Below are 143,821 nucleotides of genomic sequence, written 5' to 3' on the forward strand. Positions count from 1 at the left end.
TCTAAAAACCACACAAGGATTAACATCACAAAGAAAATAGGCTTTTGTTCCAAGGAAGAATGTGCGTCTGTAACGTAGTTGCTTTATCTGAAACCTCCGTTAGCACAATACAGTGGAGGGGAGTGTATTTATACTAACAACAGGGTGGTTTTTTTCGGAATTTCTGCCTCTTGCTTCTTTTACAAACGAAGCATCATTTTACCAGCAGGAAGGCAGAGTACACAAAACTCACAGCAGCAGGATACGTTCCCTAATGTTTGGCTAATCTTTGGGTAATCTCGAGAGAAGGTAATGGAAGAATTTTAATAGTTAGTAGGGGTATATGACTGTCTCTTTTTATTTCCTGGGTCAGCTAGCATTTTGCAAGATGTTACGGCATAAGAGCCTAATGAGTAGGTCTGAACCTCTTCACTGATCTATTCAGAAGTAATTTGCTGAGAGTTCCTAAGTGCTAAGCTTTAATAGATATGCTCTTAATAATTAATCCTTTTCTTAAAGTGCTTTGATTTTTCTGATTCATATTCAGCTGAGTATATATTTGGCAACTCAAAGCTTATTGTGCCAAAATGAAATTGCAATGTTGGAGAGGTTGTGTTATATTTCAGGACTGTGAGATTCCAATGGAAGAATCCAGGAAGGTGAGCTCTCCTAACCTTTGAAGAGAAGTTTGGCATTATTCGCCTCACCAGGTGAATTTACTAGCCTGAATGAAAATACCGATGCATGCTGGTGCTCACGCATGTTGTCCTACATGCATGTTCTTCTGTTTGTGTTGCTGCCTTCCTCACATTACCCTGCTACTTCATACTTATCTCTGAAGAGTCAGCCAACACCTCCTCCAAGAAGGCTTCCTTGATCCCCCCCCCCCCAAGCTTCCTATGGAGCCCCCCATCAGCATTCTCACAACTCCTCTGCACATTTCTTCTCTGCAGGGGGCTAAGGTGATCTCTTTGCGGGATTCCGAGGTCCTGCACAGGGTGGACTGGCTCTGTATGTGAGGGGGCAGCCTGCACATCTTCTTGGCGGTACGTGTTTCCTCACTGGAACTCGTATCTAACTGAGCTCAGCAGAGTGGCTGAGGATGTATGAAGTCTAGGTCACGCCTCCAACAAAACTGCAGAAACCACTGTTCTCTAGCCCAGGCCCCAGGGCCGTTTCGGGACCTGGGGACACTTGTTTCATCTGGAGAGTCCTGTGTGCCGACCCTGCTGGCATTTTTCCCTCTCCTCTTGGCTTTCTCCCCCTAAGAGTTACACAACCTCCGTCCTCCACGGGCCTCCTCCTCCCGCGTGGTGCTGCACCTCCAGCTCTGCAGAGCTATGAATAAAGAAAGACAGCTGGTGCTCCGGGATCCTGTTACTAATTCAATACGCGCATACCTTTCCCCTGAGTCGGGCAGAGAGGCAGTTCCTTGAGAATGGCAAAGACAAATAAGCCTTTCCCTCTTCCTCGCCAGAAAAACACAGACCTCAGAGACCCGAGGCCTCAGTCAGACTAGCCCCGTCCTTGATGGGGACATAATGGAGCCTGGGCTGAAGACCCAGGTTAGAAAAGACTCTACTACTTACTTTTTCTTTCTGACCTGCGCCGCCCCCCCCCCCCGGCAGCTATTATACTGCTTTGCAGCTTGGTCTCTTCATTTTTAAATTAAAGTGAATACTATCAATGATACTATATTTGAGGGAGGATTATTACAATAATGTTATGCAGAGTCTAGCGCCTAGTACTCAAAAGTGGCCAAAAGTGATAATAATAATAATAATAATGATAATTTATTTCCAGCTGTTACAGGTTGAATTGCCTCCCCTCATTCTAATGCTGAAGCCCCTAGCCCAAGAACGTGACCTTGATTGGAGATAGGGTCTTTGCAGAGATAACCAAGTTAAGATGAGGTCTGCAAGGTGGACCCTGATTCAATATGGCTGTGTCATAAAAAGGAGAAATGTGGACACACGCGCAGAGGGAGGGAACCTTGTGACGATGGTGGCGGAGGTCAGAGCGACGCTTCCCGGAGCCAAGGAACCCAAAGATGCCAGGGAACCGCTGGCTGCTGGTGGGACAGGCCTGAAGGAGAGCCGCCCTCACGGGCTCAGAAGGGCCCGGCCCTGTCCACGACCGCTGAGTCTCGGGACTCCAGCCCTCAGAACCGTGGGAGATAAATTTGTGTCATTTGAGCCGAGTTTGTGGTGATTTACACTGAAGACCAAGATGTCAGACAAGTGCACAGCAAAGCAAGGGAGAGCCGGAACCACCTTGTGGCCAGTTTCCTGACCCGGGTCCTGCTGGTGAGCACCCATTTCAGCTACCGGGTGCTGGGCTGGTTTTCATAGTCTCATCCACACCCTCGCCCCTCACATACTACCTCTCCCAGCTCCCTTCCTCTGCACACTCACAACAGGTCACCTCATTTTCCCTGGTCACCTTTAGCACGTTAGCACGTCCACCTGGCTCTGCAGGTAGGAGTCGTGTCCTTCCTCCCACGAGAGGCTGGGATTCAATCAGCCCATCACGAAAGCTGCCTCCCCGCTCACATCCAGTGCCTCCCACTCCCACCTGCGCTCGGTGCCGCTCCAGCACCCACCTTCCCTGCTCGGGTCAGAAATCCCCCAGCTCTGCATCCTGGGGGTCTCACCAAACCTCCGCTGGCATCCGGCCAGGGCCAGTATTTCCAAGTTTCCATGGTTCATTCTCATACCCGTCCGGAAGTGAGAACCCTCTGGTGTGACAAGGAAGGATCTTTCTGAAAAGGAAAAAAAAAAAGTGCAATCAGCATGATAGTAATAATAGCAATAAAACAAGAATAAAGTAATGAAGAGTTTAAAAAAAAAACTTCTTCCTGCTAAAAACAATTGAGTATTTCTCTGTCACCTATTTCAACAAATCCAGACTCCCTGGGTGACCCATTATGGCCTGTCGCTGCCTTTCCTACGAAACACAGGAATCCTTTTCATTCTCCCCGCCGTGCTCTGTGGTGAGGTAAGCTGACCTTCAAGGCTCCCTTACCACACAGGCTTCCTTCTGCCCCCAGGGCTTTTGCTCCTGCCGGTCCCTGTCCTGGTCCACACTCCAGCTTGGACTACTCTTTCCCTGAACCCCCCCCCCCCCCCGCCTTTAAAACTCTCCACACCCTGCAGACCCCAGGCAGGGCTAGGTGGCAGGGCTCCCCCTGCTTTGCTTTCAGATGACTGACTCTGTGTGTGACCTTGTATTTGTGTGATCGCCCCCAACCCCTGCTGTCCTGGGAGCAGGAGCTGCGTCTTACCCCTTCCTCATGTCCTACGGGGGGCACTTAGCCCAGTGTTGGGGACATACCAGATGCCCAGCAAGTACTTGTTGAATGAATGAGTAAATCCCACTAACTGATATTTGCTAGTGTACAGAGTATTTTAAGTGACAAACAGTTTGAGTAGAAGGGAGAGATCAGGCGGATCTGGGGGCTGCTCCTCCCAGGGCTCCTGCCAACTGGGACTCAATCTTAAAGGGTCACTGCTCCCCGGGGCCTGCAGCAGGGTTGCATCTGGGGGGGGGGTGTGCAGGTCTGCACGTGGGCAGTGGAGGGCAGGCCCACACAGGCGGGCTGTTTGATGGACACTGTGGCCCCTGGACACCCCGCACTCCACGAGAGAGCCCTGAATGCCGGTGTCCATAGGAAAGGTCAGCACGACTGACCGATGTGCTTACGGTCTTTGTAAAGGGACGGATAGTGGTGTTTCCCTCTGTGATCAGAGACCCTCCTCCCAAACAGGCCACGCCCCCCAAGGAAAAGACCCCTTCCATCCGTCCCCTTTATCCAGGCCCAGAGCTCTCAGGCTGCTTCAGTCTCCGTGTTGAGTGCGAAGCCCACTGCCGAGGCCTCTGGGGAAGCCATCTGGCAGTGACGAGGGACTGGGGGCTCGTGTGGAAGGACACTGGTCCTCAGGCTGCTCCCGGGTGGGACGTCCTTGCCAGGGCCTCAGAGAGATCACCACGGGACGATAGAGTTGGAGAGTGAGCACAGGGCCAGGCCTATCTGCTTCCACTCGCTCCAGCGCCTGAAGTACATCCAGCCGTGTAGCGACAGCCATGAAAGCCAGGGCTGTCTCACCAATCTGACCCTGGAATTGCTCCAGGCCACCCGGCCACCTGCTTCACTCCTGTTTCTATTCTGGTTCTTTCCAGATTCTGAAGCCCCAGGTTGTTCTCCACTCGCGTGGCTCCAGCTCCTCAGCAGCTTCCAGAGATCCACAGTGGGGTTTCGGATGCACAGGCTCTTACCTCCCTGGGCTCCCATTCCTCGGCCACCCCACCCTGCACCCCTCCATACTGCCTCCCACCTCTGTCTCCAGGACACCCAAGAGCAGACTGCTGGACTCTGCCTCACGGTCTCACATGCTGCGAGAGGCTGCCCAGGCCTCTCTGAGCCCTGGGGCTCCTCTAGTTTACTGCGGCCCGACCCTTCCTTTGCCCAGCAGGGAAATGAGTCTGACCCGAGGCTGCTGTCAGCCCACCGGGTGGCATTGAGTGCAGGCTCATGGCCTCGCTTCGGTCACACCTTTGTAAGAGGCTGCAGCCAGGGGGCCCCCACAAGAGAATTTGTAATGGGGTCCAGAACGCAGGGTGTTCAGGAAATATTAAAAATATGAGAGATCCTCACCCCCACAGGGCTGAACTGGGGGAAGGGACACATGGAGCAGGGCCATTGAGAGTTGTTTTGCATAGTCACAGTTTTGCAGACAACCTCTAGAATGGTCATTTAACATATGTATAATTTTTAACTGTTTTCATAGATATGTTAAATAGCTGTGGCTCTGCTTTGGGGGTGGGGGGGGCGGAGTGACTTCCACCCAGGATGTAACTGGAAGGCAACTCCCCCTGATTACAGAGCCTGTGTAAGAGCTTGGAGATGATTGGCTCCACACCACAGGGCCACGCCTTCCCGGACTTACTATGGCAGCCCAGTAAAGCTGGAAAAACATGGGAATGCTGGCAGGTGTAGGCGATTGTGGGAGAGTCAGAAATGGGGCTGCAGAGAAAGATTGGCCCCAGGATTTAAACTCAGGTGTGGCAGCCATGACAAGAATCACTGCGAGGCTTTGGCAGAGAAGAACCATGCGGCTTTGGGTCTCTCTTTGCCACGCAGCTTAGGAAGCTGGAAAGCAAGATGGAGCAGCGATGCAGAGCTCTCTCTCAGCAGTTTGGAAGAATACAGGAGAGACGCTGTGGGAAGGAAAGGGGTGAAAGGACTCTTGCTGGTGGGCCATGAGAAGGTGCCACGTGGTTCTGGATTAAGAACTGGGGATTCCAGCAACACAGCTGATGGTGCTGGGAACCATGGGAAGCCTGCCAGCCAACCACGGATTACCGGGAAGAACCAGGGGCTACCTGAGCCACGGACTTGTTTCTTTTCCTGAAATACAGTACCCCAGACTGGGCCAAGGGGGGAAGGAAGGACTGTGTGTGTTTGTGGGTGTTTTAAGGGACTTTGGGATTTTAATGAAGATATTAAGTCATTACTCTTAAGTCTGCATAACTTGTGAATAAATAATTCCTTTCCTTTTCACCAGTCTCTGACACGGAGAGCTATAATTCCCTGGCAGCAGGCAAGGCGAACCTAGTACAGAGGACCACAGGAAAAGGGGGAGTCCATTCAGTAACGTGTGCAGCCCCTTCTCCGGTGGCCAATCAGGGAAAACCATGGGAGGCCACATGTGTGGTAGCTTTACAGTAATACAACTACTTGTGCATGCGCAGTAAAAGCCGCCAAAGCTAGCCAGGAAGGATCCGCCCTATAAGAATAGAATCCCTCCAGCCCATGAGGTCATTCTCTGCTTGGAGTTGGCCTGCGCCCATGTTCTCTGCTATAAGGTCTGTGTGTTAGGTTCAATTCTTTGTCCCGATCACCAAGAACCTGGCTACCTGTGCCCACCTGTGACTCCTTCGTGGTACATTGCACCCAGGTTGGTGAGACTAGGCCAGTCCCACGAGCCCCTCTTCCATCTGTTGGGAAAGCTGATCAGCGAGGAGCTCGCAGCCAGATGGGACCCTCCCTGAGCAACAGTGGCTTTCGTGGGCTGGGTTACCGATGTCCCCCAGGGTCATTCTACCTCAGCTTAACGCCATGTCTTGTTTCTCTCTGATTTTTAAAAAATTCTCACCTGAGGATATGTTTATTGACTTTAGAGGGAGAAGGAGGGAGAGAGAGAGAGAGACATCAATGTGAGGGAGAAACATTGATTGGTTGCCTCCTATACACGTCTCGACAGGGAATCGAACCTGCATCCTTGTTCCAGTAAACTGAACTACCCCACCAGGGCTGTTTCTCCCTAACTTCTTACATTCTCCAATCCTTAGGAAGAAGGGATAAAAATGAGTGAACAAACAAAGGGAAATTATTGCATTCAGTAAAATGGAGACTATCCATAATGTGAAGAAACATTTTATGTTCTCTATGTGGTCTCTGGGAAAAGGATTGATTGGGAGTTTCTGGCTCTTGAAAGTAATCAGCTATCTGAACACTTAAATGCATCTTGAGTCTCAGAGAGGCACCGGTGGAGGGGGACTGAGAGGTCTCCCATTCCTACATGTGCGTGTTGAAGGTGGGAATATGGAACCTGGAGGTTGGGGAGATGCACCTGAAAGTCGTGAGTGAACAAAGTGTCAAAGATAACATCCTTTATTCAACAATCCATTTGTTTATTGAGCATCTAGTCTGTACCCCATAGAATAATATAGCAGAGGGACTGAGAGAATGACTTGAGATTTAAACAGCCCTGAACGTTGACTTGCTCCAAACCATGACCGATTCATGCTGCTTTCTATTTCCTGAACCAGGAAACGAAAAGTCTGGAGCAGACTTCGAGACCCTGGCAAGCCCCAAATTCTGTAGTTTGTAATATGTAGATTCCAGGTTGTCCTGATTTGCCTCCTGTCCTCTGGGATCCCCTCTGTCCATGGGCAATCCATGTCACTGTCCATCCTGTCCCAAGTCCCACCCTTCGGCCCGGTCACTCCTCGACTCGCTTCTCGGCTAACACCATGGATCACAGAGGCCCGGGGAGGGGGGCTTTGATGTGCATTATAATGAACATGCTGCTCTCAGTAGAAGATATATCTTGGGAAGGTATTTACTCAGTTATCAGGAGGAGAAAAGCTGTCTCCTTGGATGATGCAAAGTAGATCCTGAGTCACTTTGTTAGGCATAAGCTGGGAGCCAAGAGCGGGCGAGGGCACAGCGGCGCTGCACCCCAGGAGTCGTCCGAGCTACCTGGTGAACAAATTGGAAGATGCAGGGCGACGGGGATAATGAACGCGCACAGATGCCCCTGCAGTCCTGCACATATGGCAGCTTTTTTTCCCAAGCACTTTGTTTGCTTTAGCTCCAAAATCTTCCTAATATTTCAGAGTCATGCTGTGACTTTTTTCATAGAAAGAAATTACAGCGGCTCAAAATTATATCAATAATTATATGCTGCTCAGAGGAGAATGGTTCTGTGTTCCAAGTTGCTAGTGGGAGCTCCAGCAACAGTCGGGAAAGTGTTTGTTTGTGCCAAATAATTAGGTAGAGCATTTTAGTGGAAGTGTTAGAGGAAGCGCTGAGGTCCCTCCGACCTGAGGAATTGGGTTTCTGTCATCCGCCAGCTGAGGGTGAAGTTGGCAAAGCCTCGTTTTTTTTTAAACTTGTAAATTATAAATAATAACATGTTATTTATATTGTATATAATTGTGATGATTGAATGAGAAATGTATTTTTATGTGTATTGTCAAGTATGCCACAAAAAGATGGTGTATAAGGAATGGCCACAAAGGGCCCTGGCTGGTGTAGCTCAGTGGACTGAGCGCGGGCCTGCAAACCAGACAATCGCGGTTCGATTCCCAGTCAGGGCACATGCCAGGGTTGCTGGCTGGTTCCCTGGCTGCCAGTTCCCAGCAGGGGATGCACAAAAGGCAACCATACATTGATGTTTCTCTCCCTCTCTCCTTTCCTTCCCCTCTAAAGATAAATAAATAAAATCTTAAAAAAAAAAAAGAAATGGCCACAAAGGGAAAGATGAAAGCCCTTAATTGGGGCTCCTTAAAGGTTCCATTGGTGGGAAATTAGTTAGGGTTGAAAAATGGTAGCTTTTGTCCCCCACTTCCGAGAGCAGACTGCCTCTCCATCCCACCATGGCTCTGGAACTGGCTGTGGGACTGGCCTTGGCCTTGAGGTGTGGGCTGATGGGGCATAAGGCCTGAGACACAGTTGCAGCACTGGTCTTGCCTTCCTCTGTTTCTGTCACTGCCGTGAGCAAAAGGGGCACAGTCTGGTTGCTGTCCCCAGCGGGAGGAGGAGAGAAACTTGATCAGAGTCCGGAGCTGATCCCTGGTGACTCGTAGAAGTGAGCATGCCCAGCAGAAAACGCAGACCCTCACAGACCCCAGAGCCACGGAAGTAAGTGCTTGTTTTAGGGCGATGCATTTCGAAGAGACGGTCATTCTGTGACATGAACTAATTTGTCTGCTTTCCATGTAGGACGCCCGTGTAGCTCAGTTGACCCAAGCACTGGCTTGCTTTATACTTGTTGTTTCGGTGTCTTATCTGTTTTATGTTTTCCTAGATTTTCCTAGTTTTAAAAGCAAAGCAGCATAATTCTTGAAATGAGCTCAGATGGGGTTGGTAGGCCTTCATATTGCACTGGAAGCTGTGGCCATGATCTGTCTGCTGGAGCTGAAATGCCTGCTCGCAGGAGAGACCCTTGTTCACATCCATTCAGTCTGGAAGATGAATAAACACATGCCTCTCTCGTTGCCTGTCTCATACAGGGTGGAACCAACACTTCTCTTTCAGTCGCAATTGCGGGGGACTTGCAAATAAAACAGAATGTGTCCAGACACTGGCAGCTAGGGACAGCTAACTCCTCCCAGTACTGATGTCCTTTTAAATGTCCTTAAAAATCACTATTCACATTTTCTCATGAGAACCTCTCTATTGAGTTAAAAAAAAAAAAGGTAAAAAATTGGATTAGAAATGAAATGCTCTCTTGTCACAAACCAGTTTTTAAAACCTTACTTTCAGGCCATATTATTGCGTAGGCACTAGCTGCCGGCTAACGAGGAAGCTTTAAAATAATATTGCAAAGGGCAACTGTCATTGCAAAGGTCACAGATACTCCCAAGTTGCAGCTCAAATGAAGGGGATTTGAGGATCCCAACTGCATCCGGCATGCAGTCCTCAGGGCCTGACCTTCAAGACACCCTTTGGCCCATGGGAGAAACGGGTCACCGCTCTCACGTGGCTGTGACGCTTTCCGTTTTAGATAACACTTCCTTCCATACAGGCCACTTCACTGGATCCACAAAGTCATGGGGAGAATGGCCAATCAATATTACAATTCTCTGTATGTTGTATAGGAAAATGCAAAAAAGCCACATTCCCCCTTTTCCACGTTTTAAGTTGCTTCTTTCTCGATACTGAAAACTATCTCATGGGAAAGTCAGAAAGTCAGCATAAAAATTAGACCCCCGTCTCCACCCAAGGCCGTGGGGGTTGCAGGGAACGTGGAGTCCTGCAGACTGGCTCAACTGAAAGGAAATCCGTGGTAGGAATCGCCTTCCCGACACAGGAGGACAGGCTTGTCCCCTCTCTCTCTGCAATGATCCCCTTCAATGACTTTTTTTCTGCTTCTTTCCATCTCTTGTTTGGCTCATCCTGACTCCTCAGGACCCACCGTGGCGGGCAGTCCGCCACTCCCTACACACAACCGCATCGTCCCAGATATGCCGTCATCGTCTAAGAGCTTCGGAGTCTCGTATAAACACAGAAAATCTGAATGATTCTCCCCTTCCCATGAATTGGTCCCCTTAGGTTAAGTATCATCCTTCATCTCATCAGCTTTGAAGTGGGTATGGGAAGTTCTAGAAAAATGCTGGAAAACTGAATATCTAATTAATCTCTATTAACATTTTCTATGTGTCAATTGCTTGGCTAAATATTTCATATGATTTTTAAAATTACTTAGCAGCACTATGTATAGGTAATTATTATTATTATTATTATTATTATTATTATTAATTTTCAAATGGAGAAACTGATTCTCTGAGTTGATATTACAGGTTAGAAAGTTGTACAATCCATCTTCTAGTGCTGGGCATTTGATTCCAAAACTGCTTTCATTCATTGTGCCGTTACTGCATTGCAGAATATCTAAGTAGAGTAATATTTCAAATTTCAACCTTAAGAAATTACTTTGAGATGTTTATGGAGTTCAGCATTTGAGGACAAAGTTTTCTGGATCTTTAACGGTCTAAGAATTATTGAAAGAAAAAGAGGGGAATACAAGGAAGACAGCACTGTGATACGCACACTAAGTAAAACAGTATGGCATTGTTGTACGGTGCCAGGGCATAATATGAAGGCTGGAGAAATTGGTTCATTCTACATATAAGCATCTAGGATATCACAAAGCTAATCATCTAAATCCTCAGGGAAAAAATAAACTACTCGCAAGGCCAGATGGAGGCGTTAGCTACCAGGATAGAGTCATGTCCCACAACATGCAAAGTTTTATGCTTTACATGCTGGATGCATTATCACTACACCTTATTTATTTAATACATGTTTATGAAATTTCACTGTTACCTAATGTTATACAAGGCAGCGCAGACTCATATCCAAAATGGCTCTTATGTCAGTTCTTTCATTTCACCAAATGAGTCTCCTTGACTCCATTTTTTCTTATTCAACGAACATTGACTAAGCACTTTCTCTGGATCATGTGTTAGGATTTTGCAGGTTAAAAAGCCCTTCATTACCAGTTCTGTTATTCTTCTCTCTTTTCCATAGCTCCCAGTCCAATTCTGGCCTAAAAGGAGTTTTGAGCACTCATTGGCAGCCAAAACTTGGCTATAATCTGATCATACTTAAGAAGAAAAAGAAGAGAGAGAGAAGAATAAAAAAGGAGAAAAGAGAGGAAGGAAGGAAGGAAGGAAGGAAGGAAGGAAGGAAGGAAGGAAGGAAGGAAGAAAGGAAGGAAGGGGGAAGGGACTACTCATTAGTTCCAGAATTTATAAAAAGTATATTCTAGTTAGACAGCTACACAGACTAACCAATTATTTCAATATAATATGGTAGATGTCCCCCAAATGATGTAATGCCTGCCTGCTAAGGGTACACAGAGGAAGGGCATTTAGCTGAGGGTGGGGATTCTTGGAAAATGTCTTCAAGGTGATGATGCTGAAGCATGGCTTTGAAGGCCAGTAGAAGTCACCCAGTGCAATGGAGAATGTGTACATATTAATAAGTAAATATTGAACTGCTTAAATACATAATGAATGATTGACTCAATGGCTAAATAAGTAAGGGGATGGAGGAATCAAAAACATCTAACATGACTTCTCACCTCTAGACTTGACCTGTTGGAGAAAAGAGACAGAAAACACATGAAGCTCAATTATTCCTTCAGAACAAATCTAAAGAGAACATCTGTCAGAATGCTTTTGGCTGCATGTAACAAAGTGCATGGTTAAGACACTGCATGAGGAATGCGTTTGTAAATGAATCTCTACGCTGCGAATTCTTGAGACAGGACTTAAATTATTCCACATTCCCCTCCCACCAGGCCCTTGGGAAACTTCTCTCCAGGTCTCTCGTACCAAGGAATAAATGACCTTCCTGGTCATTTATTCGTTTGTTTCCTTTAATCTCAATACTCTGCTCCAACACTGCTTCACTTCTAACACTGGAGGTGTGGACTTCCCCACTCATGGGGCAGTTCCATGACACCAGCCTTGTGTCCTACTGTTTAGCTCAGTTCTGGCACTGTCTACCTGGAGATCGTCAAATCCTACAGGTTAAGGACTCAGGCCCCCCACACTGCTCCCCACTTCTGATGATAATCCAAGATGAGGTTGTTTCCTGTGTTTCTGACCAATGGCTATCAGTTGGAGGTTCCCCTGACTCATCCAAGATTCGATTTATTTGCTAGAGAGACTTGGAGAATTCAGGAGACTGGTTTCCTCACTAAATTGCTGGTTTATTACAAAGGATATTGAAGGATACTGATAAACAGCCAGATGAAGTGATACACAGGGCGAGGTCCAAAAGACTCTGAGCTTAGGAGCACCTGTCCTTGTAGAGTTTGGGAGTGCCACTTTCAACGCACATGGCTGTTTTCTTCACGACCCTGTAACCTCTCTGAAGCCCATCCTTTTGGATTCTTAAGGAAGTTTATTACATAAGCATGACTGATTAAAACATTGGTCATTGGTGATTGAATTCAACCTCCAGCCGATCTTCCCTTGCTAGAGGTTAGGGGTAGGGCTGAATTTTCCAACCTTATAATCCAGGTTGATTCCCCTGTAACCAGCTTCAATCCTAAGGGGGCTCACCAAAAGTCACTACATCAACATAAACTCAGATATAATTAAAAGGGGTTTATCACAAATGACGCAAGACACTGATTTCACCTTTATTGTTCTGGAGCTATTTCAGGAACTAAGGCTAATAAAAGATGTTCCTACGGCCCTTATATAGGAAATTAGGAGTTTTAGGAGCTGTGTTCCAGGAACAGTGGAGAAAGACTAAATGTATATTTCTTATTAGAAAGCACAATATCACACCCTGGCTTTCCCTTTATGGTTTCAAGATGCTGCTAAAGCCTCATGCATCACATCCTCACATTTCAAAGTGATGAGATAAGGCTTCCTCCCATGAAGTTCTCTTTTGCACCAGAGGGGGAAAAAAAAATCCTACCCAGAGTTCCCCCAAGTGTACTTTCCTCAGTCCCATGGGTCAGGACTCTGTCACGTGGCCTTGCTTAGTTGCAAGGAAGGCTGGGAAAAAAGTACCAGGCATTTCAACCTCTGTAGAGGGGACTGGGTTTGACTCTCATGGAAGGAAGGTGGGCATGGCTGCTGGTGGTGACAACAGTGTCTGTACATGTGCTCCGTGAGTGCTACAGGGAATGGCCAGCATGTCCTTGGGACGACCCTCCATGTGCTGAGATGCACGTGTCTGTGTCAGCTCCTAAATATGAACAGTAAGAAATCATAATCTAGATATGTGCTGCAACTTTTACTATTTCTTATGCTTCTCTTACATGCAGGTTTGTCCCATTAAATAAATTTTTAAAAAAAGCTGTGACTTCCTTTTAAATATCATTTGCATGCAGTGCCAGAAGCATGTTTTCTCTTCCTTGGTCTGGCCCCTTACATTGACTCTAAGGAAATCAGGGACCCCACTAGAAATGTAGGGCTGAGAGCAGGAGAACATCCCTCCCGTGCAGGGCTCTGGGCTAGGAGCTGGACACACACCCTCTCCGTCAGTCCACACAGTGACTCCATAAGGCAGGCACAAAGGGAATGTCAGGCGCGGTGGGCCAAGTATTTGTCTCAAGTCAGCAAGCTGGGAGATGGTCTGGTTGGCCGGGTGTCCGTCCTTGGCCTGTCTGGCTCTCAAGGACATCGTCGTGTCAGGATATGATTTCACGAGCATTTGAACATGCCAAACATTCAACTTTTGTCAGGGCTCCTGCTGGTAAAACTCATCCACGATGACAGGCAGAAGATGTCTCTTTTCAGTCCTCTCTAACTCATTAATTCATTACATCATCGAGCCTCACACCATAGGGCCCATTTCCACAGTCCAGGAAATTTACACAGATGGCGCAATGACAGCCGTAAATCATATTGGAAACAACTACAAGAACAAAAATACCAAGGGTTTGCCTGAGGTTTGCAGAACCTTTCATCTGAAACATTACGTAATTTGTTTTGAACCTACACATTCATTATTCATTCAGCAGATATTAACAGAGCATCCAGCATGCATCCCGCCCTGTACTCTCACAGACGTTTATAAATGTTGATTTGTGATCAGCCTTGAATTCACAAATACTTCCTGATTCTCTACTATGCGTCAGCCATTGTGATAGATTCTGATGGGTGAAAGAACTCAGCAAAATCTAGTCCTGCCCTCAGGAGCTCTGTTACTCGAGTCATTCTTCAATCATTCCAGAAAAAAACAGAACAAAAACTGTTCTGTCCGTGACCCTAAGCGGCAGCATAAAAACATGTGCTAAGTCACAAACTATATGCTGGAGCTCATACAGTTTGCTCTTGCCCACTCCAGATGCCTTCTCTGCCTTCTTGGCTCTGCTCCTGGAGGTGAAGCCAAACCCTGTGGACTGCTGATCTAGGCTCCCTTGCTGATGGCGTCCAGTTGGGTTTGAGCCATGAGAGGCCCCCATGGGGAAGTGGAGGGGGCAGAGGGTGATACAGGTGAAGTTATTTCTTGCTGCTCTGTCCTGTGTCAGCACTGTGTGTCTGGGAGAGACTGTATCACCCCACATCCTGAACTGTGGTACCCACTGGGTGGCCCCCTGCAGGGTTCTGGGTGAGTCTCCTCCAGAATTGCGGTTCTCATGGACTCCAGTAACCCAATAACACTGTTTCTTTTTTGGCTGTGTGAGTGACAAATGGCTTCCTGCTTTCACTAGTCTCTGGGTGCCTTATTCTCCCTTACTTGTTCTCCTAACCTGGCACCCACATGAATAAGAAGTTCCTTTATTCACATCTTTTTTTTTTTGAACCGTCTGTGGCAAATCTGTTTCATACTGGGACCCTGGACCCTGGCTAATCAGAATAGCAAAGCTGGTGCAAATTTACAAATCATCTGTTCTTTTTTTTTTTTTTTTTTTTTACAGGGACAGGAACCAGGTCCAGAGAAGCCTTCACTGGCCTGAGGTCACTCAGCTTCCAGAACAAAGGAGCACAAGCTGAGTCACCTCTGTAACCCACGGTCCTAAGATGTGCACCTCAGACCCCCCTCCCAGAGTGAGCACCATGTCTTCTGTGAGGTCTGATTTTCCAAACAATGGCCGCTTCTGCAAGTGTTTAAGCCTGCAAAAGCCAGGGGCATGAATGAACTGAGTCATCCCCACGGAGCTTCATTAATTTTAAGGCGATTTAAGATTTCTGAGTCATAGGTTTCAGTCATTTAGACTTTCCCAGCTGGTACTGTACTTGCCCACACACACTTTTCTTTAAAGATTGCATCTGCGTCTAGATGTGTGGTTCTGCCCACTCTTCATCAGTTTCTGAGAGAAGCCAGTCCTGTGGAGTGATACAGGCAGGGCTATGCCTTTTCCCCTTGCTGTGTGCATTGTAGTCTTTGCAGGGGGGGGAGGGGGGCTAATGGGATTAGCAGTCTGCAGCTTCATCCAGACTCTATCCACCAGAGACATACACACTTCCCTATTCTACATCCAACGTGATGTATGACCCAACCTCCCAAGGAAACTCGGTGATACCATATGGTGACTCTGCAGGCTGAATAATATTTAGCAACTTGGTGAACAAGGACTGAATCATATCTTTACCATCTTGGCCAACTATTGTTTTATATAGCAACAGTATTAGTAATCTATATATGTTTTATTTTTTTACACCGGTGCTTCCTGTTACGCCCACTGAAAATTAAGAGCTAGACCTCACTGGAAGTAGACTGCACAGTAAAAGAGTTCTTGCTCATTAGCAATCTTCAACTCGGTATTGCACTGCACAGATGATACATTCAGAAAGTCTGCTTTTTCTTCTCCAGAACAGCTGCGGAGGTTGAGCAATAGTCTCCCAGGGTAATGCAGCAGGGAATCCTGGGGCATTTCCCAGACGTGGACAACAAAGGATACATATCCAAAGGGAGGTCCAGGCCTTGAGCTCTCTCCCTTCCACCAGGGAGAGATGTCCCATACTCTCAGGACATGGGGAAGGGTAATAGCAAGCCTCCAGTGTGCGGGCCCCTGTGGCTGGGTAATCTTAACACAGTCACTTTCCTTTCTGAAGCACATGCAGTCCAATTATTGACCTTGGATAAGAATGAACAACCTTTATAAACTTTTATAAATGGTACTACAGCAAGAGTTAGTTCAGTCATTGATGACGGGCAGGCACTGTTTAAGCCTTATGTATGCCACTCTGAATAAGACACAATCCACACTTTCAATGAGCAAGTGAAACTAGAAATATGCAGTGATCCTTTCCATAAAATTTGGCTTAGCTAAGATAGGACTACGCACTAGTCCTAGTCCTAGCTTTGTATACCCAAAGCTCCTGAAAGAGAGGGTGCCCAGGATGAATCTTGGCAAGAATTATGGAGGCAAGAAAGGTATTCCAACAGTTAAGAGCTTGAGCGTCAGGTAGGAGAGAATCGAATGCATTGCACAGTGTGGCAGGAAACAAGGCCATATTTATAACTAGTAAGAAATATTCGTTGTCACTACAGCATCAGCATTTTTAGAAAATCAAGAAAGGGACTCCAGGAGACTCGTCTCCCAGCAATTCCCCTCTCCCAATGCCCAGGGCAAATATTCAGCCCATCTCCATAGGAAATTGCTCACTGCGACATCCCAGACTCATAGAACTAGGAGAAAGCAGCCACCCTCCTGCATGCACTTGCCCCCTGGCATGCAAATCCCTGAAGAGAGGAACCTACTATCTTCATTCTCAGGGAAACACACATCGCCTTCCATGTCCTAGTGAAGTTCCATATGACGGCTGGGCTACCAGTGTTCGCAAAATGAATGGACATTCACACTCCTCATTTGAATACTGAGTGTCAGAGATGGAAGGGTCTTGAGTATCATCTGATCTAATGTCCTTGTTTTATGGGTGAGACAACTGAGGTCCAGTGAGCGAGAGTAGCTTGCTCACAAGGCACCTGATAAATCAGGGGCCCAGCGAGAGCAGACAGGAGTGGCCCTGAACAGCAGCCGGGGCTCTTCCCAGGACTGAATAAATTCTGAAAGCTTTAGACAAGTGTGATCCTTGTTTTCCTGATGGGTTTGCATCTTCTCAGAAGGCATATGTACCCATCCCTGTGACAAGTGTGCAGCCGGGGAGAGAGGAGGAGACGTGGTCCACGCCCTCGGCAAGCTCCCACTCACTGACACTGTGCTCAGATTAACCACAAACAGATTAGCCAGGAAAAATTAATCGTAAGCGTCATTGTCCAATGGCACTGTGCCCATCAGGAAAGGAGACCTTACCCTGGAACCGGAGATTCACTTAACCTATGTTTATCCCTATCATCTTACTATAGAAATGATTTACTCCTTTGGGTAGTACTTCCTAGAGAAATGTGCTTAGAACACCGAATAAAACAACCAGGTCACCTTGCTCCAGCTTTCTGTTACTGAATAAAACACAAACCTGATATTTAATGATATAAAACCACCACCACTTCATTCCATCATGATTTTGTGGGACAGGAATTTGGACAGATGGCAGAACTGCAGACACTCAGTGGTATTCCGTTGGCTGTTGGCCTGGTCTGGAGGGATCGAGACAGCTTCATTCTCCTGCCCGGAGCCTTGGGAAGGTTCCGTTGGAAGGCTCAGCCGCACCAGGCCCCTCTCCCTTTCCACGTAGTCTCGAGGCCTTTCCGTCTGGTTTTCCCATCAAGGGAGTTGCCTGGACTAATTGCACGGCAGCTCAGAGCCCAGAAAGCCTACAGCAGAAGCTTCCAGTGCCCTCAAAGGCAAGGCCTGGAACTAGCCATATGTCACAGCTATTGATCCAAAACAGTCCCAGACCAATCCCTATTCAAGGGGAGGGGAACAGACCCCCATCTGTAAATGGGAAGAGTGTCAAAAATTTGTGGCCATTTTTAACCTGGGCATATATATCTCTCTGCTATGTTCACTTGATGTGTATAAGAAAATCTTGGTGCTTTATGGCCCAAGTAAAAATATGGTAAGAAAGAGAAAGAAAAATCTCAGATAAGAAAACAGGGCAGTGTGGGAGATGGTTCTGCCCTTCTATCGCGAGTCCCTGCGTGCTCCACTGCACTCTGCCCCGGGCCTAGCACGGTGCTTCAAGCACAGCAGCTGATCCAGCGACAGAACCGAGCTGACAGGCAGTTGTTACTATATTTGTGGTTCTGTGAGTGAATTTCTCACACTAAATCTCCCAGGAAAGGTGCCAGGGGAATCTTATTGCAAAACTAGCAGTTTATTGGGTTGACAAAGAGAACATTCAATTAAGAAGATTTTTCAGAACACAATGGAATCATTTTAGCTGTGAAATGTGGCCTTAAAAATAATCACATCCAGGAGGCATTTGAAGACAGGACGACAGGATGCAGCTCCTTCGCTCAGGCACAGACGGAGGGTCCTGGGTGGACACAGATGTGCACAGACACAGTCGGATGTGGGCCCGTCCCTGATCTCTCTCTGCCCTGTTCCAGAGTCCAGCCTCTTTCCGCAATACCAGGCTCCTAAGAGAACGCCACTCCCAGATTGATTTATGCAGAAAGCAATGATAACAACCACCATGTGCTCGTCAGCATGCTTGCATTGTGTGCGCAGAGAAATAAAACATGGCCCTAGGTCTCACCACAGGCCTCCATGTCTTCAGAAGGGGAATTCTCTGCCTTTCCTGAGAGTCCAGGAAAACGTCTGGGTGTCTAGAGGTGGATGAAGATGCTGGGTGCAGAGAGACTGAGATGACTTATTGCCTCGCCATGAGATAGCACGCCAAGCAAAGACTCCTTGAAAAGTATCAGCAGGATGTTGACTTTCTCAGCATAAATCAACAGCTTCTAGTTTCTGTCTCTTCCTCTTAATCATAATAATTTCCACTCCAAGATTCTGATTAAACCAGGGCAGACCACCTCTGATATGGCTCCTAATGATCGCTGCCTCCTGAAACTCAGGCCCTGTGCAGTCCTCCCCTCTTGTGTCCGAAAGGGCCTGGCAGCTTGCTTCTCATGAGTCAGGTATGGCAAAGGGATGTGGAATGTCACTTCTAGGGTTAGGCTGTAAAAGACTGACTTCCCTGTGGCTTGCCCTCTCTCTGACTCTTCTTGTGTTTGCTCTAATGGCACAAGCTGCCACGCTGTGAGCTGCTCTAGGGAGAGGCTCATGTTGCTACACATGGAGGGAGGCCTCCAGCCAACATCCAGAGAGAAAATGAGAACCTCAGTCCAGCAACAGCCAAGGACTCGAGTCCTGCCAACGGCTATTTGAAGGATCTTAGGAGTAGAAGCTTGGACAGGGTGGTAGGGGTGGGGTGGGGTGGGGGGTGGATTTTTGTTATGCAGCACTAGATAACTAATACAAGTATATTAAAGGAGAAAAAAAATGCAACTAGCTCACCCTCTAGTCTAGTGCACCTTCTATTACAACATGAGATTTCTGGCCAATAAAAATCTTTCAATCAAGATCTGACCAATGAAGTCAAGTCCCGGTATTTTAGCTCAGCATTCCCATCCCCCCAGGGTCTGACAGCAGTCTTGCCTCTCATCCTTTCAGCCTCTGCTTTTAACTCAGGTTAACTGACTGCTGTTTCTTATCCCATCAGGGCTGTGACTTCTTACCTCAAGAACTTGACCCAGTCAAGTGCTTCTCTTAGAAACACCTTTTTATCTTGACTTGCTGGCATTCTGCTCAGACTTCAAGGTCAGCTCATTCACGTCCTGGCTGGAAAGATTCATTTTTTTCTCTGGAACTTTCAAACATAGTTGAGGCATATATATGTCCCCTACTGTCTGCAAAGGACTACTCTAAAAACGAAACGACAAACAAAACCTTGGCCTTTATTCCTTTATTTAATTTACAGTTTCTGACTGTAGTTTCTACAGTTGCCCGATGTACATCTTGCACACTTCAACTCCACGACAGATTCTGAGGGTGGAGATTCAGTCTTTGTAAGCTCTGCAATGTTCGCTCTAATGAAATATCCCAGAGCATGGTCCTGTCTATTACGGGCTGAATTGTGTTCCCTCAGCCACCCAGATTCATATGTTGAAGCCTCAGCTCTAGTGTGGCTGTATTTGAAGGTGGGTCTCTGAAAGAGGTAGTCAAGGTTAAATGAAGTCATGAGGGTGGGTCCCTAATCCAAGGACTGGTGTCCTTATAAGAAGAAGAGACACCAGGAGGGTGCATATGATAAGGACACAGTGAGAAGGTCGCCATCTGCAAGGCAGAGAGAAAGGACTCAGGAGAAAGCGGACACCTTGATCCCCAGCCTTCAGAACGGTGAGACAGCACACTTCTGTCATTTATGTCAGCTAGTCCGTGGCATAACCAGGTAGTCAGTATATGCAGACTCAAATACTGACTGTCTTTTAAGAAGAACTCAGCCAGGGAGGCTGAGTAGATTCATTGTGGCATGAAAGTCAGAGGCAGGGGCTCGGACTCATCTGAATTTGAAGACTTTCTTTACCTGTTCTAGTCAACAGAACAAACTCACTTTTGTCACAGCTCAGTTTTTCTTGCCTGTAAATGGAGGCCATCTTGCCTGTATTTACTCTGACCATGAAAAGGATGAGGGAGATATTGTTTGCAAAATGCTTCTCGCAAACTAAATGGAGAAAAAATTTAAATATTTCTTCTTTTCTTTTCTCCCTTCCTCTGCGGATAGAAAGGGGCCAGGCCAGCCACTGGAGCCTGATGTGAAAGGAAAAATCAGAAATACTGATTTAACAAGCCTCAAGTTTTCTGAGTACTGGCACTCAATTTGAATGGCACAAAACTTCACATTGTCCTGAGTGATAGCAATGATAAATAGACATATTTTTAATTGCCTCACTGGAAAAAAATGGTGAGATCAGTTATTTGTTTACAGGTTAGTATTTTAGTAACCAAAAGAGCATGTAAGAGCACGTTCTCTCTTGCAGGCATTTGAAAGTGAGTTGTAAGGACGTGGGTGACATATATTCTTTTCCATCTGCACTCTACCGAGAATATGGCTGTACATGCAGCTGAGTCTCTATGCCGTCTCTACAGGCTGAGCTCTGAGCCCACCTGGGGACCCGGGGCTCACACGTGGGAAAGCATCCTTCTGTAGCTCTCACCTTTGTGCTCACACATGCTTTTCTGGCTTACAACCATTATCACTGTGATCAAATGGAATTCTATGCAGGGAGCCCCAATGCAGGCATGACCCCCAAATTGTTTCAAATTTAGAATGATGTTTGGACACAGAAGAACTAGAGAGGAAAGAGAGAGAGGAGAGGAAAGGGGACAAAGAAGCGAGGACAGGGACAGGGGGAAGGCGATGGGAGGAGGAAGGGCGGTACCGTCAAATGAACGCAGGATTTGCTGTGACGGGTGGCAGTTCTGAGCCTGTGAGCGAGTCATCCAAGTCCCTAGAGACACAGTCTCTTCCGCTGAGGCCAATAAAGAAACCTCCTCCATGGGGTTCTTGTGAGGGCTAAATGGGACAAAATATATAAGAATGCTTTGTAAACAGGCAAGCCTGGTGCACATATTAATTCTTATAAACCTTAATCTGAGCAATCAGGGCTGTCCAAGGCCACATTCCTAATTGGCTGAACTGGGGCGCGAATGGAAGCAAAACTCAATGCATCATTGTTTGGCCACTGGTCTACTGGTGACCGGCTCATTTTTCCCATGCCGAAAGTTGGGCTTTAGAAGCTGGAGGGGGACGTAAGTGATCATTCAATGCAGCCTATTCCCTTTGTAGGGAAGGTATTATTATTCCCCTTCCACAAAGGGGAGTTCGTGCCATTCACAGCCCTAACGTTTGTGAGACAGATGGGTGTGGGATCTGGGGCTCTCCTTATGCCAGGCCCGGACACCCACACCAGAGTTCCCACAACACCTTGCCAACTGCATCGGTTTTTACAGTCACACGTCACTCTGTAGCACTTCCTGGACTAGCTGGTTCTCTCTTTACCTTCTGTTAGCTGCTCAGCAACTTGTAACAGGAGGGTAGACAACTTAGAGTACCCAGAAGATTCCTGTATGCTGGGGTTCCCCGCCCCTCTACTTTAAGAGCACCAACCAAATTTCCGCTATATTCACCTCACAGGTAAGCAACTGTCTTCCTGTGCAAGAAGTAGAGACACATGACCAGGGCCTGGGAAAAATTGGTTCCGACAAGCCCATTTCTTCTGTATTTACACACCGGACGTTTCCCAGGGGACCATTTATCCAAAGAGGAAAACACATCCCCTACCTGGCCACGGGAGAGCAAACAAACAAGCACCTTTTCATAGGTGGTGCCAGGAATCACCTTGTAAATAAACACTGGCCGTCCAAATGCGTGCTGTTTAAAGATGAGAACAGAAAGCACTGCAATGGGAGGGTTCCCATCAGGTGTAGAGCGGGGGGAAAAGGGTGGTTGGCTGCCGCTGGGCATGTAACTGGGAAGAGTGAGAGATGAAGCTGCCGGGCAGTACGTGCACTCCAGCCCTGCGTGCCCGTGCGCCATCCAGTCTCACGCACGGCCCCAGAGGACTGGGCTCTGCACAGCTCCAGGAGCCCCACTCACAGAGGCCTCAAAGCAAAGGGGCTGTTCTGGGGTCATGCCGTCCACAGACTGTGCATCAGCATGAGACGGCATGCTTTACAATCTGTCTGGGAAGTTGGTCACCAGTTTTTGAGCCTAGGTACGGCTTTCTGTGAGGGTTGTTCGAGAAAGACAAATGCCGTCACCTATGGCACAGATCAGCTTTTAAGTGAGGTAGTAGTTTCAGAAGTTGTTCTCCGAAGCTTTTTATTCGATCAACAAACAGTGCTGAGTTTAGGACTTCACACTTAGCAGGCACCTGTGGTATGTGTTCTAAATTAATGAACTAAAGAGCAATGAAGTGAACAAAGGAGCAGCTGAATGCACTTCAAGACAGAGAAGGACCCGGAAAGCAGGTGACTGGATTTGACTGTCCTACAGAGTGCACTGGTTTAAGTGTTTCCTTGTGCTTATCTAGTCCTCGTTTTAATTAGCACATATTTCCTCAGAGCTACATATTGTATTTAACCATTCCTACAGCTGTATGTTTAACAATTCCCACACATTTTCTTGACATGGTAGCATTTTATCTATTAGTCTTGTTGCATGTTGGATTGCTTTCTGTGGATGTATTCCAATAATAATAGTAAGTATTTATTTATAATGCGCAAGACATTATGTTGTTGCTTTCCACACATCTGCTGCAATTTTTATATGTTAGGTAAAATTTAGATTATAATTCCACTTTATAATTAAGATATTCTAAATTCACCTAAGGTCATGTAGCTAAAAAGTGAACAAATGAAGATCGCCACCCAGAGCTTCCCATGGGATGTTTTATTTTTTTAAACCTGAGCATTACTGTCAATATGCATAAATATTGAGATATCGAGGCACTTCGTATAAATGATCTAATTTATTTTGCACAGCAATAGCTTCCAAAGCTCATGAAATTGGCCTTGGAGAACTGGCAGGTCAGTGGCCACTGTATAATTTCACTGGAAGTGATAAATACACTATCAATCATGTGTAGCACACATCACTCTAAGCTTATAATTTTCTTGATCTCTCCCGGCTACTCTCTCTCTCTCTCTCTCTTTTCTTTGGAAGCCCACTGGTGCTTATGGCATATGACTTTCCCACATGACCTTTCTAAAACCTCAATCCAATTGCGCCACCTCCCATTTAATGGCGATCTTGACTCTCTCCTCTAGTACTTAGATCTGACCTGTCAGCCCCTCCCCATTCTAATCCCAGCCATGTGCCTGGCCACTGTTCCCAAACTGACGATACTGGAGCTGTGGTGAGTTACTAGAAATTTCAGAACATCCCACTGCTTTGCTTCTGCGCATTTTTTCTCCCCGGCTGAAATGCCAGAGACAATCTCTTATTCATCTCACTTTATGACTCACAGAACGTCTTCAAGACCCACAGAGACAAATATATTTTTTAAATCATTGTATCTCTACACCCAGTGTCTGGTGCACAGTTTCAATAGATATTTGGATTAATTCAAGATTAAAAAAAATAACATTTCCTGGGAAAACGCTCCCAAGTCGAAGAGAAGTTGTTTCTTTTTCTCTGCTCTCTTGATGCCCTGAAATTCCAATTGCCGCATTGTTACACAATGAGATTAAGTACGTCTTGTTTTTTCTCTGGGGCTAGACTCTGAGCTCTTGGGTGGCAGCGACTAAATCTTCTACTTGGGTCCTTAACACTTAGCACTGAGCCTGGCTTATAGTAAACCTTCATAGATTTCCTGGAATTACAAATGTAATTCTAAAGTAGTCACATGAACTCAGAAGGGTGCATATTATGCTTCTTATTTCACGGTTGAAGAAGTGGAGACACAAGGAGGGTAAGAAATACGTTGACCCAATTTGAAGTCGGAGGCACAGTCAGGGCTGGAACTGGTCTTCAGACCCTGGTTACAGAGCACTGCTGGTGGCCACTGAAGGGAACGGGCTGGGTCTTTCTGACCCAACAGCAGCAGCTGCCTTAGGGTCTGCTCGTGAGACAAGCAGGAGACCACAGATGCCTTCATGGAAGAAGACTGGATTGAGAGGGACAGATGCCTGAGTCCTAGGCAGGCTTGTCAGGAGTAGGAGGATGAGATGGGCCAGGAGGCAGGGCCCCTGTTTGACCTTCTTTTCAAACTCTGGGTCCTCCTGTGTCCTTTCTGGCCAACTTCCCAGGAACCTCTTATCACTAGAGTAACTTGTTGAGCATAATTATAAGTTACAAATATGCAGGACTGGGCATAATTATAAATAGCTGTCCTGTTTAGTCCAAAGCGTCCTGCGATGGGCAATAAATAAATGAAGTGGTCCCCCTCCCCTCACCCACTGGGAAATATGCACGCATGCGCGTAAAAACTCAGGGAGCTGGCGAGCCTTCCAAACTCCTTCCCCCCAGTCCCTTGGCTATTGTTTTTATTTTAGTTTAGTGCGTCCCCCAATCTGATTGCTTCTGATTTACCAGGATACCTTGGAGTCAGGCCGGCAGTTGCAAGCCTCTGCCTGAGTCAGGCCCTGTATTCGGTGTGTCCAAAGCAGAGAACCGGACCCTCCCGAGAAAGCTGAGAATAATTGAGGGCCGGAGGTGGAGACGCGAAACAGCAGCCCTACCCGATTCTCGGGGTATTGAATGCATTCGAGGTCCACATGTGTCCGGGTGGGGTGCACTCAGAGAGGAAGACCCTGCAGCCAGGAGCGCCCGCAGTGAGGTGTGAGTGCGGGGACTGCCCTGGAAAAGGAAGAGTGAATGATTAAATCTGGCCTGGGTCAGAAGGTGCCTTCAGCCACTCCGCTGAATAGCTGAAGCCCTGGGTCGGAGGTGCAGCGGCAGGGGGAGGGTAAGGCCAACTAAAATGAAGCAATCAAATTCTTTTTAAATGGGGATGCGGGTGTTGGGGGAAAATAATGAGACTAATTTTTGCAACCCCCCACCGCAGCCCGGATACAAACACTTTCTTCGCCAACTAGCTCCTGGCTCACTGCAACATCTGAGCAGAGGTGGCCTGACGCTCGGAGGATACCTGACTTTCTGGGGGGAAAAGCGCCGGGAAGATGAAGTGGGTATGAAGTGCACTAGTAACTGCGAGAGCTGCTAGGGGGGACACCCTTGGGTAGTTTTTGTGCCGCCGGGACCCTCCCTCGCCGCGACTTGTAACCTCACTCCACAGCCCTGGGCCGCGGAAGGATATTGCACTTTGTTTACGGATCCGGGGCCGAGCCTGGGAGCAGCGAGGCCAGCGCCCGCGCCCGGGAGCCAGCGCTGCAATGGCAGTGGCAGCCGCCCGCGCCGCCGGCGGGAGCGGGGAGCCGCCCGAGCACTGGCAGCCGTGAAGCTGATTGATGGGCGCCCGGCTCAATGAGGGGGCCCGGCCGGGGGAGGGGCGGGGCCGGCCCCGGCTGAGCCAGTGGCGGGTGCCGAGGGGGGGCGGAGGCTCCGTGGAAATGTGTCGGTGACATTGAATGGGGAGACCCAGCGCGAGCGAGGCGCGCGCGCGCACACCCGCGCACACCCGGCCAGGCTAGCTCAGAGATCCCCGGCCACGTAAGTAACTATTAATACCGCCTCGCCAGGAGATGCGGGCGTGCTGAGCTCCGGGATTGGCCTCGGGCAACGTCGGCCATCCCCCCCCCCCCTTCAATTTTAAATACACGTTCCTCTTACCTCCGAGGGGGAAGGAAACAAATACAAGAAGAGGAAGAAAAGCCGTCAATTGCCTCCCAAACCCACCCGACCAGGCAATTGGGTTTAGAATAGGGGGAGACCGAGTGGTTGCAAATTCTTCCAAAGCAAGATCCAGTTACCCAGCGGGAAAGGAGCGCCGCGGGTTGGCAGGGCTGGGGGCGCATCCCCTTCCAGCGCCCGGAGAATCCCCGGAAGCTTGGGCGGGGGAAATCGGAGACCATTGATCTACCCTGGTGCCTTTCCGCACTTCTCTCCCCCTTTTTTCAGAGGACGACCTGGAGCTCCAAAGAGCGGCGACAGCATGAGCCTGTGCTGACCTCCGGCCGGCCGGCCAGCCCTGAGCTTTGTCGCGGTACCTGCTCCCGGCCCGCGCCGCCACTCTTTTGCAATCTTTTGTTGGCAGCGCCGACCGCTCTAAGTTAAATGCTCTCTTGCTATTTCTTCTTCTCTTTTTTTTTGGTCTGTTTGTTTAATTTTGGGAGAGCTCTTGCGATCTTGGAAAAGCCTCAGACGCCATCTACAGTTAAATCGTAGATAACTACCCTCTCCGGCACCCCCTCCTTCCACGCCCCCCACCCTTTCCACCAAAAAAGGGGGTGCAGCGCGGATTCCGTCTGCCGAGCGGCGCGAGCCGGTAGACCTGTGCTGATTTCCTTTTTCTTTTTGTTGGGTTTCTAACGCGTGGAGAGCAAGCCGCCACCGTGCGCTCACCGAAGTCTGCACAAACTAGAGCAGGGCTTCTCCGCCCCGTCTGCAAGTCGGAAGCCTGCTCGGGGATCGCTCCGGGGGACCCGGCGCCGCAGCTCCCACTTTAGCCACCCGGCTCCTCGTCTAGATCCACGCTGGAAAGAGAGGGAGAGAGAGGAACTAAAAGTGCGGAGATTCCATACATCTCTGGCTGCTTTGGGGTAACAAAAGGACCCGAGCCGCTGCCGACCGAGTACCCCCGGGAACCGCGCTCGGAGCAGACCAGGTGCCCGCCGGCGCCCATCTGGGGCTTCTAACTCTCCGCGTAGCCCTCTTCCCGTCCCCTGGCCTCGCGTCCCCTTTTAAAATCCGTGGCTCGGAGGCGCCTGCCGCCGCGCTCGCCAGCGACTCATCCCTCCAGCGGGTTTTTTTTTGTTTTGTTTTGTTTGCTGTGTGCGCTCCCCACACTCATGAACATACACAGGTCTACCCCCATCACAATAGCGAGATATGGGAGATCGCGGAACAAAACCCAGGATTTCGAAGAGTTGTCGTCTATAAGGTCCGCCGAGCCCAGCCAGAGTTTCAGCCCGAACCTCGGCTCCCCGAGCCCGCCCGAGACTCCGAACTTGTCGCATTGCGTTTCTTGCATCGGGAAATACTTATTGTTGGAACCTCTGGAGGGAGACCACGTTTTTCGTGCAGTGCATCTGCACAGTGGAGAGGAGCTGGTGTGCAAGGTAAAGAGCCCGGGTTTTGTTGTGCTTTTTGCGTTTGAAAAAGATTCTCCGGCCGTTTGATGGGGTCGGGAGGTGGCCAAGCCCCGGAGTCTGGGGGCGGGAGGTTTTCCCGGATAATAACCCATGGCCTTGTTAAAGGGGTTTATTTATTTATTTGTTCGTGTGCGACTAGTTGTTGCGAAGTTTTTAGAGCGTTGCAGACAATGGGGCGGGCTGCGGCGGGGGCGTTTTGGGGAGAGCTCAGTACGGGGAGGGCGGCGGGACCGCGCGAGGGCCACGGACACGCGTTGCTCCCAGAGGCTCGTGGAGCTCTTCCGCGCGACGCCGGGTCCCGCAGCCCAGGGGATTTCTCCTGGTGCCTAGCCCCCTCCCCTTCCAACCCGGAGCAGGGGATGCCCCGCTCATTTCAAGGCGTTGATGAAGGTTCCTTTCGCAGCCATTGTTCTTGGCAGCGTGCAGGTGTTAAACCTTTGTTCCGAAGGTGCCCTTTAAAAAGAGACACAAAGGTGTCCCCTCTGGCAGAGCCTAGGGGCCCAGAGCGGGGAAGGAGTTTACCAAGAGCTCTCTTCTGTCCGGAGCCGTAAAAAGAAGGTGGTGGGTGAAAATCAAAGCCGCTTGCACACCTTTGGGTGCAGGAAATAGTGACTCCTCTGAGTCTTCTCTCGTGTTGGCTTCTTCCTATCCTCACACATCCGTGCTTGAACGCCTCTAGGCCCCCCGGCCCCCCGCCCCAACACACACCTCTGCCTGTAACGTTTGGAACCTCAAGAATACCGGTGCTAATGCAGCGAGGGGCACTGCGGCTCCTCTTAGTCTTTGACCCGGAACGCACCAGTGACTGGTTGTGTCTGTGTGTCTGTGCGTCTTTGTAGGTGCCCACAGGGCTCCAGACAACGGGATGAGCAGAATAGTTGCATAAATAGATAAATAAATAAACAAACAAACAAACAAATAAATAAAGCTTTAGACCACACCGCTACCCAGGAATTGGGTAGAGATCAAGAATTCATTGTTGCTTCATTTTCGATTTGCTCACTGTTTTTTTACCCCCGCCCAGGGGAGGGGGAAGGGGATCATCAGAAGTGGGGACCCCTGCTGTCTTTGAAATGGTCACTGCACAGCTGTGCTACCAATAATGCTTGCACCTTTGCCATGAGCCACAGACGGCCCTGTGGACTTGATTTCACAGGGGACTGGAGGATTGCATTGTAAAGCGTGGTTTTGTGGAAGTCTCCAGTCAGCTTTGCAGCTCCTCGGATCAGACCTCAGGGGAAAATAAGAGACTCTTAAATGCTGCTCTCTGCTTGTGGGGAGCATTTGGTATTTTGCATCTTCTCCAAGTTATTGATACCCACAGCAACCGTGCCTGGTTAACCAAAATTCAGTAGGCTATTCAGAGCTGGACTGAATTCTCAGAAGACCTACAACATTGCACAATAGGGTAGTCATCCTTTGAAATGAATGAGTTCCACAGAGCTGCCACTCTGCTATGAAATATGCACAATCACTCAGTGGTGAATGTTTTCACTCCTTTTGCTCTTCAGTGCAGCATTTTCATATTTTTCAAAGGCTGGAGATGCTTGTAAGTAAGGGGGGCTCTGCCACCAAATTCTGCAGGAGCATCTTGCTGTTATTTCTTTGTTTAAAAGCAGAGGTGACCCTGGCCCTTGCTCTTTTTTTCCCCCCTCAGGTCCTTCAAGACATATTTCACTTCGGGCTGACCTTACAGTGTCATTTGCAGACTTGCTCTCTGGCCTGAAACTGTACTTAATCTGCTGGTTTCGATACTGCAAAGATTGAATCAGCAGCCCCTCACCAATTACTGTGTAGCTGCCACTGGATTTAAGTGCTGTATCATTGTTCTGCTTGACAGAGGTCATCCCTTTAAGACACAGCAGCTTCTGTTTTCCTGCCTTTTTTTTTTTTTTTAAACCAGAGGTGATGTTAGTGACTGCTCATGCAAGCATAGTTGAATATATGCAAGGAAGCTCCAAGGGGTTTGGCAAGGCTGTTTCTGTGAACTAACTACCCTCAGAGGCACACGGCAGGCTCTTAGCTTCCAGTGAGACCTACACATCCATCAAGTTCCATTTGATGTCTTGGAATATAAAGTTCTTTTCTCCTAGCTCTGTGGTGACCCTAGGAAAAGGACTTTGCAAAAACAGATCAAATGGAAAGATGCCACTTAATACAGAGAACTGTATAGAGAATTCTATAGGAATGTTGTCTGTGTGTGGAGTGGTGGGGGATTTGAGAGTCATTTACCCAAAATGATCAAGGCTGTTTATTGTCTCCGTGCCTACTTGAAGCAAAGGGAGGGTGCTTTAAGGAGTCTTCAGTTTATGTTTTCATGGAAATGCTGGTAGCTGTGGTGCAGATGGACGCATTACTGTCTTGGCAGAATGGGCACCCCCACCCCCCCTTTCTTTTGGCAAATGCTATTAAAGATGGCCCAGTCTTACAGCTTTATCTGAACTGTCACATTATGTCATTATGTAACTGAGGCTCCAAATGAAACGTTCAAAAGCAGCTGGCAACCAGGCTTATGGCTTGATTTTGCACTTGAAGGTGATAGTTTAAATACCAATCCAAGCCCATAAATGCCTGTTACTGCTACTAATAAAAGCGAGGTTCCTACCCATTTGGGAAAATGTGAGCACTGGCTTCATTTTTCATGCTCTGTCCACCATCTTGGAATTTGGTCTCTTTACAAAGGGTATGGCTGGCTACACACTGACGCTGCTCTGAGTACCTTTGATTTTCTTTTTTAAATTCTGTGTCCATTCAGTGTTTCAGCAGCGGGGCAGGATAACAAACAAAAGGGGTTGAGCAAAAATTACTTTCTATGTTTCAAAGATGCACTTGAGGCAGGAAGTATATTACAAATGGTCACAGCTCCGTGGGCACGGGCCGGGGAGCCTTCAGCACGACGCTTCAGAACACGCGTGGCCATTATCATATAATGACGCAGAGTGTTTGCATTCTCCTCTGCACAGCGTTTGCGGCTCTCTGTGAGGTTTTTGAGCCTGTCCTGGGTCTCTGCTGCCTGCAGTATCACGGTTCAGGCAAGCATTTCAGATGCTTAATTGAATGGACCTCTGAGGTCACTGCGTGGAGGTCGTCCTTTGACAGGATCCGGGTGTGATTTGCCGTCTCTGGAGATGCTGAAGGACTCATTCTTAAATTCGAGGGCTTTCCTGAGATGCCTCATTATGGTTCATTCACAACGTTACTTGGCTTCCTCGCCCAGGGTTTTAGCACAGGCTCTTGCTCACCCTGTCTGATTCACAGATTTTATTTCTTGAAGCAAAGAGGGATTTAATTCAAGGATTCTTAAATAGCAGCCTGCATCCCTGGATGGGTTTTGGAAGGCGCGTGCTTCCCCTCAAAACAAATTCAGTATGGAGCATGCATTTTGAGAGCAGGAATGGTCAGCTAAAAGCTTCTCTCACATTCTCACGTGGGCTCCGGACCCACAGAGGATCGACAGGGTTCTAAATCACTGCCTTTAGTTATGAGCAGGAGGGAGCTTTTTATCCACCTCATCCAGATTAGCGGTGGCCCAGCCAGGATTAGAGGCGCAAATGTAGGGATATTCAGGCCGGCATTTTCCCACCACACTCTGCAGAATGCTGGTCAAGGAGAGTATGTGTGACCCGATGGAAAGGGATAGAAGAAGCTGAGTGACAGTGAGCTGATCACACTGTGTCTGGTTGGAGCTTCCTGGCCTTGGATGCTCTCCGGCAGAGCACCCCCCGCCTGCCCTGCCTCCCGTGGGCCCGGAGTAGATTCCCCAACGCGCATTCGCCGGCAGATAGTAAAACCACATTCCAAACCCAGGAATTTGTAGTCCTGCTTCAGTGGTCTACAAATGAATGAATGCTTTTTTTTTTTAACCTCAAAAATTCTCAGTAGGCTAATACCTCTTTAGGTCTGTTTCAAAAAGGAGTGGAGGGTGGATTTTCTTTTTAAATAATAACCTCACAATGAGGTGGCATTTCACAGGCTCTCTTTGATTCATAGGCAGTTGTTGCACACCTGATTCATTCAGCTAGAATCTGTGGAAGGACTAGAGAAAGAAGCTCGTCTGCCTTCCTGTTAACCGGGGCTGTGTCCCATCCCCAGCTCTGCTACTGGGGGCTTGCCGGGACTTGTCCTCTGAGCCTCAGTTTCCCCATCTGTAAAATGAAGGTGTCGAATTAGATTGCCATTGGGGAAAGCCTACATATTTAATCTATTATTTGCTAACATGCACAGTGCTACATGACACAATTGTATAGCCCCAAGTAATTGTTGTAGAGTGTTCATGTACATTTTTCTTTTTCTTTTTTTTAAATTTTTGAAGGAATGTAAGGTGTTGTCTATGTAACTTGGGATGGGTCACTGTCCGATTTTGCTTTGATTTTGCTTTAATAAAACGTACCCTCTGTGGTACATTTTATTATTATCGTATCTTGCAAAAACACTTTCACCTTCATCTTCTGAGATCACCCTTCCAACACAGTGAGGCAGGTGTCATCTGCCCATTTTACACGTGAGGGCTCAGAGGCTCAGAGATGTCCGGTGATTTCTTCAGGGCCACACAGCTGGTAGGACGCAGGCCCAGTGTGGTCCAGGTTCAAGGTCAGCACACCATTTGTCATCTGGAAAGCCAGTCTCCATGGGAAGTGTTTGCATAACGGGACCTGGCTGTCTGAGAGGCATCTCTGACTCTTGGTCTCCCTGTTCATTCCGCCCTAGGTGTTTGATATCAGCTGCTACCAGGAGTCCCTGGCCCCCTGCTTTTGCCTGTCTGCTCACAGCAACATCAACCAAATCACTGAAATTATCCTGGGGGAGACCAAAGCCTATGTGTTCTTCGAGCGAAGCTATGGGGACATGCACTCCTTTGTCCGCACCTGCAAGAAGCTGAGGGAGGAGGAGGCAGCCAGGCTCTTCTACCAGATCGCCTCTGCGGTGGCCCACTGCCACGGCGGGGGGCTGGTGCTGCGCGACCTCAAGCTGCGGAAGTTCATCTTTAAGGACGAAGAACGGTGAGTCTCATGCCTGTCCAGACGCTCGCGCTCCAACGGGCCGCTCTGTGCAGCCGGCTGGAGAGGGTGCAGGGGAGGCCGTTTGGCTGCCCGTGGTCCACGTGTGGAGACGGAAGTGGGGAAGGACCAAGGCGGGTAAATGTTTCAGGGTTTGACGTGCCCCTGGAAAATAAGTCACCGCCGCTCAAAAGGTGTTACCAAATGCTCAGAGGACAGGTGCAGGATATTTTGTGACCTGGCACTTTCTTTTGTTTTGGTGTTCTGAACTCTGAAGGTGGCTGCGAGGCTGGGTGGCCTTTTCAACATGAAGGAGGCAAGGTTTTCAAAACCCTACTTTTAGAACACTCAGTGCCTGGCATCGGTCGCTTGACATTCATTCATTCATTCACTCATTCATTCACCTATTCAATAGATATTTTCTAAATATCTGTATGTGTATATATATACACACACACACAAAGCATTCATCACAGTTCTCAGTGCTATGAATAGCAAGCTGCATTAACTAGGCAACTGCCCTGTAAAGGTGGTCCGACAGGCCCCAAATGAAGGTATATAGTTGGTCAGATGGGAGCAGGGGCTGCGATGTCTGTTCTCTCTAGGATTCAGAGAGTCAAGAAAGCTTTTATAAGAGAGGTGAATTTAGAGGCAACGCTTGGACGATGAATCTGTAACAGGCCACATGGGAAGGACTGGTGTTCCAGGTGAGGAGACGGCTGCTGCTGTGAAGCCACGGGGACGTGCAGGTCTCGGTTCTTTTAGGAGATGGCTGGACAGGATGCTGGGCACCTGGGTCCCATTTCTCGTTCTCCCATCCACTCATCACGTTTTAGTTAGCAGACCCCACCGGGGCCCTGCTGTCTCCTCCAGCTGAGTTGGATTGTGGAAGGTCTTTCACATGACTTTTTTCTTCTTAATAACGTGCTTTTTAAAAGAGGGGTGGAGGCAATTGATTTATTCATGGCTGACTACTCCGAGAATTGTCCCAGAGGGGGTACTCACGTGATGTCTTGGAATTCTCTTGACTGCTGTGGGCATTGTCGTCTCCCGCTATTGGGACAGTGGTCAGGGAAGTGGACGTCCGTCGTCACAAGGCTGTTAGGGCCTTCCGAACACGGGTCTCGTACACGTTGTGCATTCACTCACTCAGCTCACGTGTCTGGAACACCTTTTGTGTGTCTGCACAGAGCTTGCTGTCCAACCTCTTTGCCTTCTACCCCAGTGGCCTGGGGCATTTTTAGGCTCTGGCTTCCGGGAGGCACCCACATGACAGGGGCCCAGTGCCGTGTCCATTGGTTTTTCCATTGGCTTGAGCTAATGGGGAAATAAATATCTGAGAAGCGTTTGGGGATTAAGAAAAGTAAAGGGCCTGGGGTTACCCAACCCAAATGGAATAATTTCACGCGCGTTTATAATCCAGCTGAGTACAGGACATGCAGAGCACCCCTGCGTTTCCTAGAGCCACGGGGGCAGGTCATGGTCCCGTGTTAAGGTCATGGTCCCCCTTTTAGGGAGCAGTTTCAGGCATCAGCAAGTGTTTGGGGCGGCTTATCCGGCAGGAGCACACGTGGTATCTGTGAAGGGAGTCAGGGAAGGGTGGGGCATCCCCGAGTCGTAGACCTGAGATGAGTGGGCTCCGGGAACCCCGAGAGCCTAGGGAGCAGCTGGAAGCAAATAACAGCCGAGGAGGAGCTCCCGTTGGGCTCATCCTGTCCTTTATGGCCCCGTGCGGAAGAGTGCCAAGGAGCGCAGGGGGCAGAGCTCAAATCCCTGCCATCCCAGGGCCTCGGGAAGACACACCAAGATGTAAGAAGCTCCCAACCGGAGGCTGTGGGTCGCTGGTGTTGACTTGGGAGTTATGTCTGACTCCTGCAAAACAGCGTGACCCTTTCTAGAAAGAACTAGAAAAAGGTATCCCTTGTGACTGTCAAAGCTAAAGTGGGCAGGAAGCTGGCATCTCTTCTGGTCTAAGAGCACCTGGCTTGCTGCAGCTTTGCTGTCCCAAGGGGCCGCCAGAGAGGAGGAGAATTGCCCCCATCTGATTGGTGAGGTGATGGCCACACAGGAGTTAGTGACCTTGCTCAAGGTCACAAGCCAGTTTGACGATGGAGCTAGGCTGGAAATCCTGTCACTGCACTCCAGAGCCCTGCTGCGGCCCCTTTGGACTTGCTGTCCTGACTGTGACAAGGGTCTGTCTGGGCAGGTCTGAGAAGCTCGCTTTGGTTTTTAAGGACATACTGAATGTCCCCAACACTAGCTCCCAATACTCTTTTTTAAAACCCCACTGTTAAGTTTTTGGACAAGGGGAGTAATGCCCAGTAGCCTTTTTTCTTCTGTTTGTTGTTTTGGTTTTTAACCATTTGATTTCAGAGTATGAGACTGGTGTGTCACTCAGCACACTTGTCCCTCAGCAGACGCTGAGTGACGCAGCTGAGTCTTTGTGGGCCTGCACAGTGGCCGGAAGGGCACAGGAGTCAGGCAGGGACCCTGGGGCCTTGTGCTAGCAGCCCTCCCCTCCCGTCCTGGTAGACAGTATCCAATCAATAGGCATTTCAATAGGATTGAAGCTTCCTCCTCTCCTGATGGTGAATGTGGGGAGACTGCGGACTATATGGGAAAGACTTTTGAAGGTGAAATGATGGCACCTGCCTGTTTTGTAAATTGTATGTATCGGTCCCCAGGGGGAAAAGCCTGGAAGAGACCTGGAAGGGCTGCGTCACTAGTCAATTTCAAGTCACCGTATACCTTATGGCCATCGGTTTTCTCAAAGATGTGCTTCTTGTTTCTTGATGGACCAAGAAAGTAACTGAAGGCAAAAGCATTTCCTAGTGAAGTCTGCTGATCTCCTCCTGGCTCAGAAGGAGGCCTGCCTGTAGGTGGACTCCTATGGGTAGACTTTCTATTCTGGACCACTGGTCACCAAGTCCATGGTCATCTGGGAAACATGTTGAGTGACACTGTTACCACCCTAAGTCCAGTTTCCCACAAGTCACTTTGCAGACGTTGTACCCAGCTGACACCCAGTTTATGTTAGACCCGAGGCCCTCGGGATTGAATTAGCGGCACCTCAGATTCTTCTCTGCTTCTTTGGTTTCATTTTGATTTGGGTTCTAGGTTCCAGTACCGGCCGGCTCTGCCCCTTATTAGCTGCCCGACTTGGATAAGCCGTGTAATGCTTCTAAGCGGTGGTTTCTGCAAGGCTGAATTAACAGTTGCATCCCTGTGGGGTGGTTGTGAACGTTCAGTGAGATGATGCGGTGACTCACGGGGCAGGGCAAGAGCTCGCTGATGGACAGCTGGCCCTGGAGTCATGATGACGCCGAGCGGTCACCCGTGAGCCGCTCCCTGCGTGCTGTGAGCTCCTGGGGGATGTGGTCCTTCTCTCTGGCAGCCATTTCCGCGAAGAGTGGAGCCCTCCTGATGTAAGGGTTCAGATCGAAGCCACATCCTCTTCTCTCTTTGGTTTAATTATAGTCACTGAATCAGTGCTGGGAGGGCCACTGATAGGTCAAGTGCATGTGCTGTGGAACCTTCAGCTCTGAAAGGCCAGAAGGTTGACAAGATGTATGCAAAGCAAGCCGGACAGGAGGCCCACCGGAGGTGAAGGGTCACCCCCGCCCACTGAGTTTCCTGCCCTGCTGCTCCTCTTCTGCCCCGGATGTTTCTGCTCGGCCCAGCACCCTCCCCCCTTTTGTTTTCTGTTTGAGGAAGTTAAACCCCTGCCCTGATTGAATGCACACTGGGCACACCCTTTGCATCCACAGTTCCTGTAGTAAAATCTGAGTAGGAGGGCCCCTGGGGGTTGGGCTGTGAATCGGACAGAGGGCAGTGCCCAAATCCTCCGGCCCCACCCCCAGTCCTCTGCAGTAGCTTTAGTGATGTGTGGTCAGCTGTGCTTGGGGGACGCTTGTTTCTGTCTGAGCCTCTAAGGGGGGGTCTGCCCTGGGGGCAGGGCTGGTTACTGCTGCGTGCAAGCGGGGTCCCTGTCAGGAAACTGATCTGTGCTCTTGCACTTAACCATGCCAAGTTTCCTAACCTCTTCTGCTCAGACTGCCTCCCCCCGTGAAGTGGAGAGAGCAAGACTTCCCAGTGGGATGGGGACTGAATGAATCAGTACGTGGACCCTGGCCTCGGCTCCTCATCAGCACCTGCTGTCCCGAGCCTCCCCTGCCTGAGTTTCTGGCCCTCTGGGCCATGTAGGGGCCAGTTTGCTGACTCGGGATGGGAGGAGTCCTTCCAGCTGGTGCAACCTTAGGCCGCAGTCAGGGTGCTGACGTCCCTGTTTCGCCAACTCGATTTCTCTTCTCCTTCTGGACCACCCCTCACTCCCCAAGTCAAGGTTCAGCGCTGCTGTTTCATTGCACAGAAATACCCCATGTGAACAGAGAAACATGCCTCTGTACATCTCTCTTCTTTGGTTAGAAGATCTTTATCAATTGATGTCACAAGTTTCATTTCCTTTGCTTTGTGGAAGCTGATGGGTGCTTACTTCTGCAGGAAGGAGCTGGGACCCTTCACGGGAACCCACGGGCCGTCTGCCCAGACCCCAGGCCTGCGCCTCACACCCCAGAGAGGGGGAGGTTTTTCCCTCCCCCACTCACCTGGGCCAGCTCTCTGTCTCTCTGTTGTTAATCTCTCCTCTGCCTCCTCTTTTAGATCCTCATCCAGGTTGTTCAGCCTCCGTTGAAGCTGTAATACCCAATGAAGGACAGGGGGCAGGCAGGAGAGCTCTGGGGACCAGACTCTGCTTTCTTTCATTGCTAGTGAGTTACATTCTTTTCAGTTGTAGCCTCACTGAATTTTTGGCAAGTGCCTCATGGTTTTTGTTCGAAGGAGACAGAGCTCCTGGAATTCCCTTCTTTATCTTGACCACTTTTATGTACTTGAGACTCTGCCAGCCCTCCAGGAAGGATCACCTCCCCGCCCTTCCTCCCCAGGATGGCAGGGGCACCTTCCGAGGCACCTGCCCTCCATCCCTGTCTGTGGGAGGCTTTCCTCTCTTCCTGCTAGACCTGTCTCGTGCTTACTGCTCCTTCCGTGCTATGGGTATAGAATGAATGGAAGGGTCCTTGATGGTCCTGGCTTGTGTGGCTCAGTGGATTGAGTGCCAGCCTGTGAACCAAAAGGTTGCTGGTTCGATTCTTCCCGGTCAGGGTCCATGCTTGGGTTGCAGGCCTGGTCCCCAGTGTGGGGTACACGAGAGGCAACCACATGTTGATGTTTCTCTCCCTCTCTTTCTTCCTCCCTTCCTCTCTCTCTGAAGATAAATAAATAAAATCTTTTTAAAAAAGAGAAAGAAAGAAGCTTTCCTTTATGGAGTAGGAGCAGCTCAGATTGGATGCCAGCGAGAGACGAGAGGGTCGGGGGAGTCCAGATCACTGGTGTCAAGGCTGTGGCCCGGAGCGGGAGCCCGAAAGGTGAACACCTAGGAATCTGCCAGGTAGACACGCTTTCGAGGAGAACTGCTTTCATAGTCCCACGTCCAAGGAGAAATTAACCCAGCGTGTCTATTCGGATTTAATGATTCCGCAAAAGTGGCATTTACTTAAGACACTGTTGCGAGGGTCTGTGGTGGGGTGTAATTTCGCTTAGAAAGGGCTTCTGCAGTCACCATTGGAGAGGGAAGCCTCCTGGGGGCTCTGTGCTTAGAAATAGACTAAATAATGCGTGTTCTTCAGCCGTGTTTCTGGCGGGGCTGCTCACTGTTTGTACTTAATAAATTAGCTGCTGAGCTAAACTGGGGTCCTGGGTGAGTGGAGCCGAGGGCACAGCAGGAAGATTTCCGATTCCTTTGGGTGCTGGCCTCCGTCCTCTGACAGGAGTTGCAGATGATGAACTTAGAGTATCTGGCCTGGGGCCTGGGGCACTGTGGGGACTTAGAATGGGAGGCGTCATGGCTGCTCTTGGTTGTCATCTGGTGGCTTTGGGCCTCATAACCCAAGTCTGGAGATTCACTTACTCGTTCAGCAAATATTCATGGGATACCTGGGTTGTGTCAGGCATATTCTGAGTTCTGGAGACATTTCAGTGACAAGTGACACAGACACCCTGCCCTCATGAGACCTGCATTTTAATGAAATAGCACCTAGGGTCCACCACATGCCAGGCCCTGTTTTAACTATGACACTTAGACGAACTGATTTTGTCTTAATTAACTATGACATTTATATTGATTTAAGCTGATAAATAAGGTAGTGTTGTTATCATCATTGTGTGGATTTTCTAATCGATGCTCAGGATTCTGTGCTAATCAGTGCCAGACCTGAGGTCGGAACCCAGGACACCTTGTAACAGGGTGCAGCCAAGGGGGGGCCCAAATGGGGATTTGTAATGGGGTCCAGAACTCAGGGTGTCCAGGAAATATTAGGAAAATATACATATATAAGATGTCCTCACCCCCATAAGTCTGAGCTGGGGGTTGGGATGCATGGAGCAGGGCCATTGAGTTGTTCTGAATAGCAACAGTTTTGCAGGTAACCTCTAGAACAGTTGTTTAACATTTCTAAAACCTTCAGCTGGTTTCATAGACGTGTTAAACAGCCTTGGTCTTGTTTTGAGCCAGGGAGCTGGTTGTGACTTCAACCCATGATGTAACTGGGAGGCAACTCCTCCTAGTTATAGCGCCTGCGTGAGAGCTCGGAGATGATTGGCTCTACACCATGGGGCCATGCCTGCCCGGATTTACTATGGCAACCCAGTAAAGCTGGAAGAATGCAGGAATCTGGCAGGTGTAACTGATTGTGGGAGGAGTCGGAAGTGGTGCTACAGAGGAAGATTGGTGCTGGGATTTAAACCCAGGCGCGGCAGCCATGCTGGGGCTTTTTGGGACCACGTGGCTTTGGCAAAAATTGGAACCGTGCAGCTTTAGGGTGGTCCCTTTTTGCCACGTGGCTTAGGAAGCAGGAGAGACTTTGCCTGGAAGAAAAGGGGTGAAAGGACTCTTGCTGGTGGGCCATGAGAAGGTGCCACATGGTTTTGGATTAACTGGAGATTGTGGAGGCGACACAGGTGATGGTGCTGGAACCAAGGGGCTGCCTGAACCACGGACTTCTACTTCTTTTCCTGAAATAAGGTACCTTGAACTGGGCAAAGGGGAGAAGGAAGGACTGTGAGTTTGTGAGTATTCTAAAGGGCTTTAGTATTTTTAATGAAGACATTAAGTCATTACTCTAAGTCTGTACAACTTTGTAAATAAATAATCTCTTTCCTTTCCACCAACCTCTGCCATTGAGAGATATTTTTCCCTGGTGGTGGGCAAGGTGAACCTAGTATGGGGTGGGGGACCCCTGGAGCACAAGGGTGGGTCCATTCGCTAAAAGTATATCATTTGTAGCCCCCCCCCCCCCGGGGGTATGTTCTGTAACAACCTGACTTCTGAGCCTTAGGAGACCGCGGTGGCTCCAGGAAACAGATACCATGTTGGCTCCTTGTGCCCAAACCATAGGAAGAATTTTCTCAAGTGACTAGGCAGCGAGTATACACCAGGTGGCCCTTACCAGCTGGGTTCTAAATGAAGCCTAGCGCCTGATTTTCTTGGGGCCCCACTGTTCACCAACCTCATGGGCAGTACTGATGGAGTGGGGTTTGTTTCCTCTTCAGATACATGAGAGGAAGTCCACTGGTCTTTCTACATCCCAACACCTAGCGCAGGGCATAGTATTCTAAGTACTTAGTGAATGTGACAGCTGACCAAGTGGGTACACGGATAGCCCCGTATGCTCTGGGGACATTAATGTTATAAGAACCCCCCTTAGATATGTTGATGGCAGAGCAGGAGCTGGAAGTGCCCATTCAGTGTCCTCTACCCAGCAGTCTTGGGAGTTTCTCCAGACCATGGATGAGAGTCCAGCCTGTGTGGAATTTCCTTGGACTCTAGACAGCACAATCCTCGAGCAGAATCCTGCCTAGATGTCCTGAGCTCTGGACACCTGGGGGCATCTTAGACCTGGGAGTGACGGGGCCTTAGAAACCTTCACTCAGCTCCTCCCGTGCACTGCGGACATTGGTAGCTATTGGGTGTGCCAGGGTCAGCACCGGGCAGTCCTTGCCTAATGGGAGGCACAGTGTCATGGTTATTTCTAGTAATATTTGCAGAAGAAGGGGGTGCATCAGACAGCTCCCTGGGGGCAGGAAGAGAATGTTCCAGCAGTGGGCTAGGGTGGAGAGAATCATTGCATCAGGATGGAGAAGGGCTCCTTCGTGGTTGGTCTGAGTGATGAAGGAAGGAAGGGGAAGGGGATCGAGAAAGTTTGAGCAAAGGCCAGGAAGCCTGGACACACTGTGTGTAGGGAGGGCCGTGCTGGGGGAGGGCACGGTGCAGGACAAAGGGGGCTAAAGGGATTGGCCTGAGCCCTGCCCCCACCCCACCAATGGGGCATGGAAGGCAAGTTCTAGACTCTCAGCAGCTAGGCGGGAGCAGCACCTCAAGGTGTGCCTGGCTGCCTGGGCGACCCAGGGCTGCCTGGGCCCTCGGCTGTCCAGCATCAGCAGTTAGGTGGTATGCAGAAGCTCTTCTGAGAGGCCATCGATTGATGATTGATTTAGGGCCGAGGATCCTCCAGGAGCCAGGCCTAAATGCAGGGAGCGAGAGGCCCTTGGCATACGGATGAGGAGTCCGGAGCTACTTTGTCTTCTGGGGATTCCCTGTCTGTTCCTATGGAGACGGCGGGCTGCCTGCCTGCCTGGTGTCTTCCTGAAGGGAAGGCGTTGGAGGTGGATGGTTTTCCCCGCACTCCCGTGGCCATGATGACTCAGCTGCTGTGCTGCAGGCAGAGAACGCAGGACCCTGCGTGGGGGTTGGCCCGCAGGTCCCCTGGACACACCTGGCTGCTGGTGCTGGGATGACCTAGCACATTATTTCATCTTTCTAAGCTGTGATTTTTCTTTTTCATCAACCCCCACCTCCCGGATTGTGTGTAAGGTCCTAAGAGGGTATACCGACCACCCTGAGCAACTAACCGGGTCTTCACCTGTGGCCCCTCCCCTGGACTCTTCTCTCCCTGCTCTGAAGCGTTTCCCTTATGGTTTTATCAGCTGCTTGGTCTTGGACTTGGGTCTGTTCACTGAATCTACAGGACCTAGTGAATTGGTGGCTCTCAGAGGTGACTGCTGGAAAAATTTATGTGTGTAGGAAATAGAATTAAAGGAGTGAAGATTTATTGGACAGAGTTTAGCAGCCCACAGAGTCCCAGTGGTGGCTGCCAGGTTGGCATGGTGCTGGGACTGTCCTTCTCTGTCCCCTGCCCCCAGCAGTAGCCCCAGGTAGACCCTTGCTTGCACCAGGACTGGTAGCCAAGGCGGCTGAGGGTAGCTTTGCAGTAGCAGGGCCACAGCACAAGGTCAGGCCTGACTGCAGCGGGTCTTTCTCACTTGACCGTTCACCGGCTTGGACCCTCCCTGTGGAATGGCCTTCAATGACTTCTCCGGATTCCACTGACCTCAGGCCACCGGACTTCCCATCCTGGCCAGGCCCACTTTGCCTGGCTGAACTCCCAGCCCGGCCCCACCTCGGCCCACCCTGTCCTGATCTCTTCCTGCCCAGAGCCCTGGGCGGCGTGTAAAGGTTTAAAAGCCAAGGGTGAGCCATTGTGTAGGCCATTTGTGATGTTTGGGAAGGAGCACTGAGTTTAGAGCTCGAGCACTTGGGCTTGAATCTGAGCTCTGCTTCTCACTTGCCAGGTGGCCTTGGACCAGTCCCATCTGTGTTCTGTACCTTGGTTTCTTCATCTGGTAAATGGGCAGGTCCAGCTTCCTCTGTCCACCTTGTGAGCTACAGCAATTAGATCATGTGTGTGTGTGTGTGTGTGTGTGTGATGGTTTCGTATGTGGCCTAGTGCTGAATACACCTGGGGCCATGTTTGTCTCCCTGCGCCCAGGGTTTTTCCTTAAAAGTCTCCCTGTTTTTGACTCTGAGTAAATCTGTGATGTCGGTGCCAGGGTGTATTTTGGGCACCAACATTGGGATCCTCCTCATGTGGATTCAGAGCCCAGTTTTTTCAGTTACCCTAAATTATACTACCTAGGACATTTCATTTTCCACTCCTCAGCTTCCTTACGTTGTAGGAAGGTTGCACAGAATCGCATTTGCCTTTCAGTTTTGTTAGAAGCGATGGACATGCACATGGACAAGAGTTCCAGCATTTAGATATTCATGGTTGCTGTTGTTAACTAGGATTATTTTCATTGTTATAAGGATGTCACATAGAAAGTGTCGCTATCCTTATAACTTAAACGTTAAACTTAAAAATCAGGAATTTTACAGCTGGAAGAGCCCTTTTCAGTCTGTGTAGCCAAATGTCCCCATTTCATGGAAGGGAAACTGAGGCAGAAAGGGAATCTGCGGCCAAGTTCCACCCCCTCCTATCCCCCCACGCCCCCCTTCCCCGGCAGCCCTCCAAGCCTCTGTAGAGAGTGGTCAGGGCGCTGGGCTCTCATGGCCAATGTTACAGCTCCCTGGAGGCAGGGAGGAGCTTCCTCACCTGGTTCAGGACCCAGAGACACAAGGCCCGGCACCGGGCTGGGCCGGCCCTGAGTGTCCGCTGCCCATGTGAGCCTTGTTCATTAGAGGTTGAAAGCAAAGCAGGTTGTAAGCGCATGCGGGATGTGGCGTCACGGCCAAATCCATCCTGCCGAGGACTCCTGGCCCTTTCCTCCAAGAAGCTGCAGGAGATAATCACTGTCATGGACAGCTTTTTGGTCACAAACATCTTCAGCATCCCTTCCCCTTGTCACTTTTGGGAATCTCTGTTCTTCATGTACCAACACCTCCACAAAGCCCATCTCAAAGACCTTCATCAGGACTGAATAAAGTGAGCAGGAGTGAGCTGGGCCTGTGTGTGGGGGAAGAACCTGCCAGTTAGGAGGAAAACCAGTGCAGGGAGCCCAGGAAGGAATCTGGGCACAGAATTTACATCCACTTCCGTCTGCGTGAGGCTTGTCCATCTGTCTTCCCTTCCCCTCCAGGTTTTGGAGTCAAAGGTGGAGCCTTATCTTGATAGCAAACTTAGTCAGAAAGGCCACCGTCTGTAGCCAGTTTGCTAGGCTCCTTGGTAGATACTGTAAATGTGACTGTAGACTTGACTTTGAAAGTTCATTGAATCCTCACAAAAACCGGGAAGATGGGTGTCATGTGTCAGATCTGTAGCCCTCGCTCCTAGTTCAAATGCCCCGGTGCTGATTGGGACATTTGAATGACCAGGGCCTCCAGTGCCCTCATTGAATTTTATGAAAATCAGTTTCTTTGCCTTGAAGTTTATCATCCTCAGCCTCTTCAGGGACATCAGAAGTGGAGAGCAGTTTCATTTACTTCCCCTGATGCGGACCCATGCAGGTGCTCCGCTGGTCCTGCCCCAACCCCACCCGATGGAGGGCAGAGGTTCTCATTCCCAGATGGGGAGTCCAGCTCCAGGGACCTTCCTTGTATAGCAAGTCCCCAGGGACCGGACCGGAACTCCGGCCTGGCCTTGGGTCCCTGACGTGTGCAGCCTGGCCGGTCCTTGTTGGAAGATGTAATCCAGACCGCCTGCCTCAGCCCTTGCCTCGGAGTGATGTAAACAAGGTCAGGATGTTCCAAGAAGCAGGCAAGGTCAGATCGCCTGCAATGCTGTCTCCAGGCGGATGATTTCCGACCTCTGCCGTTGTTTTGAGTTAGTGCTTCGAGAAGATGGACGCCATGAAATCTTTTATGCAGAAGAGATATCACCGAAAGTTTGTTTTCAGAGCCCTCCAAGGAAGGACATGGTGTCTACTCTATTTAAAATCTGGGCTTCATCTTCAAATCCTACTGAGTTTTCCCTGAATATATTTATATGGATGACAATAATTACTGCTTTCTAGAATGTTAAAAACTTCAGACTTAGAAATCACAGCATCTATTAAAACAACCTTGCCTTTAAAAAAAAAAGGCTTCTCTTTCCTTCTCTCCTTCCCTGCCTGGGATGCATGTGTCCCCTGTAACGAGGGAGCCAGCTCCTGCCCCAAAGGTTGCCGTGCCCTGACCCTGGGTACACCTGTGCCGCCCACTTTGATGGAGCTTCTTTGATGGCAGGAATTCCTCCCTCAGGTGCGCACAGCCCAGGGAGAGGTGAGCGCTCAGCCCCCCACTAGTCTTACCAGCTGGACAGGCTCAGCATTAGGCTCAGGGTCCATGGGAAGGAATGATCATCTCTGCTTTGGAGGCTGATTTTACAAACTTTTAAAAAGAAAACAGACGTGGCTACCTAGCACATGTTCAGCTTCCTAGAGGATGTCTGATCTTTGGTGGTTGGTAATTTGCACACTGAACTGGCCGGGCTCTGTGGCCGCCCCACCTCCGCACCCACTGTGCCCAATGTGACAGGCAGATGGGGACAGCAAGCACAGCCTCCGAAGGGAGGAGGGTGATGTGGGAGATGGATGGGCTTAGGGGCAGCTGAACCTGAGTGCATGGGGTGGCTTTTTATTTCACCCTCAGATTCCTTAGGTGTTTGCATAGCCGCTGACCTGTCTGGAGCTAGGGGAGGAGCGGTGAGCCCCAGTGAGGGGGTTAATTGCTAGGAGAGCGCCCTTCACCATTTTCTCGGGCCCTTTTCTCTGCTCTGGAGGTGGACTCAGAAGAGGGCGTAGAAGGCAGGTGTAGTCTCTGCTGCGTGGTGGTGCTGGGGGGGTGGGCAGTGGGGCAAAGGGACGAGGCTGCACCTGGGGCTGTGCCCTGGGTGGGCAAAAGAATGGAAGGGCTTTAGATCTGGCTTTACCTAAAGAGCTGGGGGCAGGGGGTAGAAGGAGGTGGGTAAGAGGGGGACAATGGGGACAGAAAGAGACTTTGCTTGGGATGGCGGGCACACTGTGCAGGTGATGTTTTGTTGAGTGTGTACTTGATACCTGTATGGTTTTGTGAACCAAGGTCACCCCAATAAATTCAGCTAAAAAGAGAGCTTGAGATGCTAATGTCTGTCCCCTAAACGGGCTGACTCATGTCTCCTTCTACCCTCACTGGAAGGTGTCTGAGGCAGAATTTACAACAGCTGCCCTCTGGGGTCCTTCACTTGACCTCCACTTAATCCTGGCCAAGCTGGCAGAGCTGTGCCCTGTTTCTTTAAAAATGGGTACACTGAAGCTCCTAGGGCTTAACGTGTGACTGTCCCTTTCACTTGTGGACTGGGTGTCTGTTGTGTGCTTTAGGTGCTGAAGGTATGGCAATAAACACAGGCGACACAGGTGACCTCAGCCACCTGCCCGCAGGCTCCTGTAGGGGAGGAATGAGGCAATCGATCACCTCAAGATGACCACTGGAGTAATTCAAAGAATACACACGCAACAGTATAGAAAAACAAATACCTAGTATTCAGGTGGTGACGAGGGGGGTGTGCAGTGGGGAGAGGGTGCTATTTCTATAGGATGCTTCGGCAAGGCCTCTTTAGTCAAGTTCATCTGAGCAGAGACATGGAAATAAAGTGAGCTGCTCACGTGTCTGGGGAAGAGCCTGAGCAGAGGCCCCGGGAGGGACCGAGGTCAGTTGGCATATCGGTGCGTCAGAGAAGAGGCTGGGGCAGGCAGGGAGTGTGGCTGAAGATGTGGCTGAGATGCCTGTGGGCCACCCGGCAGCCTCGATGGTGGCCCCACTTGGGAGGGTTTTGGCAGAGGGACCTGGTCCCAGACTTGGTCCTCTGATTCTGGTTTGGTTCTCCTTCCACTGGACTGTCTCTTGTCACACAGATGGGTGGGCTTATTATTGATGCTACTCCAGTTTCCACTGAGATCATTATTCCCACGGCTACTCTGTTGCCAGGGCAGTGAACTTGGAGACGAGGAGCCTGGCTCGCTCCTGAAGCTGGAGAGTCTGAGGGTGATGGTGGGTGGAGGAAGCTGTGCCCACTGGGTGTCTCCCACTCACCTCCAGACCCGGGACATGCAGGGAGGCTGGTGTGGGGGCAGTGCCACCCCCCCCCCACCTTGCAGGAGAAAAAGCAAAAGGTAGAGGAGGTGGGGGATTAGTCAGCGCAATTCCAGACGAGTGTGTCTAGACCATTACTATGTTTACAGATCATTAGCTGTTGCGAGGTGGGAAAATCGTGTATGCTATAGATCACAGCAGAGCCTGGGTGAGCAGACATGAAAGACTGGCTGCTCTCTATTACAGGCTTCCAGAATGTTCAGTCTGGCAGAGATTTTAAGACAGTCTTGCCCAGATAGGTGCACAACAGTGAGAATACACTTACAAATGGTCGAAATGAGAAATTTCATCTTATGTATATTTTACCACAATAAAAAAATTAAAATTAAAAACAAAGAATGACTGCCTTGTCCAATAGTCCTATTTAAGGCTAAGAAACAGAGAGGTTGAGTGACTCACCCACAGCCACATAGCAGGTGAGAGAGCTCTGGCCTCAGTCTGCCCTCCTCGTTCCAGCCCAGCGTCTTTTCCGTTGACCATACCCTATCTCACTCGTGGAGATGAGACCAAGTTGTCACTCCTCGATCTCTGAAACTCCTGTCTCAGATGACATTTGGATTTGTGAGATGTTGGAATCAACTGAGGATTTTTCTGACCTTTTCCACAGAGAGCTCCCAGCAGATCTCCCTGGGTTAATTTGAGCCCTGACTCCATTCTGGAGCTTTCTGAGGGGCCAATGTAATTGCTGTAAAAGGCTATGACCCTCAGTAGGAGGCGAGGAGAGACATAGCGGTGGGTAGACCTGAGTGACAGGCTCCGACTTAGGACTAAAGCCTTATGTTGTTTTATTCCAAGTTCTTCCCTATTCTCTGTTCCTCTGAGCCTTGTGATACCTGGGGCAACAGGGTAGATGCTTCAAAGTGCACTCTTGAGATGAAGGAACCAACTCACGTGGCTGACACAGACCTTATAGGACCTCGCTGGCGCTATTTATGAGGTTCTAACCCCTAACTCCAGTCCCTCCACCCTGTCCTATGTCACCTTTGTGGCAAGCCTTAATTAGTGAGATGGAATGGGATTAACTGAGTTTATGGGGCTTGAGAACCACTGGATCTTGGCAGTGGTAACAATATTCTGCCCAGGAGAGTCACAGGAGGGTTTCAGTTGTAAGCACTGAAAGGGAGGAATTCCTAATTTTCCCTTTAAAGCGTGGTGGTGAGACAGGGGAACAGGAATCTCAAGAGGCTCCTGGGCTAAGCAGAAAACACTGGGCTATGAGCTTAGAGTTTGGGTTGGGGGACAGACCTCAGTCTTGGCACAGGTCACGTCCCGTCCTGGTCCTCAACTCCAGTCGTTGAAAATTAGTTATAGTTAACGAGGAGAATTCAGCTCCTTTTCAAAGGTATTTACTGAGCATGGACTTTATTTTATACCCAGTGATGATATCAAGACCTGCCCTATAAAGATGAGGGCTAGGTTTTGGGGACTTAGAGTTTAATGAGATTTTTCCACCTCTGTCTTAGCCAATGCACCCAGGAGAGTCCTACGTTCCCGCCAGCCAGCACACGGTCTTCAAATGGGAGTGGGAAGACTGGGGACAGGGTAAGGAGTTTGAGAAGGACCTTGGGCTCATGCTATTGCTCATGCCATTATTCATACGCACACCCCATGCACACCAGGGTGCCCATGGCTGACCTGGGAAGACGTGAGGCCTTCCGGCATTTTTCTCTATTTCTCAGCTAAAAGGCTTTGGGCAAGGTACTCAAACTCAGAGCCTCAGTGTTCTTATCTGTAAAATAGGGTAGTAAAACTTCCTATTTCTAACAAAAGTATTGTGAGACCAGAAATCACTTGAGTAATGTGGAAGGTCCTTGCAGACGGTTACGTCACATACGTTTGCCGGAAGTTTACCAGAAGTGGCGGGCAGAGCTTCTGTCAGCTTCCCAGTTGGTCGTATCCGAGTTCAAAGCTTGTGAATCCCAATCATTTCTCAAATGTGGCTTTGAGAAACTTGCTTAATCTCTTGTTTCTTTAGCACTAAGATGGGGCCGTAATGTTATCTGTGGTTCGTTTACGTGCTGAAGCTTTGAGTCTGCTAATAGATTGTCAACTCCCCGCAAAGTCCCAATCCGTCTTGTTTGCTCTTGTGTCCCCAGCCCTGGAAGAGCGTATGGTACCTAGAAGGTGCTTAGTGAGTCAAGCTGGCCTGGCTGAGTGAATGGGAATCACTGACACCCAGCAGGAGCTGGGATATAGTGATGGGATCCTGATGTTTCCCAGCTCACGTTTTGCTCCTCTTCTTGCAGGACTCGGGTCAAGCTGGAAAGCCTGGAAGATGCCTACATCCTGCGGGGAGACGACGACTCCCTCTCCGACAAGCACGGCTGCCCTGCTTACGTGAGTCCGGAGATCCTGAACACCAGCGGCAGCTACTCGGGCAAAGCCGCCGACGTGTGGAGCCTGGGTGTGATGCTGTACACCATGTTGGTAGGGCGCTACCCTTTCCATGACATTGAGCCCAGTTCCCTCTTCAGCAAGATCCGACGTGGCCAGTTCAACATTCCAGAGACTCTGTCGCCCAAGGCCAAGTGCCTCATCCGAAGCATCCTGCGGCGGGAGCCCTCTGAGCGGCTGACCTCGCAGGAGATTCTGGACCACCCTTGGTTTTCTACAGATTTTAGCGTCTCGAATTCGGGATATGGTGCTAAGGAGGCGTCTGATCAGCTGGTGCCGGATGTCAACATGGAAGAGAACTTGGACCCTTTCTTTAACTGAGCTCACGCCCCACAGAGACGGAGCTGGTACCAGGAGCGAAAGAGGGCAGTGGAAAGGAGTCCTTCCAGGGAACACGTGTCACCTGGCTCGGTAGCAAGAAAGACACTGACACTCACACGTTTCTTGGTTCAGAGAAGGAAAATCTTACAGGAGCGGGCGGAACACGTAGCAGGGGGCAAGTGGTGTTTGGGTGGGGCTCGGGCTCTGGGGTCTGGTCAGAGTGGGGGAGCCCCTGGAGCTCCTCCTCCCTGATTGGCCCCAGAGACCACCCCTGCCAGTCAGGCTCCGCCTACCCCACTTTTCATTTCGTTCAAAAGTAGCTGCAGATCCTGACAGAATCGAAACTCTGCCTCAAACACACATCTTGGCATCGCACTGTTAGCATTTAACTCCTTGTCATGATTCAGGGAAGGTACAATTGGCTAAGGGTTTTGTTTTGTTTTTTCTCCTTTTTAAAGAAGCCAACCACCTATCTGGTAATTAAGGTTCACTTAAAAACAAATTCGGTGCACACAGACTGACATGATACCTGGGTGCTAAACTCAAAGAAAATACGAGTCCAGTTTGTGTCTCTTAATCACTTCTTCTGAGCAAACTATTTAATATCCCGGTCAGGAAATGAGATGTTCATTATTTGCTCCCTGAAGGGGAGAAAAAAAATTTGTCCTTTAATAAGCTATTCTGTTTTTTGTCATTTGGTTTGTGGCAGGAAGCTATTTAGAAGTCAAACTTCCAGATGCATTACTGCTATCATAATTTAAAGAGTGAAAAAAAAAGGAAGAGAGGAAAAGAGACATTGGACTCTTTAATTGTTTTTTCTTTTGAAGGGTGAGGGTGGCCAGCAGGCATGCCCTTGGCTGGCGCGGTACCAGCGCGGTGGTGTGAGATGGTGCGAAGCTTTTGGAGTGGGATGCTTTTACAGCCCCTGACCCTGAACGAAACGTTTTTGTCTTTGCTTTATTGGAGACCAGTGAGACAAAGCAGGTTGTCCCACGTGTATCAGATACAGGGCAGCTATTTCGTTTTCTTTACGAAGAATGATCCTTTTGGCTTGGAAGGCCCTCTGGTTTGGACAAAAACCCTCGGTAGAGACAAGCGGGAAAGAAAATAAGCTGAAAGCTAGGATGATATAAATAAAAACAGCTCTCTATCCCAATACGCACCTTTGTATCTTCAAGAACTCTTCTATTTATTAAGGAAAATGTCACATTGTGATGTATTAAGCCAGTATTTCAATTACGGGTTGACTTGGGATGACATGTTACATGCTGTTGTTAACATTTATATATATATTTTTTTCTTGTTTTGAGTATTTCTGTCCCTGAAATAACCTTTTCTTTGGCTTTTCTAGATATAGCTTCATTTGATTTTGAGTGGCCTGTTTTTTGTTTTTGTTTTTGTTTTTTTATTAATGGCTTTTCTATTGCTGTATGATGCAGAACTCCTTTGGCATAAATATTTGTGTTTCCAGTACCTCAGTCGTTTGGATTTTACTGCCTGTATGCGTTTTGTGAAATGGTCCTGTTTTTGGGTAGGTCACATGTGGACTCTGGTATGTAAATGTTACTTGAATCTGTGCTCCATTATAGTATGTGGCATGTATGTGCAGACCTGGATGCTTTATTCCTGCCCAGCAGGAGCCCGGCCTTCACCTTCCCATGAGGGCGGCTTAACCTTCATGTCAGGAGACAAGGCGGCCATGGATTTGCCCTTGATTCTGCTTTGACAATGGAAGATGCGGAGGAGAGAGGTGTTTCACACCCCGAAGATGGTGCTGTGTCCAGGAGGACCTGTTTTCCTTCCCCCTCCCGTTTTTTGAGAACCCCGGAGGAGGAGAGATTGGTAACATGCATGGCGGGGATCTATGGCCTCTGGTGCTTTGTCCTGTATTTGGTTTAATGTTTTTGTCCTAATCTCTTCAATCAATAAAATCGTGCGTATTTAACTAAAATTCCGGGGTCCGGCCAATGATGATTTACCGCGTCTGGGCTTTGTGGCCACTGCCCACCGGCCAGGAACTCACGTTCTCCAAGGTCTTCCCTCAGGGGTGTCCAAACTTTCAGCATCTCTGCGCCACACTGGAAGAAGAAGAGTTGTTTTGGGCCACATGTTAAATACATTGTGACATGTAATCACCAGAAAAACCCTCAGAATGTTGTAAGTTAATTTACGATTTTTTGCATTGGGCTGCATTCACACCCTTCCGGGGTTGCATGTGGCCTGTGGGTCGCAGGTGGGACACCCTTGTTAGGGCGAACCACGACTACTGTGTATACAAGGCAAGAGCTCCCTTCTATTGTGACTGGGTGCAGGCTGGCCAGTTTAGATGGAATATCTCACTGATAAGTAAACTCTCACTGACTTCATCATCAGCACCACCTTTGGAGGTACGAATTATGTTCCTATCACATATTAAGAAATAAGCCCAGAAAGATACACAACTTTCATCTTGGGATACCTCCTGTACGGAGCAGAGTCGGTGTGGACTCCAAGTCCGTTGACTTCCAAAGCCCATCATGCTTTCTGTGACTTGATCCCAGAGGGTTCTCAGGGCGAGTGGCATAGAAGCTCAGGAGTGGCCGTTCTTCCCTAGGACCCCGTCATCCAGGCTCCAGGCTGCGACATGGCTCCCCAGGGAAATCCACATCAACTTGGAACCTGATGGGACACGTCAAGGTGGGAGGTCGCCTAGCTCCCAGGAGCCCTTCCCTCAGATCCATGAAGGTCAGCTGGGTGGGGGCCATGGGCAACTCCATCCACTGTGCTCCTCCTTTAACAGAAGTAATGACAGCCCAGGGGCCACATCAACCCCGAAATGTTAAGGCAGAGCCTCCTGTGTCATTTCAGTGCAGGTTGGAGAAACAGACTTGGATAGGGACGGAGGCAGTGGGCGGGCAGAATGGAGGAGGGGGCCAGGCACACAGAGTCCTGGAGGCTCAGACGGTGTGTACCCACCTGCCTCTGTCAGGAGGTGCCCTGGGAGAGGTGGCAGCTGCACCAGGGTCCAGAAAGAAGGGGCTTTGGGAGTGAAGGAAGAGGAACGGCAGTATCATCCGTAGCAGAGAGACCGGTGCAGGAGGAGTAAGCAGAGGCTTGGCCAGGTGAGCGCTCTCACTGCCAAGCTGCAGGTAAACTCATCCACGGCCCTTGCAGAGATGGATCAGTGCACAAGGACATGGCTGACGGGGAGGCTCTCTGGTCCGTGGGACCAGTCCTCTAAATTCACAAAATGCTTCCTGTCTTGTGATGTCACCTCTGTGTCCCCAGCGCCACCCAAGTCAGTGCCAGGCATGCTGGAGGTTTCCAGTAACAACTGCTAATGGAGGTATCACTGGTGCTGGGGACTCTCTGCTGCTGAATTTCCTTTCGACCCCAGGTTTCTGGGAGGTGTGTCATTAGAAAATAGCTGTGCAGGGTTTGAGGCCCACCAGTGGCTTTTGTGAGGGCGCAGACAGGCCGATCCAGTTTCTTTGCTCTTTCACTGCCTGTGATTAAGCGAGAACGGGCCTGCTGCCTAATGAGCGGCTGTCTGAATTGCGTTCTGTCAAAGCTTTGCATGTGGGGCTGCCGGGGGAAGGAGGTGTGGGCACACACTCCCAGCCTGTGCGTAATGAGCCTCCACCTTGGTGGGGACCCAGAACCAGCGAGCTCATTCCCTCCCCCTTGATGTCTCAAGGCTTGGAACCAGCCGGAAACCTTTTATTCTCTAATCTCTTTGGGAATAGGTAGCTCACCCCCTTGTTACTTAATCCAGATCTGGGGCAGGGCAAGGGGCCTGGGCCACCGGGAGAGAGGCAGGGAATGGGGAAGTAGCTGGCTCAGGCTTTGAATCCTTATTCTCATGCTGGCAGTCCCTGAGCAAATCACTTTTATAAGGACCATTGAGAGGATTAACTGAGGGGGTGTGTCAAGAGTTTAGACCTGTGCCAGGCTGGAACACTGACTATTACTATGATCAGCTGAAGGCACCATAGGGTGGAGTTCTTTCAACTGGGGGATGGCACTGGAGTTGAGAATTGATCGGGTGCATTCAAGGAGAGTGACAGGGACCCACGGAGACCCGTCCCCTGCCTCATCCCAAGCAGCTTCCCTTTTACAGTGTTTCGTGCGTAGTTCAAATGTGGATTTATAGAAAGAAAGACAAATGTTCTGTTCTGCTGCTAGATATGTTTGAAACTATTGGTCAATTCTTACTCTCAGCGAAGACCTGACAAAGCAACTAAGGTCCTGAGAAATCGAAGACATCAGGAGTCACCCAGAGAGTAGGCAGTGGACTCAGAACGCAGGGCCAAGGTGTGCGGGAGCTCGATAAATGGGGTCTCCGTACACATACCAGGGGTTCTGCTGTGCACCCAATTCCGCTTCATTGTAATCCTAGGGCTTTCCCACGGTGGCCAGTCCATTCTCTTCAGAGACTAGCTTGGTGGCCAATCTTTAATGGGTGTCAGATGATAACCTGCAATAATTATGAGTTATACAGCAATACATTAAATGTTTGAACTAAAGTGCTTAGTCATTGTGCTTTTTAGAGGCTCTTATTTATACAAATTGGATGGTTGTCTTGTGTCCCAAGGGCAGGCAAAGGCCCTGTAATGCAGCTTGGGACACTGAGAGCCTCTCTGAGCCCATGGACAACCCTTGTCAAGTCTGTATCATTTCTGTGCACTCAAGTCCCCAGGGTCAATGTACATGCTCTCACTGTGGGAAACCTAACTTTGAAAGAAAGACCTGGCCTAAGAGATGAAGGGAAAGGGGGAATAGGGACCAACATCTCTTACTTAATCCATCAATTATTATTATTATCATCCAGCATTTCAAAACAGGTAGCAAATGTCACTCAAGGGAGCCTCCAAGAGACCAGATTAATTGAAGGATGCCATCCAGTGAAGGAGTGAACACCAAATCCTATGTCTGAACCCAGTTTCCTAATCCCTATAGCCGTTCAACCCTGGCAAAGGAAATGGCTCTCAGCACAGAGACCGAAATGCTGAAACCTGGAAGCTGTGACTACAGCCCCCTCTCTCCCCTCCCACCTGTTCCACCAATGTTTCTGCAGCTGGCAGAGGAGTTGTCCAGGAAATCATCCCTGTACCAGCTGACGCGGGTTATGTAGCAGGGTTGTGCAGTTACTTCAGAGAAGCTATTGACTTGGCATCCAAAAGTCTGCTATTGACTGCATCCTGCAGTCTTGCAGCATCTTCCCCCACCAGAATGTTGGTCCTCAACAGGAGAGGAGGGCCGTGCCTTCAGACTTTTAGGCACCTGGATGCTCGGATCCCAAACCTTTGAATCAATGCACCATGGTGCAGCAGGGACCCAGATTTTCCCAACCAGGACCCTGACTTCTCTATAGCAGACCTGCCTTTGTGGCACATTCAGTTATCTTTGAAGCTCTACATGAAGTACCAGATCCTGAGTTTGAACATGAACATTTTGTGTTCTGCCACTAAACCAAGAACAGAACACCTCAGTGAGCTACCGAAGAGGCCCTCTGGTCTTCACACTTGGCTTTCAGTTGCTTGTTAACTGCCCTCAATTTCTCATTGCGCGTCTGAACTGCAATGAGAGATGGCACTCAGTGCCATCCCATCATCCTTGTGTTCATTCTCCGCCCATATTTTCCAAACACCGATCCGTGCATTGGCTGGGCTGTATCTCTTTACTCAAAGCTGCCTCCACTGAAAGCTTCAGCACCTGTGCCCCCACTTTGTACTAGAGACCCCTGTGCTCTGCCTGCCTCCTGGTATGGAGTCCTCGGGGCAGCTGGGCGGTGTGTGATCCAGCCCCAACCCCTGTCTTATCATCTGCTTTCATGGACTACCCCACTCTTGGTGTCACTATGTCACTTGCGTCTTCACTGAGCAGAAGCCGAATTAGAATCGTTAATGCAGGAGATCTACTGGCGAGAAAGCCCTGGGAAAGGAAGCTGGAGGAGGCAGGGCTGGGCAGCCCGCCCACAGCCATGTGGTCGGCAGAGCCTGGGCCCTGGTGCCAGCCCCTTGCTTAGACAGTGGCTGGGCCATCTGGGGAAGAGCAAGACCTCAGCTCCAAAGCTGAGCTGGACGAGAGCAAGATAACAGCTGTGAGCTGCCGACCGGCGTGATCCATACCATTTGTGAGGTAGAGCAAGCAGATGACTCTTAGGGAAACAAAAATTCCACTCCAAAGATCTCGTTTCTCAGTTTCGATATGTCCTGATCACTGAGGTCTGGCTCAGGCTCCACAGGAGCGTGCGAGCTGGTGGGAGAGACGTGAGTTGAAGGCTTTCCATGTTCCAATGCCGATGGGATTCCCAGCTCTCTGATCACTCCTGGTTAAAAAGAAATGGATTCAGACTTCAAAGGGAAGTACACATCCTGCCTGGAACACTCCGGCCCTAGGAAGGAGAAACAATGGGGTGACATCCTCAGGCAGGCCTTTTCTTTTCTGGGAAGGAAGTGGAGATCTCTGGGGCCCGGCAAGGTGATGGAACCCCACCCCCCACCTCCCCACTCCCACCCCCGGCTGGGGAGGCCTGGGGCCCAGAGGAAGCTGGGAAGGTGGTCTGGGAGGACTTGATGGGGAGGGGTCTGAAGGGATGCGGGAGGAGGAGACCCCCTTGGCCTCTTGAGTTTTGTGGCTATTTACCTTCTGCTGTTGGCACTGCTGTCCCCACAGCGCTCTGGGAAGCAGAGACAGGGGGAGGGGGGATTTGTCCTGCCAGGCTAGCTCTCGGACACACTGATTATCGTCTTTTCCCAAGAACACAGAGCCAGGGCCAGGGCCCTGGTCTTCTGACGTCTAGTCAAATGCTCACCTAGCTGAACCAGACTCAGAGTGTGAAAAAGAATTTTGAAATGTAAGTTCCTCAGTAATTATTAAAATGGACACATACCTTAGGTCTTCTCTGTGACCTCAGTGCATAGGTACTGTCTTTACTGATGTGCTACTTGGATGATACAGAAACTTCAAACTCACCTGGTGTGGTCCCCATGGGTGTGGATGAGGACCCTGAAGGTCAGGGAGGGAAAGGAACTTAGTAGCTGTCCTTACAATGTGGTCCTTCAAGGCACAACTCCAGAGTCACCCATTCCAGAAAGCCCTGCTGGAACAACCACCCTGCCCAGGGGCCATGCTCTACGTCCGGACTGTGGTCCCCTTGAGGGCCGGGCCCCGGCTAACCAACTCCTCTCTAGTTCCAGTGGCCCACGCAGGTCTGGGCACAGAGTCAGGATTTGTCAAATGTGTGTTGAACAAATGAAGATGGACTAGAGACATTCTCAGGGACCAACCGGAGAGCTGGGTCTCCCGTGGTTTTCAGAACACGGGAGTCTGATGGCAACACGGCAGCTGAGATGATTATGCCAAGGCGGGGAGGATGAGCAGGGAGGAAGGGCAAAGGATAGCTGGTGAGCTGGAGAAAGGATCCTTTCTAAAAGTCACTACCGTTTTCTTCATTACATAGGAGGGTTTGCCATTTTTAACACACTGGATCCAGCTGGCAGCTGGGTGGGGCAGAGCTGTAAAGACAAAGAAGAGCCGTGAGCTGATAGGCTGTCTCCATTCTTCCCACCCCTTTGGGGCGGAACTCCAGAGTAAACAGGCTTCTCTCAGGCACCGGAATGCACTTATTCTTGGACCTTCATGTGCCGTCTGAAAAGTGACTGGTCCTCAACAGGTATGAGGGCTGTCCACAAAGTGTCCAGCCACAAATTATGAAACATAGAGACATTTATTGAAGAAGATACAAACTACAAGAAACACTGTACAGAGGACAAGGCACCTCAGTTCCCTTCAAAGTAGCCACCTTGGGACCTCATACAGTTCTTCCAGCATCTCTTCCACTGTTTGAAACACTGTAAAATGTTTTACTGGAATCGCCATCAGCTGCCCCATTGTATTTTCCTGAATCTCATCGATGGTTTAAAATCTCTTTCCTTTCAAAGGTGATTTTAGTTTTGGGAAAAGCCAGAAGTCACAGGGTGCCAAATCTGGGCTGTAGCGGGGCTGAGTCATCTGGGTGATTTGATGTTTTGCCAAAAAAACTCTGTACGAGACGTGATGCATGACCAAGTGCATTGTTGTGACGAAGCTGCCCATCACCAGGTGCCCATAGCTGCAGCCTTCTGAATCATCCGAATAACTTCCACACAAGAATGTTCAAATTTAACACAAAATCTGATGCAGATTTGTTCCTCTACTCGCTCAGTCATTTTGAATGCCATGACCACACAGTACACATGCTCGCTCAATGGCGTCTATCACCCCCACCGACTAATTCAGTGAAGTTGTCATTGTCCATGTGTGCACACTCCAGTCCACTCTCCTTCGCTGCCAGGTTACACTGGTGTTGTGAAAACTATTCTTATTATGCCAACAAGGGCTGGACTTTTCCCAGGCAGACCTCGTATTTGCAGACAGACTGAGCACTAAGTTTCACAGACTGTTTCTTCCCAAAGCCAGTGCAGCTCAATGCCTTTTTGCCAGAGGTGTTATTCTGGAGAGAAATGCAAAATTTATCTCAGCACAAGGAAGTGTTTTTCATGTGATTTTCACAATGTTCACCAGGGTCAGTATGAAATTTGCCGAGATGCTGTCCAGCCCAGGGAGATCCTGATGCCACTCCTGGTAAAGGAACCTCTGAAAGGACAGTTGGGTTTCCCTTGGGAAGAGTTTGGCCATCTTTACACCCCACCCATTGAGCTGGATTTTCTGATATTTTCCCCAAGAGTTTATCTTCAGTTTATTTGCATAATGAGGAGAACATTAAACTCTATTTTCTGTAGTTCATATTTTTTAGAATGCATATCTCTCATTTTCTAAGTATAAACTTGCTGTGTTATTAAACATACATTTCGAGCCTCACTCATATCGTCCACCCCAGATGAGATTCTGACATTCACCCATAGGAACCCTCTTGGTGGGTCTTAACCTGCCAGCTGACCACAGCAGACCACTGGACTCCATCACCAGTGTGGGGTCCCGGGGGGATTCCAGTGGCCCTTGGCAATCACAAGGCAGTGTGATGCATGAGAAATGAGAAAAGCAGGACTCAAATTCTGAATGCTGCTACTCTTTTCAATGCATGAGTTTGGGGAAATCCCTTATACTCTCTGAACTCACACGTGATTGACAAGTGTTTTGCTGATTTTTGAAATACTCTGTTCTGAGAGCTAGCCTGGGGGGAGTGGTGGGTGGGAACTGCAGACGTCACCAAAACAGGTGGGCGCAGGCTGAGGAGGAGGAGCGGCCTGGCCTTTCTCTGCCATTGGCATTGCTCTGTTGCATGTTACAAAGGATGGTCTCCAAGGCACTGGCCTTTCTGTCAGCTTACAGATGCCTTGCCCAGAGAGAAGGGCCTGGATATTGCATCTTTGATATAAGGTACAGTTGGTAGTTCTGACCCATAAAGGCTATTGATTCGGCTTCCCCGTGGCCTATTTAGCTCCCCTGACAGAGGTATACCATCAACTCACCTCCATGTGATTCTGCTGTTGTGGTGAGACCTGGGTTAGCAAAATCGTCACTCTTCACTGGTAATATTACAGCTAAGTCATCCCATAGAGATTCCTTAGAGATGTATGCATTAATTGTCTTAGATCACTCCTTCATTGATACAATCATGATATACAACATTCAGGATAGAAACCAAAAGACAATGGGGGAAAGGGTAGATAGCATAGAATCTATCCTAAAGTCAGCGCTGACCTCCTTCTCCATCTCGTTTCCTCCTTGCCTCTCTCCCTTTCTCCCTCCTTCCTTCCATTGTGTATTTATTCCATCAGACATTAAACCAGCAAATATCCCTGACAACATTTTCTGCATTGTGCATTGCTCAGGAAATACAGACATAACAGGCATGTTATTCCTGCCCCTAAGGAACTCAGGGTCCAAAGGGGACAAAAAAGTAGACCATGACAATGCTCTGTGAGAATTTCTGTGACATACGTAAGCTTCAGGAGTGACAAAGCCACTCGATCCAGCCTTAGGGGAGGCAAAGAAGGACTCACTGGAAAAACAGTACAGCCAGACTGAGACCTGAAGAAGTGAAGGGTGACCAGAAGGCCCACTGGTCAGAGACGATGGCATATTTCCAACTGAACATAATCAGTTATGAAATGCTCTGTGCCTGAGTAAATGAAATGAATGAATGAATTAGCGAAAACATACCTTTCCTGTCAGCAACCTCTCAAAGTATTTTTTCTGGTGTTGTAAATTGTATACAGAGATATAATAAGCAATGTGCCTAGGATCAATTTTATCACGGGCACAAATTGTTCCTGATTGCATTGTGCAAGTCCCTTCAGTGTCCCCAGTAGTGTATGTTCGGCACCGAAATGGGCAGCATGACCTTCCAGAAAACATAAAGCTAAATGAAGGGAGGTAGTTCCACGGGCACTGCGGCCATCTAGAAAGACTCTAGAAAGATGCCTCTAGATTTGAGTCTTGATTGATTTCCTAGGATGAAAATTCCTGCCAACAGAATTACAAAAGGCTCTTGTTGCTGAGTTTGCTGAGAGCTGGGCCTCAGTCTTTAGTTTTGGGGATGCTTGCATTGTAGAACAAGCCAGGGGGACAGCCCATGTTGGCCTGAATCAATGCAGGGACGATTGGGACAAACTCCAACCCATGCCATCAGCTCAGGTAGTTCAGCAGACCTTTGTCCACTTGGGCCATTTGTCCTTCTGGACTTCAAATCTCACGCAATAACCCATTCTCACTTAGACTCACAGTTTATGTTGCCTGTATTGTAACAGTTGAAGAAAATAATTTCATCCTGTTTCCCAAAAAGCTTATTTTCTCACATTTACTGAAGAAAAACAGAGCCTCCCATGCTAGAGACTTAATAGGTGTCGAAAACATAGGAACAGAATAAGATGCTGTTGGTTTGACTCTGGCTTTGCCTCTTTGAAGTAAAAATGTACCAAGTTACTTGATGTTTCTGTGTTTCAGTTTCTTCATCTGTAACTTGGGGGTGATTATCACCTACCTCCTATGTCTATTGTGATATTTGCACAGGACAGGAGATTTAAGTGATGCAATAATGTCTTGCTATTATTATCAGGTGCCCAGGTTTGGGCTCTTTTTGATTACTAATTTCCTTCCTATGAATCCTAGGAACCTTTGGGACAAACATTTGCTTAGGGGAGAGAGAAAGACTCATAACTACCAACTGGTTACAGATGAGTCCGTGGTCTCCCTGGGAGGCCTTGGAAGGGAGTCTGTGTGTTCTGTGCACCCTGCAGACCTTCCTGCCGGACTGTGCTAGGGCGTTCTGGGCAGCACGGGACCAGGGCCAGGACTGGGGTGACCTCAGGTGTCCCCATGGTTAGCAGTTAAACCACTCAGGAGAGATCCTATGGAAAACAAGGATCGGAATGCCAGGAGGTGTTGCAATATTATTTTAGAAGATTCATCTGCTTAGTATTATAGTTCCCCTCACTTCACCCTCAGAGGTTTTGGACTCTGTTCTGGTGTAAAAATTTTTTTCTGTTTAGAAAGAGTTCCGCTCATTGCTCATTACTTTAGCAGACTGCACACTGGGAGAACTTGTTTACCCTGCTAAGTGAGTCATCGATATCCTGCTCTATACTAAGCCACGGAATGGTAGACTTGGACGGATCTCAGGGCTCCACTGGCTCAGCCTCCTCGTTTTACCAGCTGGGGAATGGAGGTCCAAAGGGGAGAGGGGCTTGCAAGGAGTCACGCCACTGTGGACCTGGTCCTAACAAACAGGTTTCCCGACCCCAAGTCTTGTGTGTAATTGAGTAAATGTAACAGACATCTACAAAGTTTGGGAGGGACTTGGTAGAAAGGAAACCATGTTGGAAATGATAGACGTCATGTTCTAATTTGATGTTTCAGCAGCTATGGAAGAAATTCATACTTAGGGAGAGCAATATGACACTTAGTTAAGGAGGCACAAATAGAAAATAAATCCATCATCATTCTGCCTAAAAATGTTTGTGTGCTTACTCCACGGGCACCCTGTGTAGCCCTCGGACATGCAAGAGAACAGGGCAGATACGAACCCTGCTCTCACCAAGGGGTCTAGGGACCTCTCGCATCTCCATCTCAGGTGCTCCTCAGATTGCTTACCTGGAGTACTAGGGTCTCACGGAGATGCCCCCAGGTCTTCTGTGAAGCTGCAGAGGAGATCAAGCTGGGTTCCAGTCTCTCCCCACCCACTCCATCCCCAAGTCAACTACAGAACTGCCCTGTTATCTCCTTCCACGCTGGGACTTCCGGTAAAGATGGCACTGGAAGACAAGGTTTCTTTGATTAACTCACTAAGTTGGTTCATGCTGCCTTCTATTACTTAGAAAAACCTTCACCTGTAAGTGTAAAAACTCAGCTCACATGATCTGGAGAGCAGAAGCAATAGAGCTGATTGGAAACCGTCGGCTGCATCAAGTTTGAGGCTCAGCCAGGTCAAGGGGCCCAGGCATTCACAGGGCTGTGCCCTCTGTTTATTGCCAAAGAGAGATAAGATCCAAGAACTGAAGTAAGAACATCAGGGTTTCCTTCCTTCCTTCCTTCCTTCCTTCCTTCCTTCCTTCCTTCCTTCCTTCCTTCCTTCCTTCCTTCCTTCCTTCCTTCCTTCCTTCCTTCCTTCCTTCTTTCTTTCTTTCTTTCTTTCTTTCTTTCTTTCTTTCTTTCTTTCTTTCTTTCTTTCTTTCTTTCTTTCTTTCTTTCTTTCTTTCTTTCTTTCTTTCTTTCTTTCTTTCTTTCTTTCTTTCTTTCTTTCTTTCTTTCTTTCTTTCTTTCTTTCTTTCTCTTCCTTCCTTCCTTCCTTCCTTCCTTCCTTCCTTCCTTCCTTCCTTCCTTCCTTCCTTCCTTCCTTTTTCTCTTTCTTCCTTCCTTTCTCTCTCGCTCGCTCTCTCTACTCTGCTTATATCTGCTTCACTTCCTTAGTCACAATCCACCTCCAAATAACAAGGATATGACTGTTGGCCGTCCCAGATTTATAACTTCCAGCAGAAAAGAACATTTCCTCTCTATATATGCATATAGCCATCCAGGAAATAATATGATTTGTTCTGCTTGGGTCTCTTGCTTATCTCTGGATGAATCAGCGGAGCCGGGGCACAGGGGCACTTGTACTGGTCACTCAGTGCTCAGGCGCCATCTCCTGAGGAGGGACCTGGGCACTATGATTGACGGTCCCACCTGCACTGAAGACAATGGCCTCATCGAAAGAAAGGATGAGAATGTGCAGGTGGGAAGACCAAAGCTATGGTATCCCAGTCTACTACCACCTTGCTTTCTCTTTAAGTTGATAGAAGAAGTATCTACCACCTTATTGTACTTATTTTTATTCATATTGACTGAATTGCCATAATGATTTCTGGCAGCTCAAAATAATGCACGAGAAAGATAAAATTCAAACCCTTGATGTCGAGTTAAAAAGGCAAAATGGAATGATCTTCACGTTATTCTTAGATGAACTAACTGGGCAAAGACATGCAGGCTGAGAACAGAGTTTAGTCTTGACTTCCCAGCATTCCAGTCAGACAAGGGAAGAGCGGGCCCGTGACTCTCACGGTCTGATATTAGAATCTAGTTGCCAAGGGGCAAATGAGTTTTTTCTCACTTTGAGGTCTGAGTTTAGTTTGTCATGGACACTTTTGTCTATGAGGCATTTGTGTAACTTTTTTGGTTCATTTTCGATTTTCTAAAAACCGGTAGATAATTCTCCTACCCCATCTCTGCAACTCTGGATGGTTCTTTTCTAAGCCTTTTGCCCAAAATGGATAGAGACAGCATCTTTTAAATGGGTGTTGTTCAGGGAGGGCCCCACGCTAGTAAGAGAGGTGGAGACTGTGAGGAAGGGGACTGTGCTAAGGGCTAAAGGATCAATTTGGGTGTTTCGCAGCCGCAGGAAGAACCGGTGACAACCCTCTTCTCTTCAAAGGGAGATGTTTGTTCTCTGTTTCAGTAAAGAATCCTGGAACTGGAACCATAAGAGTGCATTGTAAATAAGGTCTGTTTCATCTAGAAAGTCACTACAAAGGGATCATCTCCAGAAAAGTCTGACATCAGTACAATGCTGGCTGCATTATACTGCATTGTCATTCTTTGGATAAGACATGCAAATAAAAAGCCATCTGTTCATTTTCTAGGTAAGAGAGTGCATGCAAATTCCACAAAAGGCAAACAGCCCGGTGCACCCACAGTGCAACCGCCCTGAAGGCCCGGCAATCTGGATTCTGTTTCTGGCTCTGCCCTTGTCGGTGACATGCCTCCATCAAAATCCCTTCTTATTTAAACTTTGTTTTTGAAATCAGCAAAGTACTAATCCTGACTTATGTGATTACTAAGATTTCCTCTGGCTTTAAATGTCTACAGCTAAATAATATTTTTCTTTTTATTCATGTTGTTATTTTTTTAGAACATGTCACTTAAAAAAAGATTTTATTTATTTATTTTTAGAGAGTGAGGAAGGGAGAAAAAGAGGGAAACATCAGTGCTGCTTGTGCGCCCCCTACTGGGGACCTGGCCTGCAACCCAGGCATGTGCCCTGACTGGGAGTTGAACAGGTGACTCTTTGCTTTGCAGTCCGGTGCTCAGTCCACCAAGCCACACCAGCCATGTCTAAATTACATTTTTAACAGTACAGATTGTAGAAAGCTATGCCTACCTATCTGATTATTAAGCGACAATATTGCTATCCACATGGAGCTTTCGGAAATTGGTCTTGTGAATTGGCAATAAATCTCCCATTTCCAAAACACTCTTGTTTTTCTGTTTTTCTCTTGACAAAACTGACATTTTGCTGAGAAAGATTCTGAATGTCTCTTGCTCTTAATAGTTTGCTCTTTATGAACAGCCCTCCTCCTCAAGATACACACACACTCAGGATTCATTTTTCTTAAAGATCTCTTTTCTCTGTAGCTTCTCCGTATGACATGCACTTAGCTCTGCCCATCACGAGAGCTGTCCCCCAACACTCTGCCCAGACAGCGGGCCTCCCAGAGTGCAGGTTCACTTTGGGAGAGGACGTTCCAGCACAAGAACAAGACTTACCCTCTAAAGCTGGTTCCCCCACCTCCATGAGGGGCATGTGTTGAAAATGGGGAAGAAAGACTTCATCTAAAACAATTGAGATTCTTCTTCCAGTTCTGCCAATGAGCTAACTCGGTGTATAAGATTTGCCGAGCCCGACAGGCCACGTGGTGGTTTACAGCACCCTTCCACACCTGGTATTTCCCACGGCCTTCACAAACAGCCCTGCGAATGGGCAGTGTGCCCCATGCGCTCTAGAAGACCTGTGCCAAGACAGCCCTTGGAGAGGAGGAGGAGGAGGAGGAGAACCAGGTCCAAGTCCAGCTCGCACGAGCCCGCTGCAAGAGCGTGGACTAGCATTTTCAATCCCTGGGACTCAGTCTCCTCGCGGGTGAACCCGGGACCATAACCCCAGTCCAACTAATTCACAGGAATGAGTGTGCTCCGAGAACACAAATGCCATTCATTTTCTACTGACCAGAATCCAAGTCTCTTTCAATAGCTCAGAAACATGGTCAAATATCAAAGGCCTGAATTTAGCAACTCCGAAAGCCCGAACGGGCCAAGCCCCACACAAGCTCTGCCTTCTCCTCGGAACAAGGTGGTATTAAGGAGGAAGCCCAGAGCTGACCTGGGACTCCATCCAGGGGGACCGGAGGGTGGAGGAGTGAACTGCCCATTTGGAAGTTTGGTGTGGTTTGAGACTCCATTTGCGAAAAGGAGTTACTGACGATGTAGGAGAAACATTTTTGTGGATACGAAAAGTGGAGATGAAATAGGAAAAAAACCCCTCATGCATCTGAAAATCTTACAAAAATAACAAATGAATAAGTTATTGAAAAACATTGGAACATGTTCTTTCTCGGTGTAACTCTTGAGTTCTCTTCCTGCAGCTATTCCTCTTAGTCATCTTCATTTTTTTAAGGTATTTATTTGGAGTCTGTTGCTGCTGGCTTTTCCCAAGACAGCATCTGAGTACGCCTACCCCCTAAGCCTTCAGCCTGGGCCTGTGCTGTCTCTCAGATCCCCCCATACTGCCTCCCAGAGCCACCCACACCCCCTGCCTCAGCCCCCTCCAGGAAGCTTGTGAGAACCCCTAGCCTCAGACCACCGACATTCAAGCCTGCCCATTGACAATCGGCAGGTCTAATTCCTCTGGTGCAGAGTGCCTGACAGCTGATACTGGTTGATCCCTGTAGTTTGGAGAGGGTTGCCAGATTTAGCAAATAATTAATCCAGATGCCCGGTTAAGTTTGGGGTTCAGATACGTAAATATTTTTAGCATAACTGTGTCCTGGTGGTACTGGTGACATGACCTTGGGTAAAGAAGCAGAGTGGGGATCACGTTCCCATTCTACAGAGCAGGAAACTGAGACCCACGAGGGGGAAGGATGCTGTCTGTGATTACACAGCGAGACAGTGGTATTGCCGGAATTTGAAGCAGGGCGGGCTGACCTCAAAGCCCAGGCTTTGCCATGGCCGGCGCAGCCTCTGCTAAACGTAACAGTGTATCTACAGCACTTGGCAGTTTTCAAAACACTTCCAGGTGCATAATCTTAATTAGTCTTCACAGGAACCTTTGAGATCGGCTTCACAGTTCATTTGTTCAAAGACACTTTTTTTTTCCTTTTTTTAACACTTTAACCTCTCTGAGTTCATGATGTATTTTACTGTCAGCTGTGTGTTGTTGTAAGTGGCTGGGTTTTTTTTTTTTTTTCTCGGAAGAGCAGAAAATAATGGCGTCTTGGATTCCAGTCAATGAAACGTTATTATGTATTTTCTGCAGCTGAAGAAAGAGGCCCAGGGAGCTCAGGTCCCTAGAATAAGGTGGCAGACACTGTAATTAAACCTGTCTTCCTGACCTTCTCTTCCCCTCCCGTTGAAAGGAAATGACACAAACTTTGTCCCCAAGACACACAATGGAACAAGGGTGGGTTGGGGGAGGCTGCCAGATATCAGATTTCTGGAGGAGGGTGGAGCCCATGGCTCCCTTTCCCTGAGTTTTCGGTGTACATCTAGAACTTAAAGACTGGGCATTTAAACGGAGGATCTGGCAAGGGATGGCTTTCTTGCTTTTGTCTAAATCTTCCTGAGGAACGGCACCGAAGAACCTGCTGTGTAAGGCAAGCGGAAGATGCGAAGAAGTGGGAGACAGAAGCCCGCCCTGGGAAAGCCGTCCTGGTCCCGGCCCGCCAGCTGGAGGGCGCTCCCTGAGATGCGCGGGCTGCCGGCCTAGACTGGTCCTGGCCCCAGCGCTGCGTGACTCAGGGAGCCTCCTGCTCCCACTTCCCCTCCCAGCCCCGCTCTGCTGTCTAGACTGAGCTGGAGGCGATCGTTCTTGGGGCCGGGCCCACATTTCCCAGCTTGCATTCACAGAACCTCATTCCAAGTGTTGTATTCCTGGGCTCAAAACAGCTAATAGCAGGAGGGAATCTTCATTAGGGAAGAGAAACACATTCTGCAGAAAAAAGAGGAGGAGGAGGAGGAGAACAGTCCCGCACTGCCTGCAAGCAGACAGGTCTGAGATGGAATTGATTCACACTTTCAGAGCTTAAGGAGTAAGAGACATCTGCCAGAAAGATGATCACTTCAGAAGAGATGATGCGAAGGCTCGAGAATTAAGGGCATTCCACGTGGTCTTTCTTTTAAAGAAAAAGAGCTTAAAAGTGGAAGTCTGTATGGGTCTAAATTACAACACAATGACTACAGTGCACAACCGTATTGTGTACTTGAAAGCTGTGAAGAGAGGAGATGGTAAAAGTCCTCACCGCCCACAGGAAATGGTAACCATGGGACCCATGGATGTGTTGACTTCTGTGGCAGCCATTGCCTGGTGTGTGCATATACCAAGCATCATGCTGTATGCCTTAAGCTTCCATAAGGCTACCTGTCAATAATACCCCAATAAAGCTGGGGTAGGAGAAGAGCTCATTCCAGATCAGAAGCCCACCCGCAGATGGCCCCCTGTGTCGGTAACAGGCAGACGTGTTACACTTGGCCTAGGCCCTCAGTAATAAACCACATCACCTGAGCTCGCCTCAAGCTTCCTGGTCAATGTTAATGTTCTCGTTTGAGAGACAAAGGAACAAAGGCTCAAAGTCGTCAGTGACCTTGCTCAAGTCGCTCAAGTTGACAGACTGTTTACGGTAGAGTTGCCAGCGGAGCCCGGGTCTTGTGACTTCAAGGCTACGTTCTGTCTACTCCTTGCACCCATAGCTACGAGCAGGAAAAAAGAGAAAGAGATCAAGTCTTGTTGGGTGAACCTGGGGGAAAGTTAGGGAGGGTTAGGGAGAGTGAAAGGAGGGTGGCAGAGCCTGGAAGAGGCTTCAGAATTTGCCCCGTGACCTGTAGCTGCTGACCGGATGGAGTGTGTAGAGCAGGTCTGGATAAGAAAGGCAGAGGTCGGCTTCAGGAAAGACGTCTCAGGGACAGCTGGAGGCTTCATGTAAGAACTTGAAGGCTTGCTGAGACCAGGGAGGAGGTTCTGGAATAAGAGACCTTTGGTAGTAAATTAGAGGGGTAGGAGGAGGATTGTTACCAAGATTTATCCAAAAATCTTGATGCAGAAACATCAGGGTTTTCTTTTTTTGTTTATTTAATAGCATTCTACTCTCCGCAATGTAGCCAAAGTTGCCCAAAATGGCATAATGGAAAAAGAAAGATGTTTAGGATCAGACACAACTGGGCTGAGTCCAGGCTGCCCCACTTACTGATTTTTGCCTGAGACAAGTCACCCAGGCTCCCTGATGACCAGCTTCTTCACCCGTAATGCAGAGGCAGTAGAGGCTCCCAGGGTCACGCGCACACCACTGATCAGGTCACTCCGTCCTTGGGCTCCTGGATTGGGTGCTTGTTCTGTTACGGTCCCTCACACTGCAGTTTAGTCTCTTCACCTGTCTCCCCTTTTTGTCGCTTGGCTCCTTGGGATCAGTGTCTGGCAAAGAACAGACCCTCAAAGTGGAATGTTGGGGAAGAAGGATGCAGGAAAGATGGGAAAGAAAGGATTTAGCTCAGCAAACTCTAGAAACCTTTACTCCAAGGCCTTCAACCTTTTCTCCCCTTCCAACCTCCCAGCCCTGGTCACAATCCCGGCCTCCAGCCCACCTGCCCACAAAGTCTGACGGGAAAGACTTCCAGATAAACTGCAAAGTATATTTTCACAGGGAGTAGTGCGTTTGCAATCATTAAACTTGGTGGTTTTTCAGCTGACAATGGTCTTTCGCTTTCCTTGTCATCTCTCTGGAGTTGAGCAACAACCCGCTGTGATGAGAGAAGACCACGTTTTCATTGTACAGATCCAGAAACTGAGTCTCAGGCAGGCCACACAGACACTAGTGACAAAATCGGAACCGGAAGCCGAGGTGTCTGACTCCCTGTCTCTGCGCCTCCCTGTGCTTCAGAGATGATGCTAAGCTAATAAGCCCACAAATAATGATAGCAGAGTAGTGTCGCCGACACCTTGGCTGTGAGTGGGCTCCCCTGGCAAGGATGGGAGCGCTGCACGGCCCCCATTTCCTGCACACTCATCAGACAGGCTCAGAGGAGAGCGGTCTTGCAGGCCTGACTCGGAAGCTGAATCACTGCAAGCCCCGCTGTTGGATGGAAGGGAATGGCGTGGGTGGTCGTGTCCCAGACAGAAGACTCTTGGCCAGATGGAGACGCGCCTGCAAACTTGGACGGGGCTCTGGTTGTTGCCGGATCTCTGGTGCTGCTCTCTTTTGATTAAATGATAGTGGAAGAGGCAGCAGCCAGGAGGTGCCCACCACTCATGGAGTCCCTGGACCCTCAGGTGGGGACATCTCCGATTAGCAACCAGGCCAGCCGGGGAGGGAGGGGGACCGGGGGAGGCTGGGGCACTGGGAAGTACAGACACACCAGTTCTTTGTAAGGAAATGCAGGCAGTAACTACAGTGTGGCAGAGATGCTATTTATACAACACCCATCTGCTGAACATTCTGGGTGCTTCCCTCCAGACATACAACTCAAATACAGCAAGTACTTATGCTGAAGCTGAGGGCTCCCTCCCTCATGGCTGAATTGCCCACTGGCGTCTGGTCCAAAATGTTGTTACTTGAATGGAGGAATATTTGGAAGGACTCACTCTTGCCCCAGTATAATCATGATAATAATCAGGGCAGCCTCAATATTCTGTACTGTGTGCTAATCATCAGTAGGTATCACCATACGCATGTATGGGAGGAAATGGGGCTTCATCAAGGTTAAGTGACTCATCCAAGGTCAGATGGCTCTGACTGGTAGACCTGCGGCACTTCTGCCTAGGCTGGGGTCACTCAGCCAGTGGGTGACTGAGTGCAGTTGGAACCAGGTGTCTGACCTCAAAGCCCAACTGGCTCTGTTTCCCACCCTGAACCCCATGCCCTGCCCCCCTAAACTTTCCATCTACTTCCTGCTCCTCTTCTCAAGTCCCCAGGGGAAGAGAACCCCTGAGAGTGGTCCACAGAGGGAGGCAGCAAGATTGCTGCTCTCGCTGGCCCAGCACTGAAGTGTCAGATGGCTTCAGTCCTCTGGAATTTGTAAGCAAATGCTCTGCTTTTGTCTTTGGTAAATCCAAGCGCATATTTCATCTTCACAAAGCCCTACTGGGACCCTGAGCACCAGGGGCTCCTCCGCCTGTCACCTCCGCTTCATCCGCGCGCTTTCTCTGCCTGAGCACACCAGGAAGTGCCCGCGGCAGGTGCGTCCATTGCAGGACCGAGAGCCCCGGCTCCTCGATGCTCTTCCACCCCGCAGGGAGTCCTTTGGGAGCCTGGGCAGGGTCAGGAGAAGCTCTAGGAAGCCATCTGTTTGGGTTTGCCCCCAACCCTGTCTAGGATGGAAAGGAAAGAGCCAGAGACAGGATCTCAGAACTCCGCTGAGTCCATTTATAGACATGAATGAAAAGAGAAAATTATGGATCTATAAATCTAACCAAATTTGGAAAAAGTCCCAGGAAAATAAGCACTAAGTGCTTATAAATTACTTTAATCTGATGAGCAGGAAGGAGAGGAGGGACCAGCAGAGGGAGGAGGGAAAAATGCATAAAGGAAGCCAGCATTCACTAAGCATCCTGTGTGGCTTGCACCGTGCTGGGCGCTCTGAGACCAGGATGAGAGAGAGACTTTGTTTGTAGTTCAGATTCATCATTCAATGATGTGTGATTTTTGGCAGGTCATTTCCCTCTTTGGACTTCGGTTTTCCATTCCAAGGAGTGTCGGGGCAGATGATCTCCAAGTTCCTATCCAGGCCTGTGCCGTTAGAGACGAGGAGTGTTCCTTCTGCAATGACTGCGAGTTGACAGCAGCAGGATCCACACCTCATCATTTCACACGAGGGCAGCTGCAGGCTTGGAATGCGTGCTGTTCTTTCTTCTTACACAGGACCAGAATCTGGCCACCTGCCCGGGAAAGACACCATGTCATTAGAAGATCTGAGTCACCAGTAAGGATGTGGGGGAACTAAGTAGGTGAGAGGAGATCAGGTAGGAGAAGAGGGAGCAAGGAAGCCAGAGGAGACAGGACAGGTGAGGTGACAGAAGCAGAGAGCAGCCAGGATGTGCCTGTAGGACAGACCTCAGAGTCCAACTCTCTCACCCACATGGGTTTGCTTTATTTAGTGGGATCACTAAGTACAATGGGCTAAGGTAGTAAAGAGAGGTGCTCCTTGAGTTACAGTGGGGTTACCCCTGATAAACCCTTGGCACATTGAAAATGTCATAAGTCAAAAATGCACTTAGGACATCTAACCTATCGAACGCCATAGCTTAGCATAGCTTACTCAAAATGTGCTCAGAACACTTACATTAGCTTACAGCTGGGCAAAATCATCTTGCTGCTGTGGCCCAGGGTCATGGGAGAGAATCCCATTGCATAGCACTAGCCCAGGAAAAATGCAACATATGAAGTATGGCTTCTACTGAACATGTATTACTCATACTGTCGTAAAATAGAAAAAATTGTAAATCAAACCATGATATGTCAGGGGTCATCTATGCCGTCAAAGGATTTGGGGTCTAGTCCCTGATCTGTGACTGACACATAGACATGTCCCTTTCTCTCATCCTCTATATAATCAGGGATGTGCAAGGCCTTTTCCATGACCTTCTTACACAATAGTAGTGTCTTGTTCCATTACTGTGGTGCCCTGCAGAATGCCTAGGACCACTTCATATGAACAACTCACTCTGCCATGTTGGTTTTCTTACCTCTTATCTTTCTCCAAGGACCCAAGTCATTTTCAACAAATGGTGCCCCTCTTATAGATGGCTGATTTCAGTGGAATGTCCCCTCTTCCAGAGTGACAGGGTGCTACACTAAGCTTCTCTGCTCAACTACCTCACCCCACCCCACTGACTCTTCTGTAACATACCTGAGTCTTCTTGTCCACTATTTGGATAATATTCGTAGAGTGTGTTGCCAAGGAGATTCCTGGGTCAACTGGGAATTGAACTAGATGTTCTTTGAGATTTCCTTATATTTTGACATAGAAAGATATGAATCTTTTCCAGAATCAGGAAACAGATCAAGGCATGACTTCTAGGAAACCAAGATCTCTAGAATATTGAAAAATAAATATGTGGCTATGGCTTATTTTATTTTATTTATTTTTTTGTAGAACTAGGTAATGAATTTGGAAGAACACTAGTTGGGGAGTCTCAGAAAACAAGGAAGCAGGCAAAAAGGTAGACAAGGAGGAAGGAAGGAAGGAAGGAAAAAAGAAAGAGAGAAAGGAAGGGAGAAAGAAAAGGACTGAAAGAAGGAAATGAGAGAAGGAAAGAAGGAAAGTAAGGAAGAAGAGTACCATATAAAGAGGGACATAGGGGGAGTCTAAATAAAAGATGTAAAGAGGAGAAAGCAGGAAGAGAAAAGAGGAAAGAGAGAAAAAGGAAGCGAGAAGAGAAGAGAGAGAGGAAAGGAAACCAGAGACCAAAGTACTGCTGGAGGACATGTTTCCAGGCTGGGATGCTGCCCGCCCTCCACGCATAGGCACCCGTCCCCCACCAGCATGACTTCCTCTGAGAGAGAACTTCTGTGACTGCAGGACTGGCGTTCGGCACGCACTCGCTGGGGGATGCTGCAAGTGGAATGACTAGCCCTGTTTTTTCGCCAGTGCTGTGCCCAGAGTAACAGGCTGCTGGAGTGTACAGTTCAATGGATGGCTTGCTGACCTCTTGGACTGCCTGTGGGCTTGACTGTGCATTTGAGCTTCTCGGCAAAGTGGGAGAGAACGAGGGAGTGAGCACTGCAGGCGCAGGCTCCTGATCACTATAAGGAGCCTTAGCAAAGTGGTGGAATGGTAGGTACAGTAGACAGTTTGGAGAAGGGAGGTAGCAGAGCCTTGTGCAAAGTTCCTTCAGAATCACCTTTATCGATTTTATTAAAAATCATTTAATCCACTTCTTTTTTTCCTTGTTCTTCTCTACCACCAATAACTTTATTAGCTGTTTTGGTATTTAACCTATTACTTAATTTACCAATTAAAAAATTTTATTTAGTTATTTTTCAAGTACAGTTTTTTGTCTATTTTTCCCATCCCAGCCTCCCCCACCCCTTGCTCCCCTCCTCCCTCCCATTTCCACCCCCTTAGTTCTCATCCCTGTGTTCTTCCTATTTGTTCCTCTAAATCCCTCCCCCTTTTCCCCCTTAACTTCCCTTCCCTCTCCCCTCTGGTCGCTGTCCCCTTGTTCTCTATTTCAGTGTCTTTGCTTTTTTTTTTTTTTCTGCTTGCTTGTTTGTTTTGTTGTTTAGCTTCCTGTTAAAGGTGAGATCCACTTCTTTTGACATAAATGAATCCCGAGCTTTGGCATCAGGCAACCGCAAATGTAAAGCCTACTTTATTCTCTCTTGAGCACATAATTTAATCTTCCAGACTCAGTCTTCTCACCTGTTCAATGGTTGTAAATACTTGCAGAGCTTTCGAGAATTAGAGATGGGCCGATGGCTTCCTGGTGTGCTGACTGGCGCCTAGCGGATGCTCAGCCACCCCTTTGAGGATCTGAATCCATGTTTTTCTTCATATTTCCACCTGAGTAGGTGCACCAAGCCATATAAATTATGGGAAAACAATTATTTACTTTAAAAGCTAAAGAAGATCTTATGTGACCAATGTATCCGGTGACCAAAGGCGCCTCACCAAGCATGTTCATTCACTCGCTGAGAGGTGGATGGTATTTCAGCCTCATGTGTTTCCTACCAACTGTCCGGTGACTTAGCTACAGCGACAACTTGACCTGCGTTTCACATGTCACTCACTCTGGTACTTCAGGTGTTGTGCCGGCAGCCTATTCACATGCTTTTCCCACCAAGCTGAACTCCAGTAATTTGCTTTCTTAATGCACAGTTTTTTACTCTCTTTGGCACACTTTTGGTTTCCTTTCTTGAAAGTTTGAAAACTATTTTTGTGTTCTCCCATTTCCTGCCTTTTCTTACCGATTTCTCTAAAGAGATTCAGCTGTTTACACCATCTGGTCAGAATCTCAAGAATTAAAAAAGCGGTTTTAGTGATAAGAAACTTCATCTGTCCATGCTCCAGGTATGCAGGTGGAAATTGAGAGGACAGAACTCTCACACCGTGTTCCACTGTGTGAAGCTATTGTTTCACGTGGGAGGGCTTGGTGGTGGTGTTGCACAGCCACATGCACATATATAGAGAAATATATATAACACACCAGGAATGAGGAGCTCAAATCGCTAATTTTACCCCTGCCTGTATTGACAGTGAGACCTTAGAATACACATAGTCCTGGAGAGCAGATCATATTATTCCAACTTTATAGATGAGTCTACTGAGGTGCAGAGTTGTTGCTTTTGTCTCGGTATCACATTTCTACTATAAAGACCAGAAAGTATTCAGATATAGTCTTTTTGGTCTCCAAGCTGAGAGCTCGAAGTTTGGACTTCAAAGGAGGCATATTGATGTGCCTGCATAGGTTTGAGTCCCCTGGCCATGCGGCCTGCTCCTCCTGGTAGGTGCCCTGCTCCAGTAAAAGAGAAATTTGGCATATCTGGTCCATTCGTGGGCTTCATTCACTCTTAGGTACCATATGAGGTTTCATCCACGTTATTCAATCAACTTCACCTCGGGGCAGCCTTGTGCCAGGCATAGCTTAGACACTTGGGATAAAGATATGAAAGTGATAGAATTCTCTCACATTGTGAAGTTACTATAGCAATAGTTTTGGGGAGGCAGAATGGAAGCAAACCATTCAATAGACAATTTCAGATGAATAAGATGAAATTCAATAGTTTCTGAGCCTGGGAAATGAATAATCTGATTTTTGTTTTTGGAGATACCACTCTGGCTTCTGTGGGGAGCATAATTTGCAGGGACAGGAGAGAAACCAGAAAGGGTGCTTCTGGTTACTGCAGTCGAGCAGGAGGAAGAGGATGGCATCTTGGTCTGGGTGGTGGCAGTAGAAAGAGAGGTCTGCAAGGCTTCAGGGTGTGCGTCCGACAGACGGTGCATCCTGATGACTGGATGCGGTTGGTGGCTGGTCCTTCTTCCAACTATCTCAATGGATGATTTCTAAAAGTCAAATAGAATGCATAACCAGGACCTGACAGGAGCTGAAAGGTGAGAAGGATTTGCAAAGGATAATGAGAGACAAGAGACAGGGGGAGGGGGGACCAGCAGAGACCTGATAGTGAAGAACAGGGAGTGAATGGTCAACAATGTCAAATGATGCTGGTGATCCACTAAAGAAGAGGAAATTGAAAAGAATTAGCTCAATGAGTAGGAGAGACAGCAATTAGAGTATTGTGCCTGGTTCAGTGAATGTGTGTAAGAAGAGGAGTGAGAAAGGAAAGTCACACGTGACTAGGACAAGGGAGGAAGTGATGTAGGGCAATGAGAGGATAATGCAGAGCCAGGTCTCCATGCTGCACCTAACCACCCAGCAGGATGTTAGAGCAAAGTTCCTGAGGGGGTGGCGGAGACTAAGCCACAGCAGAATACTTCTGTCCCACAGAGCAGTACTTACCTTCCAAGACAGTGGGACCCCTTTCCTCTCAGGAGACTTCTCTTCTCTTTCTGAGTTCTTGGCTCCTCTTCCTCTCTCTCCACACCCTCCTTCTTCATTGTGTTTAAAGTGATTGCTCAGAGCCGGTGTTAGAAAGGAAGCCCGCTAATTAGGTAACTTTGCACTCAAGTGTTGGTGAAGAAAAGCCTTCACACATTTCTTGGGGTGTGTGCATTTTTTAAAAAGCAGCATAAGTAAACCCAACTGACATTCAAATAAGTTATGGGTTCTTCAGACAATGCGAAAGGTGCTGTAATAAGTCTGGGAGGGGTGGACTGAATTTAGAGATTTATGACCAGAGAACAGGTAGGTATCTGACTTAAAACCACTCTGGGAACATCCACTTTGTTCCACCATTCCTGAACTCAGGCTCGTTCATTTAGAATCTGCTTCTGCTCCTTGAGAGCTCTTAATTAGAAAATGTGACCATCTTTAAGACTGGAAGAATCCCACTCAATATGCATTTTATCAAGTGTTCTAAACTTTTTTTTTTGCATTCTTGGTTTGGGGGTGGTGGAGGATCCCAAAGCAATGCTGGGAGGCTGAACAAGAAAAACAGAAGGATTCAATTAGAAAGAAAGCTCCAGCATCATCCCCTGGGACCACCCTGCCTCATTCCTACAAGAGATTCCATCTTTGAAATGTCTTCTCTGCAGAACTCCCATCCCCACCCCCCTTGAAATTCCGCAGCTGTGATACAGAGGGACTTTGAAGGGCCGCAAGACAAGAGTGATTTTTCCTTCCTCCGTGGTCATACTTCACAACCAGTTCCCAAATGGTATTAATAAACATTTAAACTTCAAAAACTGAACTTGACTTTTCTACATCCTTTCCACTGGGGCTAAGTTTTTGTCTTTGTCATCACACAAATACTTCCTTATGGCACACGTGGGACTACACGGCTCACACGCCTCTGGGTTTAGAAACAGGTATGTTTGCTGTTAAGTTTCTACAGGTGCCGGGGACTATTGGAGTGGTCACTGTCATTCCACAGATAAGCATCGAGGGGTCTGAGTTTGAAGACGGGAGACTCTAAGATCAATACATAGGGTACGAGAAATAAAAGGGCAAGTATTCTTCTGCCAAAAGGGCCACATGAGATGGGACAGTGATTCAGTGGGTGCCTCCTTAAAACCTTAGCACTTTTCATTTGAATCTCAGACATACCGTGAACTGCCCGAGTGATTTTGAGCAAGTTATTTAGTCATTCTGACTTAGTTTTCACTTCTGTAAAATGAGTGTTGCGTGGGAAATCACAGATAAACAAAATCACATGTTTAAGACAAGAACTGACAAATCATAATAGAAGGATCTGTATGTCGTTAGTGCTTAAGTTTATTGTGGTTGACTAGTCGAGATCCATAAGATCATGGACTTGACTTACCTCTCTACCTGGTACTGAGGCTGTAAGTAAACAGTTCTGTACTAGTAAAGAACTCAGAATTTAAGAACACAAAGCCAGGTGAAGGAGTTTGAGGAGCTCAAGACACTTCAGTTTTCTAAAGCTGAGGGTTAATTATGACATTAACCTGACAAAGAACTTTCACTTGTCCCTGGTCACATTTGGAATAAAATCCCAGAGCATACAACCATAGTCAGAATTGGTTCCTGTTCAGCTCTGACCTGGTTTGACCCCACATCCCCTCAATATCCTGTTACTTGGGTCTCCAGATGGTCTCCAGGTTCCCTTTCTGTCCTGACTTTGCTCATTCTATTCTCTCTGCCTGTATTGACCCACCTGTTCAGGAACAGAAATTTACCCTTTCAAATTGGGCTCTGTGCTTTGTGCTGCAGTGAAGGCAACCTTGATGGGTTAAGAGCCCTTCCAAGTTCAAACTTCTTACCGCCCTTGACCCCACTTGGATGGCTACTTTAGGGTTGAGAGCTTGCTGGACTGTGGACATGTCAGTGGAGAGAAGTCAGTGGAGGTCAGCTTGACTTTAGTACTGAGTCTGGAAAATATTTGTTGAATCAGTTGGTTTTCAGCCCATAGAATAATATTTCTCATAGTGTGGTCCTCAGACCACCTGCCCCAGCATATCCTTGGGGAACCTGTTAAAATGGAAAGATTCTGAGCCCCACTCCAGCCTACAGCATCTCTGGAGTGGGACCCTGACATCTGCATTGTTAACAAACTTCACTGGTAATGATGGCCACCCCGAGGTCGAGAATCACTCACTGCCATAGCAGACAGGAGTGGGCAAAGGTTGCTGGAGGCAAACACTGGCCAGGTCCGAGGGATTGATGGATGAGTGGGGGAGTGGGCAGTAAGAATCATTTTAATATAGAGTGTTGTAATTGATAGCCATAATAGTGTCACAAAGAGTCATAATAATGACAGCACGTCATCAAGAAAAGTTTATGGCCAGTAACCTCTCTTAAGAAGGAATAGAAGTATATAAATCATTGTGGGAAGATTTCCAACCAAAAATGGAAAAGCTGACCATTTTTAAAAGCTGAAAAATAAATAAATTATTTGGAATAGTAACTCATACAAGAAATGTATGGGTGAGTTTTGTAGGGAGTAATGAATATACAGTATAGGCACAAAGTTCATGCTGGGCAGTTCCTTGTTCCCCTTGCCACTCCCACCAATTGGCCTCACCCACAGAGCCAAACGGAGGAGGAATCCAGCAGAACAACCCTCGGGTCAGTGTGTTTAGCTCACAGTAGATGGTGCTAAACCACAGAATGGAAACCACAGGGTTTTAGAGGCTGGCAGACCTGAGTTCAAGTCTCATCCCAGCTCTTACTCACCCTGGGTCCCCAGGTAGCTCTTTCTTCCCTTCTAAAATGGCAGGTGGTGTGGTAACTATGCAAGAGGTATGACAATGACATCTAAATGCCATGCATTTTACATATGTTGCTATTTTTTAAACTGTTGTTATGCCTTAGATAAAAAAATTGAGACTTGAAGACAGTAGGATTTTTTTCACTCCCCGTGACTTAAGATAACAAGTATTGGAGCTCAACTTTGTTCTTTTGGTGATGAATTGAACACTTACCAGTGCTGGGGAGGGTCTCAGGGAGTTTCAATTCTTCTTTTCCCATTGCTTACAGGATTCTAAAGAATAAAACAAAATACACGGGACATCTCAGATCTCTTTCAAGTCATGTTTTTTGGCTTCACCACAGAAGCAGCCAACATCTCTCCCAGTTTCTCTCCATCTGGAAATCTTAAACGAGTCTGTCTCAGGGCACAGGTGACTGACATTGTAGGAAGGGCCAGCTGCTGAAAGATTGACCCTGAAGGTGACTGGGATCAAAGTGGATGTGGGCTTTGTAGATCAAAGGCATTGCCTCCCCCGTGGAGTGACCCAGAGAGGCAAAGTCAGGGCAGCCGACAAGCCTGGGCTGCTGGAACATTGCGCTCCCATCCGTTCATGTTCTAATTAGGCACCCAAGTGCATCAGCAAAGGCTTCTGGGTGGTCTGAGTGGGACTCTCCAGTTGCTAAGCATGGCTCAACTCTGATGGGAGGTCCCTAGGTGTGCAGAATGGTGGTCAGGCCCAGCCAGGGGGACAAAGCCCGCACCACTCAGAGGACGCAGTCGGCTCCCAGCCCTGTGCTCATTATGGGTTTGTGGCTTATGTTGTCTTCAGGATCCTGTTTCAAAAGAGCTGGTGGTTTCAGCACTGGTAGGGTTTTTCAGTTGGTGGGAGTGTCGTCCTGTGCACCAAAAGGTTGTGGGTTCAATTCCCTGTCAGGGCACATACCTAGGTTGCAGGTCCAGTCTCCGGCTGAGGCACATATTGGAGGCAACCAATTTGTTTCTCTTTCACATTGATGTTTCTCTCTCTCTGCCTCTATCTCTCTCCCTGTCTCTCTAAAATCAATAAATATATCATACGTTCTCAGGTGAGGATTAAAAATAATGATATAAAAAGAGCTGGTGGTTTCAGAAGTCCGACTAGAAGACGAGGCGCTCAGAGTCCCCCAACTACTTTCACTCCCCAGCGCTGGGGTGCTGGCTTTGACAGAGAACCTGTCTTTTGAAGGTCTGTACCAGCAGGGCCATTGGTGAAGACCTCCCACACTGAGGTGGAGAAAAAGCTTGGTTACTGAGTGCTTTTTGCCACTCAGATCCTCACACGTTCTGTGGGGGTCCTGATAATCCCCATTTTATAGAAAATAACACTGAGGGTCAGAAAAATGGAAGGACTTTCAGCAGAACGCATCCATCACTCAGAAGTGGAGGTACTAGGGCTTAGATTGGTACTCTGATTTCCAAACCCACATTAATTATCAGGTGCTACAGTAATATGTGACAACCAACCACGAACCCTCAGTGACAACTGTCAGCATTTATTTCTTCTCATTGTTCTACAGATGAGGTGTGAAGTTCTACTGATCTGAATCAGGCTTTGCTGGTTGGGGCTGAGTTCATTCCTGGGTCCTTGGTTAGTGGCTGGGTGGCTGGGCCAGGAAAATTTTGAATGGTCTTGGCCATGCAGACCAATCCCTGCACCTCGTGGCCTCTCAGCCTCCAGCCTGCCAGCCTGGGCTTGTTCGCTGGCAATGGCGGGGGCCCGTGGGCAAGAGCATAAGTGCATGGGCCTGGGTGCCTAACTGTCCTGCTGCCCCATTGTCACTGTCAATATTTAGCTAGATATTAATAAAAGAAAGGGAAGCAAAGGGAACTAGATGTTGAGCTTAATAAACCTCAGAGCAGGAGAGTGTTTACTTCACCAGGAAGCTACAGCCTCACCCCCCAGGGATCATAGCACTGCATTGGCAAAGGGGTCATCATTCCTCCTCCCTTGTCCCCTCCAGTACCGACTGCTGGGTTAGGTGGGGGACAGGGAGGGCAGCAGAAGGAGGCAGGCGCATGCACAATTGAAGTAAAACACAGAGCAAGGGGAGGTGCTGGACACAGAGGCCTGTCAATCTAACTGGAGGTGGGCTTTCGAAAGCCCATGAAAGCTTGGGAAGCTGACTGGTTCTTTGGAAAAGGGGCCTGGTCTGTCCCCAGGCCAAGCTAAGGTAATCCCAGGGAAAGAGAAGCACTTCCTCTCTCTCTCTCTCTCTCATTCATGACCACACCCACCCCATGTATTCCTGCTTCTCTCTCACCTGGGCACACATGAACGTCTAGGGGCTCCTGGGGCCCAGAGCAGACTGCATGGGCCACAGAGAACTCAGCTTAATATGAAACAGAAACTCTGGATCTTGTTTTCTGTTTTGGCCTTGCTGAGGACATGGTTGGAACTTTTGCGTGGCAGGATGGATGGCGGTGGGACATCGAAAACCCAAGGGCACCCTTTTGCTTTTGCATCATGGGTGAGTTCTGCCACACCATAGCATCCCATGCGTGGGTGATTGGGACGCTTTCCTCGTGATCCTGTTTCCCACTTACAGCATCTTCCACCTCACCCAACTGACCAACACAGGACCGAATATCACGTTGCATCTGTGTTGAATATATTTGGTAGGATATTCTAACGTAGAAAAATAGGTCCCATCTCTAGATTGGAGGAGCTCGAAAGTCACACTTTATAAGTTGTTGTTTGGATACAGAGAGGCCATTAACTGGGGCAAGCCTTCATGCGATCATTTTACAAAACAAAAAAGCTGTTATCTCTCTACTCCAGCAGGGTGCCACTCATGTAGAACATTGCAGGGCTTTGTACATTTATTTTTAGTAAAGAAGCTAGAATTTCAATATTGCCTTTCTCTTGGCTTAAGTAACACATATGCTAAGTTGAAAGATGCCTCACAGATTAACATCAAACGGATTCTGGCTATAACGGACACCTAATAAGAAATGGAAGCAAATGTGGCGTGCAAGGCTGCACGGTCACTGTGCTTTAGGATCAGAGACCGAGACTTTTAAGTTCAAAGAAACATTGCCATGGTACCTAACTGACTTTAAGATAAATGCAGAGTCCTCTGTTGGTACTTTGGAATGGATGTTACCCATCTGGCCTCATCTTCTCTTCAATCCTATCTCCTGAGAAGTCCACTCTCCTCCCTGGCTTCCTTCCTCAGTCCTAAGTAATTCGTTTTTCCTAAACATTGACCTGCTCTCACGGTCTTCCCTTTTCCGTACAGGCGGTACCTTCTGCCAGGGCAATCTTCCTGTTTTCTTCCTTGGCTGACTCCTTCTCAAACTTTGCATCTTCAGGGGACCCTTTTGAGCACTCGCACCTCAGTTAGCACTCTACACAGGGCTGATTTTCCTTGCTTGAACCCCACGTCTTACTGTGAGTTTCCCGGGGACAGCTCCCCTCTCTGTTTTTCCAGTGTCTAGCACAGTCACAAAAGGGCAAAGTAGCTACTTTTCAAATAAATGAGCCCATGAATAAACCACCCACCTGCTTTGAACATTGTTTATTCTTTAAAGAAATGACTTTCATAAAGTGTTAAATTTCATTAGGCTTTGCATAGTTTTTGCAATTAAAATTATGCTTTCTTTAATTATTCCAGCATATTGTAGGTAAAAGGTTTTTTGGTGTTGTTTTGTCTTTTCTTTTCTTTTCTTTTTTAGCAGTCACACATGTTGGATTGGCTGGAAAGCTGGCAGATTGAATAGAAACACCTCATTTGAAAAAATGAATTTTCCAGCCCTAACATGCCTCTTCGGGTCCACAGGCACTTTCGAAGTTCCACAGAATAACCTTGTGAACTGTTCCTTCCAGCCCCAGCCTCACCCTGTTTGTCCCAACTCCTGGGTCTCTCTGAGCACTGGGGTCACTGGCCTTCCACTCCCGAACACAGCCAACACCCAAACAGGGTGTGCAGTGTAAAGAATGAGGGTGTGTGCAGACATTTCAATAAATACTCCCATCTTGGAGGGTTTACTGATGAAGTTGGGTGGAGTAAAAGATGTTAGGGATATAAGGAAGGGACACCAAATGAACAAGCCCTGAATTTTAAAATAATTCATGTAGATGCATATGTGGATTTATGCACACGTATTATTGTCTAAGTACAGTATGTATGAGGTCAGCCCAGAAGGTAGTCAGCCACGTCATATAAAAAATAAAGACATTCATTACAGAAGATACAGGTACAGGAAACATCATCCTATGTACACCCCAGACCCTTTCAAAGTGGGCACCTTGGGACCTCATGCAGTTCTCCCAGTCACCGTCAGCTGCTCTGTTATGTTTTCCTGAATCTCATTGATGGTCTGAAATCTATTCCCTTTCAAAGGTGATTTCCTTTAAATTTTTAAAAGTATATTTTATTATTTATACTATTACAGTTGTTCCATTTTTTTCTCCCCTTTATTCCCTTCTGCCCTGTACCCCCTCCCACCAGCATTCCCACCCACCTTTAGTTTATGTCCATGAGTTGTACATATAAGTTCTTCGGCTTCTCCATTTCCTATACTATTAGTTTAGGGAAAAGCAGGGCGCCAAATCTGGCCTGCAGTGGGGCTGAATCACCTGGATGATTTAATGTTTTGCCAAAAAAATGTGCATGCGACATGACGCATGAGTGCATGCATTGTTGTGAGGAAGGCGCCCATCACCAGTTGCTCAGAGCTGCGACCTTCTGAGTCATCCGAACCGCTTCTGCAGGGGAATGTTCCGGCTTAATGCAAAATTTAATGCAGATTTGTCGCTCTGCTTGCTCAGTCATTTTGAATGTGACGGCCACACTGTTCACATGCTCACTCAATGACATCTACTCCCACACGCAGAACAGCGAAGTCGTCATTGTTCATGTATGTGCATTCCACTCCAGTCCCCTTGACTGCCAGGTTACACTGATGTCACTTAAACCATTCTTGTTATATTAACAATGGCTGGACTTTTTCTGGGCAGACCTCATATATATGTATGTACACATTTTGTGTTTATCATATAAATGTATATTTGAATGTATGTATTCATCTCTCTGCTTTGCATATGTATATATGTACACATATATGCACATCTCTGTATAATGACATACATCTGAAAATGTGCATAAATGAGTACCTATGTATATATTTGATGTATATGCTATATACATATCATCACAAAGTATGCATGACTTTCATAGCTTTCTACACAGAGGTAGAGCAAGGCTCATTCATACGCATGCATATGTAATTCTCTTATGAATAATTGTATACTGATATACATATAGTATTTTATGGGAATATATTTGTGTGATGTAGCCATCTCTAATTATTCAAATGAATAATATACATAAATGTTTTTCTACACATGCACATATATAGACACGTATCAAAACAGTGTTTAATAATTTTTTTATTTCCAAGAGTGTCTGGCAAACAACTTTGCCTATGGTAGGCCCTCATGAATTCCCCTGTGATCACATCTTTTAAAACAAACTGCATTTGCAAAGGTCACACCGAGTACAGGAACAAAGGAACCTGAAGTCTCAGTGGGACCCCGGAGACCGGGGCCTGTCCTGCTCCTTGGCCACGGCCATTTCCTTCTCTTGGATGCCGTGTCTTCCTCTTTAACATGAGGAGGTTTTATGAAACGGCTCCAGGCCCTTTGTTAGCAATTACTGGCTCTGCCTTTTCATTTCTGGCAGCCCTTCCCTGGACACCCAGGCTCAGTCCTGCATGGACAATGAGAGAAGAGCTCTGAGGCGCAATTTCCTTCCCAGATTCCTGTCTGAGCTCAGTGATTTCCTGAACAACCCTGCAGAAGAGAGTGATCTGTTCAACCAAAGTTCATGAGGTTTATGAGGAAGAGACGTCTTAAAAGAATCAGCCACAGACATTCACTAACCTGCTGCTGTTGCCAAACTCTGCGCTGTGGGAGGGAGGCAGATACGCAGACAGGGGCCGGAGAAAGGGGGTCCCACTGCTGTCTGGTTCCTCGCTTGTTCCTTCCTTTAGAAACCACCTGGCTTTTCCCCGGATGTAGGATGATGGTGCTGCCCCACCTGCCCACAGAGACTTATTACAAGATTCAAATGAGATGGCTTATAAATTTTGTAAAATGCAAAGTGAGTTGGTTGAGATAATTATGGTAACTGACATCTGCTGTTCAGGTTTGTAAGATGTGGTAGCAAGGCCAAGGCAAACAGTTCTGATCAGGGACTAGAACAACGATAAATTAACGACTAAATAAATGAATAAAAGTAAGCATGACCACTCACTTGTGACCTTCTGCTGGAGGTTCTATATATTACAGAAAAACAGTGGAGCCTCCTCTAGGTAGTTCAGTTTGGTAGAGTGTTGTCCTGATACACCAAGGTTTCAGGTTTGATCCCTGGGCAGGGCACATACAAGAATCAACTGATGAGTTCATGAGTAAGTGGAACGACACACTGATGTTTCCCTTCCCTTCCCTTCCCTTCCCTTCCCTTCCCTTCCCTTCCCTTCCCTTCCCTTCCCTTCCCTTCCCTTCCCTTCCCTTCCCTTCCCTTCTCCTCTCTCTCCCCCCATGAAATCAATAAATAAAAATTAATAGAAGAAAACACTGGAACTCCATTGCTTTCCTAGATATATGTATTCTGATAGGGTAGGTAAATCTAAATACAGGGATCGTTAGAGAATTGAACTGTGGATACAGACAGTGATTAGAGGCTGTTGCTTCTCCGTCTTAGGCAGCCAGGTGATTCATCACATGGGCTGAGAGAGGATTTTTGGAAAAAGGATCTGAGAGGATGTTAGGGTCAGAGAGAGGATGTAGAAGTTGAACCACGGTTCACACAAGAACTGGGAACGACTCCAAAGGAAAAGGAATTCCAAAAGAACAGAGTTTACGCCTCTCTATCTCCTTAGAATTCCATTCCATTGTGTGAGCAATGCTTGGGAAGAGGACAGAACAGAGGCGGAAACAGAAAGGCCGTGCTTTCCCAAGTTCTTTGTCAGGCGGCTGGAACACCATGGAGTGAGAACTGGAGCCCCAGTCGGAGAGACTGACTGCGGTTCAGGACTGTGCTCGGACATTTATTAGCTGTGAGAAAATCACTGAAGAGTCGATATTTCACTTCTCATCTGCAAAATATGGTTAATGATATCCAACGTAAAAATTGTAACAAGAAGTACATGAGATAATCATCGTGAAAATGTCTAGCATAGTGTCAGCCACATATTAAATATTCCTAATGTGTTTATGGAGATGGCTGAGAAAAGCCCCCATCTTCCTAAATGTTTTCCAGGAAGATCATCCTGCCAGGAACTGTTGGACAGGCCTGTTCCTGAATAGCAAGAAACACTTGACCTTCTGCGTCCCCATCATACAGTCGAACAGGCTTGGTGAGCCTCTAATTTAAAACAAATGCAGACTGGAAATACATGTTCTAAGCTAACTCCCTTCCCGAGGGGAGAGTGGAAAGGTTCTTTCAATCCCTTTCCACCTGCCTTCAACATGGATCTCCTGGGTGGTGGTGATGGGTTAGGTGAGGCGCCAATCTGGACTCAAACAGGCAAAGGTGAAAGAGACAGTGCCCCAGCTCTCTGGGAAATCATAGTCTGGCGAGTCAAAACAGTACTAAGTAGGTGTTTCTATATGTCTGGGTGGGGGCTGTCCTGACTCATCATGTCTTTACATAAAAGAGTCCATTGTTGAGTTTCTTCTCCACCATAGGTACCTTTGCAAACACTGTCTCTACCACCATGTACTGTAATGACTGCCTGTATATTTAGGTGACAGATTGGAAACTCAGAGGTTAGATAATGCTTTCAAGTTATTAAATTAGAGAGAAAAAAGCCAGTTAAAGTTGGAAATACTTTTTAACAAGTAAAGGGTGATGGTGAATAATATTCGTGCATAATCTAGAAAAACATTATTAGAATTAATTTACCTAAGTCAACGTTTAACTGTTTTATTGGTAACCTTAAAAATCAGAATAGAACAAAACTATATTAAACTAAAACTAGGGAATAAATGGGAACCTCAATGATAACCATTTAATAACTATTACATTGTATTAAGTTTTTTTCTTTTGAAAATATCTATTCCAATGTGATACTATATTTAAATTGATTCCATATTTACTACCTCTCTTCATAAACCATAAATTCCTCAGTTATGACATCTTTATTTTGATTCTTATTTCAGGCACATTTTCTAGAAACCAGATCACAGATGTTCTGTTTTCGAAGGGCTTTTATCATGAGAAGGATTTCATTGTCATCTCTACACACAGAGCCTTTGCTGGGGATGGAGGAGCTCTGGCTCATGCAGCTGTCCTTTCAAATCTCTGTAGAATTTCACAAAACGAGTCATTTTCTACTATTGCTGAAACAATGTCTACATGGGAGGATTTTAACTTTCTTTTTTTTTTAAGTAGTCTCGACCCAGAAACTGATTTCTGGCGAGCTCCCTTATTCTAGAAGTTTACTAACTTCACTGAAATAATGCATTGATCTGTTTTCTTTGTTTCTCGCCCCCCCCACCCCCTGCAATAACATGTATATTTATTTTTACTACAATGGTAGGGTAAAATCCAATAATGGCTTCCAAAAACAAAAGCATGTATTTCCCACTATTTGTTTAGCTCACAGGTTTGTGGCTTCTCTATGGGTCAGCTGACCTCTGCTGACGCAGGCTCACCTCCCTGCCTTGGGCACGGGGTGGGTCTTCCCTCCGGAGGTCCAGCTAATGAAACCTTGATACTTGGAAGATGTATTTCTTATAAAAGAATCAAGAAGCTCAAAATAGGCATTGAAAACATGTGATACTTCTTCAGACTTTGGCTTAAAAAGGCACCTGTAGTCCATGGGCCAAAGCAAGTCCTATGGTCAAGTTCAAAGTCAATGGGATGGAGAAATACTTTCAGATACTGGGGTGGGACTGGCTTAGGTGGGGTTCAGGTCTTCCTTTATTTCAAAAATATATTTTTGTATCTTTAGACTATTTTTAAAAACTTGATCTGTGATCCCTTTCAGGTCTTGGCTAACAAGGTGTCGGATCTCCAGTGGTTCTTCTTCACATCTACCACTTAACCTCAACTGTTCTTACTTACACAGCTTTTTACTTTTTCCTCTGCCATTTTCAAGACCGAATCAAGCACAAAATAAATAATTAATAAACAAATTAAGAGTTGTAAGTATTGACAAGTAGAAGGCAAAGTTATCATTATTTTCAGATAGAGTGTCCATTTAGAAAATCAAGAAAATCAACTGAAGTTGTTTCATGGAACTTTGGTAAGTGTAAGTTTTCTGCTTACAAAATTCTTACAAATTAATAACTCTGATGTATAGGAATACTAATTACATAGCAAATATGATGAAAAAATTACCATGGTCACAACATTAAAAATATGACATAACTAGTGATTAGCTTAAATACAAATACTCACAGCCTACACAAACAACATCGTACAACCCTTCAGACTGATGCAAGCAAGATTTGAACACATTTTACTTGAATAGAAAAATATCAGTCTTGTAAAGGTGTTAGCTATTGCTAAACTAATCTTTATATTAACTTGCTGGAAATAGATTTTTAAGGGAATGAGATTTTTTTTCTCACTTCCCTTGGAAAAATAATCTTATTGAAATGCTTAACAGAGCTTTGGAAAAGTGAGAATAATGAGGATGGACTTCCCTCACTAAGTATTTAAACCTAATATAATGCCACTGTAATGAACAGACCTTGGTGTTGACACAAGAGTTGATCAACAACTCAATAAACAAAAGAGAACCCAGAAATCTGCACATGTATGTGATGGGTTGAGCCATAAAGTGGTGCTATGAATGACCAACTAGAACAACTAACTGGCCTTGGGGAGGGAGTACAGGGGATTAGAGCCTTGTCTTCGACTCGCTTGTGATATACACGCATTAAATTCAAATTTTAATTAGGTTTATCTTAAAAAATCATACTACAAATACACTAGGAGAAAATGTTAGTGAATATTTATAATCAGAGTTTGGAACGTATTTGGAAATTGCACCTCAAACCGTGAAAGCATAAAAACAAGTTTGATAGATTTGAGTATAGTAAAATGTCAAAGCTCTGAATAACAAAACACCATAGTTGAGGTTAAAGAGAAAGAAGTTGCAACATGGATGACATTATGTACAAAGGCTTTGATAAAGTGACAAGAAAGAAGAAAATTAAAATGGATAAAGGATTTCAATAGAAAATTTATAAAAGAAGAAAATACAAATGGCCACTAAACATATTAATGACATCTAATCTCATTAATATTTTATATTTATAATAAATAGTAAAATAGAACATATATACAAATATATATTATATATAAACATAATTAATAATAAGATCAGTAATAATAAAATGAAATTACATGTCAGGAATATTTTAGAAAATCAATCAGAAATTATAGCTTTCAAAATATGTATGTAATGTACCTATACTTCAGTCTTTGATAATACAATAGAAACTCTTTTAACCTCCACTTACCGGTCTTACTGGGTTAACTAGTGCCCTTGACACCCTCTGCTGGGTGCCACTCTTCTCTTTACCAGCCAAATTAATACTTACCAATTGTGCTTGGTCCTGGACCTGTTTATGCCAGCTTTGTAGAGTCTCTGGAAGGGTGAATGAATTTATAAAACCATTGACTCATACATGAAAAAGGCAGCTATAAAAGTTTATACTAGAATAAAAAATCACAACATAGAAATCCCGAAGTCTGCAGCAAGATGGCTTCACAAATGCTCCAAGGCACCTGCACTCCACAGAGAAATCGAATTGGGCAATGACAGAGAGGGAATCAAGACTGACTTTTTTGGCAAGAAGGAAAATAGAGAATGTTAACTAGTAAGTGAGAAAAAAGTTGAAAAGATCTTTGAGCAACATGTAAAGGTTGGGTCACTAAAAATTCAACAGCAAATGTATGAAGAAAGACTTATATGTTGGGAAAAACTTCATAGTTTTTATGTATTTTAAACTAGGCACAATACTTTGGTCCAATTAACCTATTCAAACATTTATAAAGAAGCAGGGTTATTTTTCAATAGAGAAATCTTGACTGGGGAAAATCTTTACATTCAAATGAAGTAGATCTAAATTGCAAATTATTGTTTACCAAAACAATGGCATAAAAAGGAAGCCAGAAAACAGAAAAAAAATCCAAAGAAAATTATTACATTCCCTTTAAAAATGCAGCTGGAACTCACAAATTGTCATTTTTTTTTTTTTTTAGCAAGTGAAATAATCCCAGCACTTTAAAAAGCACAAATCGTTTATCATTACCAGTTTATTGCTGCTCTGGAAAGCCAGCAAGGAGGGATTCCAAACTACTTAAGGAAAGCTTTTAGTTTTTGCTCCATGGATCTATAAACTGAACCACTTCCTATCTCAATTGTGTTGATCCTGAAACAGAAGATGTGAAGGCTTTTTAAAAAAGCCTTCTTTCACTAGAGTGGTTCTAGAATGTTCAGTGAAATGCTACTAGGAAAAAATATTCTAGTTATGGTTTGGAAGAAAATAGGAGTCATGAATATATTTTTAAAGAATGATTTGAAGCCAGCAGCTTCACTGGTGTTCATTATGATATACATGAGCATAGAATAAATTCTCTAATACACCTACCACTACAGCTTCAGGAAACTGTGGTGTGAGACTGAGTTTGCCGTAGAAAATCCCGAACTATGAAAAAAATTTAAAAATGTAATTTAACTGACCTCAAGCCATATGAACTTTTTTAGTCAGTGTCTACTTTTAGAATATAAGGAATATTAGTTCTAGAAGACAAGACTTTTTACGCCCTGTTCACTCTGTTATCCAGATTAGTACTTGGTTGATTGCAGGTACACAATAAATAATTGTTGAATAAACGAGTAAAGATACTGAAATACCTGATTTCTGAGGCCCTTTAGCAGTTTTATTGTATGCAAGAATTTCACTGTATACCAGAATTTCATTGTATACCAGAAAAGCATAGACTTTGGAATGGGCACTCTTGCTCTTCAATTTTTCTGCTATGTGGTCTTGGTTAGATTATTTTATCTATGGTTCTCAGCTTTCTAACGTATAAAATAAGAATTAGACCACATAGACTTGTTGATCAGATGAACAGAGATAATAAATGTAACGTACCTAACATAGAGAAAGTTCTCAGAAAGTGGAATTGATGTCAGCGGTGAAGGTGCTGGTGGAGTGGTGACATTGAACCCTCACTGGGTGCCTTTACTGAGCAGAGTACTCCTCCAGTGTCCACACAATGTTCCCATGCTCGAAAAAGGCCACCCTCTCTGGGAGGAAATTGCTCAGCCTAGAAACAGTTCTTTAGTGGGTCGCATTGCAGAAGTGCTGCTTTGGTGAGCTTAACAAAGGGGCCATTATTCTCATCCACAGACACCGCCAAGAAGGTGCTGGGTGGTCCAGAATACAGGAGACAGATAATGTCCTGACTCCATTCATCAAAAAGTTGAGCGTGCACACCAGCTGCCTGCCAGCTGGAAAATGAAGCTCCTCTTGTTTTGAGGATAATTTAATTCTTCTGGGGAGACTCTGCAGGACCCTTCACCTTGAGGGACCAATGGAATTCCAACAGTATCTTGTAACATTGTGCTGACCCAGCAATGAGACCCGAAGTAGAGTGGAATTAAACAAACCAGCCACGAAAAAAATCAGTCACCCCTTATATTGGGAAAACAAACAAACAAAAAACTAACAAACATCTCTTTTTCTTTTGTAAATTTGCTCTATTGTTTTGTACCTTATGGATACTTCAGATTCTATAGCTGGTCATACTTCTCTTTTGTCCTTGACCATGTGGAAGTCATGCCAAATTTTGGTCTTCACCTAATCCTAGTACAAGAAACTAAGGTATATATATTTTGTATGGAGTACTTCTGCAGCCTTCACTGTTTTCTACTCCAAACTTTAATGTAGTCCATGACCCATAATTATTAACTTCATCTTCTTGTTTTGGATATGTTTTTGAGACAGTCTCCTAGTCTCTGATAGATCATTCATGAGTACACATCACAAAATGCAATGAGATCATGATTTAAACCCTCAACATGTGGTAAAAACCTATAGGTGCTTCTTTTTAAATATATTTTGTCGATTATGCTATTACAGTTGTCCCATTCCCCTCCTCTTATTCCTCTCTACCCTGCACACCCCTCCCACCTGCATTCTCATCATTTTAGTTCATGTCCAAGGGTCATAAAAATAAGTTATTTGGCTTCTATATTTCCTATACTATTCTTACCCCCCCTGTCTATTTTCTACCTACCATTTATGCTCTTTATTCCTGGTCTTTTCCCCCTCTCTCCCCCTGCCCTTCTCCACTGATAACCTTCCATACGATTGCCATTTCTGTGATTCTGTTCCTGTTCTAGTTGTTTTCTTAGTTTTTGTTTCTCGTTCAGTTGTTGACAGTTGTGAGTTTGTTGTCATTTTACTGTTCATATTTTTATGTTCTTTTTCCTAGATAAGTCCCTTTAACATTTCTTATAATAAGGGCTTGGTGGTGATGAACTCCTTTAACCTGACATTATCTGGGAAGCACTTTGTCTGCCCTTCCATTCTAAATAATAGCTTTGCTGGATAGAGTAATCTTGGATGTAGGTCCTTGCCTTTCATGACTTCAAATACTTATTTCCAGCCCCTTCTTGTCTTTAAGGTTTCTTTTGGAAAATCAGCTGATAGCCTTATGGGCACTCCTTTCTAGGCAACTCTCTCCTTTCCCCATGCTTCTTTTAGCATTCTCTCCTTATCGTTCATCTTGGCTAACGTAATGATGATGTGCCTTGGTGTGTTCCTCCTTGGATCTAATTTCTTTGGGACTCTCTGATCTTCTTGGACTTCCTAAAAGTGTATTTCCTTTGCTAGATTGGGGAAGTTTTCCTTCATCATTTGTTCAAGTAAGTTTTCAATTTCTTGCTCTTCCTCTTCTTCTAGCACCCCTGTGACTCAGATGTTGGAATGTTTAAAGTTGTCCCAGAGGTTCCTAAGCCTCTCCTTATTTTTTTTGAATTCTTGTTTCTTCATTCTGTTCTGGCTGACTGTTTATTTCTTCCTTCTGGTCCAAACTGTTGATTTGAATCCATTTTCTTCTCATCACTGTTGGTTCCCTGTGCATTTTTCTTTATTTCACTTTTCATAGTTTTCACTTCTTTCTCTATTTTGTGACCATACTCAACCAATTCTGTGAACATCCTGATCACCAGTGTTTTGAACTGTGCATCTAATAGGTTGGCTATCTCTTTAGTGCTTAGTTGTATTTTTTCCAAAACTTCGATCTGTTCTTTCATTTGGGCCATTTTTTTGTTTGTTTGTTTTCTCAGCATACCTGTAATGTTCTAAGGGGCAGAGCCTTAGTTATTCACCAGGGTGGGGCAACCCATTTCACTGTGTTGTATGCCAAAAGTGGGAGAAGGGTCTGATAGTGAACAATGCTGCTTGGTCAGTTTTCTGCCAGTTTTCAGTCACTTCCCCCACTACCTACAAGCAAATTGGGCCCTTCTGGTGCTGATTCCCTGGGTGGGTGGTTTTGTATATGTTCTAGGACCCTGTGAGTTTCTCCAGTGAGCTCTCCTGTGAGGCTGGGAGTTTCTCTCACCACCTCAACCCCCACAGATGTTTTCAATCAGAGGTTTCCAGGGTTTATTTTCCCACTGGGACTCTGGGTTGTGAGGTCTCTCTTGCTCCCCAGTTGTTTCTCCTGGTTTATCTGCACACGAATGTGGGACTGCCCAGTCTGACAGCTGCTGCCTTTTCCATCCCAGTCCTCCAGCCGCCATCTTGTTGGGAGTCCTCTCTGCCCAGCTGCCCATCTGCGTCCCTCATACTGGTCTGGATGAATGTTTCTTCAACTTCTAGGTTGTCAGACATCCATATAGCTTGATTTTCTGGCAGTTCTGATCGGTTTTTTTTTGTTTAAATTTGTTATTGTCCTTCTTTTGGTGTGCAAGGGCACACAGTGTATCTACCTACACCTCCATCTTGGCTAGAAGTCCCTTTTTTTTAAAAAAAAGATTTTATGTATTTACTTTTAAAGAGAGGGTAAAGGAAGGAGAAAGAGAGTGAGAGGAACATCCATGTGTGAGAGATAAAGTGATTGTTTGCCTTTCACATCCCCCAACTGTGGACCTGGACCACAGCCCAGGCATGTGCCGTGACTGGGAATCAAACTGGCAACCTTTCAGTTTGCAGACTGGTGCTCAATCCACTGAGCCACACCAGCCAGGGTAACTTCTTTCAAACTTCAGAAAATTATATGGTTTTTATTATATCTTTTCTGTAACTTAGGTCTAGAGCTACATACTAAAAACCACAAAGCAGAAATTAAAACCTATTTGATTTTGAAACTGGTGAACAGGATCTTACTGTATATTATCTGTTAACTATCATCTAGCACACTTACTCTGATATTAAGATCTTTAATTTATGGCCCTTGCTGGTGTAGCTCAGTGGATTGAGCACGGGCCTGTGAACCAAAAGATCACGGTTCAATTCTCAGTCAGGGCACATGTCTGGGTTGCAGGCCAGTTCCCAGAAGGGGACACATGAGGAGCAACCATACATTGATATTTCTTTCTCTCCTTCCCCTCCTTTCTAAAGATAAATAAATAAAATTTTAAAAAAGATCTTTAATTTATTTAATGTTTTCTAAATTCTGATCAATGCTATCATGTTATAGAAAAATCATCACATTTTATCTTCATAACAACTGTATTAGTGGGTTCTATTCTTATTTACATATTAAGATGATAGTCCTGAGATAAAGGTATTTAGTAACTTACCAAATTCCTATAGTTGGAAATTGATAGATCCAGGATCTTTTCAAAATTGGAGTCCGAGTCTTGAACCATTGCATCAAATTTCCTCTATTTCTGCTTAAATGTCTTTGTGTTTTACTGATAGGCAAGGCACAGCATCTCTGTGCATGGTCAGGTTCCAGGTAAAAGGCAGCTCGTATTCCTGAGGGCTTATGAGCCAGCCAAGTTTAGTTTGTTGATTTGAAAAGAAAGCTTTAAGTTCTTCTACAAGAGTGTGTGCCAGCTCATACACTGAAAAACACAAAACAGTTCAGGAATTGGGTGTTGCAGTCCCCAGGGTAAAATCAAAAACTACAATAGAACATGAAGAAGCAATGTCATGGAGATAATGGAGGCTTTTTGGCGTTACTCCCGGCAAGGAGGAAATTACTCATAAGAGACAAAGGAAGAAGTGAAAAAGGCTTTCCACTCTCGGAAAGCACTAGAGCCTGAACATGATCTCAGGGGTAGGCAGCTGATGAAGATCCTTGGTTGAAATGGTAGAAGGAGGGTCTGGATAGCAGCAACCTTCAGGTTATGTTCATTAGGGTTACATTCAATTATTCTTTCAGGAGTGTGCTCCTTCCTGCTCATCATATTTTTGCTTTACTCATTAATGTAGAAAGAAAAACTCCCCACACTCCTACATGAAATAGCCATTTTAATTGGGAGAAATTCAATCTGCAGGAAACGTATCATCTGTTTTTGTTATATTGTCCATAAATTTTTTTTTATTTATCTGACCACATTTTTGCCACAGTGCAAGCAGTTGTATAAATAAACTCATAGTAGGTCATTAAAGTTTTATTATTTCCGATCCCTTCCTGTAGGACATCTTTTCTAGCCACCAACACACAGGAATGATGGTGTACTGAGTGCCATCTGGCCTATCTTTGTACATCTGTTTCTATCTCTGAGGGCTGTCTCTCTGCCTTGTGAGCATGCCTGGCCTTAGCATCATTTCCATTCTTTTATTTGACCTGTGACACTTCCCCAAACCCTGGTGCTGACCACAGGAAACTAGTCACTTAACCCCACTGTACCCCATTCTAACAGCAAGCTGCAATCATACCCAACCAGTGGTGCCTGCCATCTTCCAAAGCAGAGGAGTCCCACAGAGCCTGGAAGAGGTTTTTACCAAGCTGGGAAGAACTCTGAGGGAAACACATGGTTCTTTCCTTGGAAACCCTTTCAAATGGAATAAACTGAGATTGAGGTCATGGAATAAAGAAAACAGCGTTTGCTTGCAAAATGGCGCAGTTGGCCAGGCCATCCTGCAAGAGAACTGGGTTGATTTTGTGAGACCAAAGGCCCAGGGTGAGGTGGATCAATGTGTCAAATATTTTGAAGCAATGATCAGGCTACAGACGATGGGGCAGGCAGAAGTTGGGGGAAGAGAAGAGCCAGAGAATATTCGAGAGCAACCCAGTGGAGCTCGGTTGCTTGAGCAATTAGAAAAGGAGGATTTCTACCATACACTTCTAGTGTCGGCTAGAATGTCATGTGCCAACCAGCCTGTGTTATAAAAACATCGATTTGTCCCTTCAGCAAACTGTGCCAGTGCTTTGGACACAGGGCCACCTTCTTGTGCTCACCTTATTATGTTTCTACAGGACAGTTCATATGAACATGTTCAGTCTCTGATCTGTCTCACCCTACCTACCTGCTACAGATCAGTCAAGTGTCATGGAAAGGCCAACATAGCCATGGAAACATTCAGGATCAATAGTCAGAATAAAGCATGTGTTCAGAATGGAGGAAGCAGGGCAAAGCAAGAGGTGGGTTTGCATAGAACTCTCCCGGCCCACCATGGAGAGCTCTGTCAGGAGCTTGATGACTACCCACAGTCCCTTTCTTTTAGCATAAGAGTCACTGAGGGTCTTGTAATAAAGCAGATTCTGTCTGATAGGCCTGGGGTGAGATTTGAGATTCTTCATCGCTATCAAGTGATGTCATTCATGCTGGTCCAGGGTCCACGCTTTGAAGAGCTTGCTCACTTCCATGTCAGTCCATTGCACCAACTGAATATCTGTTTAGCTTAACTGAATTGTAACAGGACAGCCATGTTGGTGATCTGTCTTGTTAGGCATGCAGTTGTAAATGCGTAAATAGGGCTTGGAGAACAGGTTGGAAACAAGCTGAACAGATAAATGAGGCTCAATCTACAGTTCCATAAGGACAGCCCATACCACCAACAACCATCTAGCTCTGGTTGAAGGGATGTGCTTGGGTTTTTTCTGCATTTTTAGTGATCCTGTGAGTGGGTAGTCAGGCTGACTACTGCCTCTTACATATCTGTGGCTTAGATTCTATTATCCATTTGGTTTAACTGAGGAAGAAGGCATAAAGCTCAGATGTTTTAGAAAAAGTACTTTCCAGTAGTAGGACAAGGACGTATTCCATTTCTGCCTTGTCTGTTTAAACCAACAGAGTAGTCCTATGCTATTAGGTTGGTGGTCAATAAAAACTGGATCTAAGAAATCTCTTGGGGTCTTCTTAGCCCTGCCATGGAAGAGGATAGTCACAAAACCCTGCATAAGGGCCAGGAAGAAATTTCTATGAGAAGCAATGCTCACATGAGCCTCTGAAGAGTAAGTAGGAATTAGCTCTGAGATGTGAAGAGTAGAAGGAGCAGTTGCAGCTGAGAGAACAGCAGATACAGGGTCTGGCACAAATAACACTCCCCTTTTTATTACAAAATCTTTTAATACAAAATCATAAGCATGAAATTCTGTAACCTAACAATATCACACTCAAGCACACCATATGACATTTTAGGTGAAATGTTCAAATTAAAACTATAAATGACTACACCTATGTTATTACCCTACCAACCACACCCAAGCAGTGGTACTTCTGCCAGACCCTGTACACAAGGGATCTCAGTGTGGCCAGTGTAGATTATGTGTAGGGAAGGGGGCAGGGCATGACACTGAGTGGACAGAGGATAGGTTGTGATGAAACATGAGCGTTCCCAGGAAAGCATGAAGAGCCCTTTGGAATGTCCACATTTTCCAGGTAGCCCCTGGACTGGGAGGACCAATGGCGTCTCTCATCTGAGTGCCGTGAGCCCCTTTGCTGCTACTTGCTCTTGTTTTTAAATTTAAATTTATTTATTTGAATTGTTGTTCAAGTACAGTTTTCTGTCTTGACAGCCTCCCTGGCTGATCACAAGGAGAGGCTACGAGGATCCCTCCACTGCTTCCCCACCTTTGGGTGGCCTTCGGAAGGGCCAGATAGGAACAGATAACGGAGACCATTACAAACTGGTATTTCTGTCCCCGGAAAATGGGACTTGAAGATGGGAGGTTTTCAGGCTCCAGGAAACCTCATGCTTTCCTGCAACTGACATTAGACTCTGAGCAGATGTGGGAGCTGGATTCTCATATATATATGGTATATATAATATACATTATATATGATATATATACTACATGCATTCCTTAGCACATAACCCAGAGATATGTGTTTAGTGTTGTTATTCACTTTATGTCTATGTTTCTTTTTCCCTTAAGATGCCCTGAACATAATTTGAAATACCCATATTTTGCTATGTATCATGGGTGCCCACATTTTTGGCTCAAACTTTCAGGAAAAAAAATCTTTCATTTTAATTTTTTAAATTCAATTTTTTGTTTATTTATATTTAGATACTTGTTTTGGGTATTATAAAGGAATTTTAGCATCTATTTTTGAACATACAGATATTCTTATTATTGGTATATATGGTTACATTTCTAATGCATAAGCATAAATAAGAGAATTAGAAACATTTATATAGACATGGAATCAATACTATCTATGTATAATGTGCACCCTTATTTCCCCCTCAAAATTTTGGGCCAGAAATGTGCATTATACATGGCAAAATATGCTGGTCACAACATAAATAATAACCTGAAAGTAGAGAGGGTAACATAAGTAACAAGAATTTCAATGCAAGAAAATCATGGCGTCTATTTTATTTATTTGTATTCAACTGAAATTAAGACCATCTCTTGTTATTTACATTAACCCTCTCATAACAGCCATGGAGCATCTATGGGAGCAGTGTGATAAATTTTGCATGTACATTTGAAAAAATGTTATATATAACATCTGTTTTCATTCATGGGCATGGTGAATTATTTCATCATGATGTATTCTTTGTGGTATTGTTTCAGAAATCTATTACCCACAGATCACCAGAAGACCTCTCGTCCTGTCATCTTTGGGATAATGAACACTTTCCATATGTGTAAATCTGTTGGGCCGTGCCCCCTGGGGTGACAGTTACAAACTTACAAATTAAAGAAATCGTTCTTACCTTTCTAAATCAGTGACTCCTCCACTGTAGGAACACAGGATGGGTCATTTGCTTGAACTCTAACGCATCTCATCCAAGAGTCTATCAGCAGAGAGCAATTTCATCTTCCTTGCTTTTATTAAAAAGAGATTTTTAAAGTTAAGAAATCCCAAGATATGCTTGATCTTTGGAAAAATATCAAGTACAGTGATAAAAGAGTCCTGCACTAAATCCATGTTGAAACTTACATTGTAAATAAAGGTGCCAAAATTAATCTAGCATTTCATTATTTTGTGTTGTACTTTTCGAAATGTCCATACCCGATAGCCCAACTGAGGTCTAACCAGAGTTCTTGTTGGTCTATTCAAGCACATTCTTCAGAAATATATTGAAATAGACTTGGTTTTACTTATCAGATGGTTTCTCAAGAAACAGAAAAATTGTATCTAACAGCACACGATTCCACTGTCTCTAATCACCCCCCAAAGCAGATTTCTTAAACCTAAAAAAATAGGAATGACAAAAAGCAGATTTTTAAAAACCTACAAAGTCTCTATTTTGTCCAGAAACCATGATATTTTAAATAAATATAATAGCACATAACAAATGATAAATTACTGAAATTTGGCACCAATAAAAATCTTAATAATACAAAATATGCCTGAATAAAATGATCTTAAAATGGAAAGGTTACTATTTTATTAAAGAAAAACAACCTCTGATTTTATTGTTTGTTCTATTTTTAGGCACATTTAATTTCCGAGGAAGAATCCTGAATAAATGGACTAATCAGAAACAATGTTCCTGGAACACTGACAATTGTAGTCTCTTTATATTGCACCCCAAACCCACATTTCCAGTTTCTTTCTTTGCTGTGTGCTTTATCCGATTTCTCCTTCCCTCTGAAGTCTCGGGGGGCACAGAGCTGCCCTCTACCTGTCTCGAACCTGTTTATTTTAGCAGCGAGCCCTGCAGCCTGAGGGTCTCGAAAACAGATGCTGAAACCTCAGGTGTTCTTGATGAGTGATGACTTCTCTCTGGGCATTTTTCATTACCTAGAGGTCTGCGGGTGGGGCAGGAGTAAGAATAACTTCCTTCAAAACTTTTCATTGTGCCTGTCACAAAATACGTCCTTCACAGATGCTCACTCAACAGATTTGTGCAAGAGAGAGTGGAGGGTTGTGACGTCGCCCCACAGAACCGAGCATTTCTCGGGTGGCCCTGTCCAGGGGGGTTACCTTGTATCTGGAGTTCTTTCCTATTGCTTACGGCCAAAATAACCTTCACAAATAAGGGTTTAACCTGAGTATGAAAGAAAGAGGTGGGGGGAGGAGAGACAGAGAGGAAGGAAGAAGGAAGGAAGGAAGGAAGGAAGGAAGGAAGGAAGGAAGGAAGGAAGGAAGGAAGGGAGGGAGGGAGGGAGGGAGGGAGGGAGGGAGGGAGGAAGGAAGGAAGGAAGGAAGGAAGGAAGGAAGGAAGGAAGGAAGGAAGGAAGGGAGGAAGGAAAATGAGGCATGCCAGGTCTTCTTTTATTTCAAGAAAACATGAAAATAGATTCCCAATCATTATGGCTCTGGTTGCCATTACGAAGGGTTGGATACATTTCTCTCTGTTTACCCAGCAGAATGAATGGAGACAGGACTGAGTCTGTGAATGGCAGGCAGCATGGCGCCGTAGCAAAGCGGCAGGTGAGAGGCGAATCTGGTCTCCAGGACAGCGTCGTGCTGCCTTGTCAGCTGTGGGCGCTTCAGTGAGCTCTCATCTTGCTCAGCTGCCATTTCTTCTCATCAAAAGTAAGGAACTTGGACCAGCTGATTCCTAAAGCCCAGTCCAGCTGCTAAAAGCTCTAGTCCAGCAGCTGAGGCTCAGGGAGATTGTGTCTGGCCCAGACACACAGAGCTGGGTGGAAATTGCCTGAAGACGTGTGCATAGGTACAATGTTATCTTAATACCGAAGTCCTTTTGGAGAACCTTGGATAGCAAAGAGAACACATGCCCTCACAATCTCTCCCATTGTGGAGCAAGGCTGATGAGCCCCCACTTCCCAGGATGCCAGAGCAGTAAATCCCCCTAAAGACTGTGCTTGGCATCTTCTGCATTTAGGGAGGGGGTGGCTATTCTCCCAAGTCATTATACAGAAAATTGAATATTCACAGATTATCTATGGTTCCTACACTGGCTCATGTATTTTTTATTTTTTATTTAGATCCAGTGTCTGCTATAGCAATAGGAAAGTGAATGTTGGTTACAGTGAAAAAATAGAGTGAGCAAAATCATGTTCAATGAATAACAGTAAATTCCAACATCATACTTTTCAATGGCTCCATTTTATATATTTCATTTCATCTATTATTTCTATTCTACGTTATTCTATTCTTTCAATTCTAATTTTTTTACCCGCAAAATGATTTCCTATGAACACCTACCCATCTACGCCCGTTGCTCCGTCACTCAGATCCCAGACCGATGTTTCCAGTCGGCTCACTCCTGCTCCTTGCACTGCGGCACCGGAAATGAAGTCAGACTGCAGAGGAGGAACTAGCTGTGTTCCTGTGCTGGAACAATATCTGCCTGTTCTGGAAAAAGGAAAGGCAAAGCCCGCTTCACAGTCTCAGCTCCACCCCTGTGTGCTGACACCATGGGAAAATGACTTAACCGGGCTAAGACAGCACTTCTGGCTCTAACATGGGGGTGTGAACACTCAGTCAGGATTGTTCTAGGGATTAGAATCCCTGTACACCGACCGGGCACAGAAGCTCAAGTAGACCATGTTTATAATATGTGGACTCAGGACTCAGAAGTGCTGTGGACACATATTCTATATGTCTATATGCCTATATCCAATGTCTATCTGATGAATTTCAAAACACAACACAGCTATTGAGTTGAATAAATCAAAAAGAGTAATGCACCATGGGGAATTTCTTCCTCTGTTGTCGGGTAGCCCTGAGTGAGGAAGTAAATCATCTGGTCCAGGCTGTGCGTGGCTGGGTGAGGTACTGCACCTTCAGAGCCTGGTGGGCTCCCCAGGGCATGGAAAAATGTGGCACACAAGGCAAAGTTACTGGAGGAGAAGCAGGGTTTCTTCTCTGTTGGTTCTGGGAGGGCAGAAGGGACCCTGGGTGTGTGTGTGTCGCAGACCAGGGCACACAGAGCTCTCTGGAAGTATCAGTGAGAACATGAGGACCAGCAGGACCTCATGACCCCAATCCACATGGCCCCACACAAACAGGCAAGCTGGGAAAATGTCCCTTGTTTAGCATACATGAGGCAGACAAAAGAAATCCATCAACATGTCCACTTGGCCATCAGAGGCCTGGAACCCGCTGGTGAACAAACTCACAGAGCCTTAAACAGAAGTAGAATCAGAAGCATTAGCAAACTGAAGACAAATGTTTTTGTTTTAGGGTTGTTGTTTTTTTTTTGCTATTGTTGTCGTTATTTAGGGCAGACAAGTCTTACACTTCAAACCTTCCCTGGAACTACAGGGAATTACACATTCACACTCTATTTTTCCATTGCATGGAAAAAACAACAACAGAAAGTAAGTAAAATAAAATCGTTTGGTTTGTGCAGGGGTGGATAAAAGTAGGTTTACAGTTGTTCGTATGGAAAAAAAATAGAGTTGCTTACTCACAACTGTAAACCTACTTTTGCCCACCCTATGTGTTAAGAAAGGCTGCACATTCAGCCCTTACCAACTCCCTCCCCATTCCACAGCCACTGAGAAACCGTGGCTCAACCACTTATCCTCTCTGCAGACTTGGGGCAGTAACTCGGCACCTCTGAGTTCCCCCCTCTTCTATAAAAAAACAAAGTACGAATGATAACGTGAGAAAGTCTTGCAGTTAGCATGCTGCGGCTTCTCCCTGCTTCATCAGTAGTCCTGCTGGCTGTTCCTCTCCTTCAGGGGAGAGATTTATGTGTCCTTGAAGATTCAAAGCACAGAGGTACACGTGCTGTCCATGGATTTTTGTCCCTTTAAAGGTTAGGGAGGCCATTTAGATGATGTATTATGAAACCACCTCCCAAGACTGCCTTTCCATCATCTCCCCAAGTGGAACTTGCCTTTGACTCAGGACACTGGGACTCTGTCTGTGCTTAAGGGAAAACAAGAGCAACGAATGTTGTGACATCCTTGGGAAAAATGTCACTGACGTGGGCCAGCCTTTCTATTTAATAGCCCTGCTCATCTGAAGACATAAAAAAATGTTAAAAATAAGGACACGGTGTCCATAGTCAAGTCAAGCCCATTCATCTTCGAGAAGTCCTTTGGATATTAATAGTCCACTCGGAGACACAGCCGCCTTCAGGGACTTTCCCAGGGAGTCCTGTGGGCATTTAAAGTTACTCCACTTTCACCCACTGCCCTTTCAACCAGGCAGAAACCCTTCGGACAGTACTAACCTTTGGGGGTGGGGTGAGGACTGAGTGATCCCAACAGTATGCATGGTAGACGCAGGGTCAACGTGCTGGGAAACACCCTTCACGTTTGAGCTCTGATGAGCCAGGTGAGGTGTGCTGCCTGGCATGTCTCCTCTGTCATCTGTACAAAGTAGAAATAAGAGATAATTCATAAAGTTGCTGTGAGGATTAGGGATACCGACCTCAATTACCCAGAATAGTGCTTGTTGCAGTGTGGGTACTATTTTGAATCTTTTCTGTGCATACTATTACTGTTGTTCCTACTACCATAAATTCTCTTACTGGGTGCAGAACTCTTTCATTAAATGTGCCCCATCTGGGGCTCTAAGATGAATTTTGTCTTGATCTCACACTTGGGTTGTTGAGTACTGCTTGCTCCTAAACTCCCAGTCCCCATGCCTCAAGGTCAATTCTTTGTCTTAGATTGTTATGTTTTACCTGCCACAGATCTCCCTAGAAAGTGCCTTACTCAGGGCGCAGCCCAAATGGCTCCCTCAAGGTTAACGCTGTCCTTGGTGCATTAGAATCATCTAGGTGTCTGTCTTCTCCAGCGAGCTCCTAGAGGACAGGAAGCAGGTCTGATTTAGGTCTTATTCTTCAGACCTAATACATGTGAGCCATGTTTGATGTTCTCTATTCTGTTTGCTGAATTCTTGGAGATACCATGTTTGGGCTGGTTGCCATCACTTCCTCCATGATTTTGGAGCTTTCCTGTCCCTGCTCCTGCCCCCCAGCTGGTCCCCGTGCAGGGTGGATTTCCAGGAGGCAGCCCCACTCACCACCCACCCCACCTCTGTCTCCAACTTCCCTGCTGGCCATTGTCTCACAATGTGGGTTTCTTTCCAGTGGTCGGTTCGCAATTCAGGCACGTATTGCTTACGGGAACACAATGAAACTTGACCTGAAAAAGCCTGTAGTGATTACTCCAGTCATAATAATTTATATATTAAAGAACTTGGGAAGGAAGAAATTAAGGAAGGAGGGTGAACAGGACTGCCAGGAAGCAAACAAGAAGAAAGGAAGAAAGACAGGACATTCTTTCAAGAATTTACTTTATGATGAGCCCTGGGCCAGACATTTGCACAAAAACCCTGAGGGATATTATTTTTAAAATTTCTGTTTTAATATTGAGAAGACTATGACTCAGATAAGATAAATAAGTCCCCAACTCATATGTTATGGAGTAAGAGGCAGTTTAGCCATGGGAAGATGTTAAAATATTTCCAGAGTGCCATAAAGTATAAGAGGAAACTAATAAAGCAACAACAACAATCAACCAGACCAACAAAACCTGTAGTGCTAAGCTCCCAACCATTTCAGCATGTAAATTTTAGCTCCAGGAAAAGCCTCTGTGAAATTGTATAAGGGATGATATTACAGGTTATTTAGAGAACTGGTTGTAAGACCAGGTCAGAGTGATCCGCAAAGGCTGTTCCCAAGCAAGCCTCTGATTTGAGGCCATTCCCCAAAGTTCAATTCTCTTTCATTCTTTTCTTGTCTTAAGAATTCTCTGCCTCCAGGAGAGGCATGTTCCCTGAGGAAGTCATCAAGAGCTCTCTCTGCCTTTTCCTCTGCATGTATGGGCACAGGGCTTACATGTTTAAATGACAGCTGAAATCCATAGCAACGCACATTTCTCACATTTGGAGTAGAAAATAAGGACGTTGCTGCTTCAGCAGTGAACCAAATGTTATGAAGTGAGTGTAAATCAAGAGTCACTGCTATCCTTTAATTACAGAACTTGCCAAGTTTCCAGTGTTTTATGCATGTTGGTCATTATTTTTGAAGCACCACGGAATCTCTGACTGTAAACAGAATACAAAATTCGGTAGCTTCCTTGCTTCTAAATGTGCTCAGGGCATAGTGATAACTAATGATCAATAGTTACTTTGAATGGATGAGCCCCACAAATCAAGGGTCCTTGCTTCCTCATGGAATTAGCTTTGTTTGGCCAGTCTCACTAGTTCTTCTCAGACAATAATTCAGTGTAACCATATAAGTTCAAAATATATTAGCCAGAAAAACACAGTAACTTCAACTTATTTTGTCTTTCAACCTTCTGTTCTCTGAAAGATTACAGATTCTCAGATCAACATAGAATATGACAAAGACAAGGTCTGTGTGCATACTGGCCTATAAAAATTTGAATTTTGGACACTGGTATATTTCATACCTGGCTCTCTTTAAATATATCCAATTTTGCTGATATAGTGTATCTGTAGTATATAATTTACAAATAAGACAATATTAAATACTTTTTACTACAAATTCCATATAAGCAATTGCTTTTGTTGATTTTCACCAAACTCTTGTATCCGTAGACAAAATATGTTTTCAATTGACAGACATGTATATTTCCAACATAAATATTAGTTGATATTTTAATTTACCTTAACAAGTAGGATCAAAGTGAAACAACAAAGAACTATGCCTGAACTTTACTCATTTGTCAATGATGGAGCAACTGTGCTAAATTGGATAATTGTTTTCAAATGCTGAAAGAATATTTACTCATAGTACAATGTTTATTCCCCATGTTTTATCTATACACATGATACTCATTTAAGTTTAATCTGCATTAGGATTTTCTCCATAATTTTCTTAAGCCTAGGTAATCAACAATAAATCAAGACCTGTATTAGAATATTTGCCAAATTGGTGTAAACATGCACCCCATGGCTAACTTTAACCACAAATGTCACATTAACAAATGTTGAGCTGGGAAGATTCTCAATAGCATACCATTACATAGCATTTCCAATGTATAGTTATGATAGATGTAAATATCTCCAAGAACATAGATAGTGATAACATATAGTAAAATAATTAGAAAATGATGAGTTTTGAGTATTCATTACCTTTGTTTTTGGTGTAATTTAGCTTCATGTTTATATAATTTAATATTTTATATATATATATATATATATATATATATATATATATATATATATGACAATCAACTCCAAAAATTACTGAACATTTAACAATTGGCTCTTGCAAGATTGTGTATTACCTCCCATCACACTGGAGATTAGCATTTCAACATATGAATTTTCTGTGGGGGCACAGACATTCCAGTCCATAGCAATCACACTATTAAAAGACTAAAAAAGTCTTTATCTCAATAGATGTAGAAGAAACATTTCACAAAATTCAACATCCATTCCTGCTAAAAACTCTCAGCAAACTAGGAATAGAAACAAACTTTTTCAATCTGATAGAGGGCAACATCTAAAAAATATAGCTAGCATCATAGTTAATGTTGAAAGATTACATGCTTTTTCCCTAAGACTGAGAACAAGTAGGGGAAGGAAAGGATATTTGTTCCCACCAGCTCTATGGAAGAACAAAAAGGAAAAAAGGAAATAAATACAAAACACAGCATCCAAATGAAAAAAAGGAAGTAAAATTGTTTTTTTATGTGTTGATATGATCTGTAAATAAAATCCAGTGAATTCTATATTTAAATAACTACTAACACTAATGAGTTTTTTTTTAATGATTTTATTTATTTATCTTTAGAGGGGAAGGGAAGGAGAGAGGGGGAGAAATATCAATGTATGGTTGCCTCTTGTGTGTCCCCTGCTGGGAACTGGCCTGCAACCCAGGCATGTGCCCTGACTGGGAATCGAACCACGGTCGTTTGGTTTGCAGGCCTGTGCTCAATCCACTGAGCTACACCAGCCAGGGCCTAATAAGTGAGTTTTAAAAGTTATGGGATATAAGGTAAATATACATGATATATTGTATTTGTATATATTAGCTAAAATCAGAATATTGAAATAAAAATCAAATCCAGTTATTATAGCATCAAATAATATAAAATACATAGGGCAAAATCTGTCAAAAGATGTGCATGAGCTATATATGGAAAACAAAACATTGCAGAAAACAATGACGAGTTAGATAAATGACAACATATTTTGTGTTCTTGGAATATATCACTGAATATTCCTGAGATGCAAATGTTCTCTCTCTTGCTCTTCAGAGTCAGTGAGATTCCAATCAAAGTTCTAGCATGCCTTGTGTTAGAAATTGACAAGAAGATTCAAAAGCTCATTTGGAAATGCAAAGTGTCTAAACTAGCCAAACAAGTTTGAAAAATAAAGTTGGAGGATTTATACTCATTCCAAGAATTATTATAAGCTATAGTAATTAAGATAAGGTGATATTGATGTTGACAGATATAAAGATTCAATTAACATAATGGAGTTCAGAAATAGAGCCAGGGGTAGAGAGTTAATCAATTTTTGACAAAGGTGAACAGTAATTCAACGGAGAGAGGAGAGTCTGCTTAACCAAGGGTGCTGGAACAATTATATATTCATACATAGAAAAATAAACTTTGGATCTATCTCTTACACCATGTACAAAAACAACTCAAAATGGATCACAGACACTAATGTAAAATCTAAAACTATAACACTTTTAGACATACACATAGGATAAAATATTTATAACTGTAGGTTTGGCAAAGATGTCTCAAATATACATCATAAGCATGATACATGAAACAACAAAAGTTTTGTTCATCTGGACTTCATCAAAATTAAGAGCTTGTATTCTTTGAAACATACTGTTAAAATGATAAACTGTAGGCTGGAAGAAAATAATTGCAAATTATATATTTGCTAACCAACATATCTAGAATACATATATGTGTGTGTATATGTAATATGTAGATTATATGTATGTATATCAAAACTCAATAACAAGACAGCATCCCATCTTTAAACATGGTCAGAGAGTTGGGTCATACACAGATGGTCAACAAATATGGATGGCAAAAATGTTTAAATTTCTAGTTATTAGGAAAATGCAAATTAAAATCACAGTGAGATACTGCTCTACACTTATCAGAATGTCAAAATTAAAATGACTGACTATACCAAGTGCTGGCGAGATGTGGAGTAATTACAACTTCCTCATTGCTGGTGATAATATAAAATGGTACAGCCAATTTGGAAATCCTTTTGACCATTTCTAAAATAAACATTCACTTACATATGAGCCAGCCATTTTACTCCTAGGGTATTGCATGTGTCTATGCAATAACTTATAGATGAAACTTCAAAACAACTCAATGTCCACCCAATGGATTAATGAATTGTGGTATATTCATACAACATCATCCCACTTAGCAATGATAGGAAATGAGCTGTAAGTAAACATAAAAACATGGATGAGTTGCAAAATAATTGGGAGAGTGAAAAAATCAGCAGACATGCTCTATAATTCCAAATTTATTATGTTCTGGAAAATGCAAACTAATCTATCGTGACGTAAAACAAATCAGTAGTTACCTGGTAATGGGTGTGGGGGATGGGCAGCCAGGAGGACTTCCAAAGGGGCATAAGGAGACTTTCCAAGGTGGTTATGGTCATTGCCATGGTGCTGCTGTGCAGGTGTCAAAACTTATTGAACTGCATACTTCAGCCACATGCAGCTAGCTTATTTATGTGAATTATGCCCTAATAAATTTTTTAAAATAAGTAACTAAGTACCAACACGAATTTGGTCTCTAAACAAGTCTTCCTCTTCTACACAAAGAACATTTTATCTCTTGTTTATGGATCTCTCTAGCACCAATTGTTTCTACTTCTCATTCCTTACTGTACGTCAGGCTGTGGGTGACAAAAATAATTCATTATCCTACTTGGCAAAAGTACTGCTAGGAAATCAGATTCTGCCTTGTACCATGGACACACTTGAATGGGTCACTTTACTCTTCTGAATCTGTTTCCTCATTTGGGAAACAGAAGTTTGTGAGCCATTTAAACAACTAGATGCACGCATAGCTATATCTTTAACTGCGGACCGTGTGCTTGCTGCCTACCGGTGCGTCACTTCCTTCTATAAGGCCTCTGGCTTCCTCTTCTGTGTGGCCTGTATGCAGACTTAGCCCATAAGCGCGGGACTCAGGACTCCTGGGTGCCTACAGCAGAGCTGACGGAGCGGAGGTGACATGCTCCGCCGCTGGGCTCCAGGTGAAGGGGAGGTCAGGGACCACCAGATTGGAGCGGTTTAAGCCCTCTGGGCCTTGGCACAGTTTGCAGCCCAGATTAATTAATTAATGTTCACAAAGCACTTTGAAGATGACAGATGCTGTAGGAGTGCAAAGCTCGGGCATTAACTATGATAATTACATAAATCTGGGCTCCGACTTCAGCAGTTGTCATTGGAAGGGGTGACCCACTTGCTGACTCACAGCTGGGTAGGGGGCACCTGGATGGAGAAAAGCCCCGAGGAAGGTGTTGAGAGCCATTCTGTCCAGGGTGCTCTGGGTCACACAGGGTGTTCCTGGAAGCAGATGGCTCCGTGTCCCTCCTAAGCCAGCCTGCTAGTGATGGCCCAGAAATGCAGAGTGCTGTCAGTCCGTAAGCTGGGCCCTTCCGTTTTCAGTGAATACATGCTGGAGACACGCTGTGTGTGTGAAGCCCTGTTCACATCTCTGTCTAGTGAATTCGAAGTCAAATTCACCAAACCCTTCCATTGGGCCACAGGCCTGGGGTGACAGAGAGGCGGGTCCAAACACCAGTTCTGGCGAAGGTACTGAGTGTGACTTTAGGAGAGTAACGTCGCTGCATAAACCCCGGGATTCTTCTGTTTAAAACAAGTAAAAATCTAAGGCAGCAGGATCAGCCTTTCCGAGGTAGGTCCATAACACCTCTAGTGAGCAGCCGATACACCCTGGGCACTTGTGGGGAGTTTTCCCGAGGAACTACGCCCCTGACGCCAGCTTGTATTCGCTGATGTGAATTTCAGTTGCCATTGCTGGTGGTAATTTGGTTTAGGACAATCTTCCCTCTTGCCCAGCTCAGGGTCCTTACTGGAGGAGGAAAGGCATTCTGCTTCATGTTTCCCTCCCCCTGTGGCAAAATCTCACTTTGGAAAGAAGCTTGATGTTCCTGTGTGTTGGGAGCCCACAAGCCCCATCTACACTGACACAGGCTCTCGGCCTCGGGCAAGGTGGTTAGAGACACACACTTGAAAGACCTCCAGCTGCACCTTTTTTTGCACACAAGTGCCGTTAAGTGCACAGGTGGCGAGCTGACGCTGCGGACGGACAGTGTGCTCCTGCAGGCCCTCGCCCTTGGTGGTCCTGTGGGAGCCCGTGGTGCTCACCCTTCCTGCCAAGCTCCTCTGGGGAGAGCGCGGCCTTGAGTCCTCTGCTGACACATCAAGGGAAAGCGCTTTGAAGATGCAAAGGGTGTGTGTGAGTCATCTATAATCATCGTGATTCAGGAGCCAGCTTCCGAGAGCGGGCCTCAACGACCCCTTTGGCAGACTGCGCTGGGCCCATGGTTAATTTGCAAATTGCAGGGCTCAGTGAGGGGAGACTCCATAGGCAGCATAATTAGTAAATTACTTTTTGAAGAGAGGTTGAGTCTATTCAATATTCCAAGTTTATTTTACATATAAGACAACTTTTTAAAATCCCCTTCACCTTCAGGGCTCAAGAGAGTTTGTGGTCAGCTTTGCTTCTGCCCTGGCCCCTCACCCTCTTCTGGGGCCTCTCAGGTGTTAGGAACATGAGGTACTGCCACATGGCATGGCCAGAGTATGGCTCAAAGAGGGCCCTGGACAGGGATTTGCATAGTCCAAGGCGCTTCACATGAATACTCACTTGGTGCCTTTGAATCAGGCCTTGCTGCTCATTGGGAAGCCAGAAGAAACGAGGTCTTTAGGGCCAAAAGAATGGCCCTAAAACCATTCACACTAATTGTTTGGTCTCTTATTTCACTTCCCCCGATTCAATTCTGTGATTCTGTTCTCCTTGCCCTGATGGTTATTTCCCTGCCTCCTGGCTTCCTTGGCTTGGCTGTATGTGCCGTGTGCTATGTGGGTTGAAGTGTGTGCATCCAAAATCTGTATGTCGAAGTTCTAACTTCCTGTCCCTCAGAATGTGACCTGATTTGGAAACAGGGCTGTTGCAGGTATAAGTAGTTAACACGAAGGCACACTGGAGTAGGATGTTCTCCCAATATGACTACTGTCCCTTTAAGAAATCGTTCACATGAAGATGCAGAGACATGGGGATAAGGCCTCGCAAAGACAGAAGCAATGTATCTACAGGTCAGGGCCTGCGAGAGATTTCCAGAAAACCGGGGGATTCTAGGATGCGGTGAGGAAGGGTTTTCCCGGGACAGCATGGACCCATCTGCACTATGACTTCAGAATTCTGGCTGCCAGACTTGTCAGCAAAGCAGTGATGTTGTTTGAAGCCCCCTGGTTTGTGATGCTTTGTTCCCTGGCATGCAAATGCCCAGGCTATAGCAGAAATGCTATTTGCTAGGCTGATGCTGATGCAAGGACCATGCTGGCAACCAAGTCCAAGGTCAGGTAGCATTAAATTTGCCCCCTTTATCAAGGCACATCCTGCAACAGGCTTCTTGCTGCAGGTCCTAACTGTGAATTATATTCACGGAAAAGTCCACCCTGGGCAAACACTGGAATTCCTGGCAGTTCCCAGAAGCCCATGTTCTGTGAACTACTGCTAAACAGGGTCTCCTGTTCTCAAGACTGAAGAGGACAGGTCATGCCGAGAGCATTTTTCTAGAAATTCTGTGGGACTCACAGACAATACCCTGGGCAGAAGAGACTGGCCATAAAATAGGTGGAAAAGTAGGGCTGTTGACATTAGTCACCGTGTGGCATAGAGTAGTCAAGATGGGCTCCCCAAAAGAAGCAACTGTGCCCAAAACCGAGACATAAAGAGATTTTGTAGGGAGTGCCAGGCATGGCGACCGTAATGGTAAGGCATGGAAGCTGAAGCAGAATGACAGGTGTGGCTTAGGGATGAAAATTAGCTGGTAAGAGTGGTGGACCACAGGGAGGAGGAGAAAGGCTGAGTCAGGAGAAAGGTACTCTACCTCCAGCTTGGCTACGAAATCCTCCCTCCCTCCCTCCCTCCCTCCCTCCCTCCCTCCCTCCCTTCCTCCCCCCTCCTTTCCTCTCCCTCACTCCCCTTTTCTTTCCTTCCTTCAGCATTCAATATGAACTCACTGGTTTCCTGGGTACCAACCCCCTGACAGGTTCCAGGATGCGGGAGTGCAACATCATTTCTGCCTCAGAGGAAGCAGATCACACCTCAATCACACCCAGTTCCAGTCCCCCGTGGTAAGTGCTTTGGTAGGCGTTTTGGGAACACAGGCATAAAATGCACTCGTTTTGAGGCAATTCTTCACAGAGGTGCAGGTCAGTAGCGTTTATTGAGAGGCAAATACACTCCCTGAATTTTTATCCACATTTATTCCTGACGATAACCTGATGAAGCAGTTATTACTGAGGCCAATTTACATGTGAAAAGACCAAGGCTTAGAAAAGGGAGGAAACGTCTGCAATCACAGCTAATAGGCAGCAGACCGAGGGCGAGACCCCCATTTCCCGGAACCCTCACTGGTGTTCCTTGTCCTCCATGATGTTGTCTATATATTCTTATGCTGGAAAGGATTGTTCTTGGTTGCTTTGTGGTCATGGAGTCCATCACACAACACTTTGTGGTGGCAGGGACTGAAGTTTGGTCCCTCCTTCTTCCTACAGGTAGGGTTTGCTGCTAGGGCTGGGCATCTTTTGAGAGGACAATGAAGCACAGGGTTCCCCAGCACACGGAAGGCTCCCTGCACCCAGTTCAGCTGACGGAGCAGGCACACCAGCTCAGAGGGACTCAGCTAGCTGAAAATACACACTAATCTAATCTTCTGGCTGTTCTAGACAAATCTCAGGAATGTGGGAGGCGAGCATGTCACATAGGCAATTATTGGCCGGACGCAGGGTTGCATAATGCAAGGATGACTAGCGCTTCCTGCTTCGGCTCACAGGCGGGGAGCCTGCCAAAGGGGGTTTATCTTCCCAGGAGAAACATGCCAACTCTGGCAGGATATGAAGTAACTGTGATTATGGGAAGGGAGACATACTTAATGTGAGAATAGTTAAGGTCTCTTTCAGTGTGTACTGGCATCTCTCTCTCTCTCTCTTCTCCTTTTATTTTTGGCTCTGTCCCTTTCTTTCTGTCATTTAGTCCTTTCTATCTTCCTGTCATTTGGTCTATTTCTCTGAATTTCTGTGTCCCCCTTATCTTTCTTTTGTTTGCTTTTATTTCCACTGGCCTCCTTGCTTTCCGTTTCAATCTTCACACCAAAGCAGTTTTGGGGGAGAGTGCCTGGATTTCTTTCCCATAAACCGAGGAGCTGATAGGAAGTCTGTGTGGTGGTTTCGCACAGCAGGGGCCGTGTCCACTGAAGATGGAATGGGAAGGACTCTGCTGTTTTCCATGCAATGAGCTTGTGGAGCTTGACCTGTACTTTTCTTCCCCGTGTACACACCACACCTGCTCCCAAGGGAAACCTGCGTTCTCACACGGTCTCCTTTGAAATACTGGCCGTGCAAACCCCATCAACTGGACAGTGTAATGCTGTTGAAAAGAGAAAAGTGAATCACTCAACACAGAATGATGGACAGACAGGGCTCTTACGGGTGTTTTGGGGTCGTGTGTGTGTGTTTTGGTCAGGTGAGAATAGGAAAGTTCCGAGGGGTGAAGGCACCAGCCCGAGCCCCAGAGCTGCCCACAGCGACTACGGGAGCACTTCCCCTCCAGTGCATCCAACTTCCTGTCTTCCCACTAAGTGAGGGTTTTTTTTGTGTACATGTGCAGATATAAAGGTGTAATCTGGCAGCTAAATAATTATGAAGTCACAGCACATAAAAGTACACAAAAACTAAGAACAATGATAAGAAAACCTTCAGTATTATTTTCTAAGATGAACTTGGACCATAAAGAAAAGGTTACATTATTTTAAAAGACAAAAAAAAAAGTATAATAGCACCTTGACACCAGTAAAAATTGAATTAACCTTCTCACAAAAGACTTTTTCTGGAACTTAAAAGGGTCAGCATTAACTGTCTAGAGAATACACCTGGTTCACTCCAACACATTCACATCAGGTGATTCCTCACCTGGCTGAGTCGGTACGATTTGTCAGTCACAATGGTGGTCATTTGAAGGAAATAACTTACATCTCACAGGTTTTTATGGAGTTTTATTGTGTTGTGTTACATACAAAAATCAGGTTCAGAGAGGTCAATAAACTGGCTGGAGCTGCTGTAGTTAGTGGGCCAGTAGGTCCCATGCCTTTTCCCGTCTTCTGTTAAGTGCCAGGAAGTCTCCTGGGCACAGATGAAAGCAAGTCTTGTTTCGTTCTGGTGGTACAGCTCCTTCCTTCCCTGCCCTTGATCGGACTGTGAGGGCATTCGAGAAATGCAGGGCAAATTCCATCTCGCAGGGTAAGGAATCTAGATGCTATGTTTCCTACTAGGGAATTAAAACCCCTGTGTTCAAAGTCATGCTTTTCCTTCCAAACCACAAGTATTATTTATTTTGTCATTACCTCCTGGCAGCTCTCATGAAGGCTTACAATGTAGATGCGCTGTTGTAAAAGATGAGGTCTGTGTAACGAAGTGTGTCTGCCTCCCCCTTGAAGAGCTTTGCAACTCAAATTATCTCGATCCTAACCCTTCTCCTCCTCCTGCTCCTTCTCCTCTACCTCCTTTCCTTCCTCCTCCCTCTTTATTACTGATAGATGTCACTTTATTACTGATATCTTCATCCCCAATAGCACCATGACCAACTTTTAAAGCAGCCCTAAAAGATAGAAATGATCATCATTTTCCAGATGAGGAAATTGTGACTCAGAGAGTTTAGATAAGTTGCCCAAGACTACCAGCTGGTAATGGTATGGACAGCGTTCAGCTCCAGGCCTCCTGCCTGCAAAGCATAAAGATGTCATGACCATGAAAACAGTGTGATGTGTTTACACTCTGGGCCCCACCAGCCCGTGCTGTGTCCTGCTTCCCCCACCTAGCACTGATGTCTGTCTAAGCCACGCTCTTTGGTTGACTGGGCACCCGAGTCCCCACGGGCTGACTCTTGTGCCCACCTGAGCTTCCTCAACCCCCCCATCCTACTCCATACAGGCTTTCTAATTCCTTATTTCGTCTCTCTAGAACCCATTTGTAGCCAATGTCCTGAAACACTTTTTGCCCAGGCATCTCAGAGTTAAGAAATTCTCAGGAAGCTCTCTCTGTATTAAAACACTGTTAGCCAGGCCTTATTTATAATGAATCTCTTGTCTTATACCACATCCCTTCAGTTACCTACTCAAGCTGATTCCCTCCTGTTGGTATTTGGGACACCCGCCGATGACCGACTCACCTGCCAGCCCCTGAAGGCAGCTGCAGGGACCTAGTGGTGCTTGGAGCAGACAGACAACCCCTTCTCTGGCTCCTGGTGAACTTCCATTCCACACCCTGTCCATCCGAGGCCGTGGATGGAGTTTGGAATGAAACTATGGGTTCTGCTACTCCCTTCATACCCCATTCTTATACTTGGTCCTCTGAGAATCATCTATGTGTCTCTCCTCTCGCTCCCTGGTGCTCACCACACTGGGGGGACAGTTCTGTGTCCTGAAACTGGTCACTTTGCCACCAAGATGACTTTCCTCCTCCCTGCCCAGGCCTCCCAGGGAAGGGGCATTGTGACAGTTTGTTTTCTGATAACAGAAGAATTTGAAAATTTCTTGCTTCTGCCACCAACCAGCAAACACCTCTCAGATCCTGTCATCCGCCCCTGGATCAAAACAGAAGTAGATGGGTCCGGATGAAGTTTATGTGTATTTCCCAATCCCCATTCATTTCATTGGTTTTCAAATAATTCTTTCCACTACTTTGCTCCATGTAGAAATGCTGAGAAAGTTATCGAAACCTCCTGTGATGCCACAGAGAAAGGCAACCACTGCCAGCCCCACATGCCCGCTGGCTGTGATGGGAAAGCGCCGGTGACCTGGAACGGCAGCTGGGCAGAGGGAGAGTCCTGGCCGGTGCCGGGCTCTAGGCTCTGGGCTCTGATACTACCTTGCCTTGCTGCCCTGGGTAACACTGCTCCCCTTCCTCGGCCTTCTTCTTTACAGAGTGAAAGGACTTGGACAGGTCCTTCCCAGAATGAGGGCATGAAGGGCAGGTTGGGTGTTGGGCTGCATCGACAGCCCTCTGCAGGGCTGACGTGGAGGGGCATCGGGTGGTTAGAAGCAGAGAAGGCAACGATCAGTCTGCTGGGGGTAGGGAGTGGGGAGGAGTGCCTGCAGGGCAGCAGGGAGGAGGGCTGGGGGTGGAGGGGCTCATTAACACTCTTCTCATTCCTCCAAGCCAGCCCCCCTGCAGGCGAGTGGGTCTGTCACGTGCTTCTCTTCCCAGCCATGCTACACTACTTCCAGCTTGTTCACTGAGACCTCAAGGCGTGAACCACGTTGCTAAAAGAGTGGCAATTAGGCCGGCCCATCCCAGCAATTTAAAGCTTCCTGTCTACGGAGGCATGTGGCGAAAGGGGTGGTCAGGGAGGGGATGGGGAGCATTCTTTTCTTCTAAGGGGACTTCGTGTGATTTCCATTCTGGATAAAGAAACAGGAGGGAGGGAGAATGATCACCTAAAACACCTGCTCCCAGGGTGACCGCCATGCAGCCCAGGTGCTGCAGTTGTCTCCTGGACCCCCTCCTCAACGAAGTGTCTCCTGCTTTCTCCTTCGGGGGGGATCCCGGCTCAGCCCTGAAAGCCTGTTGGCATCTCTGCCTGACTCTAAACATGAAGCGGTGTTGGAAGCTGCTTCATAAATGGCTCCCCGCACCTTGGCTGCTGTTGAAGGCACAGAGGGAGGTGGCCCCTCGATTTATAGCTGCTGGCTCCAAGGGCTTTTCCAAGCAGCCAGCTAAACAAACCAGGGAGTCGTTTCTGGCAGAACGAGCGTTTTGTCTAGTCAAACTGATGGAAAGGAGCGGAAGTGGGGCTGCTTTGTTCAAAACTTGCTGGCCATCCCTCCCTCTAGGCAGCTGGGATCCCTGAGTTCATTTCTTCCCTACAAACTGAGCTCCTGAAAGGAGGCCCAGCAGAGTGGTCAGTCTGTCACCAGAGGCTGAGAGCTGGTGCTGCGGGGCAGGGAGCCTGTGCAGAGCTTACACAGGCCTCTGACCTGTGGTCATGGTTTCCCAGAACCCCCAGGGGCCCATCCAGGAAAACACTTGGGTCCCCTCCTGACACAGACACCAGCCCACAGTGTCCACAGCGTTATGGCTGAGATATGAGATAAATTCTCACATGGACTACTGAGTCCCGTGGAGGAAAAGGGACAACATGGCTGTCCCCTCAAGGGAGAAGTGCCTCAAAGTGGCCTGGCCACTCTCTCAAGGGGAAAGCCTGCTGACCCTTGCCCAGACAGGCTTTTATTGGGTTCAGTTAAACAGGAATACAGGCAGAGTTCATTAGTTATTGTCAGGCAGTAAGGATCAAACAATAGATAACATACAAAGAACTCTGAAGGCCTATTCTGAGTCAGGGTTTGTTAGCTAAAGGGCTATGAAACTCTGGGAAACCAACTCATTTCCTGCTTGGACATTTATCATTTAATTGAAAGCATTTTTAGCAAAGCAGATTTCATAGAATTTTATATATTCTTCCTTAGGCCTGAACATCGGAGGAACCCGCCCTTTCCAGCACTGGGCTGCACCGCCCTTTGTCATTGTCTCAGGCTTAAGCCAGGCAGGGGAAGTAAGGCAGCCAAGAGATTAGGAGACTTATTGCAGACAGAATGAGGACTCAGGCTATGTCAAAGCTGAGGGGCGAGGGTCCATCACCTCCTTTCTTCATAGCCCCCCAAGTCCCTCCCTGGGGCCTCCACATGATCATGTCTATCTTAGGTTGTTCCCCCCTTGGGGAATCTTACCCATCATTGGCTAACCGATCAAGCATTGGGGGCCAGTGATGAATGAAGTCAAAGGAGCAGAAGCAGAGCTCCTGCCAGGGAGATAAGCTTTGTCTCCTCAGTGGCTTATGGTCTGAAGGTCGATCACTCAGCCTTAGCCATGGTCCGGTGGGGAGGGGTGGGCAGTTACAGCTTCTGAAAGTAGGCAGTGAGGTTCCCAACACCCTTTCTTATCATCTGTTCCCTCCTGAGGGGATTGTGTTCCCTTTAATGTTTTCCACAGTTGCTGTTGGAGGTCAGGTGCTCAGGACCCAGTTTGAGAATGGACTGCTTCCAAAATACCCCCCAGTGCAGTGTGGTGGGGAGGTCCTGGCCTCTGTACAGTTTATTCAGTTTATTAGAATGTGATAGGAATGTTGACTTCTTTTAGCATTCATTCTTCACTTCCAAAAGGAAAGTAAGATCTTTGAGAAATAGCTATTCAGATTAACCCTAACATAGTTAACCCTAACAAAGTAGGTCAATTAGTAAATCTAAATTAAAAATACATCTTTAAATTTGATTATTAGTTTCCTGCTTTTGTTTAGTTTTGTCTTTCTTTTTTCCTACTAATAGTTTTCAGCCTATCATTTATATGAGAACCCAAAAGGAATGCTTAAAAAATATGAGAGTTGTAATTTAGCATGAACCGAGTAAAAATAACTTTTCTAAGACTAGACTTGACTAGATACTTTCAGTTACACAAAACTCAGATGGTAAAGGTTAATGGAGGTATTATTAGTAGTAATACTTTGCAACAGGATATGCATCACGAAAAAAATGGGCATTTTTTCCATGTAGACAGAATGTAAGTTTTTATATTTGTGGGGGAAAATCTCCGTGGGAATTTTTAATGCTGAATGGTAAGTGACAGGCCATTTGGAAGAGGAGAAAAATGTGTTCACTTTTGCTCTTCAACAATGGAATGTCTCCTCTCTGAGAAAACTAGCAACTTATTTCCCTCAGGAAATGTGCAGCATATATTCTGAAATACAGGTCTCCTTCCTCCCACTCTGCATTTTTGTAAAATTCTTTGTTCATCTAATACTTCAAGAGCAAATGTATAAAATACAGTTTTATTAACAAGAAATTGAAATTGTTCCCTTTTTCTTTCTTTTCTCTTCTTTCTTTCTTCTTTTCTTTTATTTATTTACTTTTTGGTGGTGCGTTCGTGATTTGATTAGGAGCATGCAGGATCTTAACCAGGCACACTTGACCAGTGTTCCCAATCTCGTGTCCAGGTCAAAAATCTCATTCTAGAGGTTCATCTGGGATGCTCACAGCTCTTCATGTTATTTAGAAATTTTGCTGAGAAAAATGGGAAAAAGTAAAACTAGTTATTGTTTTTGTTTATAATCCTTACCCAAGGACATGCTTATTGATTTTAGAGAGAGGGGAAGGGAGGAAGAGAGAGAGGGAAAGAAACACTGATGTGAGAGAGAAACATTGATTGGTTGCCTTTTGTGTGTACCACAACCAGGGACCAAACCCACAGTCTAGGCATGTGCCCTGATGGGGAATTGAACTTGCAACCCTTTGGTCTATGGGATGATGCTCCAACCAACAGAGCCACACCAGCCAGGGCAAAGCTAGTGATTGCTATTGTATCTCTCCATATTTCCAGAGAAGATGATACTGAAATTCCCCCATCTGTGTTCCCCACCTGTGTATACGTGTGCTCACATTCTTGACCCCTCCTCCAGGTAAGCCTTTGTCCCTCTGGGAATAGTTCTTACAACGTAGTATCTACTTAAATCACCTGGGCATCTTGTGTACTATAGCATCTACATATATGTCCTGGGGATATTGTCGAAATGCAGATTCTGATCAATAGGTCTGGGGTGAAGGGAGAGATTCTAAGTTTCTAAAAAAACTCCCAGCTGATGTTGCTGTGGAGGGTCTGTGAACTACACCGTGAGTGGCAAGGATGTAGGAGACAAGAATGCCAGGTGGGAATTCAAGACTTGAGTATATTCTTTAGGTTTGGTTACAAACTTCTGGTGTGACCCTGGGAGATCTATGTCCTAGTGGGACCTAGTTTGCCCACTTAGAAACTGGGGCAATGAGACCAACTGACTGCTGAGATCTTTTTGGATGCTGCGATTTGTTTAGCTTGATTCTAGATTCTTACTGCTTCTAATCCATCCAAGAACTCCACCCAAGACGAAAACAAGACTGAATGTACGGGGTAGCAAGGAGGTGAGAACACATTCAAGTAAGTAAAAAACAGAAAGACCCCTTTTGTTCCTAGTTGTCTACAGCATGGGTGTGTTGAAAGCACTCCATTGCATCAGAAGAAAATGTAAACATTGGCTAGGAAAGCCTCACTGGTTTCTCATCTACCTCCCTGGACTGTGAGAAGTAAGTGAGATAATGCAAGATGTCCATCAACAGCAAATGGCTGAATAAAGTTTGGTACCTCACACTCGGGCATATTTTACAGTCATTCAAAGGCATGGTTTAGAGCTAAATGGATTAATGTGGAAGAAATTTTCATAAGGTATTACTGAATGGAAAAAAAAAGAAGTAAAACAAGTGTGTATTCATTGTTTTCTCAAAACAATAGCAAAAGTTTTATATGTGTATGTGTCTGTTCACAGACCAGCTTATTTAAAGTTACACACCATAGATCTCTCTTCGTGCCCACTCCTACCCAGCACTTTTGATCCCACAGTCTTGCCTTATTTTTCCCTGAAACACTTATCTTTTGACATACTTTTTTCCGACTTCTGTGTTTACTGCTGATCAGCTCCTATTAGACTGTATAAGCTGTATAAAATCAGGAATCTTTGGGTTTTTTTGCTTGCTTTTGTTATCCATTGCTTCATTCTCAGCAAATGATTTAACACGTGGCGCATAATTGGTGCCTTGTAAATATATGTAAATTGAGTACATGAATGAATTGAAAAAATGCAGGAAAATATGGAAGAGATTATATGAGGTAGAAAGTATGAAGGGAAAAGCTAAAGAGAAAAGGAGAAGCTAAGCTGGATAAACAACTGCATAATTACAGGATTTAAATGAAACACGTACAACATATTTGTAGATGTGGTTGTACATGTTTCATTTAAAATGTGGATAATGAATTAATGGGTGTCCTATAAAGTTACTCACTTTTCATTGTCGTATGATCTCAAGGTTTGAAAGGAGGGACGTACCAGTGGCAACAGTACCAAAATCCTGGTGTCTGTGTCTCTCCCCAGATCCTCCTGCCTGGTGGTTGGGGATGTGGTGTGGTCCCCGTATTGCTACCGTCAAGGTGAGTGGCCTTGGATAAGTCAACCTTATGTCAGGGCCTTCGTGTGCTTGCCTTGAACATAGACCCAATGATGCTGGTCTGAGCACCAGCCCAGGTTTTATAAAGGCAAGAGGGACAGTACTGCCCTTTTCCTCTGAGCTCTTCTCCTAGGTTTCTGATCCACTTTCTGTCTCATGCAGTGCCTACAAATGTGAGTGGTTACTGCACATTCAGATGAGTGCGGACCTATATGCAATACCACCAGCTGCCTGACCCACAGGGGAGGCGTCTTCACAGTCCAGGAGGGCATTGTGTCTTACTTTGAACTGTCTCCACTCAGCCAAGGGCCTGGTTCAGAGCAGGGGCCAAGGACTGCTGCCTAAGCTCACTGGAAGTGTGATTTAGATACCACCTGAAATTGTTCACTTCTCTGGGCTTCGGGTGAACCTGGCTCACACCCCCAGCCTCATGGCTTGGTCAAGTCCCGACTTCTACAGGTCATTTGGAAAATTCTGGACTTTCTTCTCACTGTTCATCTCTGTTTCTCCTCTGGTATCACACCTACTCTCTTGGATCTGCATGCCTCAAACTGAGTCCAAAATTCTACCCCTTACCTAATCCTCATTAGAAAATAAAAATCACTAGCATTAAGACTCATATGGATCCAGTAAATGTTTCTGAAGATTTGGAGAGTCTCAACATTCTGGCTTTTGAAACCATTAGAAGCTCCACCTCTCCCATTAGACAGCCTCCACCACCAGAATTTTCAGCATTTGACTTTCTGGCTCTGTCGAGCTCCTTGGCAAGTGTCCACTCCTTTGCCCATCCCTTGCTCCTCCCTGACCATTCCAGAAATTCCTGCAAATAAAATTTCTCCAGACCGAAGGCAAGTTTACCAAATCATTACAATGCATTTTCCACTGTCTTGTTAACCTCAGCAGAGTTACTCGATTCTTAGGTACAGCGAGTATTTTTTTACATTTACCATAATCCCTATGGATGGAGATGGACATTTGGACAAATAACACAGACCTGACCTGTCACATTAGGCACAAGTAGAGAGGCTGGCACAAATAAAGAGTTATATTTCTAATGTAAGCAAATATTGACCTTTGAGAGTCACATGTATTAGAGAACCCACTCATGTAGTCAACAGTCACTAGGAAGGTCTGTTTTGGTGCTGCAGACTGGCCCTCCTGAGGTCAGTTCACCTTCAGTTCAGACAGAGGATGTGCCTCAGATACCTGTAATATAGATTAAAACCTGTAAATATCTTAGAAGAAGGGCCAAGCATGCTGTGGAATTCAGAAGCGGAGGAATAACAGTGTCCCGTCCGTATGTCTATGCTGAGGTTGTCTATGTGTCGGCTGGAGCTGCTGTAACAAACACCTCAGACTGGGCAGCTTAAACAACAGAAACTGTGTCTCATGTTCTGGAATCTGGAAGTCTAAGATCAAGTTGCTGGAAAAGTTGGTTTCCAGTGAGAAACTTCCCCTTGGCTTGCAGGTGGCCATTCTTTTCTGTCTTCACATGGCAGTAAGAGTATGAGGAAGCTCTCTGGTGTCCTTCTTACAATAACACCAATCCTATCAAACCAGGGCCCTATCTTTATGGCCTTATTTACCCCCATAAAGACTCTGTCTCCAAATAGAGTCACATTGCATGGTGGGGCTTCCACATACAAACTTGGGGGGAGGTAGTAAACATTCTCTCCATAATTGATGCTCTATTGGAAAGCCTTCTAAATGGGTATCTAGTGGAAAGGGTGTTCTAGGCCAAGGGAATTTAATAATAATAATAACGGCATGCTATGTTCCTATCGGGGGCCTTGTGCATATCATTTTCTGATTCTAACATCACCAGACAGATTTTTACAGCCCTCACTTAACAGATAAGAAAACAGGCTCTTGGAAATGAGTCATACACCAAATCTTCCCTCTGGTTGACTGATTGGGAGGGGATGGAATTCAGGTCTGATTATTGGGGACTAGCACCAGACACCCACAAAAATGTCTGTGCACACACCTGGTGTGATGTCTGCCCCTTGATTTCCAGCTGGACTTGGGGGCATAGCTTTTAGGAGCCAGGAACAAAATCAGAGCTTTCACTGAATCCTTAAACTACCTTTTACATCCTCAGCTGTTGCTGAAGAGTTAATGTATATCAGCCCTTAGCGTCTATTCTAAATTTCACTTTCACAGTAACACAAGAGGCTAAAGAGCTTTTTTCCACCAGCCCATGGGCCTTTAAGGTAAATTTGCACTTCTAGAAGCATTTCCTCAGGCTTGCTTGGGGTGGAGGGAGACAGCTAAAGGCTTCTCTACCTTTTCCTGCCTGACAAGTTGGATTTTCAGAAAAGAAAAATCATCGTACTGATTCATTTGTAGTTTCTACTCTTTTTCAACTTTGTGAGGGGTTGTTAGTTTCTTTTCTCCCAAGACTCTTTTTATTCCTATTGTGCATGGGAATTCAAGGTGAAGTCTTCACAGGTTTGACAGTGTCTCTGAGTGTGCCTGTGTCGAAGCCATGTTCACGAGAATCAGTGCTGGTGGGCGCGTACTTCACGAATGATTCAGGGGCAGCTGTGTGCTCACGGACCATTTACATAAACTTCTGAGCTCCATTTCTCCTTCTGCAGCAGTGAAACAAACACACTTCCCTTACAATATTAATTATCTGGCCCAATAGGCACAAAATAGATACTCCAAAATTGGTAGTAAGTATTTTAATTCCTCTCACTGCCACTTTAAAATATCAGTAGCACTAGTAATGTAGTCTGTGGTTTAATTCTGACTCTCAGAAAGAAGCACACACATTTTCTGATCTGAAATTGGTGTATGTAGACTGGTCTGTACCTGGCGAGTTCCGGTGTTCATGGCCGATTCGTAGCGATGGTAGAGGGAACAGCTGGGCTATCGTTTCCTGAGCCTCCCTACGTAATGTGGGATCTCACTCAAGAAGTATTTGTTGTCATCTCCGTGTTACTCTTAACCCCTCTGCTGAAGAGCTGTGTTTACTCTGTTCCCTGCTGAGTGCCCAGGGTCTAATACAGTGCCTGGCACACACCAGACATTCGGTAAATACGTGCAGACCGGATGTTTACACCCCTGTTCTCCAGTGATCTGTGGGCTCCAAAGTGCACGGGTCATGTCTGCTCTGTCCCCTCACACTCAAGCACAAAAAGGCCGAGATTGTAAACTTGTAGCTTAAAACAAGGACAGAACAAAAGAAAGTAAAGGTGCACAGATTTCGGTGGCAGAAATATTCTGGTCTCTGAGCACGGCTTTTTAATGCCACCCATTCTGTGTCTGGGCAAGACAAGTACTGAATAGACTGAGACTCAGAGCATTTGGATTCTAGTTCTGGTTCTGCCAGGGACTAACTGCCTCTCAATTTGAGAAGCCTTGGATCCTAGAGATTAGGACTACAAGCTCTCTAAAAATTGTTGCTGATGAGAGCAAAGCAACAAAGATTAATTGATAATCTTTGTGTGGTCTAGTGTAGCTCCAGTCACCTTTGGTCTCTCAGCTTTTCTTCAAACACAATAGACATGCCTCTGCCTCTAAGGCTCTGCATTGGCTGCACCATCTTCCTAAATGGTTTGAGCCCAGATATCCACATGGCTCGTTCCTCATGCCCTTCAAAGTGGGCTCGACTCTCCCTATTTAATATTGCAGCCCCCCACCGCACTCACCGCTCCCCTCCCCCGGTTTGTTTTTCTCCGTAGCCTTTCTTTTCTGACATATTCTTCATTTACTTCATTATTTTATTATCTGTTTCCTCTCAATGTCATGGAAGGTCCCTGCAAATAGGAATTTTGTCTGTTTTGTTCACCTCTGTATTCCCAGTGGCTAAAATCATCCTTAGCACAAGACAGGATCTCAACAAGAAATTCTTCAGTATATGACTAAACCTACATGTTCTATTGCTACAAATATGAATTCGAAATAACAAAGGACACAATTCAGGGGAGAAGATTTTTATCCTTTTGTGGATTACAGAATCTCATCAAAGTGAATGAGGGGAGCCCACATACTTACTGAGTACTTGCTATATTAAAAAAAAAAAGCTTTGCCTAAATCACTTCTCTTTAATCCTGAAAATAATGAGGAGGGTATTTCTATCTCCTGTTCATAGATAAAGACACTGAGCTTTTGAATCCCACACGTTGCAGAGGCATCTTCAGGACTGCGGCTGTGTTGGGCTCCTGCCCTGTCTGTGTGACTCCGAAGTGCGTGCTCACTCGTATGGCACAGTGTCACTGTCAGAACGCTTAGTCAGAACAGACTTCACTTTTTAGAAGAATCTTTCTCTGTTTTGTGTGGGGATGGTTTGAAATGGTAGAAAACACCCTCTTCCTAAGAGACACAGGTTAGGTTTACAGATTTGGCTTTGTTTTTAATGGGGTAGTGAATTTAGCAAGACATTCCTAAGGCTTCCCACCTCAGTAAAGGGAGGAAGTCGAATTAGATGACTTTGAAGGTCTCTTCTACCCACAAGGTGATGATGACCTTGTTAGCTTGTCCTGATAAGAGTATTTAATTGCCACAGGTGCCAAGGCTCCAGATGTCCTTGCTTTCAAAGAGTAAGAACAAAGGAGAAGTAGAGCCAGTCTGTGAGTGTGAGCCGTTCCTGACCCCACATTGATTAACACCCATCATAGCCACCTATCTTGAGGTGCTACAAACCTCAGCTTAAGCCAGTTTCCTGAGAGTCAAAACTTGGAGATTTTCTCCCATCAAAGGCAATTTTTTTAAAAAGGGGCTGATAAATCAACACAGGTGTTCTTCAAAGAATCAGGATGACCTTGTTCTGGAAATTGCCACCTTCCTTCAGTAAGAAGTTTGCCAGGATGGCTGATGAAATGCAAGATACTAAGAAGATTAATTAGTAGACCCAAATTGGGAGGTGATTCTTGCTTTAAGGAAAGTGATCACGACAGAGTGTGGAATTCATGGGATTGTAGTCAAATATGTGTTGTTATCTGGCTCTTCTGTGTGACCTTGAGGCAAGTCCACAGACTTTTCTAAAACTCGGTTTATATGTCCATATAATATAATTAAAAATATCCACCTTACATGATTTAAGGTAAAATACATAAATTTAACATGTATAAAGTACTTTTCAAAATACAGCTCAACAAATATTAGGGCATTTGCAGAAACTGAGTAAGTCTTTAGGAATTTTTATATGGTTGTATTTGTGCCCAGGGCCAGTCTCTCTCCGTGATTTGAACCTTCTCTTTATGACCTCTGACCTTCAGCCCCCTTAGGGTTCCTGGGGTTGAAAGCTAGGCTAGCCCAGGCACTAGAACATAATGTATTTAGAACAACCGAGGAAAGGAAATTTTAAGGAATATATTTGGGGGGGAAGAAGGAAGTCTCACTCATTCATGAAAATCTTCTTATGACTGTAAGTTGTAAGGAAGGAATCAGTAGGAAGCAGCGTCAAGACCTGGAGTGAGAAAGGGATTGTGGGCTTGGAGAAGGTGGGCTCTCCAGTCATTTTGCAATAAAAGGGATATTTTCTCCTCCCTGGGCAGTGGAAGGGAAGAGAGGAGGCAAGAAGGCACAGGGGAAATAGGAGAAAACTGCTTTTGGAAGGTGGTGTAGCACAGAGATGAGGCATCTGGTTTTGTGTCAAACGAAACTTAGCTGGGATCTGACCTGACAAAGGCCAAGCCACTTTAAAATCTCTGGGCCTCAGCGTTCTCAGCCTCTAAGCTGGATGATAGAACGTATCATGTGATATATTGTAGTGATATATACATGTGAAAGTGCTTTGTAAGTCACAAAGGTGGTGCGTGAATGGTTATCAACATACTTGCAACAGCAAGACCTGGCAGTCCTCAGTGTTACTGAATGAACATCTGAATTCACACTGACACACAGAAGAGAGACTATTTTAGATTGCAAACTCTTAAAATGAGTCAGTATCTCCAGTAGCTTAGAACTAAATAAATTGTTACGGGTAAAGGCTTAATCTATGCTTTCAACCCCATCTTTCAAAAATCCCATTATAAATCATCTATTTAGGAATCAGTTTAAAAAATCCAGAGTGCATTAAGGAGACCTGAACAGTCAACTAATTCATTTGACTCTGTTGTTCATACAAGTGATGAAGCAGGAACAAGAACAGTTTGTTTGCAAGAGTGGAGTGGGCTTGCCCTTCATGGAGTATGATCCACCAAGTTCTGGGGCCAGTTAAATGTGGAGAACAGACATGTGAGATGTGTGTTCACTTCTTTGTATTGTCTTTAGTAAAACAAAAGAAATCTGTGTGTATAGAATTTCATATTGCATTATGTTTCTGAACAATGGGGTAGAAGCCTTCAATATTTTTTATTGTTTTATTCTATTTTATTATTTATTTTAAATAGCAGCCTTTGAACCTGATTTGGTGTTGTCCACCAAAGCAGAGAAGGGATGGCCCACTTTCTTTCTGTGCTCCCTCCCACCCAGCCTCTGAAGAGTGAGCTAGTTGCCACTGGGCCTGTGGGTGGCAACTCTGTTCTTGGATCAGAGAGAGAAAGAAGCGCCGGCAAACAGAGAGGCTTTTCAGCAAGTTGTGGGACTTGAAATCTTGCATTTGTAATAATCCAGGGAAAATGTAACAAAGTCAATTCTTGTTGAGATAGAATAGACTCACTCACATCTGGCTATGGTTACAGGGTGCTGGGCACGGGGGGGGGTGCCCCCTGCAAAGTCTGCAGGGATTTTGTGAAAAGCTCAGTTTCCCACGGTGAGCTCCATCGGCATCACGGGCAAGGTTATGTCATACCAGTTTTGACTTTCTGTGCAGTGTTTGCTTGTCAGGATCTCTGAAATGAATTTGACAATCAGAGTGCTTAAAAATGTGTATCCCTGACAGTTAAGAAAAATCACCTGATGATAAATATTTGTTGCTCTGGGTTGCTAAATTTATAGTCACTTTTAAGGCAGCAATAGAAAACACATGCATACAGTTTAAGATTTGAGTCAGAAGTGTGAGTGTATATATATATATATATATATATCCATTCCTTATTTTACTTTTAAATGCAGCCAATAAAACATCCATAGAGTCTTTTCTAATTTCCTCTAGTAATACAGTTTTAAGATTCCATTTTACCTCTCTGTAACTTTAGCTCAAAAAGCCCGAAGGCTGCAGTTCCTGAGGAGGGATAGTAAGAGAGCTGATGCATGGGACCTGAAGAGAATTGGACGTGTTAATTTTCATGGAGAATCTCCAGTGAATTTCCCAGGAAGTTTCATTTCCCAGCCCCTTTCTCTCAGCTCAGAGCAATTTGCAGTTTTGGGATCTGCAGCCGGTACAATCAGTTACATGATAACTATGCCACTGTTTTTCTTTCTTCCTTTTTAAAAAATATTTTATTGTTTGTTTTTAGAGAGAGGGGAATGGAGGGAGAAAAGAGGGAGGGAAACGTCCATGTGAGAGAGAAACATCAATCAGTTGCCTCTTGTATGCACCCCAACCTGTTTCTGAACCCACAACCCAGATATGTGCCCTGACCGGGAATTGAACTAATGAACTTTCACTTCGTGGGACAAAGCTCAACCCACTGAGCCACACAGGTCAGGGCACCACCGTTTTTCAATGAAAAGTTCTTCCCTGCCTCACCTGCAGTGGGATATGAAGAACCTGAGACATGTCTTCCTGGGTGAATAACTGTCCAGTGCTGGACTGAAACAATGTCCTTGTCCTCAGGGTTAATGACCTTCGGCCACTTCAGAGAGGCTTCCCCTTCTGCACTGGCGCCTTCTCCCATGAAGCATCCTTCTGAAGGCATCTGTGCATTTAACTTACCTGTTTTTCTAGGTGCTTTGCTGCTTGGTAGCAGAAAGTGTATCTTCTACCTGTTTATATTCCTGCAGCAGCCTAGGATCTGGCCTTTCAATGAACACAATTCAAGTCAAAAACTGAAGGCTTTGCAAACTCAGCCACCCATCTCTTCTCCAATGTGCCTGAGACTCTGCTCGTCTCTGGGGATGCATTAAATACTCGGATGTATGTGTTCTACTCTTAAGGCACTCACAGATGGATAGGGGCATAGATATACAAGTGAGTGTCTGACACAATGGGACAAGTATTATAACTGGTGATAAGTGCAAAGCAGAAAGAGCCAGGACCTTTCAGGGGCAGCCGGGACTGTCATCCAAAGGTCTGTAGCAGAAACAGATCTCAAGAATGATCCTGAAGGATGAGAGGTGGTAGCCAGGAAAGAGAAACAAGCATGATCTCTGAGTAGTTTGAGAAGACCTAACAAAGTGCTGGAAGATAAGGTTGGAGACCCAGGAAAGGTTTATGACCAGCCTGGGTGTCATGAGACTTCATGCTGAGGGCGATGGTATGGCAGGGACAGAGCTGTATCTACACATCAGCATTCAGAAGGTCAGAACCGGCTGGCTGTGTAGAAAAGATTAAAGGGACACCTGAGCCACCAGAGAGCAAGGGAGCCACCTGGTAGCTTTTGCTATTTTGCAAGGGCGGAATAGAGGACGGAAGTTAGGTGGTGGCTGCAGGGGTACCCAGGAAAGGTTGCCTTTAAAGGTGATGAGGCATGAGGAATCTAGACACACAGGTCTGTCTGAAAAAAGTCCAGTCCTTGTTAATATAATGAGAATGGTTTGTATGACATCCATGTAAGCTGGCAGCCAAGGAGAGTGGACTGGAGTGCACATGTGTGAACAATGACATCTTCACTGTACTAGTCAGTGGGGGCAGCAGATACCGCTGAGTGAGCACGTGTACTATGTAGCCGTCCCATTCAAAATGACTGAGCGAGTAGAGCAATGAATCTGCATCACATTTCACGTTAAGCTTGCACATTCCTCCATGGCAACTATTCAGATGATTCAGAAGGCCTCAGCCATGGGCAGCTGGTGATTGGAGGCTTCACCATGACAACGTGCTGCTCATGCATCACATCTTGTGCAGAATTTTTTGGTGACACATCAAATCACCCAGGTGACTCAGCTCCCTTATAGCCCTTATATGATACCCTGCAAGGGCAGTTCTGGCTTTTCCCAAAACTATAATCACCTTTGAAAGGGAAGAGATTTCAGACCATCAGTGAGATTCAAGAAAATACTATGGGGCAGCTAACGATGACTGGGAGAACTGTGTGAGGTACTTTGAAGGGGACTGAGGTGCCATTGCCCTTTGTACAATGTTTCTTGTTTCTTCTTCAATAAACGTGTCAATTTTGTCCACGGTGTGTAGCTGGATACTTTCTGGACAGACCTTGTATAGCAGATTACTAATTTTTTTGCATTGCTTTTAGAGAGAGAGAGGAAGGAAGGGAGATGCATCGATTGGTTGCCTCCCGTACGTGCCTGACTGGGGATTGAACCTGCATCTAGGTACAATATGTGCCTTGATCAGGTATCGAACCTGCAACCTTTTGGTTACAGGACAATGCTCCAGCCACCGAAGCCACCCTGGCCAGGGCCAGACTACTGCATTTTCAGTGCAAAGTGTAATTATCCTCGCTGTGACAGAAATAAAGAAGCCAGGCAGAAAAGCTGCGGCTGTGTTTGCTGCCTTCAGCTCAGCTTAACTGAAACTGCTTGGTGACCCAAGTGAGCCAGTTCTGTCATTGTCTCATGAAAACAAGCAAAGTTACTCCTGTGCCGCCTGATCCTCTTGGCACCCACAGAGGTGAACATGTTCACTGCATGTAGGCGGGGACGGGAGGAGGTGTGCATGGATTGGAGATGAGCTGAGAGCTGTCCTCCAAGAGAATTTGCTTACCCCACAGCTGTGAGGAAGTTGCCATCCACGTTGAGCGAGGAGAGGGTCAGTTTGGCCAGACACTCACTGTAGTGGAACATCATCTCTTCATGGGCTTTCCTGCAGCCAAGATGAGGACCACTCCTGGGTAGCGGCTGGTGGCAGCGAGGGCTGAGATGGAATCGGGAAAAGCCATGGATCAGCAGGGCAGGTCCGACGGGGACGCTGCGTGAAACTGATTCCGCTGCCGTGGTGCGCAGAGGTGAGGACGAGGGCACCACGCTCCCTGACACTCTGCTTTTCACAGCAAACGAGCTGCGTGCCACAGGACAGTTCGGGGGCTGGGGCCCAACTGCTCAGAAAACTCTATTCGTAGAGTTCCTGTTGTATTAGTTCCTCTCTGCGTGTCTCCAGAACAAGGAAAATAAGACACATTTATGTAAATGAAACCATGAATCTCACCTGTCAGGAGGGAAACAACTCAATCCCACTTCAGATGAATGGACAAATGAATGAGTAAATGAGGGAATTTTCAGGTATTACCAACCACTGGGACTTAAGTACTCACAACAGTCATGTGCTCCCCCCAAAGTCCTAAGATTTTCAAATATCATGATTTCAGATTCCATAGTTTGTAGAACTTCTTCTCTTGGGAAAAAATCATATCGCTCTCTTTCTCTACATGGCAAGGTTCCTTGTGATAATTTGTTTTTAAAAAATCAGAAAAATCTAGGCAACAAGGTCCCAATCATTGATCAGCCAGAAACATAAACACGACTCTAATTATTTTGAAACAATGACGTTTAACATAGCTAATTGGTTGCAAAGAAATGGAATAATGGGAGGAACAAACATGGGGAAGGCTATAGAAAGGACTCTTAAAACTAAACAAGAGACAAACAAACGAAGAAAACCATTAAAAGGTGGGCAGTGTAGGGGACCCCAGCCCCTGTTCCCTACAGAGACCAACCACTGGGCAGCTTTCCATGAGCAAAAGCCCTGGGTCTCGCAGTCCGATTAGTCATCTCAGCAACACAGTCAGCAAAAAAATCTTAGAATCACTGCGCAAGAAGAGAGAAGGAAGACAGCTTCATGTCACCTTCATCCTTTCGCCTTGCAAGCTGTCATTTCTCAGCACCCAGAGGGGCAACGTCCCAGATGGAAAGAGTCCCCTTCAGTGGTGAAGGAAGAACAGGTGAATGACCATCCTCCCCAGCCGTTAGGAGTACTGCACAGAGGTCCTGCTTTGGTTTTACCCGACCCAGACTGGCAAAGCTGAGTTGTGTAGAGACAGATGGTTAGAAATAGGGAGGAAGTGGGGGGGGGGCTACTGAGAGCAACCCAGCAGCGGGAGTGACCTGCTCTGCAACAGTCCCAGCAGATTTAGCCACTGACAAAACCTGCAAACTTCGCCTGCCACTGTGACCCCCTGAAGATTTCAGCAGCTTTGTCCACAGGTATTCGCATTTCCTGAGTCCAGCAGTCTTTGCTCAACAGCACTAATCATCAGGGAAATGCAAGTGAAAATTACAATGAGCTATCACCTCACACCTGTTAGCATGGCCATTATCAAAGACAAGAGAGAGGTGTTGGCAAGGATGGAGACAGGCATGTGCACTGTTGGCAAGAATGTGAATTGGTGCAGCTGCTGTGGAGAGCTGTGTGGAGACTCGCTCCCAAATTAACAGTGGAACCACCCCACGGTCCAGCAAGCCCACCTCTGCATATATAGCCAAAAGAAATGAAATCAGAATCTCAAAGAGAGATCTACACTCCCACGTTCACTGAAGCATTATTCATAATACCCAAGACAAGGAAACAGCTTCAGTGTCTGCCAACAGATGAGTAAAGATGATGGTATACGCGCCAATGGGATACTATTCAGACCTGAGAGGAAGAAAACCCTGCCATGTAAAATGACACGGATGGACCTCGAGAACATTTTACTAAGTAAACAAGGCAGATGGGGAAGACAAATACTACGTGACATCGCTTATGTGTGAGATCTAAGGACATTAACATCTTAGAAACAGAGTAGAGTGTGGTTATCTGGGGCTGGGGGCAGGGGGAGAATTGGGGAGGCGCTGGTCAGAGGGTCCCAACTCCCAGTTGGAAGATGGATGAGCTCTAGAAACCGAATAATGTACAGCATGGTGATTATAGTTAATAATCCTGCATTATATTCTTGGAAGTTGCTAAGAGAATTGATGTGAAATGTCCCAACAACAAGATAAATGGTAAGTGTGTGACGTCCTGGAAGTGGCCGGCGACGCGGTGACAGTAATGACTTTGCAATGTGTGAGTGTATTCACGTCGGTGTGTTGTTCACCATAGACCTGCATAGTGCTATGTGCCAATTATATCTTTCTAAAGCTGGAAGGATAAAAACGCAAACAAAACAAAACGGAGTGGGGAAAGATGCACAAACACTTCATCGAGGAAGACAGGCCCATGGCAGACCAGTACATGAAAAGACGCTTGAGATCCTCAGTCGTCCAAGAAATGTACATTAAAACCACAGTGCGATGCCACCGCACACCTGCCTGAACGGCCAGAACCTGGGACACCGACAAGTCCAAGTACTGGGTGTGGAGACACAGAACCCTCAGTCGTTGCTGCAGGGGATGCAACACGACACAGCCCATGGAAGCTAAAGAACTTATGACACATGGACATGAACTACAGGCGGGGGAATGTGGCTGGGAGGGGGGTGCAGGGTGGAGGGGCGTGAAGGGGGAAAATGAAACAACTGCGATAACATCATCAATAAAACATATTAAAAATAAATTAATTCAAAAAATTTTTAAAAGACAGTTCGGTACTTTCTTGCAAAACTGAATATACTTTTCTGAGGATCCTGCTATCCTGTGCCTTGCTATTTATCCAAAGGAGGTGAAAATTTATGTTCACAGGAAACCCTGAACACGGGTCTTTATAGAAGCTTTATTCATTGCTGCAAAAACTGGGACGCAATGAAGATGCGCAATGAATATCCTTCAGTGCTGAAAGGAAACGAGCTACCCAGCCACCCCAAGACACAGAGCAGCCTTCAATGCCTATCATGAAGTGAAAGAAGCCGGTCTGAGAAGACTACGGAGGAGTGCTTCCCACCATGTGACATCATGGAAAGGCAACACTGGACCTAGTGAAAAGATCAGTGGTTACTGGGGAGGGAGAGAGAGTGGATCGGAGGACTTAGGATATTAGGGCAGTGAAACTATTATATAACGACATGGATACACGTCTTCATACATTGGTGAAACTCACGGAAGGCACGCCACCAAGCGTGAACCCGAACATGAGCTATGGACTTCAGGAGACAACAGTGTATTGGTGCAGATTCATGGGCTGTAGAAAACGCACCGTTCTGGTCGGGGGCAGGGGGATGCTGGTTGTGGACGGCTCTGCCTGGTTCTAGGAGTTGTAACTCTACCCCCTGTGGCTAAGGAGGAGTCAGTGACCTCTGGAATTCAAGCCTAGGAGACAAAGCTTGTCTCTGGTAGCAAATGCTGCCTCAGTTTCTTCCCGGCCCCCAAAGCATGGTCGGAAGTCCTTGACAGGTAAGACCCCTCACAGCGGGGGGCAACCTAAGCCAGACTCAGTCACGTGGGAGGCCATTCATGGAAGGACTCAGGGGCTGCAACAGAGAGCAATGGATTCTCGCCCCCTCACCCCAGCTCAAGTCCCCAGGTTCTCTGGGAGAAGCGCTTCCTGGCTCCAATCCCCTTAAGCCTGAATAACTGATTGGGAGAGGTGCAGCTCCTTGCCTTGCTAGAGCCTGTCCTGGGGAAAAATCTGGCATCACAAAGACTTCCAGATAAACCTGTGAAATCTGCTCTGCTAAGAGTGCTTTCATTCATATGATGAGGGTCCAAGAGGAAATGAGTATGTCTCCCCAAAGTTCTGTAACCCCCTTTCCTGACAGACTCTGACTCAGACTAAGCCCTCAAATCTCTTTGAAACGTTATCTACTGTTTGATTCTTGTCGCCTGTGTTCCTGTGTATTATTACAACCCAATAAAAGCCCCTGGAGGAAGGGGCTTTTTTCCTCGGAGAAACTGGCCACCTCTCCTTCCCCAGCAGATCATGTCTCAGTCATGTTTACTCTCATCCATGGCACACGGGGGTGGGGGGGACTTGCGAGGAAAGTTACCCCACAGATGCTGATAGTGGGGGCAGCTGTGCATAGGTGGGGTCAGAAGGTATATGGGAACTCTCTGTACTTTCTGCTCAATTTTGCTGTGAACCTAAAACTGTTCCAAAAAGGCCTTTTGACAAAAAGGAGAGAAGGTTTACCCAGAGTTAGTACTTCTAGGCAGATGCTACCACCCCTAAGGTTGTAGGAGGAAAACCAGGAAAGGAGGTAGAATAATGTGACCAAGAGCCACGGTCACTGCCGCTGAGGCTGCTGCTGGAGCCACCAGGGCCAAAATGCTTTGCAGGGGCCACACTGGCACAGAGGCTGCCCAGCGCCCACCCACCACTCATGAGCCCCCCCAGGTTCCTATCAGGAGTGCACCACACTCTGGGAGCGGGGCCCTGCGGGTTTGTTCACCGGCTGCTTTTTCCACCACAGGTGCCGTCTTCGCTGCCAGAAGCACCCTTGGCAACCAGAGGAACACATTTCAAAACAACATCACCCCCCACCGCCTTCCATTCGGTCAGCAGCAACCCCTTTGGCAGAAGCTGACAGGAAGCCCACTGGAACGGCCCGGGGTTGGTGCTTTGCAGATTTCCAGGCCTCCGTGGTGCCGAAGGCGGCGTGCAAACGGGAGGCCAGTGCACGAACAGATCATTGACTGGTAATTTTCGGGAGAGATTGGAAAGGTTCCTCCTCTTTTATATCTGTTGGTCTTATCCCTTTCCGATTTAGAGCGAAAACAACCAACTTGAAAGAGGTTGGAACCACCACCACTGCCCGAGGCTTCTGCCAAGTGCCCTGAGGCTGTTTTGTAATCACTGTCTCAACTCTTTATGACCACCCGGAGATGCAGGCATTCTTTTTTTAAAATACCCTTTCTATAGGAAACTGTGACTCAGAGACCCTGTCACTTCTCCAAAGCCAAACAGCTCTTATGATTGAGGCAAACTCAATAACTCAGCTCTGTTTCATCTGCCTTGAGGCTCCGGGCTGTTTTTATAACTCCGGTAGCTCTGACCTAATCAGAAATTGAATCTATGCTTTTATTTCCTACAGCCATCCTGAGAGCAGCGGGCCCTAAAAAGCGTAGACCCACACTAGGAAAGCCGTGGCTCTCGGAGAGCCTTCTTGGGCCCGATTATCTTCCTCTCCCCGCTTTCCCTGGAGACTTTAACTGAACCTCCCTATTTTTCCTCCCATCCATTATGCAGGAGTAAGTGTTTGAAAGCCTGTTTTCAAAGACATGGAAATAAATTCACCCACGTATGGTTCCTGCTACTGGTGTTATTGCCTTCTCCACCCTGGTGGGGCCACAGCCCAGGACCAAAGGGTGTGGAAGCCTCAGACCTGCAAAATGCTGGGGGCTCTCGGCTGCACTGGGTTCCTGTTCCTTTCTCAGCGGAGCAAGAGTAATCTCACGGTGACAGAGGTGACACTACGGGGACAGAGGAGGGACGCCAGTTGTGTTAGAGAATCCCATCGTCCCCTGCGAAGGCTGGGTGAGGGCGTGTGGAGAAGCTTCGCCGCTACAGGCTGCCCTGCGAAGCCCTGGGGGGCGGGCGCTTTGGCCTTTGTGTCTTAGTGCAGCGGGAGGAGAACCGGGCGTGCGATCTCTACACGGGACGTTGCAGTGGGCTGCTGTGACTGCCAAGAATGAGAGAAATGCGCATCATGCGTCCGCGAAGGCGGGGAATGAAAGGGGTGGAATGTTTGTGTTTCGCGTGGGAGAGAGAAGCGTGGGCCTTTTTCTTTCCCCGACCGCCCCACCGCGGTCACTGGGGGAGGCTGGCTCACCCGCGAACTTCGGACTTTTGTCCCCTCTTGATCTCCTCAGTGTCCCTCTCTGGCAATGGCACTATGCATTTCCGTGTGTGCCCTCCCATTTCTCCAATGTTATTCATCTCCTTCCGTTTATGAAGTGCTGCTGGCTTATCAAATTGAGTAGGGCGTCCCTCCGGTCCTCCAGGAACTTACAGTCCAGCGGAGGAGAGAAAGGGGAAAGGCAGGAAGCGTGACCACGCAAAGCAAAATAAGGAGAATGCCCAAACGGGTGGTGGCGGGGAAGGAAACCGTTGTTGATGGACGAGTTTTTCAACGTCAGGGACTTCCTGCAGGTTGTTCCACTTAAAGCACCCACTCGGGCCCACATCGTCATCCTCGTTGGATAGAGAGGAAAATGCGGCACAAAAAAGCAAAGTCACCGGTCCAAAGTCACGAGCCAGGGCCCACCAGAGCTCGGTTTAAAGGCAGGTCTGACTCACAGGTCCTGAGGCTGTACCGTGTGGCAGAGAAGTTGGCAGAGCTGCCCGAAGGTTCAATGGACGTTTGCAATCCCACCTGCATGGGGGAGAGGCTGGAGAGTGGAACAAGCAAAACTTCAGAACTGACGCCACTCGGCCAGGTCTGAGGTCAGTGGTGGCTGGGGAGTGGGGAGTGGGCACTCCACAAGGAAGAGAAAGCAATATGAGCGCAGAAGCAACACCGAAAGAGGCTAACGCAGAGGCGGCTGTCAAAAGCACAGGGTCCCCTTTGGAAGGATGAGTGCCTGTCGGACGGAAACAGCCCGGTGGGGCTGGGCACAGAACGGGGTGGGGCGGGGGGAGTCAGCCAGGGTGGAGTCCCCACCGGCTGTGAGAGGCTCAGTTCTGTGAGCCAGGGGTTGCAGTGAACGGCAGCTGTTGGCATTTGCTCCCGGATTTTCTGTGTGGATTCTATTTATAGTTCTCTTCTGCTGTTGCTCCCCTGAGCCCACAGTGTTGGGATTGAAAGATGAACAGAGAGCCCAACTTGTCATTCCCATAGAACACGATTTACATTCTAGAGGGTGGGCCTACCATGCTATTACTGATTGTGGGGGGGAGGGGACTCCCCGGGAGGGGCCCACAGCAGCATCGCTCCTGTCCTGAAGTCCACGCTCCGACACTCGGGCCAGGAGACTTGCCCCTGACCATATAGGTCGCTGACCCATAGCTGCACCTATCTGGGGACTCAGGCAGGGCTCCTCCCACCAGACCCCATGGACTATGACCTTCCTTCCTGGTCTCCCATGCTAAACACAGAGGCACATAGCTATTTCCATTCCCAGTGGGGCCCTGCCTTTCCTTGTTAACGGTGCTCTGGTCGGAGTTGTAGGTGCCTTTCCAGGGCAGACAGAGCAAAATCGAAGGTCAGAGTATCCCTTTGTATCACAGATATGCGCTCTGATGGGGCGGCTTTTGTCTCAGCTGCTGTGATCAAGCTACAGAGACCGTGTGCCGTAGCCCGCTGCATGGGGCGGAGATCCTTCCACCCCGGGTGAGAGCGAGGCCTCCGCGAGCCGCCAGCTGGCCATGTGACAGCTGCCCAGAGCGCAGGCCTCAGGAGTAACCGGCGGGGCCTTGCCGGTTCCCCTCACAGGAGCAGGTGTCTGCACAGACAGCACCGGGAACATTCCTGCAAATCGCCCCTTACCTTTCTTCCCTTTATAACCAAATGCAGGCTTTTAGACATTTCGTATAAGTGAACACCTTGTGTAACACCATTATTTGGGTGGGGGGACCCATGGGGGAGGGGCACCTTACAGCAGTGGATAGATTTTGGGACCCACAGCTCCAGAATTGCAGTTTTACAGGAAAAGCAGCTTAGTGGTCCCACGTGCGAGCCTGAGGCTGAGACACTTGCCAGGCTGCCCCACCGGCAGACGCAGGCTTTGCCTTGGGGATGATTTTCTAGGGGAACCACCGCTAAACATCGGCCGCGAGCCTCTTCTGCGTACCCCCTGTCTGGGCTCTGTCGGGATCAGGACAGGACAACCTCTCCGCCAGTTCAGGGGCCCCAACTGGCAGTGCCAAATGTCTCCTTTGGTCTGGCCCATGACTTTTCGTGACAGTCGTGCCTCCTGATGACTCTGAGGTTTTTCAAAACCTGAATTGACTTCAGGGGATGAGGTGGCTGTGCATGTCCTTTGCAGGGAGAGGCAGGGTGGTTTCAGAGTACTGGATGCCTTTTTAAACATGGCCCCCAGCGTGCACTTAACTCATTATTTGTCCATTTAGTCCATCTGCTGGGCATTCAGGCCCATTGACTGTGCATTTCCGTGCAGTGGGTGCTGCATCAGGCAGTGCTGAGGTCCTGAGGACCAGTGAGGACCCACAGCAGACAAGGTCCCTGTCCTAGTGACACTGTAGAAAGGAGTACAAATAAGGACTCGAATGAGCACATAGGTTCACAACATGGCAAGTGACATGAGGGGAGGAGGACTGTGAGGGACACCAAAGTCTAGAGGAGACAGGCAGCTCTGAGGAAGGGGCAGTGGATCCGAAAGGGATGCGTAGGACTTGGGCGAAGCAGCAAACTGCATGGGAGGGGCGCCCTGGGGCGGTGGTGGAGGGGACCGGGGGTCCCCAAGGCACTGGAGGAGGCGAGAGCACGTGGAGCAGCAGGGGTCAGAGGAAGTGTTTCCGGGGGAGGCGGTCAAGTGACTGCACGGGGCTCTGGGTCATGTTCGTGCTTTCGATTGATTTTGAACTGCAGAGTTTTTCATCACAGGAGGACCATAATGACGTTAGTGTTTCAAGTAGCTTTTCCCTGCTGGTGGTGTGGGTGGGGGATGGACTGGAGGACAAGCGGGCTGGGGGCAGGCTACCACTTAGGAGGCTGTCGCGGTGGTCTAGACAGGAGGTGAAGGCAGTTTGACCGCGGGTCACGCAACGAAGTTGAGGGCCACTGGGTGCATTTGGGACATATTTTGGACTAGAAATGTCAGGACTTGGCAATGCTGAGAGAGAGAGAGGATATGTCCAGAGTGCGCATATACTCATTACTTTCTCTGCATCGTAGCCCTGGGAGTTTGTCCAACCCATACAAGGTCTGTCTGGAAAAGGTCCAGCCATTGTTCATGTAACAAGCACAGTTTGTGTGACATCGATGTAACCTGGCAGCCAAGGAGAGGGGACTGGAATGTGCACACATGAACAATGATGACTTCACTGTTCTGGTCAGTGAGGGTGGCAGACACTGCTGAGTGAGCATGTGTACTGTGTGGCTGTCACATTCAAAATGACTGAGTGAGCAGGGCAATGAATCTGCATCAAAGTTTGTGTGAAGCTCGAACATTCCTCCATGGAAACTATTCGGATGACTCAGAAGGCCACCGCCGTGGGCAACTGGTGATGGGCAGCGTCACCACGACAACGCACCCATTCACACATCACATCTTGTGCAGAGTTTTTTTGGCAAAAGATCAAATCGCCCAGGTGACTCAGCCCCCCTGCAGCCCAGTGTGGTCACCCGGCAACTTCTGGCTTTTCCCAAAACTAAAATCACCTTTGAAAGGGAAGACATTTCAGACTGTCCACAAGATTCAGGAAAATACAACGGAACAGCTGATGGGACCTGGGAAAACTGTGTGAGGTCCTAAGGTGGCTACTTTGAAGGGGACTGAGGTGTCATTGTCCTCCGAACAGTGTATCTTGTATCTTCTTCAATAAATGTCTCTATTTCTCACAGCGCATGGCTGGACACTTACTAGACAGACCTCATCTTAATAGATCACATTAAGCACAGTTGAATAGACTGGACCAGAATCTCCCATGACCTGATCCTATGTTCAGGCCGATTTTCCCGACAACTCCTATTAACTATTCCCGCCCTTGATACATCCACTTAATTCCTCTTTACCAAAGCTAAATCTGTTCTTATACACTCCTTTCGTGTGGCCTTCGGACAGCCCGTTCTTCCCCATGTAGCTGTGCCGCATACGAGTATGTCTTCGGACCCGGCTGAAATGCCCCCTCCTCTGTGGAGTCTTCCCTGACTACCTCCAGACCAGGGCAGTCATGACTCTCTCCAGTGTAGACCCTAGTCCCTTTCACAGCACGAATCTGTGTGATATACCGGAGCCTCAGCAGCGTGCGCTTGCTCTCAGATGGGCTTGGATTCCATGCTGGCTTTTCCTCAGGAGCTTTATGACGTAAGCAAACTCCAGTTACCTCCCTGTTCCAATAGGGAGATTCATAGTGCATATCTCACAGTGTTGTTTTGAGGATCAGGTGAGATGACACAGGTCAGTTTTTCAGCTCGGGCCCTGGTATGGTGAATGCAAGCATCCAGTGATGTGTGCAACCTGTCATGAGCATCAGCATCATCATCGTGTAATCATTACGGTCACTTTCGTAATCTTTGCTCATCTTTCCTCACTCGGGGCTGGATAGAGCGTCCCTCTGGGCACAGGCCAGGCCAGGCATGGGCATCTCGGACACCTGACACGTGTCTACAGCGGCACACGTGCTGAGTACATGCTCACGAAAGAGAAAGCTGCATGAACGAGCACCGATAAGATGCGGGTCTCCACACAGCGTGTGGGGCCAAAGGACATGGTGAACAGAGCAAGCAGGGGACCAGTCATTTAACTTTAACCCGAGTCGTTGGTTGGATTACATAACCTACAATTTATTACCATGGATGTAGATGCAGGCCCCTTTTCTCAAAAGGCCACTGCCTGTGGGACACAAACCGGAAATCCCGTTGCATTTCTACTTTAAAATAAAATCCCTCATTTCCCTCCATGCACCGAAAAGCAGCTGAGTCTCGTGTGAAGTCAAGGGAAGTAGAGAGATCGGCTTCAAAACTCGGATAAAATAGCAGCAGCACCTTTTCCCAGAAATGGAAATAAGGTCAAAAGGGTCACAAACGTGGCATTGAAAAGCAGGGTCACAGGCAATGGTTTTGCCTCTCTTTCCACAAAGGATTGTGCTTACAAGTGTCAGAATACCAGTTTCAAGTCTCTGTGTAGCAGGGCACCGCTGCGCAGTGTCTGAACTGACACACAGACATTCGAGAATATCCAGCACAAGAAAAGGTCATCTGGTTTGTCACTTACAGACCCTCGTTTGTAAACAGCACCAGTCCTAGGATGGGGGGGGGGGCTTCCAGGTGGCAGCGGAGGTGGAGGGTGGTAGGCACGTGTCAAGAAAAGAATAGAGCAGAGCAGAAGGGCACCACCTGACGCAGAAGGTGAAGATTTGGAGAGTCATGTGAAAACCAAGGATAGAATAAAAAGAGCCGGAGAGGCAGGGGGAAGGGTGAGTGAGGAAGACAGGCACCACCCAGCCTCCAGCCTGGAGAATTCTGGGCACCAGGAGTGCCTGAGGGAGATTGCAATTTGTTGCTGGCTGGGCCAACATAAACCCCTGTCGGCTCTCTGCAAACTCCAGTAAATTACATATTGCTCCTGAGTGCTTGTGCGTGAATGGATTATTTTAGGGAAAAGCAACTAACGGCAGGAAACTGGAAACAGTTATTTTTTCCTCTTTGAGAAAGTAGTAAGACACAATTTTAAATGAGGGAAAACAGATTACAGGGTTTAGTGCTTTCCAAGAGAAGAAAGAGAGAGAGAGAGAAAGAGAAAAGGAAAAAGAAGTCTCTGATTTTCTTTATAAGGATAAAGGCATAAGAAAAAGACAATAGAAGATAAAATGAGAGAGCGAAGCCTTTTAAGTGATATGTATGTATTTAATCGTCGTCAAATTTATTCTCCTCAACCTGATTTTGTTTAGGCTATCTGCATGAGTAGCTTAACTAGAAAAAGAAAAATCTATGTGCAAAGTCAGTGGAAAATGAAGCAGGCACCTTTACTGTCCTCCTGGCCTGGAACCTGGACCCACTCGCTCCCCTGAAACTGAACTGGAAAGAATTTGGTTATGTTAGAAAAAGAATCCTAACAGGATTATGGTTAGAACCAGAGCTACGCCATGAGGATACTGCGATGTAACAATTAAGCCTTAGCGAGAAACCCAGATCCCTGGGTGAGGGGCTAACGGCCAGCTGCCTCTTACCCACTGGCTTTGATGCTTAAGGACCGGTCTCTGTGGGGGTTAATTTCAATGTCAACCCGACTGGGTGAAGGGGCGCCCAGGAAACTGGTAAAACATTATTTCTGGGTGTGTCTGTGAGGACGTTTCTGGAAAAGATTAGAAACTTTCTGTTCCAATAAATAGAGATTTGCCTTCACCAGTGTGGGAGGGCATTGTTCAGTTCTTCAGGTGCCCAAGTGCAGCAAAGAGGAAAGGCAGAGTGGCTTCTTCCTCTCTCTTCCTGAGCGGAGTTGTCCATCTTTGTCAGCCCTTGGACACGAGCTCCTAGTTCTCAGGCTCCAGGATGCTGGGACTCAGCACTAGCAGCCCTGGGTTCTCAGGGCTTAGGGCTTGGACTAAATTTTAACCCCAGCTTCACAGAGTCTCCTGCTGGCAGATGGCAGATTGTGGAACTTCTTGGCCTCCGTAACCGTGTGGACATGAACCAATTCCTATAATCAATATTCTGTAATGTGTAGGCACACCTATTCTATTCTATTCTATTCTATTCTATTCTATTCTATTCTATTCTATTCTATTCTATTCTATTCTATTCTATTCTATTCTATTCTATTCCGTTCTAATTTTATGGTTCTCTGGAGAACACTGACTAGACAGGTTCATTTAAAAACATCCCTGTCCTTGCTATGTCAATTGTAGAATATTTTAAGTATCATCCTCTCTGGGCCTGGTGTGCCTCAGTTGGTTGGAGCACCATCCAGTAAACCAAAAGGTCACAGGTTCGATTCCCAGTCAGGGCACATGCCTAGGTTGCAGGTTGGTCTTCAGCTGGGGTTCCTTCAAGAGGTAACAGATTAATGTTTCTCTTTCACATCGATGTTTCTCTCTCTCCTTTCCCCTCTTTCTAAAATCAATAGGCATGTCCTCAAATAAGGATAAAAAATAAATAAAATAATATCATCCTGTCTGGGTGTCAGTGGCCCTTTCTCAAGTTGCCTGGCGTTTGGTCCTCCCTCTCTGTCTTTATATCCACGCGTCTCTCAGCCCTAAGAGTGTTGATGTCGAAGTGACAGGTACCAGTAGTGAGATTAGGCTTGTCCATCTTTAGCCTCAATGGTGATCACCTCTCCTATTTCCATCTCCACCAAACAAACTGCACACACACACACAGAGTTGTGACTCAGATGCTGAACAAGGGTAAGGAGAACACCTGGGCCCTTTAAGCCCTGCTTCCTTGAAGTACTTAGGACCATTTTACTTGCAGGTGACAGAAACCCAATTTTGCTAAAACAGCAACAAAACACAACAGAACAAAATACAAACATGGACCTTTGCGTCCCTGAGGTAGGCATGACTGCCTGCGGACCAGGCTCCTGTTGGAGGCAACACCACTTCTTATGGGCCATTTGGAAATACAGGGGAGCTTTGCTTACCACTGATGGGATAGGGAAGGCCGACATGCAGGGGCCTGGCTTAGGCTGTGAATGTCTGGGCAACGGGCAGAACACTCCACTCGCAGGGGAACCGTCTCACCCAGCAAGCCTGTGGCTCTCCTTTGAGAGTCCCTGGCCAGGTGAACAAAGCACTTCACCCAGAATCTCCACATCTTGGGCCCTGCTTTGCTCACATGATGGCTTCCTGCCCAGGCAGACCCCTGGCAGATGCAGGTAAGACAGCCCCCCCCGCAGCCTCAGGCCGACAGCTGAGCGGGGCCAGCAGAGCAGCTGTCTCTCTTTCCCATCTGTTTTAACAGAAATCTTGATTCCACGGAGGGGGCTTGACCTACTTGAATTGCTTGCTCATCT

At 46.6% G+C, this 143,821-nt stretch overlaps 1 protein-coding gene and 2 long non-coding RNA genes across 6 annotated transcripts; 1 reads left to right on the plus strand and 2 right to left on the minus strand.

Annotated features, from left to right (window-relative positions):
• Positions 1-19,546: 19,546 nt before the first annotated feature.
• Positions 19,547-25,607, minus strand: LOC119053951 (uncharacterized). Its single transcript, XR_005083407.2, has 3 exons — positions 24,834-25,607; positions 21,032-21,165; positions 19,547-19,925 (listed from the first exon to the last, which is right to left on the minus strand). It is a non-coding gene; the product is annotated as an uncharacterized LOC119053951 (long non-coding RNA).
• A 61-nt stretch (positions 25,608-25,668) lies between these two features.
• On the plus strand, positions 25,669-50,975 carry TRIB2 (tribbles pseudokinase 2). 3 transcript variants are annotated; one of them, XM_053667002.1, is made up of 4 exons: positions 25,669-25,764; positions 26,173-27,332; positions 32,073-32,365; positions 48,542-50,974. In XM_053667002.1, the coding sequence occupies exons 2-4, from the start codon at positions 27,063-27,065 to the stop codon at positions 49,008-49,010; spliced, it is 1,032 nt and encodes a 343-aa protein (XP_053522977.1). In that variant the 5' UTR covers positions 25,669-25,764; positions 26,173-27,062; the 3' UTR covers positions 49,011-50,974. The 3 variants fall into 3 exon arrangements, with proteins under 3 accessions (XP_053522977.1, XP_053522978.1, XP_037007640.1); XM_053667003.1 differs by lacking the exon at positions 25,669-25,764 and having other exon boundaries at positions 25,831-26,435; positions 27,077-27,332; positions 48,542-50,975; XM_037151745.2 differs by lacking the exon at positions 25,669-25,764 and having other exon boundaries at positions 25,836-27,332.
• Positions 50,976-69,913: 18,938 nt separating this feature from the next.
• LOC119053984 (uncharacterized) lies at positions 69,914-100,448 on the minus strand. Of its 2 annotated transcripts, XR_008391925.1 has the most exons (9): positions 100,328-100,448; positions 97,923-98,034; positions 93,602-93,868; positions 84,079-84,191; positions 83,706-83,862; positions 78,015-78,073; positions 76,770-76,961; positions 74,971-75,551; positions 69,914-70,389 (listed from the first exon to the last, which is right to left on the minus strand). It is a non-coding gene; the product is annotated as an uncharacterized LOC119053984 (long non-coding RNA). The 2 variants fall into 2 exon arrangements; XR_008391926.1 differs by lacking the exons at positions 69,914-70,389; positions 74,971-75,551; positions 76,770-76,961; ... (1 more) ...; positions 83,706-83,862; positions 84,079-84,191 and adding exons at positions 84,367-84,922; positions 88,383-88,429.
• Positions 100,449-143,821: the final 43,373 nt, after the last annotated feature.

The sequence above is a fragment of the Artibeus jamaicensis genome, unplaced genomic scaffold, assembly GCF_021234435.1.
Source record: "Artibeus jamaicensis isolate MK-2021 breed Jamaican fruit bat unplaced genomic scaffold, CSHL_Jam_final contig_465, whole genome shotgun sequence".
NCBI classification, from domain to species: Eukaryota; Metazoa; Chordata; class Mammalia; order Chiroptera; family Phyllostomidae; genus Artibeus; species Artibeus jamaicensis.

Coding starts and splice junctions, on each gene's coding strand:
- TRIB2 (XM_053667003.1), top strand. CDS start 26,329: ATGCTCTCTTGCTATTTCTTCTTCTCTTTTTTTTTGGTCTGTTTGTTT. Junction 26,436..27,076: donor ACGCCATCTACAGTTAAATC/GTAGATAACTAC, acceptor GAACATACACAG/GTCTACCCCCATCACAATAG. Junction 32,366..48,541: donor ATCTTTAAGGACGAAGAACG/GTGAGTCTCATG, acceptor CTCTTCTTGCAG/GACTCGGGTCAAGCTGGAAA.